Raw genomic sequence first — 133,752 nt, forward strand, 5'->3', positions numbered from 1 at the left:
GATGCTATTACAGAGTACTTTTTCACTCTTGTATTGATAAACTGGACACATACATAGCAGAATGCGTCAGGAGAATGCTTGCAGTTTCTTGATGCCATCTCTGATAAAATCAGATAGGTCTATGTGTTCATTTAGGCAGCAAGAAGTAAACTGAAGTGGTGAGCCCCTGTATATATATATTATTATGGAAAGTTCTAGAAAATTCTCATAAGTTCTACAACATTCTAGAAAGTTCTTGAAAATTGTTGTAAGTTCGAGAAAATTCTATATTAGCTACTCAGCACTGAATCTACCTGGATTGTTCTGGAAAAATGGGTAAATTAGAAAATTTCATTACCCAGGTCACAAAAGCAAAGTTTGATGAGAAAAATAGGTCCTTTCCATTTACTCTAGGCATAAGCAATTGGGAAATGACACTTTCTGCCCAGGAACGAAAAAAAGTAAAAAATTTGTTATATAGTGTTATTGCTCGAAAGCATCAGACCTTTGAAAAAATAATATATCTGGTATTTTTAAAGAAAGTTAATTGCATTTTTTTCCAGTAATGTATTTAAGGTAAGTCATATTGAAAACAAAAAAAAATTTTTTTTTTGCTTAAAAAGCCGTTTATTCTCACAAAAAGTAGCCAGCAATGTAATATACAAGTGTAGTTAAATGGGATGGTCCAGCCAAAACCATGGCGAGTTCGAGCACTACGTCACTTGACTTAACATAAAGCCCAAGAGATCACAGTTACTATAAAGCAAATTAATTTATATAAAAATCAACGAATATTTCATACATACAAAATTAGCTGTACATTTTAAAAACTACTCGCTAATATAAAATGATTAAACAATACTGTCAATAAGTGCAAACCATCAAATACTACAACCATAATAAAAAGTATACCTTGTTGAATTTGTAATAAAACTAGTGCTGGAAAAGCAACACACACACATAACACTTCCTCAATAATTTTAAAGTTTCACCCCTGAACCACTTGGTGGCAAGAGAGTCCAACGAAATTCTACTTTTGGAGGACATAACAAAAACATAATATAACAATGCGAAACTACACTATATTATTACAAATTAAATTATAATAGACATAACAATAATATAACAATGCAAGACTATGCTACATTATTACAAATTAAATTATAATAAAAGTGAAATTATAAACTATTTATATAAACACTTTTCTAATTTTGAAATTAGTATTACCTGAAAATGAAAACATTAAAACACCCGATTTTATTTAGTTTTTTTGTCGTACAAATTAACAGAACATTAAAGGTAAACTTAAGCATTATTTTAATATATTTACTTCGTGTTTTTATTATCTAAAATAATATATTAAACCATCTTTAATTCTTCCCTGTAACTTTAAAATTTATTTATGAAAAGTTGAACTAACATTTTTTAAAAAGAAAAATCAAATTATTCAAAACATATTATTTTCTTTCAATCTTAGTTAATAGGAATGTTTATTGTTTCTTTTCCCCAATTGTTAGTTATCAAATATTCAAAGAACAAAAGAAAACCAAATAATGAAAATAAACTACAAACCTACACACTTAGATTTTCATAACAAACCATGTGCAAGGAATGTAATACAATCACGTTCGACGATTCTTAGGTTAACAAGATATTCATTAACTTTGCATATATCTTATTTAGATTGTTATACCCTTTTTAATTTCTCAATTTAGCACGAATATTGAATGTATCATTAAAATTTCTCTCTAACTAACAATTCACTTTGAAAATACAACATTTCACCTGAATTAAAACCAAACTCCAGAAAAATAAGTAATATTATCCCTCACAAATTTTAACACATACAGTCAGTCTAAGTGTTATCTACAAGTTAACTTAACAACAAAGTGATAAACCAATAATACAAATTTATATGATCTTTAGGGTCCCATAACAAACTGTATGTCTTGTGGTACAAGCAATGGTAAGATGATTCTTAAAAAGTTATATAAGATATTAAAAGGACAAATCACAAAAATACACGCATACAATGAGGTTCTTGAGAACCAATGAAAAGCAGTAACTAGTTTTTAATGATAATGTCATGATTCAAGTGAGTTTTTAAGTACCACATGCAATTAATTCATCATTCTCTAAACTCATGTGCTACAGCTAGGTACTTCAAATTATGCAAGAGATAAATCAAATATGGTACCTAGATAAACAATGACAGAATAAAAGATTGAGTGGACTTCATAAGTTTACTTTTAGTGCTTTGTTCACTTACACTTTACACACTTTGTATACAAACTGGAATATCACAACTTATTTGAGATTCCATCAAACATGTACACATATGAGATTATTTTGAGGAGAGAGCTGAAGGTAACACATTTCTTAGGAAAACTCACAAAGAAAAACTACCAGCTTTTAATTTGGGTGCATCCTGAATTGCATCTCCATGAACAGGTTCATAAAAATTGTGTTTTAAAAGTTCTAAAGATAAGTTATAGTGAAAGATAAAAACTATTAAAATTCTAAAAGTAAAAATGTGATATATATTATATGTATATAATGTTTAACACTTCTTTTTCTTCCTACAGAGAAACAATATAGTTCAAATAGTCACAATTTAAATTTGAAAATTAATGATGGTTTTCTGAAATGCACTCCACTCAAGAACATGATGGAAACTACAACAACAACAAAATATCTCTTCTATATATCAGAATTTCTAATTTAAAAATTTTTTAAAATATGTACCAATGAAAACAACCTGCTGACTAAGACATCTGACAACTAAATTTTCTTTATTAATACTTGTTTAAAGGAGGCTTAAAAAATTCTCAAGTATCTTTTGTGAGGCTATTTTTTTAACCACCACCAAAGGGATTTAAAATTACTTTTCAATAATTCGTGCTTGGCAAATTAGCTTCGTTTGCTTTAACATTTAAGCTTCAAACTTTAAGGAATGAATTCCACATCATACTTAAATGTGTACAAATGTAATGTTTCAAAATCATTATTCCTTGTATATTTGTATTTTTCACTAGAGGGTACCAAACTCACTATATAATCTTACTTGTAGGAACATTCCTTTAAATTACACAGTTTTTATTTTCTCTTCCACTGATATTCTATTTGTTCTGGCTTGTACTTCTCAAAATTTCCAAGCAAATCTAACTTGAAATAAACAACTGAGAAAAAGTGTTGTTACTGTCTGTAAGTTATAAAGAAACAAATAAAACCAGCTTTTCATTAACAATATTTTTTTCCCTGAAATGCTTAACTATTATGTTTCAGGTTTCTATTTATTAGTGAATAGCCACACAATAGCTATCTGCATTGTTTCTACTACATGGAATCTGATTCTGGGGAACTTACATTCCTGGGATTAATTCTTAAGTGAATCAGGATGGTTTAGCAACTCCACTTCATCACAGAAAGTTGTTCTTACTTTTATTAGATGTGTTTTTATCTTATTAACTGAATTGTTGCTAAGCCTATTTTTCAGTTTTAACAATTGCAATAACTTTATCATTGAGTTCAAAAGCTAAAAAAATATATCTTTATAACAAAACTAAACACATTTTGATTAAATATCCTTTCTCTAGAAAGCATAAAAACTTAACATTTACATTTATACCATAATTTTGTTTTGTAATAAAGAAAACAATGAAATAAAAAAGATTTGGCTTTTAGGTGATATAAAATGGACATCCACCTAGAAAATGTTACAAAAAATGACTAAAAAGTGTTTTTCTTAACCTACAAAATAATATATATATATATATATATATATTTACATATATATATATTTTTTTTACCATGTGGAAATAAAACAGATACTTAAATTTGTTACAAAATAATACATTTTTTCCATTCTTTCACCAATACTATCAGGAGAAGCACTTACTTAAAACTTAAAACTAAATAAACAGTAAAGTGGCTTTTAATGCTTCTTTGTCATGTAATCTATTTTGCTAATGCAACTGGCAGGCTAAAAAAACGAATGCTTTAGTCCATTTCCATGACCAACTTTGTTGAATGAGTCAACAAAAAATGTAATGGCGACATATCCTGCTTTTTATACTGTATGAAATGCCCACTTAGACCCGTCACCACTGGTCTTTCCAGAGAAACAAAGACACCCACCACTCCCATTATTTCTCTGGCGTTTAAGAGCTTTGGGAGGATTTTCTTGCCATTCACGTTCTCGGAGGCACCGCTCGTAAAAATCAAATTCTTTTAAATACCTACAGAGAGAGAGAGAGTAGTAGTTACTTCTTTGCTACAAAAAAATCAAAACAAAAAATAATGTGATAAAAGAGACTGTTAATAAGCTTCATTCTGTTTATACAGATGAAACACATTGTCGCTGACTGGTTTCTAGAAGTATGAAAAAACAACTAGTACACATAACTATCTTGCATATTTTATTAAATGAGTAAACTTTTTGGTCCAAAAACAGGATTACGCCATGGCTCAATAAATTTCATGTTGTTAAGAACTTTAAACATTCAGGTAACAGTACTTAAAAAAAAATAAAAAATTAATGTTCTCTTGAAGTGAAGGCTAGACTAGCTTTAAAACTGCTACATGGAAAATTATTATAAAGAATTGTCAGAAACAGTATTCTAAAAAGACACTAAAAGAATGAATAATGTATACCATGATAAGAGGTCAATAACTGAAACTTACAATTTACTTTGAAGTTTATCTTTATGAAAACATAAAAACTGGAACTATAGTCTTTACACACCTTTGATAGTTATAATCTTAGAAAAATGTGCATTTTTTTAAATGTTTACAATGAGGAAAAAATGCCCCCCTCCACAACACACATTGTATTTTATGAATGCAAGGTACAGAGCTATCTGTATAAAATAAAGAGACGAAAACAAAGCAATAATCATTTGTACAGTTATGAAACAGATCAGAGGTGTTTGCTATTTGAACCTACTTTATATCAGGGATGGGCCAACAAACTTAATGCTCATAGGCCAGTTTGTTACTTAGGCTTAAACTACATAACTATTTTAATTTCAACTCTTTACTGTAGAACCTCAGTTATGTATGTGGTTTTGAATAAGTTACCAAGATGAGAGTTACAGAAAGTTCTCAGAACTGTCACAAGAATGGTTTGCTTGATCATGGTTTCAGTTTCTGTTTTCACTTTGTCAGTCTAGACAAATTAAGATACGACTTAAAAAACAAAAACAGGGGCCAGCAGTTGTCCATCTATAAAGTGGTTGAAAATAATCTTATTTTCATATTTTGAACAGTATTATGAATTTAAAGTACAGTACAAATACAATAACATGACCTAATGTGTCAGATTATTTATGGTTCACAAAAGTTTAATACAAAGAGTTTTGTGTTTTACCATACATCCAAGATTGTGACACTACTCATTTTAATGCTTCTTACACTGACATATAAAGGTTCCAATTTACTGAGATTCAACTTCTTAATAGTTTTAAATATTATAACTATTATTTTTTAGCTTTCATCTACCTAAGAAAATTTGAGATCATCAAAACATGAAGTTTAATGACACCTGGTGATATTTCTAATAAATTATCATGTGATAATTTTCATGCTTGTAGGTTGTAATTCATTTTAAAAATATTTTTTTTTAATTTAAAAATACAACATTATAGTTTTTGGGGCATGCATAATCCCATGAAAATAGAATTATTGTCAAAACTTACATTGATTCACACCATCCATATATATTACATCTTATCTGTATCTAGTATTTATTAAAATAAACACTAGAAAAGTTGAAATATTCATTTTGAAAAAAACAATTTTCACAAATTATATAATCTACATTTCTAACATTGTAATTTTGATATTAGTTAGGAAGAGCTCTGAGTCATAAAGATGACATCATGATAGAGCAACATAATGAGACAGGTCAAGTATATCTAGAGGTTTCTAGAAGTTTTGATATATAGTACCCAAGTAATTCAGATTAAAAATATAGGTGAACCAACCAATAAATTAAGTATACAAGCTTGTAGTCAGTGTGTTTACATATTTGGATTTATTAGTGACAGCACACACTGGGTTATTTAGTACAAGTAAGTTTATTTTTATGTTAGTTGAAGCAAATTAGCATGGTGATTCCTTAGGCCTACACTGTTACAACAGTCTATAAGAACAGAAAATGTATAAAATTTAAGGAAGAAATTTAAAATGTTGTTATTGTTTATTTGGACTGTACATAATTATTGTCAATGATTAGTTTAAAACAACCAGACATTAAAATAAAAACATTACAACAATATTTACGTTCCTACCCATGATAACTCTTATGTTCCTCGGTTTTTAAATATTTATCCATAACTTCTGATTAAAGTAAGTTACCAACATAAATCAGAAAATTAAATACAGACATATTACAGTAAAAATAACAACAGAAACATTTATAAACAATACAAAACAAACAAGATAGCATTAGTCATATGAATTACACACAGACACACTACAAATGACTCAAACACTAGCCCTGTTGACTAAAAAAAAACACATTAATTTAATCTTGTTAATTAAGCAAAATACACATCTTGTCAAGTAACCAGGTTATGAACTACTCTTGTAGTCTCTCATTAACTAACCAAGTTATTAACTAGTCTTATTAATTGTTCCATAATTGCTGGTCTTGCCAACTAAACAGGTCATCAACCAGTTTTGTCAAATAACCAGGTGATCAAATACTCTTGTAAATTAACCAGAACATGATTCTAGTTTTGTCATCTATCCAAAACATCAACCTAGTCTTGTCAATTATCCAGAACATAATTCTGGTCTTGCCAACTAACCAGGTCATTAACTTGTCTTGTCAACTAACCAGGTCATCAGATACTCTTGTAAACTAACCAGAACATACACTTAGTCTTGTCAACTAACCAGGTCATCAAATAGTCTTGTCAAGTAACCAGAACATGATTCTAGTGTTGTCATCTGACCAAAAAATCAACCTAATTACTGACTGACCAAAAATGGTTTTCTGGTTTGGTCATTTGTTTATGTATTGTCCCAGTCTTCTTTATTAACCAAAATATTATATTATTTTAGACTTGTTGGAAGGCAGACTATATAATAAAAACTTTAAAATACATCAGGCTTAAACTTGGTATGTATAATTAAGTGAAAACCTGGATAAAATATTAGTAATGAATGACTGTACCACCTCAAATAATTCTTAATTAAACTATCACTCCAGATCAGTGTTCTTCTTAGTTGTCTCAGCTGTCATTCCAAGTTTTCTAACAGGTACCCAAAACCAGTAACAGTTGTATGAAAGTAAACGTCAGAAAAAATATAAACATCTTAAAGTTCTCTAAGCTTTCTTAAATGTCATACTTAAAAATGTGATTCAAATACTATAAACAACTGGAACACAAAAGCACACATTGTTTCTTATTATTTCTAGTCCCCTTACCACACTGGCGGCCACCTATTTCGGTTGAGATAGGCCTGATTTTCTGGGTGCAGGGTCCTCAACAGCTTCATACTTTTTTGGCAAATCTCGTTGTAGTTTACCGAGATGTGAAACAAACACCAATCTGCCAATTGGTCTGCATTGTGCATCTAGAAAAAAGAACAACATAGCCTCGAATTTCCAATGATACAGAATTGTCCTATTAAGTCAGACAACAACTGTTAATAATATCAGAAAAACATAAAGAAAAGGTAACAAATGTGTAGTTTAATAGATTTGTCAAATACCTTTAAAATAAACCATTATAAAAATGTTAGGAATGACTATACTTTTTTTACAAACTGGCAACAAATGATCATAATCAACTGTACTTGTTATAAGACATTGTGTTAAGCCTATATATACTTTTCTAACTCTACATTCTTAATCTAGACCCTTAGGAATGTTAAGGAATTAAGTGTTTATTGTTTGAAGTAAAAAGCTACACAATGGGCTGTATGTACTTTACCCATCATGGGTATCAAAATCAGTTACTAGTATTTAAGGCCATAGACACGTTGCTGTGCCATCAGGGGCTTGAAAAAGTGTCCGTTGTATCTCAGTTCGCCTGGAGACCACTTTGAGCAAAAAACACCATCAACAATACTTATGACAAATATAGTGTGGTTGAAATATTACTATTATTATTATTATATATTATTATAGACTTTTCTAATTCTTGAGAAACCCTAGTGGACTAGATTAAGAATGATGTGTTAAAAATATTTTAAACCTAATGTAATTTTTTATGACAAGTATAATTACTTTAAAAATGTTCTGGTATTTAATCCACAAGTATGAATATTTTACCTGTATTATCAACCAAGAAATAAAAATTTCATCTCATCAGAGAAATAAACCAGTCTTAGATATGAATGATCTACAACTGATACTTTGAATAGTAATCTAAGTATTTAGTAGTAATTCTGGGTTTATTGGTTGGACAATAGACAGCAAAAGCATGATAAACTAACGTCCAGCTTTGGGATAACTGGCTAAAGAATAGGCAGAAGATTGGCAAACAAAAGGTTATGAGGTAACTCTTGGATAATTAGTCAGGAAACCAAAGTATAATTTTAAGATAACTGGTCATAAATATTTATGAAAAGTTACATGCAGTTGAAAATTAAAAAAATAAATTATTATGTAAGCAACACAATCTAAAAAAGCTTGTTTATTTGTTGTTACATAAAAATAAACACAATGGGCTACCTGTGTTCTTCTCATTATATCTAAGCCTGATATTTTAACATTATAAGCCTTCACACTTACCACTGAGACACTGGGGAACAATCTAAACAAACAAATTAGTTTTTCTATAATACTTTCAAGTATTATAAATTCATAAAATGTGATCCTAAAAGGTTAAAGAAATTATTAGAACATCTTTGAGGACTTGTTGAACAGTAACAAAATTAAGTTAGGTTTCTCTTGGAACACTCTTTGTCAATTTTTGTTTAGATGAAATTAAATATATCAGAATTTCACCTGACAAGGTTCCAAAAGACTTATAGCATATTCAGTGGAATCAATCTTATTTTCTGCCATCTTGATCAGGTCTCTAACCACTTTCTGTTCAACAAGAGCCACAAGTCTAGCGAGACACAACCGGTTAGCTAGTTCCAGGAGGTCTAAGCAGTTATTGGGGTTTATGGAAGGATCTATGCAGTCAGTGTACAGATAGACTAACAGCTGATGAAAACAGTCTTTCGTTACACCAGGAAAATGAACCTATTGAGAAAGAGAGAGAATATTAACACATACCTGTTCACTAAAATATGAGAAACTGTCTACGTACAATTCTGTGTTCCTTAGATGTTATAGAACTGCAACGTTTTTAGCCTTTGATTTAAATTCAGACTATGTTTAATAAAATTCTGAATACAGCATCTGAAATATTTTCATATTAAAACAAGAATATTCTATGAAATATAATTGAATGTTAAAACTAAAACATCAACCCACAGAGTCCACTGAATGTAGAGTGAATAGCTTTTTTTAAAGGCAAAAAATATGTGTTTGTAGAAAACCATCAAATAAATGATTAAAATTAATTTATTAAAACAATTTTCATATCTTTCTTCTATCTTAGTGTTACCCTTCACTGGAGTATAGAAACGTTTCTTCTGTATTAACTTTCATGGAAACAGAAAAGACACATTAATCACCACATTCCAAAACTTCAAACCAATTCCACATAATCAGTTGTAGACATAACGGGAAAATTACTTTAATACGTATCTCAGTTGTGGTAAGTAAGAAGTACTCACCACTTTGGCAGAGCTCTCTCTGAAGTCTCCTCGGAACATGGCAGCCATCATATCACAGCGAGCAACAAGCAGGGGTCGATGTGCAGCACAGAGACCACCTTCCACTTGAAATAAAACATCTATAAGGAAATCAAACAACATTATTCACAAAAGGTTGTATTCGTAGAGACTTATCTACAATCAAGGAAAGCTGTATAAAGAGATCTACAATTGGACTTCCTTGCAACATAAAATTAAAGAAATTCCAGTTTTCAAAGTTATAATTTTCACAAAATTACTTTTCATGGCCATCTGTAGCTACAATTTCATCTCACTTTAAATTACTTTTGGTCTTCTGACAAAAAATTAATTTTTTATTTTAAAGAAAATTTTAAACTTTTAGGTTTAGGTTTACACTTTTCACGTTAAGCAATCTAAACATTCTTAGGCTTAGGTTCACTAAGTGTTGAGCAACCTAAGTGTTCTTAGGCTTAGACTCATTCTCTGTAGCAGGCAACCTAAACATCCTTAGGCTTAGGTTCGCTCTCTAAGTGTTGAGCAACCTAAATGTTCTTAGGCTTAGACTCATTCTCTACAAGCAAGCAACCTAAACATCCTTAGGCTTAGGGTCACTCTCTGTGTGTTAAACAACCTAAATATTCTTAGGCTTAGGTTCACTTTCTACATGTTGAACAGCCTAAACATTCTTAGGCTCAGGTTCACCACTTTCTACATGTTGAACAACCTAAACATTCTTAGGCTTAGGTTCACCACTTTCTACGTGTTGAACAACCTAAACATTCTTAGGCTTAGGTTCATTTTCTATGTGTTGAGCAACCTAAACATCCTTAGGCTTAGGTTCGTTCTGTACGTGTTGAGCAACCTAAACATCTTTAGGTTTAGGTTCACTCTCTACGTGTTGAGCAACCTAAACATCTTTAGGTTTAGGCTCACTCTCTACATGTTGAGCAACCTAAACATCTTTAGGTTTAGGTTCACTCTGTACATGTTGAGCAACCCAAACATCTTTAGGTTTAGGTTCACTCTGTACATGTTGAGCAACCTAAACATCTTTAGGCTTAGGTCCACTCTTTATGTGTTGAGCAACCTAAGCATTCTTAGGCTTAGGTTCACTCTCTACATGTTGTGTAACTTAAACAAAATAAAATAAAGACAAATAAACAATAAATTATGCTGTTTGATATAGAATTCATAAAATAATAAAAAAAGGTTGATACTTTTTAATTAATAATGTTGCTTCCAAATATAATATCTTTACCAGAAAAGAGACCTTGTTTGACACAGATTTCTTTTATTCGGGCCTTTAATTTTTGAAGAAACTTCTGTCGCACCTCTTGATTGAGAAAATCTTCTCGATGCAAAATGTTACTTATTATGACCTGTACACAGAGAAGTGTTGAATGGAAATGACATCTTTCAAATCCTTCTTAAGTAAGTATAATATATTGTTTTGGAATGTTAATTACATGACCTATATAACAAGACACATTAAAAAACTAATAAGGAGAAATAATGAAATATATAGAAAGAAACTAGGAAAAACTAAATCTTAAAACATTTGAATTAGAGTTTAATACAATAAGGTATACAAATAAAGATCAACATATCATATAAAATACCAAAGCTTAAACAAGATTAACACCAATGATCTTTTCACCTAAAAATAAGATCAAAAGTTTTACTTAGAAAGATTAATAAAACCTAAGACACAAAACACTTCTGTATCTCAACAAGACTAAAATAATTAATAAAATCTGAGGACAGCTTTAGATACTCATTGATGACAAAATATTGTTGAATCATTGGAGATTTGTTTCTACATTAAATTTGCAATAAAGTTTACTTCATTACCAATTTACCTCATCTCTAAGCTTTACTTTCTCAAAGTTGGTCCCTCATCATCAGATTAGGAAGCACTTAAGAAACCTTCAGTATTAGATCTACTAGATCTTGGCTCAAATAAAACAACAACTAGAAATTCAATAGGGTTACGTATTTAACAGTGAGCACCATAGAAAGTTTGTTACACTTAGTTGTTTTACTAAAATAAAACACTGGGTGCTCCAGAATATCCCAGTAATCATTATACAAAATTAAATGTCCTGCATCAATCACTAAACAGAATGTTTTGCATTCGGTAATCCTGCAAAAATTACAATCAAATGGACACTTTAAAGTACTCTCAAACAAACAAAAATTAGAAAACACTGACTTTGCTGTAGGGGTTTTATCAGCAATTTTTAAGCACAAATTGAAAAAAAACTGGAACTAAAAAAAAAAATTGTAATTACACTGTTATCTGTTATCGATAAATTTACTAGTTTAAATACTGTATTGTAATCACTATTATATATTTGTTGTAACTCAGCCAACTAGAAGAGGCCTGGTGAAAAGCCTTGTCAGCACTGGATGTAAGAGATATAGAATGTTTGACATATTCTTATACACTCTTCCTAATTTTATCTCAGAACTTCTGGTTGAAACTTGGTAGATACAATAAAAGAAAAATCACCAGCATCACGCAGAAGAGTTGTCAGCCAAAACAAACAAAAACTTTGAATGATGGGAGTGATAATAGTCTCTTCACTATTAAAGAGGCTTGCCAATAAATTCCTGTTTCAGTTGTACTGTAGAAATTTGAATAGTATTAAAAACTATTTAACATCCCAGTTTGGAAATGTGTTACACCTACATTACACTTTTATATGCAGAAACACAAAGATGCACCTCAGTGTTTGGGCTTCAGGTATGAGGTACTTTGGGCTTCTTCATCAAGGTAAATACAACAGAGCAGTAGCTAATAGCTTGTATGTTAAATTCCTCAAGTAGCTTTTGAGGAATATGATAAAGTGTCATATAACAAGAAATAAAAAAACTAAAACTGTCTTACAACTGGTCTAATTATCTTATTGTGTAACAGTTCCTTCAATGTACAGTAACTGTCAAAGCTTTTCACCCACTCTAGAACACTTGGATTCCCAAAACACACATAAAACACTTGATATTTCCATTTTATTTTCACTGTTGAACAAAGAATTGGTTTTAATGGATAATTTTATACAACAAACTAACATACTTGCAATTCAGGTATTTGTAGTAGCTCAGCTGCTAGATGGACCTCGGTAAGTGAACAACACTTCAAGTCAACTGAACCGGTGTACAGAAATCTGGTAACATGTCACAAGAAAATCAACAATTCAGAGATGTACTGTACTAAAATATGGTAACACATAATATTACAAACTTTTATATATGTACATGAAAGGAGTTCTCACAAACAGTTTAAACATTGACTATAATCTTGTTTGATTAAATACAAACTAAAAAATACTAGGTTATCATTTAGTTCTCATAACCATCATTATAAAATGATCAACCAAAGACCACAACACTGAATTTGTATTTTTCTTAAGAGATTATGGACAATATTTTCCAAATATCGAATTAAATGACTTGACAAACCTGTGAAAAAATAACTAGTTGGCCACATTCCTCTAAAAAAGGGTTTCTTTCCTAACTTTCAGGCAAAATTTCATATTGTCCAGACTTTTACCAGTACATGTCCAAGGTATCAATATTTAAAATCTTCTTCATATGTCTATATTAATAACAATACTATACCTTGTTAAAAGTTTTTTCTGTAATAAATATGTCATTCCTCACACTGTAGTACTTTGGGAAAAAGGGTCAAGTTAGAATGTTACATTTTGATGGTAAAACAACAAAATATTATATTTTTAATTGTAAAAAAAATATCTGATTTAATCCACCAAGATAATTATCACTGGCTAGCTAAAATTACATTAAAATATACAAGTAATCAGCATGGCTAGAAAATGCAACTTTTGCATATGTACAGCTTCTGATCTAAAAGAACTTTTCCAAATTTTGATATAGTTTACGATATTCTCTCATTCCCCTCCCCCCTTTCAAATTCCCTAGCTTTCCCAGGTGCATAGTCACCATGGAAACTGAAAGATGCTGCACTAAGAAGGGATGGAAAAACAATAGAAAAGGTAAAAATTCATTGAATTAACATGTACATAAACACAACATTAACAGTTTGTTATTACACACAAGATCACAATTCAATGTTGCTCTAGGTTACATTCACGTACTACCATGATTTACAAACCTTAGACACTGTTGTAAAGCAGCTGGAGTAATTTGCTTAGACATAGTCACTACTGTCTGCATTGATGATGTTATCTCTCCTCTGTGGTCTAGACCCTCACATGGTTCGAGACCGATGGACTGAAATGCACCTTGATTAAGAATTTTACAAACACTAGATCTTGATTCACTGTTGCTATCTTCTGGCTTATTGCTGTGGTCTGCCAAATCTGAACAACCTTCGCTGCTCTTTTTCTTCTGGGGCAATGTATGGGCACCACTAGAGTTAGCAATGTCTGAGCCACCACTGTTGTTGTTTGAGCTTCGTGGCAGCCGTAAAGAGGCACGTGTTGGTGGAGTGCTCTGGTAAATAAGCTGTTCTGTGTCATTGTTAAAACTTCCCACACCAGCTTCCAGTGTACTAACCTACGTAACACGATATTTCTTAACTTCTGAATTTATATTTTACATAAAATATCTAACCATCATTGGTTCTAATTTTCTGGATAATTTATTTAAGACATTAAATGTTTCTTTTCAGTTTGTTACACATATTTAGGCTTACTAATTTATAAGTCAAGTTTAACTTTTAAGTTACTGTGTTTTTGTTCAATAACTTTATTTATTTGTTATTATTATCATCAGAATTCCAATAATACGAAAATTAACAAAGTCATTACCAGATTTATTTACATCAAAACAATACATACTGAAAAATTATAAAACTACAAAAGAAATAACAATATATTTATTGTATATCAAGACCATGCTAACTAAACCAACTCTGTGAATTTCAATAATTTAAGTCACAACAAACCAAAGTTAAAATAACACTAATTTTTCTAATTAAAAAAAAAGTTACAATTACAACTAAGTTATAATAATAAGCCTAAATCCAACTCACCATACTGGACTCGCTAGAACTACGAGCAGATGTTGAAATATCTGGCGATAAATCCATTGTGAAGAGTTTGAAAAATGAACCACTAACTGCTGCTAACACTGCTTTGTGGGCAGAAAAGCCTATTTTTCCACAAAGGAATATTACATCAGTGAACACCTGGCTGTGAAACAGTGACAACATGTCATTCTCAAACTGTGAATCAGGAACGCAAATATTAGGAGATGGCTGCTTTGGAGGGCAAAATGGAACCTAGCATAATGATTCATTTGATCAGTGATAAAACAATTCTGTCTTTGTAGTTAACTATGAGTCTGCATTTAGTAACATACATAAATAACTTGGTAAATTACAACTTATTAGACTGATGAATACAGAATTCAATACTTTTTTTTTTTTGTTTATTGTTTCTACTGCTAAAAACATGCTGGTCACTTTAGTCCATCATGTTAGGAAAACATAGAAATTCAAGAAATCAATTTAACACAAAAATACAAAACCCTATTGCTTGACCACTTTAAAAAAAGGTACTTCTGAATAAAGAAACGTTTATCTTCGGAAAATATTTGGGTTATAGGGTTTCATATCTTTCTGGTCGTTTTAGTGGAAATGGTACTTCACGACTAAGCAAGTACTGTTTCAAGAGACCTGCAATGAATATTCACTTACAAATCCATAAAACTAATTCAAGTTTTAAGTCTCTAACACACTAACTGATAAACACACCTGAAGAAGGGGAGGCTGAACGTGTTTCAGGTTCGTCATCCAAAAACGTTGCTGTCTCCGGGATATAAGAGCCACCCTAATTATGTTCTCAAACACTTCATTCACACCGTAATGAGTAAGGACACTAGTTTCGTAATAAGGAGCTGCAATTTCTTTTGCGACCATTCGACCGTGTTCTGGAGTTAAGATGTCGGTTTCTCGCAGAGGTCTAAGGAGAAGAATACATGTTATAAACTTATTTTAGAAATATATAAAATTATCATTGGTTTCAAATTACATTATTCTCAAGCTTAAGGTTTAACTATATATATACATATATACTGACAAAATTCAACGAACATGCAACCATACAAAGTCGACACAAAACAAGTGTCTGTTAAATTACAATATTCAGTAAATAGTCCTTAAATGATGTGACTAACAAACAGCTGCTGGCATAGAAACAGAAGTGTTTTAGATTTTGTATAAAGGTATTAAACTGACTGTAAAACTTTGGAAAGTTTTAAGTTTAAAACAAAATAACAAGAATCACATGTTCCAACATGTGGAATTCATCTAACTTGAAGTTATCACAACTGACGAACAAGATACTGGTCAGTATTAACAAAGAGATTCAAGGTAAAGCCTTATGGCAGTAAATTTTCATGACAAAAATACAATATATAATAAACAGTGTTATTACAATGTTTATTTTTAAATTAGCCCCCTTTCTACAGAAATTTTCTAATATAAATCTACCACTAATCATAAGAAGTTTGTTTTAGTAGTTTGGTACATACAACATAAACCAGCACACAAGAAACACTGTCTTAAAACAAACAGTTATGCTTCATCTTTCCTTCAGATTATATCACTCAACTCTGATCACATCTGATCAAGCTCTATCTGATGAGACCATGCATTTTGACTATAGCCATTCAACACACTTTTCTTTGAAAATGGCTCCCTTGTAAGGATATCATGCACCTTTCCTCTCTGCTGGCTTTCCAGAATACAGGGTGTCCCAGAAGTCTAGACCCACAGGGAAAAACACACAATGTATTCTTAAGACAAAATAATAAAAATCTTATGACCTGAGAACTTTTAAAAAATGAATGTTTCTTCTTTAAAAGCAAACTGAATAAGGTCTATCTATTTGAAAGTCTCGGGTTGTGGGGAAGAATACACAATGTATTCTTTATGCAGAATTGTAAAATCCCCACAACCCAACCGTTTCAATAGATAGACCTTTCTTATTCAATTTGCCCTCAAAGAAGAAAAATCCACCTTTTAAAAGTTCTCAGGTTATAGAGTTTTATCACTTTGAACCTACATGTTTTTCTGACATCATCAACGCATTCTTAATTTATTTATTATTCAAACTGCATACCATTAACAGCAACACACCTAACAATTCTTGATATACTGTGCCACCAGGGTATTTTATTTTCTGAAATATGTACAACTGACACTAGAAATGTGTTTAACTTTAAAAATACAATGTCTATATTTCCTATGAATCCAGACCTCTGAAGCAATCTGAGTAACTTGTGAATAAAGATGATTGTTTTTCAGGCCTTGTTTCAACCACCCAATCACATAGAAGTTCATAGGTGCTGCATCCAGTGACTTCACTAGTATATGTCATGTAAGAAAGAGTTGGAATATCTATTTCACTCTCCAGCTGCTTGATGTATGCAATGACTGAAAAGGTACCTTCCACAGAAGCAACATTTGTATATGATTTGCACTGCTTTTCTAGATGGAGGTACTTCTTGACTACATTGTGTATTATTGCGAATGGGCACACTTGTTGAGGGACTCTTTCTGAATGGTCACAGTGTCCCAAGATAATACATAATATTCTTCTTCTATTCCAAAACCATTTTAAAATTTCTAAATTGCTGATCTGAACGCATTTTTATGATTTGTGTGTTAAATTTACTATGTCACAATTGCCTGTTACATTCCTCTTGCAAAAAGAAGTTAACTGTAGGTGACATAATACCACCTATGAAATTGTCAAAATACAGTTCTGTTACAAGCCATTCCACCACAACTTTTTATTGGCTGTGGCTGTCATGTGACATGTTGAGTTTCATATTCAGAATAGTTTTAATATAATGTTCTCAACCCTTTGTACAACTGACCAAAGAAAAATGTATAACAACATTAAACAATCAAATTTTTATTAAAATCTTAACAGAATATTGAATAGCTTTATTGATAGAACAACCAATACACTATAATGGTTGTTTAAATATTTCAGCTAACTGAATAACATATCAGAAAAAAATAAGTACAATTTAAGACTATTTCCATTCATACTTAAGTATTAATAAAATAAATTGTGGGACAACACAAGACCAAACCAGAGAGGCAACTTCACATCCATAGTCCCTTTCTCTAAAACCAAGCTTTCAGCTTTGAGCATAACAACAAACAAACAAGCTCTCTCTTTTTCTTGTACTGAAATTTTATCCATCAAAACAAATTCTATCAAAGATAATATTTTTAAAACAATAGTTAACTTATATGAATATCTAGAAGGCTATTAAAAAATTAAAAATGAAAGAAGCAGCATAATCCTGCAGAACCTTTTGACACCACTGGCTCGAAGGCACTAGCTACTTTGCCTATTAGTTAATCCGAACCTGAAAGGGGCAACTCATCTCCACTGTAATAAGAGTTTGTTCATTGTGATGTCTTGTTTACTGAACTTGTTTGAATTAATGATTTCATTAATCCTCTCCCAACAGGTAGGTCAAAGGGCACATGCCACAATGGGTTAGCATCATTACTCTGTTTCTGTGTATCAAACCAGTGAGCTAGAAGCATTACTCTACAATTCTACACAATAAACGGATTACTTAGGATCAATATTCAGTGATTACGTCACTCTCTGTAATATATTTGCTTGTTACAACAAACAGAAATTCTATGAAGAAAGAATCATACATATCCATAATATTTGCAATTGAACAAAATGAATAATAACAGACGTTTTAATTACACAAACAGTTGCAATCATTCCAAAATAGGGAAATGTTTTATTTATTCAGCACAGTTTTATCTTCAAACATCATTTTACTTTCGTATACAGAAACTGAAGTGTGTAAGTTTTGGTAAACTATTTTCTAACTAATGTTTTTAACTGGAGTTCCCATTTGTGGAAAACGTTTAATGAAATCTTTGGAGTAGACACACCACTTATTGCTACGAATATATTTGAGAGTTAGGAGAAACATGAATTAAAATACATCATATGGTGATAAAGAAATACTTAAAGAGTTTGTGACGTTGAGAGTAGAGGAGGTATAATTAATAATTTGTGTGTTCTTACAAGTGCAATTAAACAGTTTATTAATAATAAACAAAACCACCATGGTTTTGATAATACATACACACAAATTCTTCTGTCAACACATTATGATGGAGAAACTAAAAGTACAATATAAAGTAACTTGTATAAGTTGGTACTTTTAGTTGTTTTTTTTCTTGATAAAAATAGCCACTTTCAAAACATCTGACTAAAGAAATGTTTGCTGCTAAAGTCACGGTGTTTTCCAAAATGACAAATCTAATAAATACAACTTAAATAGGCCCTAGAACAACAGATTTGATTGATAGTGCCTTGTAATTCAGGTCATAACAGGCTAAATCATGATCACTGAACTCTGTTTCTGTCATCTATTTAGATGAGAATGTAAAGAAAATTCATTTGATAACATACATATCTGCTTAATGTGTCAGATTACATCTCTGTATTTAACTTCCAAATAAAACAGACAGCCCACATACAGATATTTCTTTACTGACAAAGAACAACTTTATCTAAATTTTATTTAACTAAGTCCTCAAGTTAATTGTTAAGACCATCAAATTCTGTATTTCAACACTCTTATCTTTATTAGCTCATGTACCTTTGTTACTGCTGTTCCAACCAACAACAGTGCACATCTGTAACCTGTTTAAGATTTCAAAGAAGTACAAGATACGTATGAATGGCATGGTAAAGTTTCAATAAAATTATAGCTGGCAGTAGTAACTAAAGATTTAAATAAATTAATATTTCTAAACAAAAGGTCTTGATATATGCACATATCATCAACTTTAAAACACTTTGTAGCACAAACTGTGTGTTTACATTTTCTACTTCTAATAAAAGTTAAATAAGTACCTTCCCCACTCAGGATTTCTGCTTGAAACACATGGATGATTGCCCCTGAAAAAACACAAAGAGCAAAGAGTTCATAGCTGCACATTCCACTTGGGGAAAACAGACTTACAATCCATGAAGAAATTAATTAGTATCCAAACTGGATTACTGAATAGTTTCTGTGGTTCTGTCTTCAGGTCTGATTCTACTGAACACTATTGGAATGTAGTATTGAAGAGGTTGGCAAAATGTTATTTTTTACTGGGTGCCACTTGTCAAAATTCAAAATATAAAACCATTTTCACATGCAAACACTGTTTTGTTTTTCAAAATTTAGGTTAAATATTATAATTTTATAATGTGTTTAGTAACATTAGCTAATTAATAGTTTTCAATAATAATAATACACAAGTTTGATACAAATTTTTTATTTTAATTCTACAACATAGTATAAACATTTTGACTTATTTTAATTACACTTTAATTAAAATAATTCAAAGATTTGGTAAACTTATCCCGAATCAGTTAACTGTTTTATAAAACTGACTCAGGTATACACTTCTTCCAGGAACTTTTTTCTTTATGTACCTGAAGTTAGCATTTAAATCACTGTTTGTAAAAATCTTTATTAAACCACTGTTAGCCTGTTATAACAGATGTTCTGAATTTTGAACTTTCTTGCCAGAAGTGATTGTATCTTAAGATATTATTTTATATTCAAAGATTAGAACAAAATAGAAGTCTATGTGGTTTCCAAATACAAAAAATTACAGTAGCATATATAATCATGAAACATAGATGAGTTATTAACCTGATGAAGAATATGATTCTAATTTGTTTGTTTTCTAAGTAGAAGAAACATAAAACTCAACAAACAGTTAACAGTAGAAAACAAAAACAGTTCTTCAAAAGTTCTCCAAAACCATTTCAGTCAAATAACAAGAATTTTTGTCAAATTAAAAAGAAATCTACAAGCTAGTTCAATCAAACCAACATTATCTCTTTTATTTATTTGAATGAATTATTTTTAGTAATAAAATACCTAATAAAAATGGCTGACAAACAAACTAAATTATACAGCTTGTCTTGATTTTAGTTTCATTTTATTTGAAACAGTAAGATTTTAACTGCTATTTTAACAAAGATTTGTAATAAATCTCTAAAAACAATTTTTTTTATTATTATAATACAAAATAATCAAGACAGAATTTAAATATTCATATCATTATAACATACCAAAACAACACAGTTATTTTTGCATACAAAACCTCCTTAAAAGTGTTACAGGAAATATGAAACATTCCTAACTGGAAGATCACTGTTCAAATCTCTTACCTCAATATCATCTTATCCAAGTAGTTCTCTAGTAATTTAAAATTTAATACAACTAAGACTAACCACTAAATGTTAAAGGTTTGAACATGCAAAAATAATTACCTAACAAAAAACCACATAAGTGGTGAAGAGAAATGTGAATTATGCAATGTAATATCACTAAATCAATAAAATATATCAAATTATCCTTAGTTTTTCCTTTATAAAACTACTTTGTGTTTTTTTTAAAGATAGATATAAATCACCAAAGTTAGTGCAAGATGACCAGTGAGTAACATAATATCAAAATATCTCTAAGACTTTTTTTGTTCATTGGAGGTAATATATATCATAATACAATAAATATGAGGTGTGAAAACACCATCTACTGATGTGGTTATTAAGTACAAACCTGAAAAAAGGACTACGGTCACGACACAAGCTCAAAAATTCCTCATCTCTGTATATGTACCGGAGGTCATTCTTACACCCTACCAAAACTATTGGTGTGTTTGGACAAAATTTTCGAATTTCAGGATACCATACAACTTTACAGTTTCGAAGTGATAATGGGTTGGCAATTGAAAAACAGAGTAAAACAACATCTGACCTAGAAAAGGAAACAAACATTCAAATGTATTCCAAAATCACAACACCCCATTAACTAACTAATGGTAACTCTACCCAAACTAAATTGTTACAAGCTGCATCACATCAAAAGTGTAAATGTATCTTATGTATGTAAATTAATTACAATGCACAACAAAGTTTTTGCTTCTTTAACACTGTTGGGTGTTCTTTATAAATTTTTGGCTGCTGATCAATAAAATCACATCCACATTTGCCCATCATGTACCGTTTCAACGAAATCTTCAGTGTTGCTACAATGTAAAAACGATATCAGGGCAACTGGAATCCATCAATGCTTGCTGACTACTGTTGGACACTGCAACGTGATGCACCGGACATTGATTCCAAACAAAAAATCAGGAGCAAAACACTTTTAATTATGTTGAACGTAATAGCATATTAGAAACATAAACACAATTAAACACGTTATTGCTGGTAAACAGTTAACTGTCTATTTCTCAAAGTTCCTACGTGATGAAGCAAAACCAAAACTATATTTTTGCATACCCAACAAGTACCTGTCACATCAGCGAAACCTTTTAAGGAAGCAAAACTTTTCAAAAAAATTGTTGTGCAGTGTTAGTATAGGTATAAAAGTATTCCTTTATATTGGTTTAATTTTGGTTTCAGTTGTCGTATAAGTGAGGCTTCTTTGATTTAGCATTTGTTTATATTTGTTTCCCTACTTAATATCTAGGTGTTTTCTATGGTTATCTTGTGTTTATTTGATTTGCAGTGTTCAAAAATGTGTGAAGGTGTTTTTTGTGTTCTTTGAATCTAGTTTCCATTTTTCTGCTTGTTTCTCCAATATAGAAGTCATGGCAGTTGTTGCATTGTATTTTATAAATTAAATTATGTTGGTGTTGTGTTTCTCAGTGTAATTTTTAAATAGTGTAGACTTTTGTTTTGTACCAGGTTTTTGAATAAATTTAGTGTTTACTGGAATGTTGTATTTTGTTGCAAGTTTTTTCCAAATATTTGTTATTTTTTTCCTGATGTCAGGAACATATGGTATGCAGCAGTACAAGGTTTTGTAGTTTGTTCTATCTTGAGATTTATTATTGTTTGTTTATTGTTGGTCTAGGTATATGCGTATAAATTTTTCTACAGTTTTTTTGAGAAAATTTGTTTACATTGATGAATTGTTGTTTTATTTTGTTGATTTAATCGTTAATTTTATTGGGTGAACATAGTTTTGTGGTTGCATTTATTTGGTTTCTTAGTATGTTGAGATTTTGTTTTTTTTCATGTGCTGAGTCCCAGAGAATGTATAATTCAGTATGGGTGATTTTTCTGTGGATTTCTGTTTCGAACTGTGTATCAGTTCTAGTAATTTTGAGGTTAAGAAATACTATTTGGTTAGTTTTTTCATGTTCACAGGTAAACTTAATGTCAGGATGGATCAAGTTGACACGATTGACAAAAACTAAGTATGTGTTCTGTAGATGTGAATGCAGAAATTGTATCATCAACATATCTGTACCAGTATAGTGGTGGGTGTAAGGCTGAACTGATCACTTGTGATTCAATATGTCATAAAAATGTTGGCTAGAACTAGTGGCATGGGATTCCCCATACTTATGTCATTTATTTGTAGGTAGTTTTGGTTATTGAACATAAAAGCTAGTTTTGGTGGTAGTGAGACATCAAAATTTCTTTATTAATTATTATCATCTGTACCAACCAGTCTTGAATAGACCTATCATTCTCCACCTCAATTGCTCATCATTTAAAACTATTAAAAAGTTATCTATCAGCACTGTTTTGATTCATCACCAAAACAAATTAAAGCATAAAATTAGTCAACTAAATAAGTAATGTAAACTTAAACTATATATACAGCTTTAACAAATAATGTAAAAACACTATATATAGTTTCAACAAATAACTGAATAACACTATATATAGTTTTAATAAATAACTTACAAACACTATATGCAGTTTAGTAAATTAATAAGTCATTAAAAGTATTCCTAATTAATTATAGAATGATAAACTAAACATAAAACGTACCAGCAAATAAACAAAATAACCTTTGACTCTTATCAGTTATTCTCAGTCACAATTAATGATTGAACAATAAAGCCCACCAAAATACAACTTTCAAGTTGGAAAATATAAATACTTTATCCATCTAGCTTCAAATATGCATTCATTCAGCCTTTTTAATGACGAACAATATTATCATATTCTTAATTATGAATAACATTCTTACATGTTAATAATAAAAATACTCCTATACTTTTAATAATAAAAAATACAATCATATTCTTAATAATGAATACTATTTCATGTTTCAATAATAAACAATATTCCATTTGTTAATGATGAATAACATTCTCATGTTTCAATAATAAACAATATTGCAATATCTTAATGATGAAAATTATCATGTTCTTAAAGATGAATAATATTCTCATGTTTCATTAATAAACAATATTCCATTTATTAATGATGAAAATTATCATGTTCTTAATGATGAATAATATTCTCATGTTTCAATAATAAACAATATTCCATTTATTAATGATGAAAATTATCATGTTCTTAATGATGAATAATATTCTCATGTTTCTATAATAAACAATATTCCATTTATTAATGATGAATAATATTCTCATGTTTCAATAATAAACAATATTCCATTTATTAATGATGAAAATTATCATGTTCTTAATGATGAATAATATTCTCATGTTTCTATAATAAACAATATTCCATTTATTAATGATGAATAATATTCTCATGTTTCAATAATAAACAATATTCCATTTATTAATAATGAAAATTAACATGTTCTTAATGATGAATAATATTCTTGCAGGCTTAAAATGTATAATATTCTCATGTTTCAATAATAAACAATATTCCATTTATAAATGATGAAAATTATCATGTTCCTAATTATGAATAATATTCTTGCAGACTTTACAATGTATAATATACTTATGTTCTCAGTGATAACAACCATTTTTAAAAATTAAAAACTAAATTATTCCCATGTTCTTGATGAAGAACATTATTTTAATTTCGTTAATTGTGAAGAATATTCTCACAGATTTAAAGATATATAATATTCACATATACATAATAATGAATAATTCTAGATGCATTTACATTGCACATCATTTTCTCAAAGGAAAATGGGAAATCATAAAGTGATTTAGGTAAAGAGCATAAAAAAGATTATTCTAAAATTACCACAACAATGTTCAATTACTTCTTGAATTTTCTCATGACATTTTAAATGTGTATGTTATGTATGAAACAGTCAAGAATTTTGAAGATTCATATGAAAAATTATTATACTAGAAAACAAATATTGTGAAATGAGAAAGTGATAAACAGTGTACTGAAATTTTATGATTTATCACTTATATCTTATCATTAAACTGAAGTCATCCAAACATCACTGATTTGTTATGTAGTCACACATTGTGGCTCAAAAAATATTCTAGTAAATGCACTCACAACCTCAGAATGGCATAACATACCTTCCATATGCAAATCTTCTATCTTTATCATGGTCCCCAAAAGTGTCCCACAGCCGAAGCGAAATACTAACACCATCCACAACATCCCAAGAGCGTTCCAACACCTACTCAAAACACAAAAATCATGTACATACAAAAAAAAGACTGGAACTTCTTCACAATGACTGGTTTAACACATATTCTTTATCACTATAAGTATGAAAAATATTACAGTCATTTCTCACAATATTACTTAAATAAAAAAATAATACTGAAATATGATATGGGTGTCACAATTAACTATTCTCAAATCAATTGAAGTACTGATCAATGATAAAAGTAATATCACTTTATGCATGCTTTAAAATTTTTAGATTCTACAGTAATATGTATGGTGTCTCAGAAATTAAATCAATAAACAAGATTGGAAGTACCGTTTTTCCTACAGGTATTTCACACTTAAGCCATGCATCATGTTTCATAGTACTACTACTTACTATATTTTCTAGTTCTTACAACAAACAAACTATAGGATTCAGTGTTCAATTCCATTTATTAATCCAAGACTTATATCCTACACATGCAATTCCTCAGACTGTAGAAAAAATACATCATTCAATTAAGGAAAACATAATGGTACACTTAAAGAAGTATTTAAAACTCTACGTTGTCATACAGTTCATCTGTCAACAACCAAAACAGTGTAATCCCAAAAGTCAATCAACTACCAAATTTTGTTTATACTCTGAATCATTCTTAAAACCAATTTTCAGAAAGATATGAAGATAAACACAATATTAACTCAAAATATTATGCGTGATAATATATATATACATATTTCATAATTAAGTTTTTGTTCTTTTATAACATTTGGTAAGATGAAAAACACATATATCTAGTCCTAATGTTCATAAAATATTCCTTTAAGTTTTTGTTCTAGAGCACACAACTTCAATATATGCTTGTATACGTTTACATGTTTGTACATATGATATTATAATAGATGTTTCGTCAACTCTCTTTTTCAAGTCTATTTTTTAATATTTTGGGAAACATGGATAAATGTTTAAAATATTCTCCACACCAAAATTATGGGAAAACAAATCTTTAGAAAATAATAAAAGAATGATATTTTAATATAAATAAGTGTTTATTGTTAGAAATTAATGTAAGACACAGATCTTAGATGTAAAGTGTTAAGACAATCAAAAAGTTAGTGTTCAAGAACAAAACTCAAATTATTGTCTTTAAAACTATTACATATAGTGCTCTGTCAGAAAAATACTATGGCAAATAGCTTTTTTACTGTACATATACACATTCTTTCAAAACGTCTTTTTCAAGACATTTTCTTCAATTTGAGATTTAAAGAGCTTAAAATTAGACAAATTGTGTAGAATTACAAAACATTAGCATTTAAAAATTAACATTTCATTAAAAATTTGACATTGTGGCATAGTGAAGAGACAATATTAATGGCAAATCTATGTCAAAAAGATATCATATGAATATGCCAATGAAGAAGTTGCTTCATATTTCATTAAAAATGTATAACTGATATAGAAATTATGTTTAACCTATAACTTTGAGAGCTCTTTCAATGACAAAAGCCCCTCTAGTGGCTCAGTAAGAAGTCTGAAAATTTATAATGCCAGAAACTTAATTTTGATACCTGTGGTGGGCACAGCAGAAATAGCCTGTTATGTAGCTTTGTGCTTGACAACAAAACAGTGACTATTTCTATGTCAGGAGTAGAGCTCTGCAATTCTTCACCACTAGGGGACAGTGCCAGCAATAGAAAGATCAGGCTTCATCAGGTAGAAACATACTTTCACTGTAAAGGAACTAGTTCTAAAAATGTTTCATAAAAGTCCATTGAGTAATACACACACAGTTACTTTTAATAATTGTTTTACCCACCTAAAAATCAGAAAAATGGAGGATTGTTTGTTGAATCACGAGCAAGAACAAAGCTACCCAAGGCTTACTTGCACTAGCAGTCAATATTTTTTGAAATGATAAGCTAAAGGGAATGTAGCTGGTAAACAAAACCCACTTTATGTTCTCTTACCCTTGTCAGACTGAACAGTGTAATTTGAGAATTGGTTTTATAACAAACCCAATACCCCAAAGTGCAGAGCACAATTTATTTACTCTTTTTTGGTTGTCTTTTGTTACACAACAAGAACAACAGATCCACAATTCAGCATACTACTTCCCCAGCTACACTGGCCCAATAACTGGTGGGAGAGGTAAAAGTAACCAGAAAATTGCATGATTATAAAACTTACCAAATAAATCTTTATTTCAATAATGACGTTTATGTTAAAGAAACTAAATGACCATTACTATGTGACATACACAGTCTACCACTTCAGCTCTTGTTACATACACACAAAATATTAAACATGCTTCTTTGAGAACATGCTTCAGTTTTACAGAAACTTTTCTGCAAATATTCTATCACCAAATCATACAAGCTGCTAAAATCTTTCTTTCCATGCCAAACCTAATAAACATGCATGATAAAACAACAAACCAAAGTTCTAGAAAACAACACTGGGAAACAGATAAACCATGAAAATAACACCTAAATAGAACCTTTCTTTAGTTAACCAGTCTATAAAACGAATATATAATATTCTGATTGACACCATCAAGTATATTTGTTTATTTCAGTATAAAAATTAATTTTCTTTTGAAGTACACATCATTTATATGGAATGCCACATAAATCTTACAAATCATTACTAGGCCTAACTTGTTTGGAAACAGTCCTAAAAAATGGGGTGCCTATGCTTTGCTGCCCAGTGCAAGTATTGTAACCTGGATTTCAAACCCCTTTATTTACTGTTGAGCTACTGGAAGAGGGGAGGGAGTTCACTCACAACAATCAAATAATTCATCTTAACAACAACAGTGCCCCAAATGTTTGTTCCCAAAATTTTAAAACTATGTCCTTAAGTAAAACAGCTTAGAACAATAACTCTCAAAAGTAAAAAATTTTTGACGCAAGTAATATAATTTCAACAGCAATGGCAGTTTAACATTTTCATAACACCAACACTTTTGGACTTTCAGAGTGTTTCCACATGTCATTAATCAAGCTAACTGTCACGGAAACACCACTTGCTAAGCAACAAGAAACAAAGTCGAAAGCTAACTCATAACACTGGCCTAGACTACACTTTTCTAAGCCTAAAAAATCAAGAGTTGATTATTCATTGAACCAATAATCCTACGGTTCGTTTATCACCTACGTAAAAAAAATGTCTACGAGTAAATCTATATTAAACAACGATTATCGATTCCAATCCATGATTTTCTTTTTCAACGCTTTCCATGACTTGACACTTACTTACTTCAGAGTAAGTATACATAACTGGAAGCTAACTCTCAAAACATTGATTGAGATTCCTCAAGTGAACAATATTTTACTCATCTCTGTGCCATTTTTTTAGATGCCCTCTCGCTGGATAAAAATAACATCTTTGTTTGAATAATTACTACAAACAAATTTTAAAATATTATTTTCTCCTTAATTGTCAATGAAAAAAAAACTTAAATAACTAAAGTCTAGCAAGTAAGTTCGCGACATAAAATGCAGTACACGGCTTAACAGATAAACAAGTATCTACATTTCACGTACGTATACCAAATTCAACAGATATTATACTGGTAAATCGATAAAATGTTTATGAAATCTGGTTCATTTTACATAAATTAAACAAGTGTGAAGCTAATACTCAACAAATCAAAAAAGGGTAAATATACGTAACTGCATGGTTAAGGAAAAACAGGAAATTAGAAATGCTTTACGAAAATAAAAATATTTATGTTTTTTTTAGTAATGGTTAAATATTACCATTCACTTTCTTTATTCAAATAAGTGTCTCTACAGCTAATAAGAAATAACCACGTAAAATATGTGATGGGACCTCTTGTGTCAGCTTCACAAACGTGATCACAACCACATACATTAAACAGAAATATAACGATGAAGGCTGACACACCTCTTTACACACCCACTAAAACTGTAGTAAGAAACCGCGACAACCAACGATTTAGTTTTCAATCATCGCTGACGTCATAGTCGACCTTGAAATTTTGTTTCAAATATACCTCGGATGTTACGCACACGCGAGCCGTACACGCTCAATATAATTTAACCACTCCCAAATATTACGATAAACACAAAAACACATTATTTTCTACACCAGCCTTACTAACTATAAACACGTATTCCGAAAAGTGTTAACGACACTAACACTTAAAATCATTTTGTAACAGCTATATGACATGAGGGTACTTTTAAAATACACAGTTTTGAAATCTCAACGTTTTAGAATAATCGTTTTACGGAAGTAACTCACTAAACAATGAACAAATTCTGTTACCTGACAACAAGCCTCACAAAACAACAAACATTCTGTTACCTAAAAAAAAAAAAAACCTCCTTAAACAACAAAAATTCTGCTACCTATAAACAAACCTTACTACACAATGAACAAATTCTGTAACTTGATAACAAACCTCACTAAACAATAAACATTCTGTCACCTGACAACAAGCTTCAATAAACAACAAACATTCTGTTACCTGACAAAAAACCTCACTAACCAACGAACAAAGTCTGTTACTTGACAACAAACCTCACTAAACAACATTCTGCTACCCGTAAACAAACCTCACTAACCAATGAATAAATTATGTTGACAACAAATTTCACTAAACAAACAGATTCTGTTACCTGAAAAAAAAAAAAAAAATTCTATCACCCGATAACAAATCTCAATGAACAACAGATTGAGAAATCTTGTTTACAACATTACTTTCATGAAATACAAGGTCAACTGATAAACAAATCTATTAACAATAACATGTGACAAACGAGTTTCGTTGTGTATTTCAAACGCATTGTTAACGCTAGAAAATCTGTTCCAGATGTAATTCTAAAAAATATGAGTGAAAGTATTGAAAAACTTTGTATAACATGCCATATCTAGTGCCGACGAGACCTTTCGCGCCAACACCAGAGATCATGAGGCGGTCAGGGATACGGCATTATTATTTGAATTATCTCTACATCATTGTACTGAGAAATAAGAACGTTGTCAAATTATAAAACGGATTTTTTTTCGCTCTCTATATTATAAAAGAGCCCTTTCAGTCTTAAAACACGAACCATCATTGGTTAACAATGAACAGTTGTCCAATGAAGTCTCAGTCAGGTGAAGGGGCGGAAATCTTGCAATAGAAGTATATGAACTCAGAGAGAGAAAAAAACCGTTTTATAATTCAACGTATTAATTCACCAACATTATAAGCATTAAACTACAAATAAGATTGTCACTATACGTTATATACAACAGGAAACAGTTTTTCGTTAAGGTAGATATGGATTGACTGGACTATAATGAAAAATACGAGCACCGATAGGAACACTGCTATCACTGAATATATTGTACTCCTACCTCTTTATAGATTCGATACTGATCGATAGCCCAAACTGTTGGAATGTGGTGAGTCATCAACTGGCTTAAGGTAAGGCGTGCATTGCAAGCTCGAGCGCATATAAGACGTGTTTTCCCCACGGCCGTATCTCCAACAACCACACATTTCACGTTCTCCTGATGAGGCTGTTCATTGTCCATTGTCGTCCATCCTCTGTTTCTGGGAGAAGATCTGAAAAATTGGATGAAAATGTGATGAGGCTTATCAAATACCGAGTGTCTCTCTACTCACGAGCGTTTCGTTTAATGTTTTATTATTATTATTGTACCCTTTAACAAGGTACAACTCAAATGTCGGTCATTGGTAATATGTAGGAGGGGCCAATGTGCACGGGTGCAGAACTACTGTTCAACTGATCTACAATGTGAAGTAAACAAACCTTAAGAACGTGTGGTAACAGCTGATGGTGAAATCACTTTAATGGCCCCCCAATGGCACACCAGTATGTCTGTGGATTTATACCGCTGGAAACCAGGTTTCGATATCCGTGGTGGGTAGAGCACAGACAGCCCGTTGTGTAGCTTTGTGCTTAATTCCAAACAAACCAAAACCACTTCAGTGAGTTAGAAGGGAAGTGCTGTCAATAATATCACACAATCCGATAAGAGGGGGCGGTAAGACAATATTTAAACAAAAGTTCTCCTCTGCCGTGCCCACCCTCCGCAGGACAGTGGTCATCTTCCCATAAGAGTGAGCAACAAAGCCACTTTTCAATAGCGATTCGTCCATCCTTGGAGCAACTAATAAAATAAAAATCGTCACAACCCTAACGAAATAAACATTGGTGTAATAGTTGTTTTTTTACACACAACTTTTACGAAATAAACATTGGTGTAAAAGTTGTTTTTTTACACACAACTTTTTTACGAAGAAAATACTGGTGTAATAAAGTGTTTGTCCACACAATCTGAAAGAAGAAAATACTGGTGTAATAAAATGTTTGTCCTCACAACTATAACGAAAAAAATACTAGCGTAATAAAATGTTTCGTAATGTAACTTTTTTTTTTCATTTTATAGACCAAGGTCCATGCCAAGGATAACGAGAGTGATGTGAACCTTCAAAACGCATACTTGTAGAGGCAATGATAGGGCAGCACCGATTAAGTAGTATGTAATCAAACTTATGTTTATCTCAATAAACGCATATAACATTACCTAATAAATCATTACATAGATTAGATTTTGTTTTTTAGAACGGGCGAGAAATGTATATTTCATTAAGAGGCAGACGGTACGACGTAGGGCTAGCACCGAAGTTCTCTTAACCTTCAGACCCGGCATGGCTAAGCGTGTTAAGGCGTGCGACTCGTAATCTGAGGGTCGCGGGTTCGCATTCCCATCGCGCGAAACATGCTCGCTCTTTCAGCCGTGGAGGCGTTATAATTTGACGGCCAATCCACTATTCGTTGGTAAAAGAGTAGCCCAAGAGTTGGCAGTGGGTAGTGATGACTAGCTGCCTTCCCTCTAGTCTTACACTGCTAAATTAGGGACGGCTAGTACAGATAGCCCTCGAGTAGCTTTATGCAAAATTCAAAAAACAAACAGAAGAAACAAACCCTTAACCTCCACACACCGGATTAAAATTGTGCTTTATTTTACCCTACACACATATGGTTTCCAAAATTGATTTTTAATCGCATATAGTAATATCGACAGTTCCCTTTTATAAAGTGTGCTACTATTTTTTACAGTTATAAGATTTTAAGTGATTTTATCGTCGGTAATTTGCGTAAAATGTTTTTTTAGTTTAATATCGCAAAAAGCTGCTGAGGGCTATCTATGTTAGCCGTCCCTAAATTTACAAGTATTAGACTAGAGAGAAAGCAGCTAGTCAACATCACTTATCACCAACGAATAGTAGGACTGACTATCAGGTTATAACACCCCCACAGCTGGACGAACAAGCATGTGTTTCGATCTACAATCCGTGGATTTCGAGTTAAGTGTTATAACCATCAGGTCTGTACAAAAATTGATGTCTGACATTTCAACTGCGCATCAATTTATTAACTAAATAAATAAAAAATTAAAAACGCGGTGACGTAAGGTAACCACGAAGTTCAGACAAAATGGCTAACGTAGCTCAAATTTTAGACCTTGCAATCCGCAGCCCGGTAAGCTAACCATTAGGTCGAGTTATTAAAAATATATATACAGTTCGTTCCAAAGTCGATGTCGCTTCCACACCTCGTAAACTAAAATGATATCACCATGACTTAGCGTATGATAATGGTTACTTAAAAACTTGACTATCATGGCGCTATTGATAGGTTCAAAATTATGTACACTTGTTACTTTTCATCGCAATTTCGTTTCATCATAACAGTACTTCAAGGTTAATATGCTGACACACATCCGGGCTTCTTAGAAACTAGCTCAGGACAGACTCGTACACAAGGGCGTCTTTTATTAGGTAGTAACTTGAAATGATCGTAAATACATCGTGTCGCCACGAGCCATCTCGAACAGATTAGTCTGATACAATAATCTCAGCTTAATGGATGTTGTGAAAGTAAATTTATACAGATAACCGCGTGTCGTTTCAGAAGAGAAATATGAAAGAGTGTCGCTGTGTAGCAGACTAGTCTTATTTAAACCGCCTTAAAGTTTTTTTTAAAAAAAGGACAATTTTAAGACAACTTCTCGTATTACGTATGTCTTGTAAACACAGCAACGAAGAATATTTAACTCTTTATTATATGTACATGATTGGACGTACACACACATAATGAAAGAAATGTTTACGTGTTGCTTACAGTGTTGTTCCAGAAGATTGTGCAACCAGAGTTAACAGAAGTCCTGGTTTTCAGCCTTTTTTTTTATTAATATTTCCTGTTCTTATCAGTTTCTCTCCACCTGAATACGAGTTTGATTCATACTGTTTGTCATTATGCACGACCCATTTAAATTTTACTTGGAGAATAACCCTAGAAAGATAGATCGAACTACAGTGTTCCCTATGTTACGTTTTCTTACCTAACCTGTCCTTGGGAGTTTAAACTTAATGGCCTGTCAATTCGCGAAAAACACAACGAAGAAGTAACTTTTTTATTTTCAGTATGTTTGTTATTTGCTGGATAGGAGGCCAAAGGCCGCTTGGAGAAATCACCTGTTTTAACCACCCGCACCACAATCCATTATTGTGTTGTCTGCAAATCAGTCAGTGGACACTAAAATGACGTCACACAGTGGACGCCTAGCGTTGAAATTTGTACTGTCGTGACATCAAAAGGCCCCCCACTAGTACAGCGGTAAGTCTACGGATTTACAACGCGAAAATCAGAGGTTCGATTCTCCTTCGATTTTACTTTTTTATTAATGGACGTGAAAAAGTGTAATTTAACCTGTCCACCAGGGGATAAGAATTGGCAAAATTGTTTTCAGGAAGTCACGAGCCCAAGTGTTAAACATTACACGTAATCTTGTTTTCAGGAAGTCTGTGTTAAACATTACACGTAATCTTCTGTGGCCAAAACTAGCCTCTACGCCCCGAGATCCTTCCAACCATGCAAGTCCTGACAAAATGCCACAAACTTAACGGTGGATGCCGTTAAAGCCACAAATTTAACCTGTCCACCAGGGGATAAGAATTGGCAAAATTGTTTTCAGGAAGTCACGAGCCCAAGTGTTAAACATTACACGTAATCTTCTGTGGCCAAAACTAGCCTCTACGCCCCGAGATCCTTCCAACCATGCAAGTCCTGACAAAAAGCCACAAACTTAACGCATGCAAAAATATAACAGGTGACTAAATTTGAGGCTCGAGACAATGGCGCTTTTGTCTTCCTCTAACACCTCTTAAAGACAGATGCAAAGGTCACTTTCTAATAGTTTGTGGAACATTTATTACTGTGGACAATTTGTCTGTCATAAGAATGACCTCCAAGCAACCACTGTCAAGCCTTCTGCTACGTTTTTACCTTCACTGGAAGAGGGCGAGTTTATTGAAATCGTATCCGTATGTATGTGTGTGTGTTTATGAGCGTATTTCGAAAACGAACGAACATAAGCAGGCCCGGCATGGCCAGGTGGTTAAGACGTTCGACTTCTAATCCAAGGGTCACAGTTTCAAGTCCCCGTCATACCAAACATGTTCGCTCTTTCAACCGTGGAGGCATTTTAAATGACGGTCAATCCCACTATTCGTTGGTGAAAGAGTATTCCAAGAGTTAGTGGTGAGTGGTGATGACTAGCTGCCTTCCCTCTAGTCTTACACAGGTAAATTAGAGATGGTTAGCGCAGATAGCCGTCGTGAAGCTTTACGCGAAATTCAAAAACAAACAGACCGACAGTCATGTGAAAAAGTTAGAACACCCGATGAAAGCCTGTGTATTTGTGTAAGATTTTTGGATATATAGATATTTAATCTCAATTTTAACAATACTGAGAGATTATAGGAATATAACTAAACAATTAAAACTGAAGAAAAGACTTTTCAAGATCTTCTGTAAATGTAATTCTACACAAATGCATATTTTAACTGAGAAAAGTTAGGACACTCTACCCCCTAATAGCTAGTGTTACCCCCTTTGGCTGAAATAACTGCAGTGAGATGCTTCTGTAGCCATCTACCAGTCTCTGACATTGGTCTGACGAAAGTTTGCCCTACTCCTCAATGCAGAGTTATTTCAGCTGTGAGATGTTTGTGGAGTTTCATGCATGTACGACCCGTTTCAAGTCACTCCACAGCATTTCAATGAGATTAAGATCTAGGCTTTGACTCTGTCATTTTATAACTCTCTATTTTTTAGTTTTCAGCCAGTTCTTGGTGGATTTACTGGTATGTTTTGGGTCATTGTCGTGTTGTAGGGTCCAGTTCCACTTCAGCTTTAATTTTCTTACAGATGGACTCACATGATCCTCAAGCACCCTCTGATACACAGTAGAATTCATGGTGGATTCTATGATTGTGAGCTGTCCAGGTCCTGCTGCAGCAAAGCAGCCCCAAACCATGACACTTCCACCTCCATGCTTCACAGTTGGTATGAGGTTCTTTTCCTGGAATGCTGTATTTGGTTTATACCAAACATGTCCTCTGTGCTGGTGTCCAAATAATTCAATTTTGGACTCATCTGTCCAAAGAACATTATTTAGAAGTCCTGGTCTTTGTCTACATTCTCTCTGGCAAACTTCAGTCCAGACTTGATGTTTCTGTTAGAGAGCAAAGGTTTCCTCCTTGCACATCTCCCATGCAAGTTACTGTGCAGTCTCTTTGTGATTGTAGAAGCATGCACTTTCACATCAACAGTAGCCAGAGCCTGCTGTAGGTCCCGTGATGACATTTTAGGTTTTTTGGAGACCTCTTTTAGCATCTTGCTGTCTTCTCTCGGGGTGAACTTGCTTGGTCGACCATACCTAGATATGTTGGCAGTTGTTTTGAAAGCCCTCCACTTGTTGACTATTTTCCGGACAGTGGAATGGTTCATTTCAAAATCTTTTGAGATCTTTTTAAAATCCCTTACCAGACTCATAAGCTGCTACAATTTTCTTTCTGAAGGCCTCAGACAGCTCTTTTGCTCTCACCATGGTGCTCACTCTCACTTCAACAGTCAGGAGCACACCAAACTAAATGTCTGAGGTTTAAATAGGGCAAGCCTCATTAAAAATGCTGAGTAACGATCTTCTAATCATGTGCACCTGGTGTGATACACCTGTGTGTGAGTTGAGCCATTTTAAGTGGGAATAAATGTGGGGGTATCCTAGCTTTTTCCTCAGTTAGAATATGCATTTTTGTAGAATTACATTTACAGAAGACCTTGAAAAGTCTTTTCTTCAGTTTAATTGTTTAGTTATATTCCTACAATCTTTCAGTGTTGTTAAAATTGAGATTAAATATCTATATATCCAAAAATGTTACAAAAATACACAGGCTTTCATAGGGTGTCCTAACTTTTTCACATGACTGTACGTACACGAAAACTTTGCACTAGATGGGTAGTCAGTATGAGACAGTCCTCTCAAAAATTCGTTCCGAATCACTTTTGAGTTTTTGTTTAGAACGGAGAGATTGGGCATTTTCGCAGTTTTAGGTTTATAACTGTAAAGTGTGATCGGATTACCAAATTTCATGGACACATTAAGGTTGTCCATGACAACCTCCTCATTACACTACAAAAAATGATCCGCATCGTTGATCATTGTAGATCTTAAAAGGGCTTTCCTCGAGTTTTCGAAGATGAAATTTGACGTTATCTGGTCCCAATACATCCAATCATGAAAAATAACGGCGAGTGTATGTAATATATCTGATTGATCACATTAATTCTTCTTCTTGTTAGTGCCGCACTGCAGCAGGGGCCAAGCCCACAATTTCAGCAAGAAAAATCCTTGAACTTATTGCCAAGTAACTATGGGTTACATCCATTTATCTGGAATTTATTATAATTATGGATAGTACAAAATTATCTCAATACATAAACCTCAGGAACGGATTTCACATCTGTGCATCACTAAGTGTGTGCGTTTTCTTACAGCAAAGCCACACTGGGCTATCTATTGTGTCCACCGAGGAAAACTGAACCCTTGATGTTAGCGTTGTATATCCAAAGACACCGCTGGTGGGGGACACCACCAAGAAAATGTTAAGGTGATCAGGAACGGAGTTCATACCTGTACACCACAAACGAAATGTTTATATGAGGTGATGAGAAATTCCTTCAGGATATACAGTGACGTCAACACGTTATACTGACCACTTGAGGTGGGCTTGGTGCTATAAAGGCGAACACAAACACTCTGAGGACTCTCTATATTTTATATTCCACATTCAAGGTGTCGCTATAGACAGTCTCAAAGTGGAAACTGGAATGTGTGGAACAGCTCTACAGTGACACTTTGGTGTGTTTTAACAACTCGTTTTCCTTACATTAATCCCAATTTACCGATAGAGATCCACACAACGAAATCGGTTTTCAAATATATTTTTCTAAACTAGTAACACTTCAGATTGTTCGTAGATTTATTGATTTACTGGTTAGAGGATTCCCTAATAGTTTATGGTTTAGAAGAAAAAAAACTGTAAAAAGTGTCAGTTTGGTCCCGGAAAAAAAAAAAAGAAGAAATAAATAAATATGAAATAGTTGTCACCATTAAATGTTTATTTGAAAACAAAAATACCTGCTTAAAATTGAGTTGTTGTTTTTTTCAGTTTATATTAAACATCCACTTTTTTGTAACCGAAACCAAAACCTCCATGGCGTTGCTAGCGGTCTAAAACTGCACTACGAGAAAGGCCCAAAAGTCGAGATTTAAATCCATTTAGATCAGTTTATTTTGTTGTTGTTGTTTTTTTTTATATATAAGATTGGGGAATTATCGATTAAAAAAATGTAACAAATGGTTTTCAAGAAAATAACATCTGAGTTAAGAGTTGACCTGTTTAATTTCTTTCGAGGACCCCTCACAATGAAATGACAGGGAAAGCAACTAGCCAATAGTACCAACCGTCAACATTTAGATTACTCTAATCCAATAATGTAACTTTGTCCGTAATATTCATAAAGCACCCAAAATATGGAAATCCATTTTGTTTTTATATTGCAGCAACGGGACACGAGCTATCGACCTTCGGTTTGTTTTGTTTCGAATGACGCGCAAAGTTACACAAGGTGTATCTGCGCTAGACATTCCCAATTTAACATCGCAAAACTAGAGGGAACGCAGCTAGTCATAACCACTCACCCACCGCCAACTCTTGGGCTACTCTTTTGTCAACGAATAGTGGGGTCTACCAGAACATTATAACAACCCCACGACTGAAAGGGCGAGAATATTTGGTACACCTTCGGATCCACAGTCTCGCACGTTAACAACCAGACTAAAATCAAATTTATCTAAATCTCTACGGTTAGGTTAGTCGTTCGTTTAGTCTTGCGAGTTTAACATCTGTCTTGAGAAAACAGATTTTTAAATCTTTTAATAAAGTGAAACGAAAATAATTAATATTCTAGCTAATACCATGAACGGCTTGGATTTCCTAAGCCTAACTCTTAAGACTTTTATTAAATAGAGACGGAAAGCAGTCGAAAGCGCGTCGTCAATTTCATACACATGAACTATTTGTTCACCAAATACTATTCATTCATGATTTGTAGCCCAAAGAATCGGGCGGGCCCAGCTTTCAGAAAACACTTATTTTTAATTAGCTTATAATGCAGGCATAGAAAAGAAATGTTATATTTATTAGCGAGATAAAAAACAACAACACTAAAAACGTTGCACTTGGGGAGGCGAACCAGTCTTCAACTAAGGGATTATATACAGGGTGTTCGGAAAGTCACTGGGCACTTATATATTTATTAACAGACATGTTTCAATATAGAATACAGGAGGTAAATATGAATGACAATTATAAACAATGTTGAAAGTGACACCCGTTGGCATCAATATAGGCATGGATCCTTATTTTGTTTCTAAATACAACTATCAGTTGTTGGCTTGAAATAGACTGAATACAATATGATTACAAAACTGCACAGTGACTTTTCGAACACCCTGTACAATATCTTATGCTACTATTTATCCATAACCCTCATTCTGATTTGTTGTTACTTATAGAAAAAGCTACACAGTTCGAAGTTTTATATATATATATATATATATATATATCATTTTCTACTCGACGGACTTTTAACTAGTACCAAAATTCTTACACTAATTTGTGCATTTGGCCAGGTTTTATAGATGTACTTCGCTTTATTTTAAGTTCGAATAACCATGAAACAGAATGTTATATAACTTTTTTTTATTATTATTATTAACCGCTTAAATGCGTCTGTTTCGTAATTTCCTGTTATTTGAGCGTACATTGAACCACTTAGAAGGATCTCTTCCACGGTAAATATCACATACTTCGAAGTAGCGAACTCCACGCTAGGTAGGCTACCATAGGAAATATATTGATTTCTGCAAAAGAGACGGGTGTGCATGTCTACACACCCACATTGACTAAAGTGGTTACTAAATACCCATCACCGCACCCGAAACATTCATTTTGACTAAGTGAACGTCACTCTCACCAGGATTTCAGAAATTCCAACCTAAAAAATTTAGAAATATATTTTACACGGAATTCGTTGGAAAATAATTGCTTTATGTTAAGCGTAGAATGCTAAAGGACGGGTTAATGAACTCCAATCTGGGAGAGGGGGTTACCACAAAGCAAGCAGTGAGCCCATTTTATAAACAAAACTTAAAAGGAAAACAAAAACAAAGTGGAACAGAAATTAATATTTGTCTTTATTTCTTACACGGACTGACCTTTATAGTGATTTTAATAAAGTGAAAAGAAAGAAGATAATATATTTGAGGGTGGGGGTGGAATACAGTTAATCATGCACGTGCAGATCTTTTCTTTTGTTCTAAGAAGCACAAATTGAAGGTTAATCGTATGCCAGCGTCTGTCAACATGGAAAATAATTGAGACAGGGGAAGAAACATGGTTTAAACCAAGAATGCTGGTTGTGAATCAAAAGGTCCAGTGTTCATGTCTCACTGGCGCATAATTATGTTTCGCATTTTGAAGCTGTATGTGCATTACAAGAGCGGCGGTCATATCCCACTATTCGACTAGAACAGCCAAAGAGTTGGTGGTTAGTATCGTTGACTAACTGCCCTTCCGCTATCAGTTTATAATTATAGAAACCAAACACATATATCCCTTTAATAGTTTTTCGCCAATGTCCAAAACAATTTGTTTGTTTTGAATTTCGCGCAACTATCTGTGCTAGCCGTCCCTAATTTAGCAATGTAAGACTAGATGGAAGGCAGCTAGTCATCACCACCCACCGCCATCTCTTGGGCTACTCTTTTACCAACGAATAATGGGATTGATTATCACGTTATAATACCCGCATGGCTGAAAGGGCGAGCATGTTTGGTGTGACGAGGATTCAAACCCGCGACCCTCGGATTACGAGTCGAGTGCCTTAACCACGTGGCTATGCCGGGCCTTTAACAGCGAAAGAAGATATTTAATTATCACCATTCACTGCTAACTCTTGAGCTGCACTTTTACCAACAAATAGTGGGATTAGTGGGTCAAATTTTAATGCCCCCGCAGCTTAAAGGGCGAGTATGATTGGTGGGACGGGAATTCGAACCCACGACCCGCGATTCAAGTGCCCTCCCTAACCACGTGGCCATACCGGGGCCCTATTCCAAACAAACCGAAGAGGAATTTGGTACCTTCCACAATGCACAACGTATTGCCACAGAAATATCATGCAAAACTGAAGGCCGAATTACCAAGTTACTGAATTCTGAGAGATAAAAACTTAAGCTCTAACCTGACTGAAACACGTGTCAAAAGTTATTACCTTAAACGGCAATAGCTTGTATAATAGACACTGTAGGCGTACACCAAAACCAGTTTCTTTTGTTATTTAATCCTTTGTTTGAACTAATTATTTACACTAAAAATTCCTAAACCAAATTGTAAGCCTCAATATAACAAACTATTTTCCTTAATAAATAAAAAACAAAAATAAGTTATTTAAAGATTTCTATATATGCATTAAACACTGTTCGAAGAAAAACCAAAGAAAAATATTCAAAATGTGTTTATAAACAGCTCAGTTTATAAATGTTATTTACAACGAAAATGTCCAACGACTGAATAGTGAGAAAGAAAACAAATATGTAATTTCATGAAGAAACGCAATACGAATAAAAACCTAGGGTACACTTTTGACAATTACACTCTCCTACAACTAAGTATTGCAACGTTGGACACACTTTAGTTAACTAGGCCGCTTGTACATTAAAATATACCGTATACAACACTTATTGACAAATACAGCTCTAAGAATTAGGTACGGTTAGTTTTATCAAAATACAGGGGCTGTACTATTTTTGTAGGTTATGCTTTCAGTTTAGACTTACGTATTGGTTTTTTCTTGGCAAGTTTTTAATGTCATGTAAAACGCGTATTTTAATATTAGACAAAATTTTCTTTAAACTAAAGATTACAAAACGATTTGAACGACATAAAATATGAAACTATTAACTGACTAATGAAACTGTCAATTAATTAGTCCAGCACTGTAAATAACATTTTTTTTTTTCAACGAAGTACTGAAAGTATGAGAAAACAGTAACGAAGGAAGTTTCTGTTGAGGCCGGCCCAGCATGGCCGAGTGGTTATGGCACTCGAATCTCCGTTGCACCAAACATGCTAGACCTTTCAGCCGTGGGGCGTTACAATGTGACGCTCAATCCCACTGTTCGTTAGCAAAAGAGCAGCCCAAAAGTTGGCGGTGGATGGTAATGACTAACTGCCTGCCCTCTAGTTTGTTTGTTTGTTTTTGAATTTCGCACAAAGCTACTCGAGGGCTATCTGTGCTAGCCGTCCCTAATTTAGCAGTGTAAGACTAGAGGGAAGGCAACTAGTCATCACCACCCGCCGCCAACTCTTGGGCCACTCTTTTACCAACGAATAGTGGGATTGACCGTCACATTATAACGCCCACACGGCTGAAAGGGCAAGCATGTTTGGCGCGACGGGGATGCAAACCCGCGACTCTCAGATAACGAGTCGCACGCCTTAACACGCTTGGCCATGCCGGGCCACCTTCCCTCTAGTCTTACACTGCTAAATTAGGGACGGTTAGCGCAGACGGCCCTCGTGTAGCTTTGCACGTAATTCAAAACAAACAGTTACATTTATTTGTGAAGTTAGGCCTCTCATTTCAGTTATGCGAAGTTTATGCAAGTAGTACCTGTAGATGGGAAAATAGGACACTTTCGTTATCTATGGGGTTTTGAACTCGTTCTGCTTCGCCATATAATAATATAGTAATATAAGTTAATTTAGGTTGGTGAATGATAACATTTCGTTTAATTCATTATTCGATATTATACAACAGACTAACTGTTTTATGTGTGGATGTTAAAACTGAAAACTATTTGCAACATAGAGGCCTAACTGATCGTTAAATAGACTTGAATGAGCATTTTACTTTTTGTAACTTACAAAAACCGACCAGTGTTGAATAAATGGTAAAAGTACATATACTCCCGTCGCAGATAGTAAAAATAATAATGACAATTGCTGACGTTATAATAAGCCAGCCTGGTGCAGTGTTACGTGTACCATCCAACGCTTGCAGATTAAATTATCAGGGCCTTTTGATAGAACGTATTTTGCGTGTAGTAGGTGAAATATCAGTAAGGTTAACACATACAGCAATACTGAAGACAACAGTTAAACAAACAAAAATAAAAACGAGTAGTTTTTTTTCTCATTTGAATTAATTACTCTTAGCGACTGAAAACAATGAATTTGTCAGCATTAATAATTTTTCTCCCCATCCAAATCACAGACTTACAAATGCTAAAAAAACTACTGTCATTTTAAAATACAGTGATTCGTGTTTTATCTTCTACGTCATTTTCCTTCTTTTTCAGTAGTTTTATTCTTGTGTTAACCACCTTTTATAACATCACATGATTTGAACAATTACCAAAGAAGCTAAGCTTTGAAAACAGCTAGGGTTAAAGACTAAAAATGGCCGGTATACGACGCTTTAATATTTATTCTCATTAATGGGTAAATGAAGTGTTTTAAGCAGTAATTTGTAGAATCTTAAGAAACTTGCTACTTGAAGCACCATAGAAGTACACGTGAGATTGTAATTCAGTTTCAAAAACACGTATAAATAAAACAGATCTCAGAAGTGATTTATAATTTTTAGACGTTCTTTTTGTTCATAAAAGGTTTTTGCTATAAATTGTATCCGTTTGAAGTTTACAGAAATCTTCTGTGATAAAACATCATGGAAGCTTAGGTTTAGCAGATAAAAAAGGGAACAGCAAAATATTTCGGTTCAAGAAATTGACTGTTGTTTTGTTTGTGCTCACATATGGGACTGTGGGAAGAAAGAAACAACTGACGACTTTTTTAGCCAATTCGAGAAATTTGTCAGGTATGGGTCAGAGATATTAATCCAACTAATGTTATGACAGACAGTCCTGGATAAAAATATGAAACCCTCTAACCTTTCTTGTTTCTTCATGAGAGAATAGGGAGATTTGTAACAACAGTGACCAGATAAACTGAATGTGAACATATAGACCTTGTGACCCTACCCTAGTTAAGACTAACAAATGTGATAGTTCTATAATACTAAATGTAAACAGACATTGATTTGACTGTGCACTTTAAAAGTTGTAATGGTTGAAATAATTATGAATTTCATCCTCCCACAGCTAGTTTACAATATATCTTTAATGAAATATATTTCCTGTTATTTTTATAAATTTTCATGCCAGTGTTCTGCACATAGCATAATGTTTTTGTTATCAGGTGTTGAAAGGTTAGAAACGTACATTAATCCTTTTGCTTAAAGATTGTGAATAACAACAGCAAGGAGCTTCCACCAATTTGCCCCTACCTTAAGGTACTCCCTATGGTGACTAAGCCTAACTCAACTAGTGACACAGATGCATGTACAAACTGGTACAAGATAGTTTGTTTTTCTAAAGGTGGTATGTGAAAGAGCTAACATAAACATTATTAGATTTCGTATTACACAATTTAACATTTTTACCTAACAGTAAATCAGAATTCTTTATCTTTACTGGATGTGGATGCTATATGAAACTCTTCTTACCCTTTGCAACAGTCTCAGTGGCACCCACTTATTCAGGAAGAGGGGGAGGTATGTTCTGTAAAAGGTAACCGAGACCACTTAATCCATCTTCACTACTATTACACGTCATTGGACATTAATTATTAAGTCATATGACAATGAATTATTATGAAATATTCACACAGATGTAGCTTTTCCATATTTTTTTTACTATTGGTATTAAAGCATAGGAAGCCTTTAGATACGAGTTACTTGTTATAATTAACTTTAACTGTATCTTGTTTTAATTTTTTATTTGTCATAGCTTTTTTATATCATTTTAGAACATGAAAGTAGGAGAAGGGGACATAATATCCAAAGTGAATGGACAATGATCCCTAAGCCTTCTCTCCACAATGCCAGCCATGCCATGTTGATATAAAAACAGGAAACCCCTCCCATCCCCAGATGTGAATTCAAGTTGAAACAAAAAAGAAACTGGCCAGATTGTAAACTAATAACCATGAATAAAAAGGTGTTTCATTTGTACCCCTGAATGTGTTTACCATCTGTGTTTGATTTATTCTCTACATAATATTTCCCAAACGTATGTTTTACTTGTGTGTTTAAGCTTCTCTACAAGGAATCAGTGGACCTAATATTACAAAATTCATTCTCATCAATTTGACTGTTTGTTTGTTATGTTTTTTTCTCTATTATAGATGAAGTAAACTAAAATACACCTTCCTTGATATTAAAAAAAATACCTCCTTATTTCAAAAGGGAGATTTTAATGACTCCAGTAAACTCCCCCTGTTTAAAAATCTTTTATTTAAAAAGATATAAAGAAAGCCACTGAACTCAGTCAATCTCCTGTTATTTTTCTGAATTGGATTTCCTATTTCTTGAAAGTGTCTTAATGGTGGTTATTTTACCAACAAATATAACCACTTTTTGAGTTATAATTTCATGATTCCTTACACTTTTTACATAAGTAATTTTCAACTAAACTATTAATAGCTGTCAGTAGAAAACACAGTAAACAGAATAAGACTTCTGACTAGTTTTTTTTCTGTTTACTGTATCTTTTTTATTACTAAAAGCTATGGGATCTTTGTAGTTACATCTGACTGAGGGCACATTTTAAAACAATTAGCTGCAAAAACAAAACAAAACAAGTACAACAATAAATAATAATGATATGGATACGACAAAGAATCCTAAAATTCACAACAGCAGTTCAATATTTATGTTAAAATAAAAACCCATGACAGTTATTTCCTCGTGCAGTTACAACAACAGAAAATATTTATTTTTTTACTTATTCTGTATTCAAACAATCATGAAGTGGGTCATTTTTCATCTGCACTACAGTTTTTATTCTTTCTCAAACAAGAATATGAAATGTTTACGTAGCTATTCATGTCACTTAAGTTATTAATTTATGACAGAAAATGTAAAAATTAATAAACATTCTTTTCAAAGTCAATTTTCATGTACATCATAATGATGGAATAAATCATGAATTACAGGACATCAAGAGGCCTTTTGGTTATCAAGATGTCACAACTCCCTACTTCCATCAACAAATGGAACACTAATAACCAAATCCAGCCCTAATCCCCCAAGTATTCATCAAACACTTTCTCAGATTCCTTCCTGTACAGAGTTGGGCAGTTAATGGAATTTGATAATCAATTAATCAGTGATCTCATTAATCAATTATTTTCAACTAATTTATCATTTTCACAACACTTAGACAGTTGGAATGTTTAAAAATGGTAATAATCGAAAACATTAATTTTGATTAGTTGATTATTTTTTGCAACATTAACTGATATTTCACATTACATTAATAGATATAATAAATTCACATAGGTAGCCAACTAATCAACCAGCTATACTCTTATAAATAGTTTTTCTTTGAGAATAAACATACTTTCTAAATTTTTTGGTTATTATTCTTATGCAAATGCCTTGCAAAAATATTTTCAAAGAGAATTACAGACAGCAATGGCTGTATTAATGTTAGATGTTTAACCATAAAATGAAACCTCCCACTCTCCTAACATCAGTACAGATTTTTTTCCAAAGTATAGAAAATTATCATTCCTTCCATATAGAAACAATTACCTGATAAAAAAAAGTTACCTATTTTCTGCCATGAAGTATCTTGCCTACTTTTTGAGAACTAGTAAAGGAGGATGCCACCTGCAGAGATACAAAAAAAAAAAATTACAGTAAAGAAAATATTATATTTTCAAGGCTATTATCCAACAAACCTAATATATTCAATGTCTATAAAATTAACTACAGTTTCCTAAGTTTTAATTCTTTTAAATATGGTCCATACATAATAAAATGTATACATATAATGAATTACTTTTATATAGGTGTGATCTTATGAACATCATTACAAGTCATAAATATTTCCTTTATATTATCATTATACACTAATTTGATAGGATTACCTAACTTTTTTTTTTAAAGAGACAACTCCACATATCAGATTATATCTAAACCCTAGTGTGTTAGCCCTAAGAGAACATGACCATAACCTTTAAAGTGTACAAATAAACACACACTTAATATTAAAACTAAACTATACTGAATAATCATGCTCTATTATCACTTAAAAGATCTGCAACATGAAAATAAATGTGTATTTTTTAAAGATTTATAAGCTGTTTTGGATTTTAGAAGCTTTGGTTTGGAATACCCTAGTGGTAATGGTGACAATAACACAACACAACTAGTTTATTTCTGGAAATACTTATAATCTTTCATATAAAGTGAAAAACTAAACAAGTAAATGTAGAAGAAAACTTAGAAACTAAAGTATCACGTCAAAATATAAAAATTTTACTTTTCATATCCTTAACCCTTAAACAGCGGAAATGTTGTCTGTAGCAGCATCAATTGATAATGGCCACCATTTAAGGATTAAAAAAATCTCTTTATTAAGTGGAATTACAAAACTGACAGTTAAAAGGTTATCACATGAAACACTCCGGCTTGCTCTTTATCGTAAGAAAACAAACAACTGTTACATTTTTTCCTCATAGGAATTTTTATAATTTGTCAGTTCCATTCACAACAACTTTCTTGTTTCCTAAGTTTATTTAACAATAAGGTTATAACAATGGCTAAGGATCTTACAAGCATGTGGATGACGTCTTCTCAGCTTGGTATACAATCTTCAAAAGTTTAACTTATGAAAGATATTGGTATGATTTCCTAGAAATGATAACACCTTATAATTATACTGCTCTGTACTGTTTATTACAAAAAATAAAAAATATTAGATATATTTTCAATATATCATTATGTTGTTTTTATATTGTTAACCAAAAACATTCCCCTAAAAGTTATACACATTTTAGGACCTCCACGATATACTTTTAATTTCAAACTTTAAAAAAGAAAGAAATTGATTAACAAATATCGAACAAATAAAAAGAAATGTCTTGGTACACTGACATCTATAACTTAAAACTCCCTTTTGATTTTGAAGAAACATGTTAATTTTTACTTTAAACCTGTAGATGAATATAATAGGGATAATAGGCATAATGTTAACATTAGTCTTCATTATGTTTTGCAGTTTTAACTTAATTTCTAATTTGGTTATGAAATACTTCTCATTTTTAAGAATTATAATATTAAACAACACTAGCATAAATTATCATTGCACTTACAGGGGTATACACATATGCATCATATTCTTCAAAATTCAAGCACAGAAAGATAGTTCAACATTTTTTTTTTTTTTCTGATTTAAAACTTGTAACGCTTCTAGGGTTCTAAATTTTTAAGTTTCTATGTTTGGATAATAAAACTACTAAATGAAAATAACTAACCATTTACTTTTTAGTCACGTGCTTATCACAAATGTACACCAGTGCTTGATTTTGTGTCAGTTTGTACATTAAGTTATAAAGACATACAAACTTTGCAATTCTTTCCGTTAGTAATTTTATCACTATAAGAGAAGCTAGTGGTTACACTTTCAAGAAAGAGCCTTACCTTTATAAATGCAATATACTACCGCTGAACTATTATCATACCTGCTCAGTGGGAGACGTACGCTACACATTGAAACTCGTGAAAAAAAAAAGGCCTAAGCATATTGCGCTTTTGCAATTATCTTACAAGTTACAGTTACAACCTACACCACTTTATATTTTCGGTAGAATTACTTCTTTTATTTAAATTATTTATTACATCTTCATGCTTACCTGACTTCACAGAAAATTAGAGTTTTTCCAATTTTGTTTTGTAATTCGTAGACTCCACTTGTCACTTCTTCGCTTTGTTGACAGTAGTTTTCATGTTATTCTTTTCTCATCACTTGGCTGTCATTTTGGTGACGCAAGGGATGTAAATATATGACGTCAGAAGTTCTCTGGCGCATTGTAACTCGTGAATGTATAATATAAGCGTTTTTATTTTCAAATAACATCGAACCAGGTATTTCTAATAAATTAAAATACTATAAAAATAACGTAGCGAAAACATTAATTTCATTTTACGTTTTAAAACAGCCACAGAAAATAACAACATAATAAAGAGGGCCCGGCATGGCCAAGCGTGTTAAGACGTGCGACTCGTGATCTGAGGGTCGCGGGTTCGCATCCCCGTCGCGCCAAACATGCTCGTCCTTTCAGCCGTGGGGGCGTTATAATGTTACGGTCAATCCCACTATTCGTTGGTAAAAGAGTAGCTGAAGAGTTGGCGGTGGGTGGTGATGACTAGCTGCCTTCCCTCTAGTCTTACACTGCTAAATTAGGGACGGCTAGCACAGATAGCCCTCGAGTAGCTTTGTGCGAATTTCAAAAACAAACAAACAAGATAATAAAGATTAAACAATATTATAACTCATCCATTATTTATATTTTAGATCAGTTTTAAACGGATCATGTTTTTGGAAATAAAATATATACATTTCTTTTAAACCTCTGGAGAAAATGAGTAGATTAAAATTGTGATTAACTGCTAAAATATTTAAATGTTTTACTTCATTGATTATGGTATGAAAAAAGCAGACATGCTTAGTTTCAAACTAATGAACGTGTAATTAAGACAATGAAAATGAGTATACCGTATTGACAGCTAAGTTGCTAGTTAGCGTTTTATAAAAAAATAAAATGTTTTAGGCTCTGTTTTTCTGTAAGTTATCTTCCCAAGTGATGTTTCAGCTGTAAATTCTTATTAATAATTACTCATGAAATTCATATTCTTATTATAAATGCTTTTGTAAACGCCACCTTTTTATTATTTCAGTAAATAATTTGACTTTTAAAGTATTGTTACTATTGTGAAAAGTTGAATTATGCTTTATGTATTTCTTGGAGTTGCTATGGTGACTTTATAAAAAACTATGTATTTATATTCCTGTGCGTTGCTGAGAAGCTTTGAGATTCAAAAATCATCAAATAAATAAATTACATTATAAATAAAAGAAAAAAATAAAATTCCCGTCATATACAACTAAACAATGAAAGTTTCAAAATGTTAAGTTATAGAATATTTCTTATATTTATCTTCGCAATTCTCCTGAAATACATTCCTATGCATTAGTTTGTATGTTCATCACAAAGTCGGGCCAGGCATGACCAATTAGTAAGAGTGCTCAACTTGTAGTCTGAGGATCACGGGCTTGATTCCCCGTCAATCGAAACATGCTCGCCCTTTCAGGCGTGAACGCATTATAATGTTATGGTCAATCCCACTATTCGTTGGTAAAAGAGTAGCCCAAAAGTTGGCGGGCTAACTAAATGATAACTAAATGCCTTTCCTCTAGTCTTACACTACTAAATTAGGGACACCTAGTACAGATATCCCTCGTATAGCCTGGCGAAATTAAAAAATATATATATTTCAATGTACATGGTAAGACTGGATAAAAGAGCCACTTAGGGAGCAGCCTTGCATCTGTTACACCTTACAAGGCATTCCAATATTTTTTCTTTGTCACCCGTTGTTACAAGTGGAAGACAAGACTCGAATAGCACGTCTGAAAACAGGCTTTCAAACAAATAATTTTTTATAACGACACTCCTGCTAGTCAGGTATTAACTATCAAAAATTAGGGAGGTTTGTGCCTCGCACATTGTATTTACGTATTTATAGCACTTGGCAATCGCTTTACACATCAAAAACTTTTGTATAATCAAGGAAATGTAAATGCAGTCTTCTTAAAAAGAAAAAAAGTTTCACAAATTACCCAGTCAGTTTTTTACACGATATTCAATGATAAAACTCCACCTTGAACAAACAAGTTCTTCATGAAAATTTCTAAAGTTCGTTTTCTCTCCGTTAGGTTTTTGTTATTATTCTTTTTATTACTCCAACAGTTGATTACTCAATATTATGATTACACCTACTGTTACGAAAATAATTAGTTAGTTGAAATACGAATATTTAATTATTACTGTTTTTGATTATTCCAATAATCGATGAATCGAAATGTTATAAAAATAATCAACTCATAAAAATTAGGGTTTTGGGTTATTACTGTTTTTAATTATTCCAACTATTCAGTTAATCATAACATTACTACTAAACATGTTTGTCCTATCCTTGTTATGCCTGACAAAATTACTAAGGTTGTCTGCCATTGTCCCCATGTTTGAAATGTTAGAGAAAAGGCCAATAGTTAGCAGCACTTTACACCAGTTTTTTTTTTTTTTAATATTATACAAAGGTAACATGGTTTAATTAACATCATACTAAACGATTACAATTTATTGTAAAACTGTGGCGATTTAAAACAGTAGTTCAAAATAATCTTGAAAACCAACACAAATTATGAGGTAGTGCTGTAGCGGTCGCTATTTAGAGATTATTCGGATTGAACTTGGCGACCAGTATAATTTATACAATCCAGGACATCGAAAAAATTCAGACAAATGGGCAACAAAAAAGCCTTTCGTTAGTCAGTTACATAACTGCCTCTAAATTTCAGACAATATTCGTTGACGTATGAAAAACGGGCCGCAAAATCATAGGTTCTCTTCTTCGTCGTCAGCTGTAACTGATAAACCACAACGTGCCTAACGACCATGGAGCATACCAAAACACTTCCCTAAAACGTAGGTTTTCCCTTCGGTCAGAGAACCCCAGTTGATCCACAACAGATTATTTACAGCCTAAATATACACAATGATACATGTTGTTTAATATTGCCCGATACACATATCACTCAATAGATAGCGCCACTTGTAAAGTTAACCGTTAACCACAACAACAAAAACGCGATGAAACTTGTAACAACAAATTGTTCTAAAATTGTTGGGATGTAAGTGTGGAAAAAGTTTAGAAGCTATAGTTGTGAGATGTTTGTGGAGTTTCTTGCATGTACGACCCGTTTCAAGTCACCCCACAGCATCTCAATGGGTTTAAGATCTGGGCTTTGACTCGGCCATTCCAGAACTCTCAATTTCTTAGTTTTCAGCCAGTCCTTGGTGGATTTACTGGTATGTTTTGGGTCATTGTCGTGTTGCAGGGTCCAGTTCCACTTCAGCTTTAATTTTCTTACAGATGAAGTCACATGATCCTCAAGCACCCTCTGATACACAGTAGAATTCATGGTGGATTCTATGATTGTGAGCTGTCCAAATCCTGCTGCAGCAAAGCAGCCCCAAACCATGACACTTCCACCTCCATGCTTCACAGTTGGTATGAGGTTCTTTTCCTGGAATGCTGTATTTGGTTTACACCAAACATGTCCTCTGTTCTGGTGTCCAAATAATTCAATTTTGGACTCATCTGCCCAAAGAACATTATTCCAGAAGTCCTGGTTTTTGTCTACATTCTCTCTGGCAAACTTCAGTCTGTACTTAATGTTTCTCTTAGAGAACAAAGGTTTCCTCTTTGCACACCTCCCATGCAAGTTACACTTGTGCAGTCTCTTTGTGATTGTAGAGGCATGCACTTTCACATCAACAGTAGCCAGAGCCTGCTGTAGGTCCTGTGATGACATTTTAGGGTTTTTGGAGACCTCTTTTAGCATCTTGCGGTCTGCTCTCGGGGTGAACTTGCTTGGTCGACCATACCTGGGTATGTTGGCAGTTGTTTGAAAGCCTTCCACTTGTTGACTATTTTCCGGACAGTGGAATGGTTCATTTCAAAATCTTTTGAGATCTTTTTAAATCCCTTACCAGACTCATAAGCTGCTACAATTTTCTTTCTGAAAGCCTCAGACAGCTCTTTTGCTCTCACCATGGTGCTCACTCTCACTTCAACAGTCAGGAGCACACCAAACTAAATGTCTGAGGTTTAAATGGGGCAAACCTCATTAAAATGCTGAGTAACGATCTTCTAATCACGTGCACCTGGTGTGATACACCTGTGTGCGAGTTGAGCCATTTTAAGTGGGTATAAATGTGGGGGTATCTAACTTTTCCTCAGTTAGAATATTCATTTTTGTAGAATTACATTTACAGAAGATCTTGAAAAGTCTTTTCTTCAGTTTTAATTGTTTAGTTATATTCCTACAATCTTTTAGTATTGTTAAAATTGACATTAAATATCCATCTATCCACAATTTTTACAAAAATACACAGGCTTTCATACTGTGTCCTACTTTTTTCACGTGACTGTATATAGATAGCACTGAATAGTCCTTACCTCAAATAATACATAAGCATTAAGGGCAGAGACATCCAAATATTTCTGACAGTTAAGAGCCAAGGTATTAAATTTATACCTGATTTTTCTAGGGAAATATTTTAGCTTTTTAGAATTTGCAATGGCTATAAATATTGTCTGATATATTCTACTTGCAAAACAAAGAATACATTGGTATCATTCATATGTATAGAGGTATAGAATCCCATCAACATATATCTTACAACTGCATATATACATATATATATGTGCTTAGTATGAAATCAAGTTTGCAATTCTTTTATAAAAATACGTATTAAAGGAAACATATTTGGTGAATAACAAAAATTTAACAGTGTACTAGCATGTGTACCAAAGTAATTTATTGTCTTTATATTTTATGTAACACAAAACAATCTCTTTGCATATCACAATTAACCTTATAAAATAGACCCAATGAAAGGCAAGCGACTTTCTTTAGTCCTAGAAGATTTAATGCTCAAGAATCTTATAAGAATGGATAGAATCACAGAGACAGTTTGTCACAAACAGTCTCACAGCTACAAATGTCATAAACATAATTACATAAAACTATTAAAAACTATACATCAGAACAACAAAGTAATCACATTTTGTACAGAGACCACCACCTTAAATGGAATAATACTGTTAGTTATCCCTACATCAGGTACCTATTCTATGGAACTTTTAATAAGCTTCCCCAACAACATATCTATCTAGAAAACTGAAAAACCAGAACATCATTAGAAAATGAAAGCACATAATCTCAACAAAGAGTGTGTGCAAATATTACTACATAAGTCAAAAAGAAAGATTTTTATAATGAAGCAAGAGGGTTTATCACCACCCCCACAAACATCTTTTGTGTTTGTTTCTGCACATTACTTATGAAGCAGGCCAGCTATAGACAAGACTTGAATATTCTGTCCATGATTTACAGTTGGAAACTCTCTCTTTGTTAACCTGATGATGACCTAAGAAGGTCAAAAGGTTGTTCTGTACTTTATTTTAATTCAAGTGTTAATATCCATACCAGCTGTCTTCAGAATACAGTTTGTTTGATAAATTTGAGAAAATTGATACCCCTATCACTGTAATGTGATAATATTTCGATATAAAAAATGCTTACAAAGTTTAAATACAAAGCAATAAAAATATATTTACCACCAAACCAACATTTCTATAAACAGATCCTAGCTACCAGCTAGCAATGGAAGGATTTATTTTTAATCATAAAAAAAAGTGTACGTGTTCTGTCCATCACATGTATCTAAACTTGATTTTTAGTGCTGTAACCTCTCAGATTTACTGCTCAGCCACTATAGAGCAGTGGAAGTTCTTTTTGAATAATCATACTAAGCATCTATGATAAACTAAGTGTTTGGCTGTCTATGTAAAGTTACACCAACTTGAACTTAACAACGCCAACAGCTTGTGGCTGTCTACATCAAGTTACACCAAGATGAACTTAACAGGGACAACAGCTTGTGGCTATCTACCTAGTTACATGAACATAACAAGGACAACAGCTTGTGGCTGTCCACATCAAGTTACACCAAGATGAACTTAACAGGGACAACAGCTTGTGGCTATCTACCTAGTTACATGAACATAACAAGGACAACAGCTTGTGGCTGTCCACATCAAGTTACACCAAGATGAACTTAACAGGGACAACAGCTTGTGGCTGTCTACATAGTTACACCAAGTACGAACTGATATTTTAACGTTTTTGAAACACTGATCTTATGTCTCTTCCAAAATTTCATTTTCAATTGATTCACATTAGTGACTGAAACAGCCAAACAGTTCAGTTAAGACATTTCCCAACTTAAATGAACATGACATTTTGGGACAACATAGAACCTATTAGTCTATCTTGGCTCTACACTAAATTAACTTCTAAAAACAACTTAAAGTCTGCCTTTATCATTTATATACTGATCAAGCTTTTCTTAAATTTACTTAAATTTGCTGCCTATACAACAAATTAAGGCATCCCATTTCAAAGGCCAACCACCCTGTTAAAGAAATGAAACTGTCTTAGTTGAATATAACTCCTACCCTGCCAAAATGTATACCTGTAGTTCTACTATTCTCACTGTTAGGTATAAAAAAGACAACACATCAACACTATCAATTCCCTTTACAATCTTAAACACCTTAATTAATCAGATATACTCTGACTCTTCTTTTATCAAGAGAAGGCAAGTTAAGAGATTTCAGCTTCTCCTCATACAATGACAACTCAGTACTAAGCAACATTCTGTTAACCCTTCTCTAAATCCTTTCCAACAATTCAATGTCTTTCTTGAGGTAAGAGCCCAAGACTGAACACAATACTTCAAATGTGGCTGACCAGTGACCAGTAAAATGAAATTATAACCCTTTTAGACTTGTATTCAATATTTCTGTAGATAAACCTTTACAACAAAATTATAACCCTTTTAGACTTCTATTCAATACTTCTGTAGAATCAACCTAAAATCCAATTTGCCCTGCTACTAGCAATAGTACAATACTTGGATCACTTTAGAGACTGATCAACCATTACACCAAGGTCCTTTTCTTTCATAACATTTTTAAGGTTATTTCCATCCAAATTATAATTCAAATTATGATAACCCACATACATCTTCTTACATTTATTATAATTAAAATCCATCTACCATTTATTTGTCCAACTCACTAGATGATCTAAATCATTGCATAAATCATCAACATTCTCTTCACAGTCAGTAACATCCAAGATTATAACATCATCTGCAAGTTTAAATAATGTATTGACCATTCCTTCATCTGTGTCACTGATGTTAATTAAAAAGATCAAAGGTCCTATGACTGAATCCTGAGGTACCCCTCTTCTGACATTATTTTGACTAAACTCCATTTTTAACAACCCTCTGTTTTCTTTCATCCAGCCACTCTGCTATCCAATTTGTTAACAGACTTGTAGAGGTTTTTTTACAAGCCATTTATTCAACACCTTGTCAAATGCTTTCTAAAAATCCAGATACACCAAATCTACACACTTACTTCATCAACACAAGCAGTAAACTTTTCAAAGAATGTCAAAAGATTTGAATTGAAAGATTTTCCCTTGGTGAAACCATATTGACTCTCCAATAAAATTCTAAACTTTGTTAAATTACTTTGCAAAGTATCCTTTAACAAAATTTCCAAAACTTTCCCCACAAGTGATGTAAGACTAATGGGTCTATAATTACTGGGACAATTTTTATCACTTCCCTTAAAAAGAGGAGTTACATTAGTTAATATCCAATCCTATGGTACCTGCCTCCTATTAAAAGACTGACAAAAAATAGTATTTAGTAGCTCACATATCCCATATTTAACCTCCTTCAAAATCCCCAAGGAAAATCTGGCTCAGAGAACTTATCATTCTCTAAACTTCTCAATGTTTTTCTTAACCAGCACAGAGTTAATGTAGACATCTTGTTTGATCTTGTTTCCATTTACCAACTGTTCTAGATGCACAATACTGCTTAATCCTTCATTTGTAAAAACTGAAGAAAAATCAAAATTTAATAACCTAGTTCTATCTTATAATTGTCAGGTACTAGCCTTTCTTCATCATTCTTTAAGGGTCTTACCCTATTCTAAAATTTTGTTTATCCTTAATGTATTTAATAAATCCTTACTGGTAAGTTTTAAATTCTTAGCTAACCTTTTCTCACACATCTTTACTGATGGGCTATTTTCCTGTTTCACCAACTTTCTTGATATTCTGTAATCTTCCAAGTCACCTGTTATACCAGTCAATTTAAATTTCTTAAATTCATGATGTTTTTATTTAATATTCTCTCTTAAACTCTTTGTGATCCACTTTGGTTTTTTATTTGCAGCTACCATTTTATTTACACACAGAGTGTTTACCGTGAATATTTAAACATTTCTACATCTGATCAGTGTCTCCAAATAACTCAGCTGCATAATTCACAACAGATAATTCTAGTCAAAACCCTACAAACTTTCCTTTTTTGAAATCTCTTACCAAAATATCATTATTTCTTATCTCCATATCTATCAAAACACTGAACCTAATAGAAAAATGATTACTTGCACTCACATGTTCCACAATTTCTATCCTATCAATCATTTCTACATTTGAAGTTAACAATAAATCTAATATAACATTGTTTCTTGCGAGTTCCTTGAATAATTGGTGAAGAAATCCATCCTGACCAGTTTTCTAAAACCTTTCTCCCTCATGGTTTGACTCCAACATTTTCCAATCTGTCCCAAATTAAAATCACCCATAATTATGACGTCATTAACAGTTAAAATCTTAATCTCATTGTAGAGTTACTCACTAGTTTCATTTCGTGACCTGTAACAAATTCCCACTAAAAACCTTTTCCCTTTATACCCACTATTAAACACCCAAATGGATTCAATTTCCCTGCTATTATTTTTAGTATCCTCACCTTCAACAGGATGTAACTCATATTTTACTATTAATCGTCTCCTGCTCCTTGCAGTATGAAACTTAGTAAGCAATGGAAGAGCTGTAAAACTACAGTATCAATAAAATGGAAATAACCTTAATATCATCTGCAATATTTAATGGGCCATTAGTCTTGTATGTTGCACATATATATATATATATATATGCATAACAGTAAGTTACTTTATTTTACTATTAAGGGAATAAATAGCATTTTCGATGACGACAAGAAACCCCTTTGAAGTAAAAATGTATTATAATGACAGCTGGTATTAAAACTTTAATTTTAACTTTATTTTAGTAAAAGATTCAGTAACCATACCAGCCGTCGTTAGAATACAAATATTTTCCATCAGCTTGAAGAAGGGCGATTTACAGTTTCTTATGAACTTTTATATTGTAATCACAGTCTAAAAACCAAATGAAAGTAATTCAAGTTGGTCAAATTATTATTGTTCGCCCACAAGTGATGCTATATTTAGCTTTTCAGTTTAAGACTCAAAATGTTTTACGCATTCTGATGAAATTACTTTCACGATATCCAAATAATTAACACCATACCTTATAAAATTTCCAGTCTATTTTTAAAAGGTGTATAATAATATGGTTTGGATTAGTTTTCTGCCAAACGGACACATGATGAATGTTATTTGTTACTGTCACTATTAATACAAGAGATAAACTGGGACTTCCGTCTACATACAAGCAGTGTCCGCTCAGATATAACTTATCAAGTGAATTATTCAGTTTGTAATATGAATTTAACAATAACAGTTAGAAATTTGATAAGAACAATCACCACCTATTAAAGTACTAGAAACAAAAACAGCTATCACATGCTGTGTTTTATTATGATGACCAAATTCATTACTAATATTAAGAACTATTAAATGCGGAACACATTACAAATATATGCAAGTCCCCCTACAGATTCACCTACTGCGTTAACAGTGACAGATTAAAAAAAAAACTAAGGTTTTTATAATTCAAACTAGCAATTCTAGTTTCATAAAGTAATTTCTTTTCGAATTTCACTGTTGTTTAGTGGTTTATGCAATTTTTAGGTGTACTCTGATCTCTAGTCTCTAAGAACATGAGTAAGCGTCAAAAATGTTATTACTGAAAACAAATTAAATCTCTTGTTTGTTTGTTTTAATTTCGTGCAAAGCTACTCGAGGGCTATCTGCGCTAGCCTTCCCTAATTTAGCAGTATAAAACTAGAGGGAAGGCAGCTACTCATCAACACCCACCGACAACTCTTGGGCGACTCTTTTACCAACGAATAGTGGGATTGACCGTGACATTATAACGACCCCACGGCTGAAAGGGCGTGCATATATGGTGCGACGGGGACTAGAACCCACAACTCTCAGATTACGAGTCGAACGCCTTTACCAACCTGGCCATTTCTAACTCTAGTGCAACAACATTGAACTTAAAAAAATATATAAAAATACGAAATACGAGAGGTTTTCCAGTTTTTTTGTGTGTGAATGTTTCAAAATTTATTATATAAAATAAAAATACATCAACATACGTAAAATATCTTTTCGCTTACAAAGTCATGCAAATAAATATCTGGCTTAGTAAGATGTGAAAATAATCACTGGTGTTTAGTTTCGGTAATTACTTTTCATGTTTGTAAAGAAGCATATAGCTGTTTTAACAAAAAATAAACAGGAAAGTCATCATAAATAGTTCTTACATATAGAATCCTCAATCAAGCTTAACATGAGTGTTTGGCATGTTTTGAATATTAGCAAAAATATACACATGACCCATTTGCGCTTACCTTCCCTAATTTTATTTTGATAAGCTAGAGAGAAGGCAATTAGTCAACAACATCCACCGCCAAGATTTGGGCTAATTCTATTGGATTATGGGATTTTGTCATTTTTATAAATCACTCATGGCCCAAAAGACCAAAATGTGTTTTTGTAGCCCACCTCTAAAATCAGTTTAACAGTATATCGTTTTGCCTCATTATATTCAGATACATTTCTCCATGTATTTAAATCCTTTCTGAGCTTACTTTGCTAAATTATTTTATATATCACGAAATAATGCATGAAGTTATTTTGGTTTGGTTGCTTTTGAATTTCGCGCAAAGCTACACGAGAGTTATCTGCGCTAGCCGTCCTTACTTTAACAATGTAAGACTAAAGGAAAGAAAGTTAGTCATCACCACCCATTGCTAACTCTTGGGCTACTATTTTACCAACGAACCGTGGGATTGATAATAACATTATAACGCCCTCATGACTGAAAGGGCGACCGTGTTTGGTGTGACGGGAATTCGGACACTTGACCCTCGGATTACGAGTTGAGTGCCTTAACCACTTGGCCATGCCAGGCCATGAGGCTATTTATCTCTCAAAAAAATAGTTTAAACACTCAAAATTGTGGATATTGGCAAATAGGAAAATGTTTGGAAATTACTGCATTTTTGTAGTAATAAAATAATAAGAAAACCTTATTTGTATATTGTTTTTTGTTTTAGATTTTGAAAAAAATACTAACATTTACAGCATATCTTTATAATTTTATGGACAGATTATGAAATGGCTGTCATTTATATATTGTTATTAAGCAGTAGAAAACACAGCATCTTATACATTATTAGAGGGTTAAAAATTACTTCTCTGTTGCCTTGTAAGTTATGCCTAATTCCATTTTACTTATAAAATAGCTTCTCCATACTTCGCCATCTCGTTTGTCATGAAACGTAATAGTTTTCCTTGTTTTTTTATATACGGTTGTTTGTTTAAGTCCTGACGATTTTGTGACTGTTTTTGCACATTCTCAGTATTGCAGTACCAGGACAGGTTTTCCCATTTTATTTTAAGATGTATGAGATATGTTGTCAATTTGTGTAACACTGAGGTTTGGTTTAGACATTTTTTTCTTAAATTTGTATCAAGAATGTGTTTTGTTAAGTTTATTTTAGAATTTTTGTAAATATTGAAGGAAATTGTCTTTGCAATATGCATTCGCACACATCTGAATAGTGTGTACAAGATTGATACTGATAGTTATATTTATCAGCAGTTAGATTTAGACCTATTATATGAAATAAGACATTCCTCAAATATCCAGAGAAAAACCTACAAAAGCTTTTGTTGAAAACATCTTGTCTCTTCGGATAGTTACTTTTTTTAGAGTTCTTATTGTCTCAGTGGGAAACTGTATGATATTTAAAAATTTAGGAAATCGATTAAGTTTAAAATTATTACATCATAATGACAACAAAAGCAAATGCCAAGCATAAAATTAAAAGTCATGACTTACACGTGTTCAAAAGCAAAGTTCACTTTAGTTAAGGCTTAAGTATCTTACCACCTTTAAGCCTTAAGTTATTATAATCGTGTGAAGGTGATACGTTAGTGGCAGTGACAAGATAAATCATATTAATTTATTAACAAAAGTGAGATAAAAAAGAGAGCGAGAAAAAACAATTGTAGTAAAAGGACGCAGTATGAACTGCTGATTCTATTGGTACAACTCAATGCAACACAAGCCAGTAATTTTACATTACATATAGGGTTACAGCTTAAAAACGACACTACGTCTTAGCAACTGAAAGTGCGAAAGATCAACCAAATTAAGTTTCACGTGAAAGGGTCAATGCTCAATTCCTGTGATGGTAGCCACGTGCAACAAATTTAAGTCACGAAAGAGCCCAATTGCGTCCAGGAGCAAAGGTTATTTTAATGAAAAGGAAAGGTTATACGTACAGATACATATCGAAAGAAAAATACGTCATATTGACCCCGGATACGTTTACCCAACAATAACTACAGACCATATTTGACAAAAAAAAAAAGTCGCAATTTCAATAAAATATAAAAAATTAATTAGCATTTGTTTAATGGCTCAGTTATTTAAAAAGTGCTACAGAAAGGTGTTTCGGTCAACAATGAAGTAGTTCAAAATTTCTTAGCTAGATGTCAGGTTTAAACTGCTTTTGCAACCAGGCTCCATATTTGTTAAATTACTGGTGTTTATTAAACATATATGCTAAACAAATGCGAAATATACCTTATATATATATGTATGACATTCTTACAAATGTCTCGAATCAAATAAGTTTATTTATTTGTAATATAATTTTGGACTACAAGAGCTATGATATGTCATTCTTATATCAGAGAAATGAAAACGAATGTCGTGGAGTTTCTGTTCTTTAACAAATATGGAAATAAGGTGTTGCAATAAACGCAAGAAAAAATCCATCGTCATATCCATAAGTTTTTATATTCGCTGCAACTTCTCAGACATGCTCGTGGTTGACCGGCAAATTCCTGATAAATACGATTGGTTGAAAAAGCGCGAACATCAATGTGCAGTCTCCAGGACACACAGTTCTCGTTAATGCTGATTGGTTCTTGAACGATCTGCACGTGAACACTGCTGCGTAAAAGGCTAAGCTCGTTGGCGTATGCGTTATGTACGAGGCTTAAGGTGCGGGAAAAATTTAGAACAGTAATATACAGAAAGCTAACGTCAGGAACGCTGGGAGTTACTGCGTTAGTAAAGTGTATTCTACGGAGGTTAAAGGTAATGGAGTAAAATTACTTCAGAGCAACTTGTTATTCAGGCACGTGATTGGTAGCATTAATTGATTTTAAAAATGATCAGTGCAATTTTTATAGCATATAATACATTTACTCCTAGTAAATATTGGGGTGTGTTAAGACTAGTAGTACTAGTAATTCGTCAATTGTTTTTATTTTGAGTTATGCGAGTAAAACATTGTTGTGTGTAGAGTATACGCGTGTAATCTTGTTTTATTAAAATTAAAAAGTTTGTTTGCTTAATGTGTATGTTGCAATCATTACGCTCTATTGAGTATGTAGCCTCGTAAATGTAGGTTTAGTTACGAAATATAGTCTCGTCATTGAGCATGCGTTGTTACACAGCTGACGTAGCGAGCGTCTGCCTCTTAGTGCAGGACTTAGGGACGCGTTAGTTAGAATATCGATCGAGGGATAAATAAGTTACCTTCTTTCTATACAGGAAACCTCATCACTTCGAGGTTTTGACTCTCGTAGTTTTATTCGATATAAATACAAAATACTTTTCATATTGATTATTGAATACGAGAAGAAAATAAGTCAATTTGTTTAATATATGTAGTTTGTAACTTCCACCAGAAGAGTTGCTGGAAACTGCATAATAATAATTTCAGTTACAATAACGCGCACGACTACTAGTACTTAAATTCCTTGTTTTGTTAGAGAAATCTCAAATAATTCTTTTTGTGCTTTAATAAAAACTTTTAGCGTGATAAACGTTTAAATTTTATTTTATTTTCGTGTTGACACAGAAAAAGTAAACTGAGTTTAAAATGCACTTCCATAAATTTCTTGATTTCAAGACTAAACCCACTTAAATTAAAAATTACTCGATACTTTTAACAAGCTATTTGCTTTAGTTGATTGTCTGCTCTTTCTAATTTACCTCGCGCCTTGCTTGACTAATTTTATTTGTTCCAGAAATAGAAGGGGGAAAAAAGTAAGAATCGAACATTGTTCCAGTTTGGAGGTACAGGGTGTGTCCATTGTATCTGAAATGATCATAGCCGATAAATCGCCTATATTTCCTCACAATTTCTTCACCAACTACCGTTGCCCTGACAGCGCCTATCCCTACCGTCACCACCATAGTGAGGTCGTCAGGTACGCTTATTCTGGTAATGCTCTTCAGTGCTCTGAGATGCCACCTATTCGGTCTTGTCTCGCGGCACGAGATGAAGATGAGTTAACTCACGAGAACCAGCGCTATCCAAAGCCCTGCAAAGGAGGGAAGCGTGTTTGTTTCGCTGATGACAAAGGTCTCGCTTTGACCCATGTACGGGTGATGAAGGAAACATCGGACTGTCCACCTAGCTGGACCGACCAGTTTTTAGCTCAGGTAACCCAAAGTATAAAGACGGAAGAGGAACCGGAGAATGGTTGGGAGGTCGCCTTCTCCCAACCAGCCTCTGAGTACGTGGAGTTTCGCAACAAACTGGAACAACAGCGCGTTTCGCTTGAAAATGTGATAATAAAGAATCAAGAAATATCTGGCACGATAAAAGTGAAAAATATCTCCTTCAAGAAAGACGTGTTCGTTCGCATAACTTTTAACAGTTGGTCAAGTTTTGAGGACTTCCCCGCCAATTACGTTAATAATGGACTCGGGGATATGACGTCGCTTTATGATACCTTTTCTTTTTCCGTGTCCATTCCTTCCGTGGCGTACAAATACGAAGTGATCGAGTTCTGTGTGTGTTTCAAGTGTGGAGATTTGGAGTTTTGGGATAATAACGGAGAAACCAACTACAGGATTATCACCGTTAGGAAGAAGAGGGCAGAAGACAACTCCAGAATAGAAAAATTTGTAGATGCTGTGACAGCAGATTTCAGTTCCTGGACATCCTTCGCTAGCTGGAGTCACTTGACAACGGAAGGACCTTACTGGTAATCCCGTCTTCATCACCATAGGCGGCGCTGTATAACATAAGTGAGGGTTGGGGTGGCTTTACCGGTATAGGCGCCATTTTCAAGTCTAGTTGAAGGACGTACTTTTAATTCTGAACGTCGGAAAGATCATTTGATTACATCACTAATACATAAATTTATGGAACTTTGCAGCAACGTTAGTGTAGTTACGCACTATAAGACATTAGAAGTGTATTTTCGTGCTGGCAACCTTAAGTTTGGGTAGAAGGAAACAGTTACAAGCTGAATTATTTATTATTTTAATTTGAGTATAGCTGTGGAATCATTCATACGTAGAGTTAGATTGTTGGACATTTTGATTTTGTAGAATCGGTCCTGTTGAGGTTGTGTACGAAGATTTCAACTAGATGGTAAAATGAGGGAAAAAGATCTTACAACTGGGCTGTAAAGTAAATGATGGAGTAAGGGGAAGAGATCTTAAAACAAGGGTTAAACTAGAGGGTCAAGTGAAGGGAAAACAGTCTTGGAACTAGATCGTAAACTAATGATCTAATAAGGGGAAGCAATCTCAAAACAGGTATAAAAAAAATCTGGTGGAGTGAAGGGAAAGGATATAAACTACGTGGTGAAATGAAGGAAAAACAATCTTGAAACTCAGGTATAAACCAGATGGCGGAGTGAGAGAACTAAGGTTCGTGATTATTGCTTTAGAATGTGGGTCTTGTGATAGCCAAAAAGGATGTGAGGTTTTTAAGTTCATGGATATATTTGTTGTCGGTACAGCCCACGTGGACACCAGAACCTGAAGATGATCGGGTAAGTTTTGACTTCTCTGACATCGCTTTCATCAAATGTTGACCTTTCTGTGTGCCTTATTATGTAAACGTATTTCGTATTGGACGTAAGCCACAAGTAATTGAAACACCTTCTGTGGAGGAAAGGAATAGATAGATAATTTAATAAGTAAAATAGTTTAAATATTAAATTAGTTTAGAAATAACTGTAAATTATAAATTTTTAATTACTTCCAAGTAATTAATTTTGTTGGTTTCCCAATTAAACATTATTACTTCTAGTTAACCTACCCGTTTATAACCTCACTAAAATATATTTGATTAATTCATTTTAAGCCTATTTAAGAAAGAACTTCAAAGAAAATTTGTTCCCCATCGTATTTTCACAATGCCTGCTATAGATGGTCGATACACCATTTAACAAGTTTGTTACTTACAGGATGTCTTTATTATAAGAATAATTAAACTTTTAAGAAAGCTGTCGTCAATATTTTAGTTTCACTCTTTTTCTTTTTTTGTGTGTAAGATTTCTTGTGATTTTTAAGAGAATATGCGTGTTACATACTATTTTTTTCTTTGGTCATTTCTTTTCACCTTTAGTTTCGTATCTCGGAAAAAAATATAAAATGCATACACCATACCGACAGTAAATTGTATTGCAAAAGCAAAGTAAAACAAATTGGTTATTTGATGGTTCAACAGTTTTATTTTGTATATTATTTTTAGAGAATCACCTTCATTCTTTGTTGTTTTTCCTTAGGGTTCCAGGTCTGAAAGCTTGCTTCTAACCTTGGAGGTTATGGGTTGACTCGAGTTACCGACATCTGGGAGGGCATCAATAGCGATTTGTCAAGCTGGTCTTCAAATTATGTATGCTCTCTGTTGGCTGTACTAGAAACGAAATATATTAAATTATGACGTAAGAGGAGAAAGAAATTCTCAAAGGTCAAATTATATACGTGTTTGTAGTTATAATGTGTGACAGCCGTATCAGAAGTGGTCAGTAACTCTGGGAGAATTTATCATATCTTCGACACTGACCATGGGATGCATTTCTTGTATGTTACGTAAATATTTTACCACAGAAATTAAATCCAGGAATCCTTTTCTAAATAAGACATAAACCTACAGTGTAAATGGGTTTTTTTTACTTTTTTTTTAATATATATAGTTGATTCATATCTGCCAATAAATGTAAGAAGTTATTTTCTGGCGTTATCGAATGCAATATGACAATATTTCATAAGATTCTTAATGCCATGTTTCATTGATCTTCATTTTGAAAATGCTAGCACGTGCGTGCACGTAATTTCTGTTCCAGATTTGTACGTGTCTTTTTATTTTATTTTGCACTAGGACATTTAAAGTCTATCAAAAGGAAAAAGAAGAGTAGTTCAAAATCTCTGGAATTTTTACTCCATCGTAACGAACAAGTTGCATCGGTAGCCTAGATTATTTGTAAGGGGCCGTTTCTATATATCAAAATATCTCGGTAGATGATTAAGTATTCTGTAAAAATCCTTAATGTATCTTTAGAATCTGGGAATTATATGTTTTCAGGAGCGTAGATAGTTAAGGGTTAGCTATGTTTTATGCTGTGCTTTGTATAATTTACTTTTTATTTTGAGATTGGGCATTTTTCTGGTCCACTTTAATGATGTATCTAACGCACGTAACTTTCGTTGCTTTTCGTTTATTGTTTAAGTGTGTGATTAGTAATACAGAGACTGAGAACATTACTGTGCTGCTGAAAAGTGAAGTTGATGTATGTTTGGGTGATGTGTTTATCTCGTTACTATGTCAACGAGTCTGTCCTTTTTATTTTTTTGCTCAATATGTTATTATTACAAATCAATATTTCTAAGTTTGTTTTTAGTATTTAGAGTTAAACCTAAACTTCGTTTCTAAATGTTATGTTTTCTGTCGTGTGTTTAGAAAACAAAATCAAGTGCCAAGTGTTAATTCCTGATTCCCAAAGAAGTTCTAACCTTCCTTAAGAAAACAAAAACGCTCTCAGTTAGGAAGTTGTATCCCTCATTTTAAAAGCTAAAGGAAGTCTCCCTCAATTAGAAAGAGCATGTTAAAAAAGAAAAGAAAAAAGATTCACGTATATCCTGTAGTTATATAAATACGTTGGTTGTGCTATGTTGAAATTAATGAAAATATTTCAGTACAAATTTTTATTGTTTATTAACGACAGATGTCGCATCACATTAGGAAGGTTAATTATAGAAGAATAATTGTTTCCGTTTGGAATAGCAGTTTTTTGTTGTTGTTATTGTTTTTTGTTTTTTTAACTCTCACTTTGGTTGAGAGTCCATAACACCAGGAAATTGTGTTTTCGTTTTTACTTTAATGTGATGTGTTTCTATATTTTTACTGTATGTTGACGTGGAATTTAACGAGTAAATTATTGTAAAAGTGAAAACATCAGTTGAATTATTTTAGTGGATGGTAAAAGCCACTCCTATTTTGTAATAAATTCCTCCAGGGCTGGTTAACACAGCCGGATCCATTATTTTATAGTGTGAATTGGAAACAATTGTATATTAAAATATATCATTACTGATTTTTGAGTCCTGTGTGAATTTTAATCAGGTTGTCATGGGTGACTTCTGTAAATGTTAAGTCTAATTCCCATACAAACATTTAGGCATATCGCTTCCACAAGTTGTATAAGAATCTTTTCTTTCTCTCTCTCTCTAGTGATTAACTAATGAATTCAACTGTTAATAAGCACATGTATCGTGTGACTGGAGGGATGGGGTGTATGTAAAGGTGTTAATTTTTTTTAAGCCTCACCCATCTGATTTAGATTTTAACTGTTTTCACCTTTAAACAGCCCTTTAACTAGAGCACGCGTAGAATTAGTTATTCATTTCATCCTACATTAACTGATAAAGAACACTCAGGGCCAAGGTCGAATTGTTACGCATGCGTATTTATATAAAGAGGTCACAAGCTATTTAACTCGAGCTTTTCGAACTTTACTACAGCAAGAGTATCATGGATAAGTTTTTCAGAATTAACTCCGTTTACTCGAGAAACAAACGAAAGAAAATTTACAATTTCTAAATCAGTTTTTTTTAATGAAATGTTTCTTAATTCTATGATACCTACTTACGTATTTCTATAAACAAAAATAACTTTACGTTACTCTGTGTTTTTAGTACAAAGTAAATAACTTATCCCAGGGACTGCGCATGGCCTAGTGGTTAACACACCCTGAATTGAGGGTCCATGGTTCGTCTCTTTGTCGCAAAATCCTTTTAAGCACTTTGAGGCCATGAGGGCGTTATAAAAGTAACGAAATATTCCTGTTGCTAGAAATATTTAATTAGAATAACCCAAGAGCTTGTATCTATTGTTGGTTGGGTCCTTTTCGATTATTCACTAAACAATAATGAAAAGGAATGCGTTAATTTCTTCTACCGCCTGTTCTACAAGTTTATCAGGCAATAAGCCTAACTCGTCACTTATTTCTAGTTTTCGTTGAAATACAAACTCATTACTTATAAAACTGGATTAACTGATCGAGTAACAGTGGTCAAACTGACCATCCTTTGATTTCATCCATAAATTTATATTACTCAAATCCTCTGTGAAACTTTCAAGAAAATCCTAGATACCTGATAAAACTTGATCTCTTATAGTAAACGATACAATCGCTTACATTAAAATGCTAAGAACATAGCCTCCATCAAGGAGGGGGGCTAACCCTTGTGTAGTTTTGCGTGTATATTTGCACCAATACTTTTAAAGTTGAAAGAAAGAAAATTTGAATATTAACGAGTTTTGTTTTATATTATCATAACAAACTAAAAATCACGCCAGTATCGCTTGGCTAACACGATAGTCAAATTACAAACTCACGAGGTTCATTACTCGACCATCCACCATTGCGCGTGGAAACGAGCGTCCCATACCCTTCTTGTATCATAAATTTTTCTTTCAAAGAAAGCGCTGTTTTCCCACCAGAGAAACTAGCCCTGCATTCCTATTCTCGGATAACAAATATAGTATCAAAACCGAGGAGTGGTTAAGAAGTCCCTTAATTAACTGACCCCTGGTAATAGAATAATTTAAACAGACGTATTATTGTCGAAGAATGCAAAATGTACACATGACTTTGAAAATACTGAAAAAAAAAGAATATCCCTTTTTTATTCATCAAATACTTTTCACGACACCAGGTGAACATTTAGTCAGAACAAAGCTAATTATTTAATTTCCTTTCTTTCTCCCTCTAAAACTGTAGTTAGGTGCAGTCACTGTATATTGACACTTTCGTATCTTGTACAACACAGCAAACAATTTGTATTCGTTTTGTGTTTAAAATATTTGTGTGAAATTACTGAATACTATTTTAAAGCACTTTTATCTATTGCCAGATTTTTTCTCATTTAGAAAACCCTCACCGAATATTTTGTAAGTTCCAACATGCCTGAAAATGATTGGCTATAGACCAGACACCTCATTTCCATACTGCACGTGGTCGTAAAGGATCAGTTACGAGTTATAAAGCAGGGTGATTTTTTGTATTTGTGGACACGTAATGATAAATCTCTTCTGTTCAGTTTCAAATAATTCTTGTTGGAATTTGTTAATGATTTGTTCTGTAGAAGGTCAACGTCCCTAATCCAGTGCTTGAATCCGTGGAGTGTGTTTTTCCTACTTTTATACATCTTCCGGTAGACTTATGCTGTTTGTTTTATTACCTTTTCCTCTGTCGTCACTTCCGCACAGACTTAAGAAGAAATATGTCATGTATCGGAACAATTAATGTGAAGGGAAATCATTATCCAATGTACTAATTACTACTTTGTATAAATAAACACAATAATAAATTTTAGCAAGTTACAATTCACCAATGTATGATTAACAATTTACCTAAAGTATTCTTGTTTTTATCTATTTATGTCATCAGTTAACGATTTATCTAAAGTATTCTTGGTTTTTATGTATTGTTGTGATCAGTCAATGATTTACCTAAACTATTCTTGGTTTTTATGTATTGTTGTGATCAGTCAATGATTTACCTAAACTATTCTTGGTTTTTATGTATTGTTGTGATCAGTCAATGATTTACCTAAACTATTCTTGGTTTTTATGTATTGTTGTGATCAGTCAATGATTTACCTAAACTATTCTTGGTTTTTATGTATTGTTGTGATCAGTCAATGATTTACCTAAAGTATTCTTGGTTTTTATATATTGTTGTGATCAGTCAATGATTAATCTAAAGTATTCTTGGTTTTTATGTATTGTTGTGATCAGTCAATGATTAATCTAAAGTATTCTTGATTTTTATGTATTGTTGTGATCAGTCAATGATTTACCTAAAGTATTCTTGGTTTTTATGTATTGTTGTGATCAGTCAATGATTTACCTAAAGTATTCTTGGTTTTTATGTATTGTTGTGATCAGTCAATGATTAATCTAAAGTACTCTTGGTTTTTATGTATTGTTGTGACCAGTCAATGATTAATCTAAAGTACTCTTGGTTTTTATGTATTGTTGTGACCAGTCAATGATTAATCTAAAGTATTCTTGGTTTTTATGTATTGTTGTGATCAGTCAATGATTTACCTAAAGTATTCTTGGTTTTTATGTATTGTTGTGATCAGTCAATGATTAATCTAAAGTACTCTTGGTTTTTATGTATTGTTGTGACCAGTCAATGATTAATCTAAAGTACTCTTGGTTTTTATGTATTGTTGTGACCAGTCAATGATTAATCTAAAGTATTCTTGGTTTTTATGTATTGTTGTGATCAGTCAATGATTAATCTAAAGTACTCTTGGTTTTTATGTATTGTTGTGACCAGTCAATGATTAATCTAAAGTACTCTTGGTTTTTATGTATTGTTGTGACCAGTCAATGATTAATCTAAAGTACTCTTGGTTTTTATGTATTGTTGTGACCAGTCAATGATTAATCTAAAGTACTCTTGGTTTTATGTATTGTTGTGACCAGTCAATGATTAATCTAAAGTACTCTTGGTTTTATGTATTGTTGTGACCAGTCAATGATTAATCTAAAGTATTCTTGGTTTTATGTATTGTTGTGATCAGTCAATGATTAATCTAAAGTACTCTTGGTTTTTATGTATTGTTGTGACCAGTCAATGATTAATCTAAAGTATTCTTGGTTTTTATGTATTGTTGTGATCAGTCAATGATTTACCTAAAGTATTCTTGGTTTTTATGTATTGTTGTGATCAGTCAATGATTAATCTAAAGTACTCTTGGTTTTTATGTATTGTTGTGACCAGTCAATGATTAATCTAAAGTACTCTTGGTTTTTATGTATTGTTGTGACCAGTCAATGATTAATCTAAAGTACTCTTGGTTTTATGTATTGTTGTGACCAGTCAATGATTAATCTAAAGTATTCTTGGTTTTATGTATTGTTGTGATCAGTCAATGATTTACCTAAAGTATTCTTGGTTTTATGTATTGTTGTGACCAGTCAATGATTAATCTAAAGTACTCTTGGTTTTTATGTATTGTTGTGACCAGTCAATGATTAATCTAAAGTACTCTTGGTTTTTATGTATTGTTGTGACCAGTCAATGATTAATCTAAAGTACTCTTGGTTTTTATGTATTGTTGTGACCAGTCAATGATTAATCTAAAGTACTCTTGGTTTTTATGTATTGTTGTGACCAGTCAATGATTAATCTAAAGTATTCTTGGTTTTTATGTATTGTTGTGATCAGTCAATGATTTACCTAAAGTATTCTTGGTTTTTATGTATTGTTGTGACCAGTCAATGATTAATCTAAAGTACTCTTGGTTTTTATGTATTGTTGTGACCAGTCAATGATTAATCTAAAGTACTCTTGGTTTTATGTATTGTTGTGACCAGTCAATGATTAATCTAAAGTACTCTTGGTTTTTATGTATTGTTGTGACCAGTCAATGATTAATCTAAAGTATTCTTGGTTTTTATGTATTGTTGTGATCAGTCAATGATTAATCTAAAGTACTCTTGGTTTTTATGTATTGTTGTGACCAGTCAATGATTAATCTAAAGTACTCTTGGTTTTTATGTATTGTTGTGACCAGTCAATGATTAATCTAAAGTACTCTTGGTTTTTATGTATTGTTGTGACCAGTCAATGATTAATCTAAAGTATTCTTGGTTTTTATGTATTGTTGTGATCAGTCAATGATTAATCTAAAGTATTCTTGGTTTTTATGTATTGTTGTGATCAGTCAATGATTTACCTAAAGTATTCTTGGTTTTTATATATTGTTGTGATCAGTCAATGATTTACCTAAAGTATTCTTGGTTTTTATGTATTGTTGTGATCAGTCAATGATTAATCTAAAGTATTCTTGGTTTTTATGTATTGTTGTGATCAGTCAATGATTAATCTAAAGTATTCTTGGTTTTTATGTATTGTTGTGATCAGTCAATGATTAATCTAAAGTATTCTTGGTTTTTATGTATTGTTGTGATCAGTCAATGATTAATCTAAAGTATTCTTGGTTTTTATGTATTGTTGTGATCAGTCAATGATTAATCTAAAGTATTCTTGGTTTTTATGTATTGTTGTGATCAGTCAATGATTTACCTAAAGTATTCTTGGTTTTTATGTATTGTTGTGATCAGTCAATGATTTACCTAAAGTATTCTTGGTTTTTATGTATTGTTGTGATCAGTCAATGATTAATCTAAAGTACTCTTGGTTTTTATGTATTGTTGTGATCAGTCAATGATTTACGTAAAGTATTATGGGTTTTTTTATGTATACTGCACTCAAAAACATAGGATATTTATCTGGTTTTTATCATCATTACCGCTTTCGCGTTGTGTTAAGTTGAGTTTCTATTATTCGCTATTTTTATCTCTACACTGTGCTTTATTCCCCCTCTGCTGACAGAAATATTCTTATTCTGACATGGTGTGGTGGAGACTAAAAAAACGCAGTCCTTGAGTGGTCGGGTAAGTTACCTTATAAGGAAGGCCGTAGACAAGAATGATGAACAAATAAAAAACACTTCGCTGTGGTATTGTTGTCTGGGGTCGCACTGAACACTCGGTCACCGTCAGTTAACATTTCGTACAACACACATTATTACACTGTTGTCGATTATTTTTTATTAGCGTTGAGCTTGAACAGGGGGCTAGCTATGCTCAGTTGATCGTAGGGTATTGAACCATGGATTTTAGCATTGTAAGTCCCTAAACTTACCGCTGATCCAACGAGCGACCACATATAACTATAATAACATAAAAAAATTCATATACGAAATGTAGAACTCGTCACCGAAAGGAGCTCAGGTAATTGAACTTGTGGCTCAGTCTGGAGGCTTATAACGATAAAAAATCAGGTTTTGAGACCTGTAGTATGCAGAGTACAGGTAGCCCATTGTGTAACTATGTGTTTAATTTACAATCAAATAAATCCTAATTAATTTCCTTTGGATAGTTAATTACGAACGTTTATTATCTTCTATTCAGTTTCATTTTTTGTTGTTGTTTTTTATCATCTGGTATAGCGGTAAGTCTACGGATATACAACGCAAAAATCAGGGGTTCGATTCCCCTCGGTGGACTCAGCAGATAACCCAATGTGGATTTGCTATAAGAAAATCACACACGCATACACATCTTCTACAGACCAACCAGTATAAATTACAAGATAAAAACAATATAATCTGCGAAAACGATATATTAGAACCATAAACAGATCCAGAAAAAAAAACGGTTCATCTTTAACCTTGTAAATTCTGTTTTAGGTGGAACCGTAAACTAAAATTGTGAAACTTGAGACAAGTTAGTCCTCATATCCTACCTTCCACCCCTCCTCACAATGCGGCGACCTTATCCAGACTTTATTGCCAGGTAAAACAACATTCTTGTCAGCATTATTTTCTTTTACGAAAAGTTTTCTTAAACAAGTTAACAAAGAAATATATATATATATATATTTAAATAAGATTAACAGAATGAAACATCGACGTTTTTAACTTTCACAGTAATTTACTTCTAAAGTTAAAAAACGTAAGTTTAAAGAACTACATGTTTCGGTGGAAATAATTTCACCTCAGTTGTTTTTTAAACTTTACAAATAAATTATTGTGCACGTGAAAAACGTTGATTTTTCTTTCTTTTAATTTTATTTAAAATATTTTGTACAAGCCCTCTCTGGGTGAGTAATGAAAAACAAATAGATTTTCAATGGTTTGAAGAGCTGTGCAAGTCACATATTTCTGGGGTATTTATGAATAAACGTGGTTTATATTATATATTCGTATTTATAATATATGATCCTTATATAAAAACGCATTCTTTCTATAGCGATATAAAGCTTACAGGTGCAGATAGCCTAGTTGCTTTGCGCCGGGCCCGGCATGGCCAAGCGTGCGACTCGTAATCTGAGGGTCGCGGGTTCTCATCCCCATCGCGCCAAACATGCTCGCCCTTTCAGTCGTGGGGGCGTTATAATGTTACGGTTAATCCCACTATTCGTTGGTAAAAGAGTAGCCCATGAGTTGGCGGTGGGTGGTGATGACTAGCTACCTTCCCTCTAGTCTTACACTGCTAAATTAGGGACGGCTAGCAGAGATAGCCCTCGAGTAGCTTCGTGCGAAATTCAAAAACAAACAAACAAATAAAGTTTTGCGCCGTAAAACGCAAGATCAACCAATCAATAAAACTTATGTAAAAACCAATAATATTTGTCTTCTGCAAGAATATAATAGTCTAAATATCAATCATTATCTGGTCGCTTTAATAATACAATTCACGTTCCCTTAACACCACTTGGCAGTACTGATAACCTATTATATCTATGATACATAAATATAATAGTAAGCTGTTTATCAAAGCTTGAATGGATCTTCAACAGAAGTGGTTTGGAGGTCCATTAGGTAGATATAATTTTTTCCAGTTTCGCATTTTACGGTTTTTAGGAGTGTTTCTTACAACTACGTATAAGGGAAGCAACTTTCCATGTCCTAAGATAACCTCTCATTAATCATGAACTTACATAGCCTCCATCTAATAGATATATATATCATATATAAATATATACAAGTATTCAAATATAATCACTGATAAATTCTTCACGATATTTGCGTATTACCTTACCTCCAGTTTGTAGATGTGTAAGTAATACGAGAACGAGAGTATGACATTTCACGTGGTTTGTCAATAATCACATGTATTGCGACATATTTTATTGTCAGCTTAGTTGGTTTTAATGTGAGGGTTGTATAACTCTAGGTCCAATAACTATTCCTAGAAGAAACCGAAAAGCTAATAAAGCAATTCATCCTTTGCGGTTTGATTTGTTTTGAATTTCGCGCAAAGCTACACGAAGAGCTATCTGCGTCCATTCTTTGTGGCGTAAAACGAAAATATATTCTTCACTTAGCGATATCCTTGGTCAACACACACGCACGAATTATTAATCTACTAGAAACGAGAAGACAGGTTGTCCCACGTTTTGTAACTAAACAAATCTTGAACTTATGAAACTGACCCAAAAAGTGCTTAACTTGTGGACTTCACGTGAAACAAGCGTGCGTGTACGTGAGATCCCAAGAAGAACAACAAAAATAGGATGATAATATAGCACAATTTTTGGCGCCAGTAGTGATAACACTAGGTTTAGAAAAAGAACCGTCACAGTGGGGGTGGGAGTAGGGGACGGCTTGAAATGATTCATATACAGAGTGACGACTGAATTTATGTCATATGTTGTTCTTTTTTATTTATTTTTTGGTAGAAAACTTCTCTTAATGACTTAGCCATTACAAGTTTTTATTATATATATATATAAAACTGGTTCCTCATTCGTATATTGGAAAAGAGTGTCCAGAAAACATTATGGAAATCGAGAATACTTTTAACAAAACAATGGAGCTGTCCATCGATTTCTTCCCCTATGAATCTCCCCCTGGACAGCGGTAAGTCTATGAATTTACAACGATAAAATCTGGGGTTCGATTCCACGCGGTGAACACTGCTGATAGGCCAATATGACTTTTCTTTAAAAACACTCCCACTCCCCTGAAAAGAAACGAAAAGGAGGTAAGAATCTGGCGCCAAATTTGGCTTATCTAGTGTATTAACCGTGGAGAATCGAAACCCGGATTTTGGGGTCGTAAGTCTCTGTATACTTACCACTGTTCCCTCTAGGTACTAAATGCTTGGAGTTGAGAAAATAAAACATCAATGGCGTTACTTATATTAACGAAATAAAAACAAACTTGTTGAATATAACACTCAAACGTACAGTTCCATGATAGCTATTGAAGTAGCCATATCATTTGTTGAGAAACGGCCCATGGAAACCTTTCAAAAACAACAACTCTGGTGAATTGATTATATTCCGCTGGCAAAAGCAATTCCCGATCTCCGTTTCATCTTTTAATGTTTACAAGATTATAAAAAAGTCTTCTACCCTAAAAATAGCAAAAGAAAAATGAGAGAAGGAGGTATACAGGTTATTATTATGGTCTGAATACGTCATCATTTATTTTTTTAATGTCATAATTTATTCTTTTAATGTATGTTGTACAAATCTACACAATGGGCTATCTGTGCTCTACCTATTACACATATCGAAACCCGATTTCCAGCGTTGTAAGTCCGCAGACATTCCGCTGTGCCACAGAGAGAGTACGTGTAAGAATAGACAAAAGGGTTTTATTTGTTGTGAAGCCCAAAGCAACATAACAGGCAATCTGTGCTGTACCCACCACGGGTATCGAAAACAGATTTCTATCTTATAAACATTCAGACTTTGTGTCTTAACTTTGTAATTCAAATAAAATCCGTGTGAAATACATAACACTATTATTTAAACTCCATTTTCCACTAAATAAGTCACGACCTGTGATGGATTTTTGTTTTTCTGTCACGCAGTCGAACTGTTTTATGATATTCTTCAAAAATTAGTTAAAACAAATAAAATAAAAATCTATCACTTTTTATCTCTCCCTAACTTGCTGTATGAGTAGAAAAAAAACAGAAAAATTTAAAACAACTCCTCACAGTTTTTATCATACTTTAATTTTGCACAAACCTACTAGAGGGCTGCCTACTCTAACCGCCTATAATTTTGAAATTTTTGCGTATTAAGCTGAAGGGAAAGTTTGTTTGTTTTGAATTTTGCGCAAAGCTGCACGAAGGATATCTGTGCTAGCCGTCCCTAATTTAGCAGCGTAAAACTAGAGGGAAGGCAACAAATCATCATCACACACCGCCAACTCTTGGGCTACTATTTTACCGACGAATAGAGGGATTGACTGCCACATTATGCGCCTCTACGGTTGAAAGGTCAAGCGTGTTTGGTGTGACCGAGATTCGAACCCGTGAATCTCAGAATATGAGTCAAGCACACCTAACCACCTGGCCATTTCTGGCTGGACGAGAGGGAAGATAAGTAGTGGGCACAGGAAACTCTTTGCTAACAAACAATGGGATTGATTAAAATGCTACAACGTCTCCCACGTCTGAAAAACTATCGTGGTGACGGGATTTGAATCTGTATTATTTTATAAACAACTATTGCCACAAATAACATCCCCCGCTGGAACAGCGGTAAGAATACAAACTTACAATGCTAAAATCAGAGGTTTGATTCCTCTTGGTGAATACAGCAGATAGCCCGATGTGGCTTTGCTATAAGAAAACATTCACCCCACAAATAATATATAAAAACGCCATTTAATCGTTATTACAAATAATAAATAAATATAATGTGTTATTACAATGAGAGATAAACAAACTATGCTATACCACTCAAATAAACTGATCGTGCATTTGCATAAGACACAAACAGATTACGTTGTCGTTGTTAATAAACATACTACATTATCACACGTAATGTATAAATGTTCCAGTATAATACAACAGAATAAAACTTAACAACTTGTGTTTAACAATGTGGGTTTATTTATATTAAACAAAATTATTATAAAGTTTTCTGTTGTTATTATTTTTTAAATTTGTTTATACAAGTCTCCAAATTGTCGCCTTGATGTCAGATTTTTATGGTTGCTCTTTTAAGTGAAAGATTTCTGAAGTCTTCAGAAAAACAAAAACAGACTTCAAATACATCCTACTTTTCATCTTTTTGTTTTTGGAACCTATCAGCTTGGGGAAAAGGCTCCTAATAGTCTTGAGTTGTACAAGGTCTTTGTTTTTTATCCGCTAAACATTAATTAATATTTTCTATCACTTTTTGTGCTTTGTCTAATCTTTTGCTAGTTATTTTCGCATTTCTTCATCTTTTATTCTAACCAGACACCCCCGTAGAACAGCGGTAAGTTAATCGGCTTACAACGTTAAAATCCGGTGTCCGATTCCCCGCAGTGGACAATGAAAGTTTGCTCTAAACAAACAGACAGACAATCATTCTAACGTCATGATACTGTTTCATCGATGATTTCCTTTCACCAGAATATCAAACAAACTTTTACTCCAGTTGCTGAATTATAACAATTTATCTTTGAAACAATTCCTTGAACCGCCCCTACAAATCTTTTGTTTTTCATTACACTTTTGTGATTTACCATGCATAGATTACAAAATTTCCAATGTTCATTTAATAACAAAGTCACAATTCTTGCAGCCCATGCAATTGAACTTTAACCTGCATGCATCGTCTGGTCGAAACGGTGCCATCATTATGTTACCCCAACCGGAAGCTGTCCTGAGGACGGATACTAAGCTCATATTAGCTGTGGATATTTCTTCTCCACAGTGAAACTGGTCACTATAAAGAGAGTCAACTGGCGCTAGGGTAAAACATTTAGAAATATGATGATATTTACATATCCAATGTCATTATCATTCACGTGTAGACTAATGCCATAACCATTCCCATCACCATGTACATAATCTGATTTCTAGGCTTAAGCTGAGTAAAGCACCTAAAAAAAAAAAAATTAAAACGCTCAATTTTCTAGCCAGACTCAAGTTAAAATGATATATTATTGATAGATAGGTAGCTTCAGAATATCTTGATGATGTCACTGAAAAGAACTACAAGAAATATCATCCCGGTTACGATTAACTCATGTGCATGTTTATAATTTGCAAGGACCATTTCAAGCTATGAATGTATTCTAATGAAATTATTGCTGACACCCCCCTGTGTCCGTTTTGTTTGCATATAATATTTATTACTGTGTAATGGAGTATCTTAGTGCCAAGAGCTCGAAGAAGTCCATGAATAACCAGAGTAGCATATAAACTCAAAATATCGTAAATGTTAGTTTTTTTATGCATCTAAAAAACTTTTCAATAAGAGTTCTGTTGTAAAACTTCCATGTTATGTCCAAAATATCTACAAAATACAGCAGGGTCCGAATATTTCATAAAATGCTTTTTTTTAAAAAAAACCTTCAAGGCACATGCGCGGGGAAGTGTACTACCTAATATAATTTTTGTTGTTGTTGTTGTTTGTATTAAGCACAAAGGACTATCTCTCTGTGCTCTGCCCACCACAGATATCGAAACGTGATGTCTAACAGTGTAAGCCCGCAGACATACCGCTTTGCTCCTGGGGGGCATTTGTCTGATACTTAATCACACATTTTTAGGAGGTAACCAAGTAGACTTGGAATTATTTCCCTATCCCTACTCCTGGTCGTGTCCCCTAATACAGTCATGTGGCTCGACTGAGTCAGCGCAGTCCTGGAAGACTTGAGACAACGGTGAGCGTTTATTCTTCCATATTGCAGGAAGCAACTGACACGCATGCACCTGTTCAGTACTGAAATAGATACTCATGCTGAAAAATGAGTGGAACGTGCTCCACGTTTCAGTGTTAACCTTTTTTCCTTTCGTTTTTTTTTTTGTGGCTAATGTTAAGAAAATTCAAATTTTGTTCTAAAATTAAACATTCCAACAAAAGCTAAAGAATTGGTTTTATATTTTACTTTCTAATAATAAAAAATAAGCGAAACTGCAATTCTGTACAGACATCGTATTTGTGTGTGTTTTTCTTATTGCTTTGCTGTCTGCTGTGTCCACTGAAGGGAATCGAACCCCTGATTTTAGAGTCGTAAATCCGGAGACTTATCGTTACACGAGGGCTGTCTGCGCTGGCTGTCCCTTATTTAGCAGTGTTTGTTTGTTTTGAATTTCGCGCAAAGCTACACGAGAGCTATCTGCATTGGCCATCCCTAATTTAGCAATGTAACCCTAATTTAGCAGTGTAACACTAGAGGGAAGACATCAGGTGATATAAACCTAATTTAGCAGTGTAACACTAGAGGGAAGGCATCAGGTGATATAACCCTAATTTAGCAGTGTAACACTAGAGGGAAGGCATCAGGTGATATAAATGTGTTGCTTATATTCTCCTTTGTATTAAAAAACAAAAAATCGTTAAGCCACTGATATTGCATTTTGTTGTTTCATCTCGATATGTGTGTTAAATTGACTTAAGGTTAGGAATACCACAACAATCTGTCTGTCTGTGAATATATAATCCTTAATATTTTATCAGTTATATATTTAATTCTGAGGGAAAATTACCATTAATTATTTATTCTCTTAATAACATTTGCTCCTCCATTTGCAATTAAACGCCTTCCGAAGTAACATAAACAAAAATAATAAATCCACTAATGGTTTTATTCTTTTCGTCACCACCATCCAACCCAATCCCACCCCACACCCCCAAAATAAATGATTAAATTATGATTCGATATTTTTATCTAGCTTCTATGTTACAGTTTCGATTCATATTTCTACCGGGCGGAGATTAAATTTATAGCGTCACAATGTCATTGTTAACCCTCATACACACGGTGGGGGTCAAAAATGGGCCCACTTGTGTTTAAGTTGTTATAGAAATATCAAAGGTGTGACTTTTGAGCCTAAAATTGTACCTAATTTAATCTATACTAATAACATACTATACTAATACGTTTAACATGTATTTTATGCAAATGGGGTATTACACCCCTTGTCTAATGTCGAAATTCACGTTTTCCACATTGGGGGTCATTTTTGACCCCCGTTTAAAAAACTCAATTACATTTCTGGTAAACAATCAAATAATATATTGCTATGAAATTTTGTGTTCTAGAACATTCTAGAACACTCTATAAATGTTCTCGAGCATTCTAGAATATTCTTATCTACGTTGCATAGAGAGCCCTCAATCGATGATGAATCAGGAAAACCTGAAATAATATCATACTATAACTCCACCAAAGGAGGAGTCGATACACTAGACCAAATAGTTAGATTCTTTTCCACAAAAAGAAAGACCAGAAGGCGGCCAATGGCACTATTTTATAACATTCTTGATGCTGCTGCATACAATGCTTACCTTCTCTATCGTCAGCGCCATCCAGAATTCGCATCAAAGTACCAAAAAAGAGCAAGACGTGAATTTCTGAAGTTGCTTACTGATGAATTACTGCCTGAAGAAGATACAAATGAAGTGATCCCTTCAAAAAGACACAAAGTTGCTGAAGAGAACGTTAGGAAATGGTGTCAAATATGCGCACGTGATTCAAGGAAAAAAACTTCTTCAAAGTGTATCAAGTGTAGTAAAATGGCTTGCAATGACCATAAAGTTACCCAGAGTGTATGCATAAATTGTATAGAATAAATATTTTGTCCAAATTTATACTTTGCTTACATGAAAATAAATTTTTTTTTAAATATTTTTGGTGGGGGTCAAAAATGACCCCCAGTGTGGGCAACGTAATTTTTTTGAGTGTGTGTACTAGGGTTAAATGAAACAATATTTAACGAGTTATATATAAATAACAATAGGATGTACCAACATTTTTTGTTGTTGTTAATAAAGCAAGAGAACGGGCTATTTGTTGCTTTCTCCACCGCGGGTAAACGAGCTGTAGATTTTAGTGTGTTAAGTCTGTAAACTTACAGTTGACCCTCTAGGGGTAACTAAGTTTCTAGTAACTAGGTTATTCAAATATACACTCTTTCAGAAGTGCTAGTATTTCATTTTTGTATGCTTTTATAAAATAACTTGTTTTATGATAATTAGGTGATTGATAACTTAAGTTTGAATGCCGCAGAGAAAACAATAAGTTCCATTCACATTTCCGTAATTCAAGCAAATAACTAGGATTTTGAGAATAATTTGATTGTCTGTAAAAATGCTTTCTTTATTCTCTATATCAAGCTCTTTTCTGAATTTCTCGCAATTTTCATTCCTCTATGTTAGCTGCAAAAACGTTTTAGAAATATTTTACACTGTTTTGCTTTGTATTTTGCGCAAAGCTACACGAGGGCTGTCTGCGCTGGCCGTCCTTTATTTAACAGTGATAGACTAGAGGGAAAGCAGCTAGTTAACACCACCCACGGTCAACTATTGAACTACTTTTTTACCAACTTTTTTATGCCCCATACCCCTAAAAAATTTTAATATGTTCTCGCACCCCTTACAATAATTGTTTATTTGAGAATAAAGGTGAAGGTGGCCAAAACAGATGTTATCTCGCACCCCTGGTTGGGAACCACTGCGCTAGGTGATTGGGGTGCTCGACTTGAAATCTGAGGGTCAAGTGTTCGAATTCCCGTCACACAAAAGACGGTCGCCCATTTTAGTCATGGGAGCGTTATAAAGTTACTTTCATTCTCACGGTTCGTTGCTAAAAGAGTAGCACAAGAGTTGGCGGTGGGTGGTGATGACAAGCTGCTTTCGCTCTAGCCTTACACTGCTAAATTAGGAACGGCTAGCGCAGATAGCCCTCGTGTAGCTTTGTGCGAAATACAAAACAAACCCTCGTATAGCTTTACGCAAAATTCAAAACAAACAAAGGAATAGTGAGATTGACCATTACCATCACAATGACGCGCCTACGAATGAAAGAGCGGGCATGTTCTGTGTCGGAAATTTGAACCAGCGACCTTCAGATTGTAGGTCAAACACCCTTAACGACTACGCCATGACAGACTAGTAAATATATACATTTATGAAATATATATAGGCTACGGGTCAATAGCATACATCTAAAGGACCGCTATAATGCACACTTAATAGTTTAACAACTATTTGTATTTCTTAACTTAATCAGCATCACCACTGTGATGCAATTATAATTTCTTTGACCAACTTATGAATAGTAATTAGTATGCCTACTTATCTACATGCTCTAATAGAGATCAATACCAAATGTGGGATCCTTTTCCGGTTTGGTTTGTTTTGAATTTCACGCAAAGCTACTCGAGAGCTATCTGCGCTAGCCGTCCCTCATTTAGCAGTGTAAGACTAGAAGGAAGGCAGCTAGTCATCACCATCCACCGCCAACTCTTGGGCTACTCTTTTAACAACGAATAGTGGGATGGATCGTCACATTATAACGACCCCACGGCTGAAAGGGCGTGCATATATGGTGTGACGGGGATTCGAACCCACGGCCATCAGATTACGAGCCGAGTACCTTAACTACCTGGCCATGCCGGGTCTCCTCTTTTGGACAATTCCAGTAAAAGTGTTTTAGCAAAAAATACCCGGGCTCTTTAAGAGTTTTTCGGAAAATTTCTGGGTTTTGCAAAATGGGGAGTAAAAATGGGGACTCGTTTGGTACCACTTAGAAGTCAGTGCGACGAGCGGTTTACGAGAAGTTACGTGACATATAGATACAAAAATATTGAATTTTGTTATATATATTTGTATTAAATGTCTTGCTAAACGCCAAGATAAAAAGGTTTTTGTTTGTTTCTTGTTTTTTTAAGTATTTTTTGTCTAAAACTGGAGCCGCTAATGTTGTATATAATAAATACTATTTCAAACTAATTAGTGAACAATTACGAAACACCTTCCTTATTTTGCAGAGGGTAAATTTTCCAAACGAAATTTCAACTCATACTATTTCATCAACATTTACTAAAAGTATAAAAATACTAAGCACGTTACTTTATTTGAACAGAACAACAAAAACTATGTTATTCTACCACAGATCACAAAATACGCTCTTTTATTGGAATAAACTATACTTTTTTTTTTTTTTTAAGAGAGACATCTACGTTTGATGATAGCAAACACGCGCCAAGTGCGACGCGAACGTTGTCCGATTAGTGAACTAAAACTGACTTTCTTCTAGTGAGGCCAGTTTTAGGTTGTTTGCTTGCGAAAGTTGTCAACAATCATTCAATCATTCAAAGGTGAACTAAACAAATTGTCTGTTTGTAAAAAGACTTGTTTTACCACAAACAAAAGATTAGTGAGGTCCTACGGGTTTTGTCCTATTTTTGACGTTAGACCTAATGTAAACGACTACTAGTGTTAGGTAAATACATTCATCAGACGTATGTGATTTGATGAAAAAGTGTAATATCTTGTTTTTTATGAATCTTGGAAATTTGTGTTTGTTTTTGTGGTTAAGCGCAAAGCTACACAAGGCGATATCCCTGCTGTGTCCACCACGGGTGTCTAAACCTGTTTTTTTTAATGATATAAACCTTCAGATTTACAGCTGAGATAGCCAACCTTAACTTAGAACATCACCCACGCCAGCTGTATGAGCTATCCTAGGATCATAAATAAGTCATTTTTTTACATACAACTGAAGTGTTAAAAATACAAGGTTCGAGTATCAGTATTTAAAACAGTTAACTAAAACTTTTATTATTCTATAGATCCTACTTGTAACATTACAGATTGTAAGTTATTTATAAATTTCTTCTTTTTTTGATCTTCAAAGTCAAGTTACATTTTGATATTGAAATCGGTCCAAAATTACTAAGGATGCATCCAACAATATATGTGCAACCCCAGAAACTTGTTGTTTAGGCGGAACCAAATTCTTGGCCAACAGATTTATTTCAATTAAAATGATCATAGGATACTTTAACCTATGCACTCTATTTACTAAATGCTAGTGATAAAATTCTAGAATAGAGACAAATTGTTGACATTTGGAAATAATCTTTCAGGTGTTTGCAGCATTTAAATGAATATTGTAATGCAGTAGGCAACGTTTATTTGGTGTGTTATTGTTTTGATTTAGACCAGTGGTCATCAATTATTTTTCCACATTAGACAAAGTCCTTTTGAATCTTGTAATAGTTTCTGCTGTGTAGTGAATTCTTTTGGATTATTTGGTAAAACAAGTAATAAAAAATATGCAAAAACCAGTTAACGATGAGGAAGCTATTTTATCTTTTGAACTGAGGTTGTTGGGGAATAAATCATTTCCCAAATACAGTTTTAGTTATTCTTGAGTATTATGATAATTTATTTATGATTATATGCACTGTACTACAGTTAGCATTATATACTTTTAAAAATCTAAAAATAGTTACTTTTTATTAATTATGATAATTTAAGTTAATACATTATTGATTCATTTGTTTGAAAGGATTGTTCAAGGGACTTCACAATCCACGGACGAGGTGATGTTGTAGGATATGTTTTTTGTTTGTTTGTAATTTAGAAATTTGTATTTAAGTTGGATAAAGGGAGCTTTAACATCAGAAAATGGAAGCGTAGCTCCACGTCTATGACAAGTCAGTGTGGACCATAACCCCAACAATAAAATAGTTGTCAACCACATGATGTTTCTACCAGGCATTGAATCGACGTGTTGTCTCCCGGGGAGGACAACAGTAAAATTTTAGATTTACAACGCTAAAATCATGGGTTCGATTCTCCTTCGGTGGACACAATGAACAGTCTGATGTGGCATCGCTGTAAGAGAAAACACACACATTAGTGCGTTATGGCACAGTGGGTAGGTAGCCAATAGGGTCATAATGTGTTGACTCAACACTTTTTCGAAATAATCAATACTAATGCCGCAATGATTGCTAGGCCTCATATATTTAACATTATAAGCTAATATACAGGTATGTTAATTTCATTGTTTATAGTTGCTCAGTGAGCAAGTTAGGGTTCTGCTGCCTAAATGTGTCAGCGTTTGTAACTGCAGATGTTGGCTTCTTGACTATATTATGTAGTGTTTGTTACAAATGATCCACTTTTCTAACGTCCATATCTCATGTTCACATGATACATGAACTGAAAGATGTTACGCCTTTTTAAAAGTTTGTGTGTGTTTCTTCTTATAGCAAAGCCACATCGAGCTATCTGCTGAGTTCACCGAGGGAAATCGAACCCTTGATTTTAGCGTTGTAAATCAGTAGACTTACCGCTGTACCAGCGGGGGACTTTTTAAAGTTAAGATGGTATTTACCCTTTCGGTTGTATTATCTAGGTTTTGGACTTTTTATAAAAGAAAAAAAAACTTCATACTGTGCTCTCCGTGTGAAAAAATATTGAATTAGATATAAAAACATATTCTGGCACATGCTGTGTAACATTACCACTGTGGCTAATTTGCATATTATAAAAATAAAGAAATACAAAAAATATGTCTTACATTCCTGATAACTTATACAAACATAATTGAACACACCTGAAAATGGGTCCAGAAGTTGATGGGATGTGAAGAATTAGTCTGAACTAAGGAAAACTCTGAAAATAAATTTAAAATAAATTGTGATGTATGTATATATATACATTTAAAGGGTATAATATGCTACCTTAACATGTGAAATATGATTGGGTACTTCGACAAGACGTTGAATCAATACTGTATTACTTCTGATCCACAAGGCCATAAAACATTTATCTAGTTGATCCAACACGTTCTCTGGTGGCTTGTCATAAACATAACGGACTTCCTGTTTAGAAAATTATCTGAAGACATGAAATCGCACGTAAGGAGAGAGTAGGTTCATTCATTACTGACTTAGCAAGTATATTAACTAGTTGCTGTTTTATTTATTGGTCAATTAATTTTGTTTTATATAAAATTGGGTTTATACTTCAAGTGTTAGTAAGTGGTTGTTTAGAGCTATTTTAAAAGATAGGTCTATCTTTAGTTACCTCGAGATTATATACAACTTGAAGTCCAAGAGATAGAACACCTTTGTCATCGTTAATTTAACTGGACTTGACAGATGTTTTCTAAAGAACTCACTAAACAAGAGGGACTTTTTCATCATAAACGGCTTTGTTGGCATCGAATATCGTATTATTTCATAGATAAAATAATAACCAGTGGTATGGTATCAGTTAAACATTAACTTTAACATGGAGTAAAGACTTTCTGTGGACAAACTTAGTAACATGGTGGTTCATGAAATACGTTTTAACATACCAACACCTTCATCGCGTGCTACTGTTGTCTGAATGAAGGACATCAAGAACTCGAAAAAGGCCATGAATAACCAGAGTGACATATGAACTCGAAATATCGTAAATGTTTAGTTTTTTATGCATCTGAAAACTTTTCAATAAGAGTTCTGTTGTAGAACTTCCATGTTTATGTCCGAAATATCTACAAAATACAGCAGGGTCCGAATATTTCATAAAATGTTTTTTTTTTTAACCTTCAAGGCACATGCATGGGAAGGGGTACTACCTAATCTAAAAACAAATTTGTGTGTAAGACTTGTTGTTGTTTGTATTAAGCACAAAGGACTATCTCTCTGTGCTCTGCCCACAGCACTAAACATTGGAGTGATACAGTGGGGATATAATTATTATCATCCGTTTTGTCATAAAAAGTCTCAAATACGAGATGGTTTCGTACATATTTATGTTTTCACTTTAAGCGTAAATGCATTTCTATAAGCCGAATATACGCAATAAATGTAAGCTCAAGTAAATAGGAAGCAATCAGTAATCTGAAATATATTTATGCAAACTTACTTATTAATGTTAAAGACAAAATAATAACGTCACAACAGTTTTTTTAATATATACGTGTGTGTGTGTGTGTGTATAACGTCATTTGTTCGCTCACTCTAATTTATATTAGGCTTAGACTGTAAAGGTAAATGCCATCTATTGAGGTAAGTGACGTCTATTATTGTCGTTATTCAATAAAAAATTAATATTTTTCTAAAACAAAGCATCAAAAAATGGGGCACTGGGTTTTTACTAGTTTTGTATAAAACTCGAATAAAATATAAGTACGAAAATGTTTTTTTAATATTTTTGAGAAAAAATAATTATCTGAAGTTGTTTTAGAGTTTCATTTGTTAATTTATCATAAACTATCCCTTAAAAATAGTGCATTACAAAGGGAAAAGTTTGCTGCCGTTAGGCGCTAAGCTGCATCTGTGCTGTTTGTAATATTATAAGCTCCCAAATTTACCAATTATCCACCGTATGGGGAAAGTGAAAATAGCTTCTAAAAAAGAATGGGGGGGTTATATATACTCTAAGTCCGCCTCCTTCATTCCATTTATAGAACCTTATAAATTTAATTTCAAGGCCCTTAACTGGAAAAAAAAAAGGCGAGTACTTGAAATACACGTGCTCTGTACTTTACAGATTCATGTCACAGCACTAAACATTGAAGTGAAACAGGGTGCTATAATTATTATCATCCGTTTATTTTGGGAATAATACACAAATAAAAAAATAATTGTCTGCACAATGTGAATGGTGTGAAAAAATATAACATAAATTAATGGCAAATGCTCCATAAATAGACTGGTTGTTTTAGTGTTTTTCTGTTGTTGTTTTGTTTTACGTTTCAACATTTAAAGCATCCATTAAAATGTACTCCTCCGATCACTATGAAACCTGATACGATGCTCGTGATAAAATAAATGTTGTAATATTACAGACTACTGCGCTATAAAAATCATCTTTAAAAATAATGTTTCTAATCAATATGTTTTAACTTGTTTTAGGTGCAGTTCAATTAGTAATTTTCTTCATATTCCATATAAAAATTTAATTTCTCTTTTAATTACTGATGCCTTTGTGTGATGTTATCACATTTCATAATCGCAAGCCTAATAACTCTTCGGTTGTTTATTCATCTGAACAGCCCTCAATGGGCTAATGACTGGGCCAAACAGAGACTTCAATGGCAAGAAATAGCTGTTTCTTATTTTTAGGACCTTCCACCAGGTTTTGCGACAGACGCCACATTCCTCTCTGGTATTCCCCCATTTTAAAAAAGTATGTTAAGATTTTGAAGTTTTCTATATTTTAACATCAACTTAGTTGAAAAAAATATTTTTCTCCCCTCCAAACTAATTCTTTGCCCACTTATATGTTTCAAAATAAAAAACCCTAAAACCATCGTAACTAATTTGAACTGCGTGAAACAAACCAATCGACAGGATCAGCAAAAAACTATTCGGTCACAACGGGTTACAAACTTCATAACGACAAATAAAAAATAAAAAAACGCACGAGGGCTCAGTACTAAAATCGTGCAACTTGTAACAAATGTATACTCACCATTTTATGAATTCTTAAAATTTTTAACTGCCATTCAAAAAATTCTAATTGGTTTTCCAGTTGGTCCTTATCAGGTCTAATCCAGGAATATCTGTATACTTCTGTACGTGTGTGTGTCTTAATTACATGTTATTAACAACAGAAGTGATTTAAAAAAAATACAGGGCTATCTGTCGGGCGGCCCGCCATGGCAAGGTGGGTTAAGGCTCATAATTTGAGGGTCGCGGGTTCGAATCCCGGTCGCACCAAACATGCTCGCCCTCCCAACCGTGGGGGGCATTATAATGTGACGGTCAATCCCACTATCGTTGGTAAAAGAGTAGCCCAAGAGTTGGCGGTGGGTGGTGATGACTAGCTGCCTTCCCTCTAGTCTTACACTGCTAAATTAGGGACAGCTAGCAGAGGTAGCCCTTGAGTAACTTTGTGCGAAATTCAATAATAAACAAACACACTATCTGTTGGGTCCACCAAGGGGAATCGAACCCCTGATTTTAGCGTTGTAAATCCTTGGACCTACCGCTCTACTAGTGGGGAACTTTGTAAATATAACATCAAACAAAACAAAAACATCAGTTTTTGATTAGGTTACTCTTGGAGTGTACACAGTACTAATCCAAATAAACATGCGACTTGTTTTAATACCGACCGAAAGGTGAGTTATGTCTACATTGAGCATGTTCAGGTTGTCAAGGCGCTCGACTCCCAGTCACACGAAACATCCTCGCCTTTTCAGTGTTGGGGGCGTTATTTTGTTTCGGTGAATCCCACTAGTCGTTGATAAAAGAGTAGCCCAAGAGTTGGTGGTGGGTGGTGGTGACTAGCTGTCTTCCCTCTAGTCTTACACTGCTAAATTAGGGACGGCTATCGCAGATAGCTCCCGTGTATTTTTGTGCGAAATTCTAAAACAAAACAAACATTCTCCATTGAGGTAATAATATTCGTCACACTTCGTTTGAATCGATCCCGCCATTCACGTGCTCAGACGTCATAGGGCTTTTCAGGGATCCATAGAAAACCAGTAGCTCCATTTCTCCCTAAATCCAAAGGTACAATAAGAAAAAATATTACAATAATTGGACCGATTATTTTTTTGCATATTCTACTCAGCACACAGACTTCCAAACTGATCATAACTGACTAAAAAATGCAAATTACAAATCCGGGGAATTACGTGTTTATTTTGTTGTTTGTAATGGTGATCGCTTACAGATCACCAGAATATAGGCTATATTAATTTGTATAAGTTCAGAGCATCCATTCCCCACTTTTACTACTTTAAAAAAAATCAAAGACATCAAAGAGATGATAACATTTGCACTAAAGTATTTTGTTACGTTATCCCAGCACCGACGAAAAAAAGGCTGACATGCGATATTATTTAGGCTTAGTAGGAAAAATAATCAAACAGGGAAAACATTTTGGTAAATGTAGTAACCAGTTTCTTACTTCATCAGTTTTTGTACATTACCCTTTAGCTTTCTGTTAAAAGAAAAAAAAAAAATATATATATATATAAAGCAGATACTACGATATAATGTGTTACAACTTATTTTTAAATAAGTTAGCCTTCGTTAAATTATAATTAACAATCAAGGACATGGTGTAAAAAAACAACAAACTATAACTCTTCCCAGTGACGCAATCGATAAAAAGTAGTTGAGCGCTTGCCCTGGTTTAAAAAGGGCAGATCAAGGACATCTATATGAACATATATATATATGTATGCAATTACAGTATATTATTATTGCTCGGGTTTCGTACTTCCTGGCCGTTGTGATAGAAAGAACAAGATTATTGCGTAATGTGTAGCCTAGCAACGTACTTACTACTCTCGCTACCAGCTCCCACAGACATGATTTTCATCATCAACCAATTAAGTAGTCCGACGACTGCATTCAATGAAGTTTAAGCCATAGCAACCTAATCCTACAACGAATTTGTGAAAAAAACAACATTTACTTAGGAAAAAACAGATTCACAGTCCGGACATACTACCCACTGGACCACGCCCAGTCCATAGGTATCTGTATTTATGTCCTTAAACAAAAACTTTTTGCGGTACTTCCTACAAGGGCCTGGCATGGCCAAGCGCGTAAGGCGTGCGACTCGTAATCCGAGGGTCGCGGGTTCGTGCCCGCGTCGCGCTAAACATGCTCGTCCTCCCAGCCGTGAGGGCGTATAATATTACGGTCAATCCCACTTTTCGTTGGTAAAAGAGTAGCCCAAGAGTTGGCGGTGGGTGGTGATGACTATCTGCCTTCCCTCTAGTCTTACACTGCTAAATTAGGGACGGCTAGCGCAGATAGCCCTCGAGTAGCTTTGTGCGAAATTTCACAACAAACAAACAAACTTAGGAAAAAAGGTTAGTTTTATTTAAGCTGCTCGTGCATTTTACCAAGTATGTACTAAATTGTTGTCTGACAATATTTTGGGTGTTTCTTCAAGGAAGCTTAAAATTATGAGCGTTAGATATATTAGTTACATTTTGTTTGAACTGACCTATGTTTTTGTGTTGTTGTTTTTCTTGTTTACTTTCACTTAGACACAGGCTTCTGAATCACAAAAAACACACACACCAAAAAATAGATAATTTTTTTAAATGACATGTTTCAATTTCTTTGTATTCGGTTACATAATGAAATTGTATTTAGTGTAATATTCATTTTTTAAGGAAATAAAGACTGGGTTAATTGTTGTTTGTGTGAAATACTTTCTAAATAAAAAAACTAAAGGTGAAATTGAAGCCAGTCGTCCCGTACTAAAAACGAAATTATGACATCTTAAACTGGTGAAAAGAATCAAAGTCGCGGGGAAAAAAGTCACATTTTATTTAAATGTCATGAATAATTAGAGTAATAAAACAAAATTACGTTAAAACAGTTACTAACTAACAATACATATCTTCTATACATTGACAACATAAATTATGTGTGATGGCGTCACACATACTCTAGTGCACAAAAAGTGGAAGATTTCATGTGACGTATTTTTAATAATTAAGTACGGTGATGAAATAAAAACATTTAATTTACTGACAGTAAATAATACGTAAATAATGAAAACACTTTATATAATATTACATGTATATTCAGCGTTTCTAATTTTGACGAATATTCCAGCTAACACCACGAAGAAGGTCTGCCACAATGTTGCTGTTGTCTCGTCGAGCAACGCACAATTGCAAAGACGTGTTTGTAACTGCACAAAGCCTCGACGAATCGTTGAAGTTGGTTGCCAGTAGCATCCTACTGTATAATGTTGCAAATCTGATATAAAATATGTTTTTGTTTTATTTCTTTAGTTATTTATGGTATTTAAATAAAATATGATTTTTTTTTCCAGTGACTTTATTTTCTGGATTACTTGTACTATATTCGTTTCATTGAAACCTTTGACTAATCGGAAATAAGTCAAGTTGAACTGAAGAGCCGATATGCAACACGGAATCCTCAGACAAGGGTCTTTCTCACGATACGAGATTTGTAGCGTTGATCGAAGAATTTACTAGAAACGTTCCTTGCAGACAAACGCAAGTCAAGCATGTATATATGTATAAAAGAGGACGTTTATTTCTCTACAATAGAGCACGAATATAAAAACTTAGTATTAAACAGACAAATTAAAACTCACCAATATTTGTTAAAAACAAAACTGCGTAACAACTTTAATCCAGACTTAACGTAAATGCCAGAAACTACGATAATTTTCAATATGGATATTATTATCATTGTATTTCAGTCGCCCACTACTACAGCAGTAAGTCTACGGATTTACAATGCTAAAATCAGGAGTTCGAATATGGACTCAGCAGATAGCTCAACGTGGTTTTTCTATATGGAAACACACACATTATAACTTTTCCATCGCTTTTGTATTTATACATTGTATTATTATTGTTCACTTGAATTTAGTGAACTTATATAATAAATATTTGTTTTGTTTGAATATCGCGGAAAGCTACACAAGGCCTATCTGCACTAGCCGTCCCTAATTTAGCAATGTAAGGCAGCTAGTCATCACCACCCAAATCTTGGGCTACTCTTTCACGAATAATGGGATTGGCTGTAACATTATAATGCCCCCACCCACGGCTGAGAGGGGACAATCATGTTTGGTGTGACGGGGATTCGAACCCACGACCATCGGATTACGAGTCGAGTGCTTTAACCACTTTGGCATGCCGTATGATAAGTAACATGTCCACTTAACTAATTAGCCTACTGTTTATTGGATTGCATTTTTAAACAAGAAACGAGCAAAATTAATTGAAAGTTATATAGTTAAAAAAACCCTTAAATTCTCTTAAACATACTCAAGAGGAAAAGTTGCTTCTTTATTTTTCTTTTCGCTGCTGGATAGGTCTTCAAATCTCAGGTTTTGCTGTCCGGCATGGCTAGGTGAATTAAGGCGTTCGACTCGTAATATGAGGGTCGCGGTTCGAATCCCAGTCGCACCAAACATGCTCGCCCTTTCAGCTGTGCGGGCGTTATAATGTTACGGTCAATCTCACTATTTGTTGGTAAAAGAGTAGCCCAACAGTTGGCGGTGGGTGGTGATGACTAGCTGCCTTCCCTCTAGTCTTACACTGCTAAATTAGGGACGGCTAGCGCAGATAGCCCTCGAGTAGCTTTGCGCGAAATTAAAAAACAAACAAATAGGTTTTGCTGCTAGCCAGTGAAAGATTAAGATAGGAAAACGAAGCAGTAGGAGAGTGTCTTTTCATAAACCTATAGTAAAGCCACATTAGACTATCTGCTGCGTCCACTGACGGGAATCGAACCCCTGGTTTTAGCATTTCAGAACCGAAGACTTACTGCTATTCCACCAGAGGACCGGAAGAATTGATATTGCACCGTGTGATCTGCCTTTGTGCGGTGATTCGCTAAGTAAATTTAAAGGGGTTGTGCATAATCACAAATAATACGTATTAAACTCATATTGAGGGAGAGAGAACTGGATCAGTTTATTAATGATAATTGAACTGTTTCTGATCAGAGTAGAACGAAAAAAAAGGTAAAACTGGGTCGATCCCAAATTTATTGGGACATCTAGTAACATTAGTAATAAATTATTATTATAAGTAACTTTTATTATGTTTATTTATTAAGGATAAAATATGGGTTATTTATTCCAATATGCATGTCTTATTGTACAGAAATAAGTTTGAAATATCAAAAGGAAGCAAACAACAACAAAAATATGAAGTAGAAAACAAAAACATTTTTTCTATAGAATTTTACCCCGGCCCTAATTACAATCATTACATACACGCAGAGGCTGAACTCGAAAGCTATCACCGAGACGGTTTATACTTCGACTAAACCGATCATTACCAGCTTAGGAACGTTGTGTTTTAGACACACGTTTGTTTGTTTTAGAGCAAAGCCAAATTTAGAGAATCGAACCCCAAATTTCTAAGTCGGTAAATTTATCATTGTCCTATTGAGGAATGCACGGGATAAGCCAATTTAAAAATATAATTCTTAACTTGATCGCTATGCCTCCCTTCTCATTTTAAAACATTAAAGTAGTAACTTATATATCAGAATACCATAAAATATTATAACCGACAAGGAGGTTAGTTTAGCCTAAAGTGAGTCAACTGTCACCTGGCGGCATGTGTCATAATGAATGTTTAAGATATGTTTGGATAGTAATAATAATTCTTATACGTGATATATCTCCACTTACTTTCGAGACAGACGAAAAAAACAGTTCAGCGGTTGCAATTGTATCTGCAGTTTAAAATCTAATTTAAGTACGCTGACTAAAACTAGTTGTGTTTTCAGTTAGTGTCTTGGCTCACGTCTATTAGTTAAGGCCTACAAACTGGGAACATTAAGTTCACATATCCATACCCAAAAACATTTGAACTTCATATCGACTCCTTTCCTCAAGCTAATAGTATCAGGGTCTCTTGACCACGTGACCACACAGTTCATTTCAGATTTGCATCAGGTCATCCCATAAGTATTGTCTGAACATTTGATACAGAAAGTGCATCATCATTTCTGTCTTTGTAAAAGGCTTTAATGACTAAGATATGTAACAGGATGTGTATAAAAATGTTCAGACAAATAAAAGAAACTAATCCAACTACACTTTCTCAGATCATTAATCAAATAAACCCTTATGGAGGTGGATGTGTCTGATGAGCACATTAGGCATATAATTCTTTATGAGTTTAAGAAAGGAAATAGTGCAGCAGAAACTACACGAAACATACAAGGTGTTTCTGGTGCGAAGTCTCTCAATGAAAGAAAATGTTGAAGGTGGTTTCAGAAGTTCAGATCAGGTGACTACAGCTTAAGTGATGCACCACGTTCAGGTCATCCTGTTGAGTTTAATGATGACTTGCCGCTAGCTGCACTTGATGAAGATTGTGTTATAACAGTTGAAGAACTGGCACAGAAGCTTAATTCAACTCTTTCAACAGTTCACCGTCATCTGCAACAGCTTGGAAAGGTGTCAAAACGTGAAAAATGGGTCCCCCATGATTTGACAGAGCCAACCTTAGAGCAAGGGTGGACATTTGCACTTCTCTGCACTCTCGTGAACGTAACTCACTTTTTTTTTTAACAGGTTAGTAACTAGAGATGAAAAATTGATATATTATAAAAATGTTAAGCGCCGCAGGCAATGGCTCAGTGCAGATAAACTGCCTAAAGCATAGCCCAAAATGGACCTCCACCCTAGGAAAGTCTTGTTAAGCATTAGGTGGAATATTGTTGGTGTGATCCACTTCAAGTTGCTGCAACTCAATATAACCATCACATCAGACTTCTATTGTCAACAGTCAGAGCGCTTGAATGTTGCACTGAGAGAAAAGAGACCTGCTTTGATCAATCGTAAAGGTGTTGTGTTAAACCAGGATAATGCACGAATCCATACAGCAAGGATCACATTTGCAAAGATTGACGAGCTAGACTGGGAAAAACTTCCACATCCTCCTTATTGTCCAGACCTTGTCCCATCTGATTATCATCTATTCCAAAGTTTGCAGAACTATCTTGATGGAAAAGAACTTGGAACACATGTAGATGTGAAAACTACCCTCTTTACATTCTTTTCCTCAAAACCCCAAGAATTTTATACAAGTGGTATTCATAAGTTTGTGAATCGTTGGCAGGAAGTAATCAATAATAATGGAACATACATTATTGATTAAATAACATTAAAAGCGTTTGAAATCCTTTCTCTTTTTTCTGAACCTAAAATCGGCCATTACTTAAGGAATGACCTGATAGTTCACTAATATAGTCCGTTCTTCGGGATTACTTTGGTAAAAATTAAACTGCCCAAATCGTCCGAAAATAGCTGAATGGAGCAATTAAAATTTTTCTAGATAAAAATAACCGTTTCTGTTTTTCTTGGACCTACAGTGGAGTAGCTTTTGTTTCTGTTCAATGATGTGAACTTCATTAAAAATAAATTTAACATAATCAACTGAAATTCACAAGACCTGTATATTATAGTTCTTCTCTTCTTCTATTCAACCAATTAAAAAGTAGAATAATAGAAAGGTAGAAAGAAAATTAGAAAGTAGAATAATAAATTTAAAATTTGAACACGATGTTTAATAAACTGTTTTTCGAATAAAAATGTAGTTCATTCGGGGTATTTTGAAAAAAATATGAATCAAATATTATAATTCTCAAGAGAAAAAGTTTTAAAAAGGTATAGTGTACATGTATTCAATGTACATATTGTTTTTAATATTTCTTGCTTTGAAGAATAATTTATACAGTTGTATTATACGTAATCAACGATGAAGGAAAAAGTTGTGGAAAACACAGCAATTTTTTTTTAAAATTGGGCAATTATCTATGAAATATTTGATAATATATACTTTTTTATTTTAAAATTAACAATCGCATCGCTACTTTAACGAGTTTCCCTTCCATTTCCGCCTAGTTGGCGCCAGGCCTATCAGTGTTACAAATCTCACTAGAGTACGAGTAGGAAGATGGATGATACTAAAGTGGGTGAGTGGTGAGTATCTTGTCTCTAGAATTTCGAACTACAATGTTAACTAAAGAGTGAAATTATTCAGCTTCGGGCTTGTACCTGAGATTTCAGTTTCCTCGAACTTGTTGCAAACCAAGTCAGAACGAAATAATAAAATTCGATGGTGAATAAACAAATATAAACTGGACACAGCTTGCGACTAGTCGACGATCATACAACGTTTATTTGCACGAAAAACGTCTAGAAAATTAGTACGGAAAAAATATACACATTGTAATTAACTAACGCACTTCAAAATCATTGTAAAGTATTGATAATGTTATGTGTGTTTACGTAGATTTATAAGTGATACCTGTGCTATACAATTGTAATAATATTGATGCTTTAGTGACCTCTGATACGATTACTGTAATTTAAAAACACCAGTTACGATAACCTTTACTATTTTGTGTTACAACCAGCAGTCGGTGTAACACATTTAAATTGTGGATTATGTTTTGTAACTAAAATTATTTGTAACACAAAGTAACTGTTGATGCTGTATGTTACAGATTACCCAGTGCTGGGGATAAGATATATACAATTTGTTTGTTTTATTATTATGCACAAAGCTACACATAGGGCTATTTTTGCTCTGCAGTGGCGAATTTAAGGTTCTGTGGACCCAACCTTCCATGTAATTTTACGTAGAATGAATTTATCAATGGGCCGTCATTAAGTCCATGGGCCCTGGGGCTGAGCTCCCTCCAGCCCCTACCCGAATACGTCATTAATGCTTTGCCTATCACGGGTATCGAAACGGGTAAGTCTGCAGAAGAAAAAATATCGCGTAGTCAAGGCTATTATAACTCCGCTAGTAGTAATTTTTTTAAAAAGCACTTTTTTTTCAGACAATGTCCTTGTGTTTGCAACTCTGAAAGGCGTCTTTCTCGTCACTTTCAGAGCTACGCACGTGCTTTTCGTACACATATTGACCATCATTCCTGTCTCACTATAAGTGTCGGCCTTACTGGTTAAAGAAAACACATGGTGGACATGTTCGTATGAAACGTGACGTTTCATGTTTACTACGTTGTGGAAAACTTCTGTTTGTGTTTTTGACTAGTCCATTCATCCATTTATTTGGGTAACCGTGAGAATAATAGTAGTTTAATCACGTGACTCAACAGGCGGTAATGGGAGTGTTATTCCGCTAGGTCACTCGATGTCAGCATTTGACAGACTGAAGACAATTTGAACCGAAATGAGTACGAAGATGGGGTGGGAAAGAAGTTCTACGACCACCCAAATATTCTAGAAAGTTCTATCTTTTTTGTTTTATTCTTTCATAAACACATGTTTTTTACGTAAAACTCTATAATAGAGCTCAAATAGTACCTATAACTTAAGCATATAGGAAAAGACGATGTATCATTTAGGCTTAATTCTAAATGTCTAATCAAGAGTTTCTTTGTTTTACATTTTTTGTTTGTTCTCTGATAAGCAGATAATGATGAACAGTTTGACACACCGTTTCATTACACGTGTTGCTGACGTGTGTAAGCATTTAAATGATTTATTTTATTCGGTTACAGATATTCTTTGATTCGAACCGCTAGGTGGCTAGCCGTTGAATTTATGTAGAGTTGTTCACAACTGACACGTGTACATACGTAAACAATGTACAATCGCCATGACATTAGAGTCGAATCTTTCACCTTGAAAAAAAGTTTAATTTGTAATTATAGTTTAAAGATGACTCTCAGTGATATGTATAAATATGACGATTTTAAAAGTTTTATCGTTATAAATTCAAACGAACGTCAGTTTGTAATTAGTCGTGGCCGTATGCATAAAACTAGCGTCTTTCAGTATTTAACTGCTCGATAAATCAAGTGTTTTACATAATCTTAATTTACATATCGATTGAAGGAAAGCGTAACTTGTTTCTTTACGTAATCAGAGATCTATAAATATTCTGAAAGTTAATTGTTCAGAGTGAAAAAGTAAATGAAACGGAATTAAGATAAACGTAAATCAGTTAATCATCCGACGTAATAATAATCTACCTCTCTTATTTTTGTCCGAGAAACAATTTATATGTTTTTATTATAATTTAATAGTCATAAAAAAGTATATTATACCTTAAAGTCTTGTCTTATTTTGATATTGATGTATTACAGAATGTTCAGAAAAAAAAAGTCTGTCATCGAGCTTGGATGGTTAAATAAGTGTTAATATTTTCCACTCACTCAGTCCAAAGATGACGTCAAACATTTTTTCTTCCCATTTTTTAATTGTGACCTCGCAAATCTTGTGACATTTTATTTACGTTACAGTTACAAAAATGTATTCAGAAAAATACATAATTTAAGACGTATATTACATAATATTTTTGATAAGTTCAGCAAATTTTAAAATTTATATTCACGTTATTCCGAAAAAAATGTTGAAGACTTATGAAGCTAAAATTCAGGGTTCGATCCCTTCGAAAACCAGACCATACATAGCCCATTATACAGCTTTGCTGTTCACTTTTATATTTAGCACTTCAGTGAGAAGATTATGAAAGGTCGAAGTCCACAAAACTTGGTACCATGCCCACAAAAGTTTTTGTTTTGTTTTTAATTAACCCGAATAGCGAGACTGAAATTTTGCTAACATATTTCAAATTATTTGTAACTAAATACAGAGCTACGGAATGGTTAGGCCGTCATGAGAACCAGTTGTTGTTTCTGTCGTCGTATTCATACGTCACTCAATTTTGGTTTCAAACAGGACAACTTGCCTCAGGGATGACAGAGATAGTGAAATTGTTAACTTAATATTGTAAAGACGCTTGAAAACTATATCTTGTCATAGATATCAGACACATGTATTTTGCGTTTGCCCCTGCTGTTTACAAGATAAGAGATTCAGTGATAGAAATGCTTGTGTTTTACTCTCTGGACCCTGTACATATCAGGAGGCTTGCCCCAGAGGAAAAACAAAAAAGGGATGTTATACATATTTTGGTACCAAAATGTACTCTTTTGAAAACTGTTATCATGTGAAAACGAAGTGAGTATAATTCTGTTTATCAAATGTATCAATACGTCTAGAAAAGTGGGGATTAGACTGTTTGTTAAGTTATTGGCTTGAATTTCGCGTTAAAATCTACGCGAAGACTATCTGTCCTAGCCATCTCCAATTTGGCTATGAAATACTAGAGGGAGGCAGTTAGTCAAAAATCGCCCACCACTAGCTCTTGGCCTACTCTTTCACTAACGAATAGTGGGATGGCACTTCACATTATAAAACTCCCACGACTGAAAAGGCGAGCATGTTTTGTGGGTGGGGGTTGACGATTCGAACATGAGATTTTCACCTAAACACCAGGCCATGCTGTGTGTTAGTTATTACACATATATTGTCTGCTTTAAACATTCACAAAAATAATAAAAAATAAATTCTAAGGTAGGTGTCCGTCGAATTTCGACGTCCCAGTTTTAGGATGCAAGGTCACATTATTGTAAACAAACAAATTTCAAATCACGCCGAGATTGCGCTCTCGTATCTAGAAAAGTAGGCATGTCAATATTTATTTTTAATTTCATTAACTACTTAACAATTAGATTTTGTTAACATTTAAATAATTGACTTAGCGCCACTGTTTTGTGATCAGTTCCTTACCGCAGAGGATTTCTACAATTTTTTCTTCAGATTTATATTTATTCTCAGAAAAACAGAAACACACTAAGCATATTTTCACTGGTTCCTGTTGTTCAGGCCTATTTCCACTAATGATGTGTACACATGAGGAGTAAGAAAGCCAAACCAACAATATTATTATCGTTGTGGATTTATTTTAGTGACTACTGTTTGTTTCAGTGTAGTTTGTGACGTTTGTTCTTGACTGTGTATTGCGCAAGTTTTTCTAACTCTGTAAATGATTCTTGATAAATAGAATCAACAATATTTGTTTTACAAAACCGAGCTAGAACATTGTTAAAATTTCTACAAACTCGCGTTTTCCTATAAAAATTAGCTAGCTGAGAGACAGACGGTTACTGTCAGTGTGCTATAGGCTTAGGAAGCCATAATTGCGATTAACGCCTGTTAATCGAAAACTAGAGAATTTGACTAGGAACGTTTATTAAGATTTCGAACATTGCAAACATTCAATGAATTACTTCGGACATTATTATTTCTACGAGGACATTAAATATCGTCGATAAGAAGTGAACTTGTAACCGGAGTGAGGTAATCAAGCTACAGTTACGACAGAAAGTGTTCGTACCCCTGCGTCGTGAGTAGTTTTTTCCTCATAACTTAAAAAGTATCACGATTAGGATAATGAAACTAAAGTATATTATAAATATTATACAAACACATATCTACATAATTTTTTATGTAAATTGAACGACAAATAAACTGTTTATAAACAAATAACCAAACATAGGAGGGGCAGAAAGTGTTCGTGCGTCTACTTTAATGATCAGTTGTGTGGCCTTTCAGGTGAATTTTTTGGCGCAATCTCTCCTCATAGCTTTCCATGATCGTTTGACAGTACTCGACTGGTATTTTCTTCCATTCTTCTCTACAGAAAGCACCCAACTCTTGCAAGTTTTTCGGATGACACTGATGAACCCTGGTCTTCAACTTATGCCAAACGTTTTTTTGGGTTGAGATCGGGTGACTGCGATGGCCACTCCAGAACGCTTATATGGTTCCTCTGCAACCAGGATTGCAGATATTTCGATGTGTGCTTAGGGTCATTGTCGTGCTGGAAGATCCAAGGACGCCCGAGCATCATTCTTGATATAAGTGCCTGATATATCAACGTACTCTTCTTTTTTCATGATTCCGTTGACACAGTGAAGACTGCCTACACCAGAAGAGTTGAAGGAATCCCATAGCATGATCGAGCCACCTCCGTGTTTAATTGTAGGGACGGTGTTCTTTGGAAGATTTCGTTCTCCCCTTCTTACGAAAAATATAGCGAACATCATTGTGGCCGAAAAGCTCGATTTTAGTCTCGTCTGACCAAAGAATACTCTTCCAATAAGTAAAGGGTTTATCTACATGCTTTCTTGCATACCATAATCGTGCTTCTAAATGAACAGGCTTTAAATATGGAGTTCTACGAGGACGGCATGCTTTGAACCCAGAAGAGCGTAACATGTTCGTAACTGCAGAGGTGCTTACTTCAACCCCAGTTTCTCTTACCAGTTTCTGTATGTCATTACGTGTTAAACGAGGGTTCCTACTAACTTCTCTGAGAACCTTCCTCTTGGTTCTCTCTGGAATTTTGGTGGGGCATCCGGAACGAGGGAGGTTAGCAGTTGATCCTGTAAGCTTAAACTTGGCAACTACGCTTTGAACAGTAAATTTCGGCACATTAAGTTGTGTAGTAATACCGGAAAGAGACACACGAGTCTTGTATTTTAAAATAATTTTGTTTTTTAAATCACTGGACAGTTGTTTCCTGTTCGCCATGATGACCAAGCAGGTAATGACGGAGACGGCGCTAAATTGCCAAAAGTAAATGTTTTGCTGGCTAAATTCCAATAATTATGAACCCAGTGTCTAGTTCTGGAATGGTATAATGTAGTTTATTCGCCAAACTGAACAAAATTTTTAAGGGAATGTCAGTTTTTTTCACACGTTCTGAAATGTACGAACACTTTCTGCTCCTCCTATTTTTGGTTATTTGTTTATCAACACTTTATTTGTCGTTTAATTTGCATAAAAATTATGTTATGAGCAAAAAACCACTCGGGACGCAGAGGTATGAACACTTTCTGTTGTAACTGCAGCTACCTTAAGCAATGCGTGACAGTATAAACGCAGGATAAATTTGTTCGTCGTGGATAAAATATTCAGTTCTGGACCGGATATAAGACTCATTGTTGTCTGTAACTTTGAACAATTAAATTCTAAATTGAAATTCAAATTCCCGGTTACTTGTAGTATAATAAACTGGAGACTCGTCCGTAAAAAAAATTTAAAAATGGTAACAATGGATACATAATGTCATGAGAATATAGTGAAATATTACCGTGCATGTTCGTATAATAGATCTTAAGAAATAAACAATACTAGAAATTCACCTCAGCCCCCTAGTGGCACAGCGATATATCTGCGGACTTACAGCGCTAGAAAGCGGGTTTGAATACCCGTGGTGGACAGATAACCGATTGTGCAGTTTTTTGCTTAATTCAGAACAGGCTTACGGCAAAATATTTACTCTGTAAGGTGGAAAAAATGAAATTAGTCTAACTATTATTTTGCGATATTTGTTCAAAGCACCAACTTACAAATTTACTTTCAGTTTCATGAGAGTTTTGGAAAGTGGATTATAATAAATTCACAGACTTTGTAAGAAGGACGTCAGTGGTGTAGTCTTGCAGTCAGAGGGTGAGCATTGCTTCCCTCATATTTCAAATGTAAATTGTTTCTCGTGTGTTTTACTTGTATATTGTTTGTTTTTGAATTTCGCGCAAAGCTACACGAGAGTTATCTGCGCTAGCCGTCCCTAATTTAGAAGTATAAGACTAGAGGGAAGGCAATTAGTCATCACCACCCACCGCCAACTCTTGGGCTACTCTTTTACCAACGAATACTGGAACTGACTGTCACATTATAACGCCCTCACGGCTGAAAGAGTGAGCATGCTTGGTGTGATGGGGATTACAAGTCGAGTGCTCCTGATCACCTGGCTATGCTGGGCCTTGTTGTATATTAAAATGTCTATAATATGGAATATTTTATATCAGGGATTTCCAACAGGCAGCACGCGGCATGGTTTTGTGTGGCCCGCGTAGGTCTACTGAAAAATAACCTACTTTTATAAGCCCCCCAGTGTCTCAGCGGTACGTCTGCGGACTTACAACGTTAAAAACCGGGTTTCGATACCCTTGGTGGGCAGAGCACAGATAGCCCATTGTGTAGCTTTGTGCTTAATTCAAAACAACTACTTTTTTTTTGTAGTGAAGAAATGAAAAATTCTGATTTGCGAAGTAAAATGCATGAAAGCTCTAACTGACATTCACAAATGAAATTTTAAAATTTATTTTATGTGCACCTATATGTATATTATTTATGCCTCTATAATTTTACAGTAATAACTTGACAGTAATAGCTTTTAAATTATATCACGTACACCTTGGCGTATTATACCATCATCTCCTGAGACTAGCAACGACAGAACTCCAGGTCAACATACCCGCTTTGGTCAGTGCTGCTGAGCGACCTCAAAGTTCACGTTGGAAATGTTTTGTTCTTACTATGTTAAATATCATAGATATGTTTGCTATTCCAGTTCCTTTTATATGCAGCATTTTTTCATTAAACTTATTTATTACGTAATTGAACATGTTTAAATTACATTTTTCTTTTATTTTCACAATGAAATTCATCTTTTTTCACAAATATGCCCGTCCAAGTATCATGTAAGTCACATTCAGATTAACTCCTTCCCCAGTCGTAACTCATATAACCACCTTGAAAGGACATACATCGTGGATCTATTCACTCTTTATCTTGCATTACGTAATACACGAACAATTTGACAAAAATATAATTTCCCCCCCCCCCCGCCGCCACTAGACTCGTGAATATAGTTGTGGCCCTCGGGGCACTCTTTAAGTTGAAAACCCCTGTTTTATATGAAATTCAGTTTAATCATTAACTTCAAGCATTAACTTTCTGAATATCTAATTAATTAGAAAAGACGACAGCCATATTAGATAAATAGAGTGATAACCGTAGTTGTATAGTTTTGCGTTTCTTACCTAATATGTTGTAAAGATTATTGTCTCTACTAACCCGAACCTGAAAATCTAATTGAAAGTTTTCTATCACGGCTAGATTTTCGAAGACCTATCATTTAGTTTTTGTTCTGCGGAAAGTCCTTGAGTTGGACAATCATGATAATGTTGAAACCAACTTACAAGCAAATAAATTGACAAACAATGTGTTGATTGTATTAAAAGTAAAATACAAACAAATCAATCTTTTCATAAATAAACTGTTAGTTGTATTAAAATAAAATACAAATAAATAAATCTTTTGACAAACAATCTTGATTGTATAAAAAAGTAAAATACAGATTAATCTTTTGATAAACAATCTTGATTATATTAAAATGAAACAAACAACGCAGTATTTTGACAAACAACCTTGATTATATTAAAAGTAAAACACAAACAACGCAGTATTTTGACAAACAATCTGTTGATTGTATTAAAAGTAAAACACAGATTAATCTTTTGATAAACAATCTTGATTATATTAAAAGTAAAATACAAAGAAAGCAGTATTTTGACAAACAATTTGTTGTATATATTAAAGTGAAATACAAACAAAGCAATTTGAGAACTGTTTGTTTGTTTGTTTGTTTTGGAATTTCGCACAAAGCTACTCGAGGGCTATCTGTGCTAGCCGTCCCTAATTTAGCAGTGTAAGACTAGAGGGAAGGCAGCTAGTCATCACCACCCACCGCCAACTCTTGGGCTACTCTTTTGCCAACGAAAAGTGGGATTGACCGTCACATTATAACGCCCACACGGCTGGGAGGGCGAGCATGTTTTGGCGCGACTCGGGCGCGAACCCGCGACCCTCAGATTACGAAGCGCACGCCTTAACGCGCTAGGCCATGCCAGGCCTAATTTGAGAACTGCCTTTACCTTTACGGTGCACAGTGTAGTATATTCATATGTGGGGGACTGGGATGACCAGGTGGTTAAAATACTTAACTCGCAGTCTAAGAGTTAAGGGTACGAATCCCCGTCCCACCAAACATGCCCGCCCTTTCAGCCGTGGGGGGTGTTATAATGTTACGGTCAATCCCACGGTTCGTTGGTAAAAGAGTGTCCCAAGAGTTGGCAGTGAGTAGTGGTGACCAGTTAGTTGCCTTCCCTCTAGGGTTGCACTGATAAATTAAAGACGGCTAGCGCAGACAGCCCTCGTGTAGCTTTGTGCGAAATTCAAACAAACGAACATATGGTGAAAGTTGTCTTCTGTCCATCGAAGAAAATCAAACCCCAGATTTTAGCAATGTAACTCCGTGAACTTACGGCTGACCCATCGGGTTAAGAAGAGTTTAGTATATATAACGAAGGAAAACTATAGAGTTTGGTTCTGGACACACTGTATATTCATAAAACACTGTTTGTTAAATACATATACTACTCTATTAACTCTTATTTGGCTATAATATCAATATTATGTGTGCATCATATTTACCAAACAAGAAACTTGTGTTATAAACCCCTGGAATTGTATGTGTATCTCTTGAAAAATATATGTGATAGAAAGAAACCAAATACATTTCCTTCGAAATTTTCTTATATCGGATAAATTTAGGTGGTTTTTTTTTTGGTTTTTTTTCTGGGAGAGAATCATTTTGTTAACTGCGCCCTCGCAGTGGATACAGTATATAGCTAAATGTGGTTTTGCTCTAGAATGCCTCCTAGTGGTACAGTGGTATATCTGAGGACTTAAAATGCTAAAACCGAGTTTCGATGCCTATGATGGGAAAATCACAGATAGCCAGTTGTGTAGCTTTATGTTTGTTTGTTTGTTTAGAATTAAGCACAAAACAACAAAATGGGCTATCTGTGCTTTGCACCCAACGGGTATCAGAATCCGGTTTTTGGCGATGTGAGTTCACAGACGTACCGCTGTACCAAAGAGGGCCAGCTTTGTGCTCAACTTCAAACAAACAAACAAAACATCAAATTACCTATAATAAACAAGCAAAGAAGGAGAGAATTCTTGGGACGTGTCCTAACTTTCTAAATTTAGCACTAAATCACTGAGTAATATCATTTGTTAAAAAAGCCGAACGAACCCCAACAGCAGCGGAGATTGTCTTCCTTCTGGTCAGTAGTTTAAAATTAGTAACAGCTCTACGTGAGTGTTAGGGACCTCTAACTCGTGTATATAAGGTACTCTTCGTGACGGGTGTGACGTGGAGGTTAGCGTGCCACACTTTTGGTTTGGTTTATTTTGAATTTCGCGCAAAGTTTCATGAGAGATATATGTGCTAGCGGTCCCTAATTCAGCAGTGTAAGACTAGAGGGAAGACAACTAGTCATCACCACCCACTGCCAAATCTTGGGTTACTCTTTTACCAACGAATAGTGGGATTGATTGTAACATTATTAAGTCTCCATGGCTGACAGGGTGAACATGTTTTTGTGACGGGGATTCGAACCCGCGATTCTCATATTGCGAGTCGAGAGCCCTAACCACCTGACCGTGCCGGGCCTCGCACGTTTGGACAAGTGCGTAATGAGAATAACGATAAAATCTTACTGTTCGATTGCAGTAGCCCGAGACTTCACGGTAGGTACCGAGCACTAAGTTGTCTCTGTCCACCTCAGTTTAAAATTATGTACAGCTGGCGCAGATAATCAAGCGCGAATTTTCGAAACAAACATACTTTCAAAATCAAGAAACATTCGTGACATCAAAAAAACACCTAGGTTCAGGAAATTTTAGTATAAAACAATAAACACTGTGTAATCTTTTTTTTAACTTATTTGGAAGGAGGCCTGTTTTAACTATGGCTTAATAGAGCTTTGAAAACCACAGGTTTGTCTTCATAAAATATGTGTGAGTAACGATTCAGTGGTGTGAGATCGAACACTTAGTTAGAACCTGATTATGAAGTATACTTCAGCTATTTAGCACAAACTTTGTTTTGGCGAATGCACACATTTGTAGAAAGGTACTATAACAGATTTCTATAGATGCTCTCTTCAACAAACCAGTTTATTGTTTTGTTCAAGCATTAGGGTCTAGGAAATATACCAACTGTAGAAGAAATCAACAAGTTACACCTCAGCAAGAAGTGAACTACACATCTATAGGAAAACATCCAGTGCTGACCAGATTAGGTCCAAGAACTGTGAAATATTTAGTGAAATCTGGAAAGAAACAGCACGGTTTGCTAACGGTTCGTGTTATTTCTAGATGCAAATAATCGAGTAATTTGACGTGATGAACCAAGTATCATCACTGACATATTATATTTAACAACCGCTAGAGGGGCCGATCGTTCTGTGAAGTAGAGCTGTGAAAAGCGTGCGAGAATTTACGAGATTAGGTTTAGCATTATGTCAGAGTGACGCGTATATACTGAAAAGGGCGATCGCCTGTAGGGCAATCTGTGTAACGCTTGGGGCGGATGTTCGTTTCTTGTTGACTAACTGAAATTATTTAGATACTTATCTGGAACTGGAGATCTGATCTTTTAGGTCATAAATGGTGGGAGATTTAGACTTGAATATGAAGTTAGGCCTAGGTTTTACAACCGCTAGGAAAGACTGTATTTCACTCACAATTCGATTATTTTATTTGTTTGTTTTTTTTAATGGTTGACACGTTTACAGTTTTGATATCTACAACTATTAAATACAGAAGACAGTGACTTTAAAACCTGACTTATTAGCTGACTACTTTTCTGTTTCCAGTGTTGATACTAGAATGTGAGATTTGAGACAGTACATACCACCTGGTAAAACACTATACGAATCTTGTTAAAATGAGATGATTGTGCCTGTTAGAGTAAATAGGACGACCGTGAGTTAGAACAAGAACGAATGCCTGTTGTAATACAGCATCACCCTCGCTGCACGTGCACTTACAGAATTATTGATCGGCCTCGCTCCTTAACAACAGCAACTCGCGCTATCAGGCTTTTTTTTTTCTGTAAAAGAAAGAATTAACTTCATAACACAACGATAGATTTCTAGTAAAAGAACGAATTAATCTTACACAACAGTAGCTTTCGGAAAGAAAAAAATAATCCACTTTACAGTTTTCTATTTGCTTTTCGGGCGTCATCTATATCTCATTGAAAAAAGATTTATTCTGAGATATTGTATTTCTGTGCTATTTACTTTTTGTTCCGGTAAAAACAATTGTTTATTGTTAAACGCAAAGCTACACAATTAGCTATCTGTACTATACCTACTGCAGGCATCAAAACCCAATTTTTAGTGTAATAAGCCCATAAATTTACCATTTAGCCACTTGGAGGCTGTAGTATAAATATAAAAACTGACTTGTTTCAGTCTCCCCTAACCATTAAAATAAAGTTAATTTTATAACCTGAATTCCATAGCCAAATACAGTTAATATCGCCTACTATGTTTCTATATATTTCACGGTTCACTGGGATACAAAAATTAATAAAATAGATTCTTGCTAGAAATAAATGTTTTTTTCTCTTCTCCTAAAACTTTTAAATTAACTAGCTGTGATCAAATTATACGTTGTGTGATCAAATAGTCAAGGTATGAACCGGGAACGTTTAATAACATGCTTGTATTTGAGTGAGCCAGTATTATTATTTTATTCACATTTTATCATCAAGGCCATATTAAATATACAGTTTGATTAGAGAAAATTATTTCGATATATATATATATATATATTTAAGAATATCGTTTAAAAGTAAATAAAGTTGTGAACCTTATATACTTTTACATTAGAAGAAACAGTAAATGGAAAAAAAAACAAAAAAAAACTTTTACCTCCCCAGATAATAGTTTTACTTTGTTACATTCATTCACGTTTTTCCTGTTGCGTCTTCCACCCAAACAGCAGAAGAGGGGTCGTCCTTAATTTCTTGAATAATTTGCAGCAGCTTTTCTTTTGTTGTGAAAACCAAAATAGAAAGGCATTAGGAGGGGGACGTTTTAAACTGGCACCTATCATAAAGTGTGACCCTTATCTGTAATGTATTTGGGGAGAGGTTTAGCGGATGAGATGGTATATGTTAAAATTATTTCAGAGTTCAATGGGCTTGCATGAAGATTTATAAAAGCTAAATTTAGTTTGGCTTTGATGTTTCCTTTTTGTGTTTGATTGATTTAATAAGTGACGGGTGACTTTAACGAGTTGATTAACCTTTTATCATCTAGCATTTCATATCTTGGAATACACCTTATCTTCAATTTCAGTACATTTAACTTTAAAAAATCCTCGTTGTAATAAAAAATAGGGCCCCTTAGTCCTTCAAAGCCACGCGCTCTACCTAAGTCGAAACTAGTCTGCCTTGTAGTTTCGTCTGTCCTGTAGATTTGACCGCTTGTTCCGCCATATTTTGGGTGAAGTGTAATAAAACATGTTTAATACGTTTTTAAAAAGTTTTAGCTATAGTAATGAGTTTTTTTATTTATTTTTACCAACAATTTGTACAGCTGAACACCTGGCTGGAGTTGTGTTTCAGTTACCAAAAAACAAACAAATAAATTAGAAACAATTGTGTGGGAATTTTTCATTATCATAATTATTAAAATTTCAGGACATTACATTTTATAAAGTGATACGTAATATGTGGATACTTTTATGGTTGCTAGCAGGAGTATCGCTAGATACTTAAAAGATTCGGGGCTCGGGCCCATAGACGTGGGAAGTTTTGAAGTTTCAGTATTATATTGATCATGCTTTTTTTATTCCGATTTCTGAAGTCATGAACTGGAGATTCAGGACAGTGTGTAATGGAATCAGGGCATGAGCCCCGTGTGCCAGCGCCTAGCGACGCTCCTCGTTGCTTGTCTTATATTTTTTTTTTGTTTTACACAATTGAAAATAACATATTTTGTACGTGAATTAGAAAAGAACTCAACAATTGGAAGAATAGTGAAACACAGTTAATGTGTGTATTTTTAATAAAATTAACTTTCATACATAAAATATAAAAGTTATTTAACGTTTTAAAATATCCAAGTACACAATAATGATTTGTTTTAAAGCGATTTCAAAGGTAGAGTTGAAAGACACTCAGATAAAATGCATAGTAATGTCATAATGGGTAAACAGATGAAATGTCATAGAAAATAAAAGAATAACCACATGAGTAGGCTTACTCAAATTAATTCAAACTACTTCTCGATAGTTCAGTTTTGATAAAACTACTGAAAACAAAAATAACTTTTATATATTATCAATAAATTTCGTATTACAAAATGTCTTCTGTTTGAAGATTTTCACAATAAAGAGAAAGTTACGAATATGTCAGTATTTAGCGTTTCTCTTTTATGAGATACCATAATGAAGCCCTTTTAGCCGTGGAGGCGTTATAATGTTCGGTCAATCCCACTATTCGTTGGTACAAGAGTAGCACAAGAGTTGGCGGTGGATGGTAATGACTAGCTGCCTTCCCTCTAGTCTTACACTGCTAAATTAGGGACGGCTAGCACAGATAGCCCTCGAGTAGCTTTGTGCGAAATTCCCAAAAACAAACAAACAAAACAAATATTTTCTGAGAAATCGCACGGTGTTTTGAGGTGTTTTTTTTTTTTTTTTTTCTATTAAGTTGAGAAAGTTCATATTTGATGTGAGACTGTACTGGACCTTGTGATATTTTATTGTTTTCTATTAGGTAAGAAAGGCTTCCATTTCCAGAGAAACTGGGCTAAAGCTTGAGATGCTCTATTGTCTTACGTTCAATGTTTACTACTGATTACTTTTGCTGCTGTTTCGATGTGTAAAGTTGGGGTTGGTGATGATTTATTGCTAGGCCTCAAACGCAGGTCACATAGCTTTCTTAGCGAGAAACGTACGTTCTCGTATTAATACTTTACTGAGTTCTGTTATACTTGGGGACAATGGAGGGAATGGCAACCCAAATTTCATTATTAACAAGACTGGTAAGTATTGCACGCTGAAATTCTAATTTAGAGATTTACTTTATGTGTAAGTTAAAAGAAGTTTTTAGTTATATGAAATATAAACTATACAGGGTAGATCCCGTATAAAACTTATAAATAGCTAAACAAAGCCACCCCCTCGCTAGTACAGCGGTATGTCTACGAATTTACAATGCTAAAATCGGGGGTTCGATTCCCCTCGGTGGGCTGAGCACATAACCCCAAGTGGCTTTGTAATAAGAAACACACACAGCTAAACAAGGGAAATCAAAATCTAGGCTTAATCCGGTCAGTGTTAAAAGAATCAACAAAGAGCCATTGGTTTAGATGTTAATTTTGATTGCCGTACTATAATTTTGTTTAAAATGTATTTATTTCACGTTTAAGTACACTCAGAGCTGTTATTTCTGCAATAATTAAAGCATTTTTTATTTGAATGTGTAATCTTTTTTGTTCTTTTTCCACATACATCTAACATCTAGTTGTACTCTCTTATCCAAATGTGTATTCTTTCCACGTAACTTGTGTTTGTTCCACAGTTTTTTGCCGACCTTTTTTTTTTTCTGTCTAAATATGTCAAACATGGCAGATTATCAAAACATCAGATCGAAAGACTGCCACCCTGTAGTTTTTTTTGTCAACAAAGCATACAACTTCAACACTAAAGTGTGTGTGTGTTTTCTTCTAGCAAAGCCACATCGGGCTACCTGCTGAGCCCACCGAGGGGAATCGAACCCCTGACTTACTGCTGTACTAGCGGGGAGCAACATTAAAGTAGTGATAACTAATAAGCTAACTCAACATTTAAGTTATTATGGAAGTTTTATCAGTAACTATAGCTGTATGGAATGTTTATTTTGTCTGGTATAGGCTAAATATTCGTGTAAGTTTATAGAGATATAAAAATATTTTATATTTTTATCTTTATATAAATTTACTTAAATAAATATATAAATATAAAATATATATATATATATATAAACCACAGATAACTGTTAATCAGTGTCTTCGTGAGAGTGAAAAGTTAGGCTTAACTAGTTTTCAAAATGGAAGTGAATAAAATTAAAGTAGTTCGAAATAGAGTGCCGATTTATTTAATTATTTAGGTTATTACAGTTTGTTGCAAAAAAAAATTTAGCATAGTCTGTGTATGCGAGTTTGCTCAGTGGATTTGATTTCAGGATGTTTTTATAATTATTTTTATCTCTATGCTCGTACCTGTTTATTGATCGCCATCTTAAGTTTGTTTTGTTATGCACAAAGCTACACAAAGGGCAATCTGAGATCTGCCCACCACTGGTATCAAAATCTGGTTTCTAGCATCATAAGTCCACAGACGTGTCACTCTGCTACTAGGGGAGGGAGCGTTATCTTAAGACTTCGATCACACATCGGAACGTAGAACAACGTAAACGTATTAACTTTGCCCTCGTGTGCTATACGATTAAGATATTTAGTTCGAGCGACATCCGTTCTTCTAAGTGAGAATATTAGCAGTTTGTTTAGAAAATACATTTTTATACATACAAACAAAAATTTTAATCACTGTTCGTCCGGAGAAATATCTTGTTGATGATAGTCTAAAATACTTACGTGAGAAATTAAGAACAGTGAAATATAATTTTGGTGTTTATATATAAACACATATATATATATATATTCAGTACCTGACGTTGTTTCTTTATTATAATTTACTTTTAACTTATTTCTAGGCTTCAAGCATCACTTCGCTAACTCGCCCAAACCCGGCTTCACTTTGGCCACAACAGAGAAAATGCTACAACAAGCACGTACTAAAGACAGAGGTGATCTTTAACCTTCTGAGGGAAATAATCCGGTTTTTGTGTCTGGGGTGAGAAAACGAACGAAAGAAAGTTTTCTGCGAGGTAATAAACTAGGTTTATACTGGCACAGACATTGAAAAAATACTTCTCTTTATACTTTTTTTTGGGGTATACCAAATTAATTTCGTACAAAATAAAAAACTGTCTATGAGTATTCAAGAAGAGTAAGTAAAAAAAAAAGTGTAATAATTAATTATCAACCAGACCTAAAGTTAAAAATAAAAGGAAATTTGTATGGTAATTTGATGTTATCAACATCGGCCCCCTGGTGGCTCAGTGGTAAGTATGGGGATCGACAACGATTAAAGCGGTTTCGACACCCGCGGTAGGCAAACCACGGATAGCCTATTATGAAGCTTTACACTTAAGAACAGATACACTAAGATCAGTTTGTAAAACGGAATGAGATATAATTTATGCACAGTAGTTAATTATATAACCTGATTACAAGTAAAGAATAGTGTAATAATATGCTAACCACACTGTCTGCTCTATCCATTTCTGACGAGGCCTTTTGTATAATTCCGGGGATCATCAGGCCAGTTGAGAGAGGAAAGTTAGACTAACATAAATTATCCCTCGCTTCAATTGAGGAACACAAAATGTTCTCCAGTTTTCTGTGTTTGTGTGACCACTAACAAGCAGAGTGATGAAGTGTCACTTTATGGAACTACGTCAGCTGTAAGTATCCCTAACACACTGTTAGAAACAAAATACACTTGACATCTGAAAAAAATTATAGTTGTAGATTTTCCAACAGCTACTTGTCTATAATTCTGAGCTTGTTGTCTTGACCAAAGATAACTAGCAAAAAGTAACTATCTTCGGCTATTATAGTCCGATGGAATAAACGTATTTTACTGTTATATCCCATCCATAGCTCTAAAGTGAAGGGTGCAGTTTTACAGCAGTGGGTTGCCAACCATGAATCCTCAGATTTAAGGTCTTATCACAAGACCAAGTTCGACGTTTACTGATATAGATCTGAACTCTTACTGTGCAATAAACATATAACACCAGATAAAACCAATTTATCTTTGCCATTTTCTTTCTTAACATAAACCCGTAGCATACTTTCTCTAACCACAGAAGGGCTTCGAGCGTGGCCTAGAGTTTAGCGTATCAGGCTAGGGATCTGAGTGATTGGTGTCCAACATTTGGGATACTAAATACCTATCACACCTTCATCTATAGGGGCGTTATACGGGTGTGCGCTGCCGACTGGTTGTCTTCCTCTGGTCTGCAGTTCAAAATTAGGAACGACTGTGCCTCGAAGACAGAGAGAGAGAGAGGTCTTTGACCTGGTCATTTAGCTTATTTTGCACGTAACTTTTCAGTGAACAAGCAAATTAACTAATAAATGTTATATCTTAACATAATAATCTGCAAAACGTCTCACATACAATATATAATAATTACAATTCGTTTGTTTGAAACTCGTTCGTACCGTAACGGTTGTTGAGTCATGAAAATCTATGACATAAACATCGTCAACATCAATGCATTGTCTAGAGTATAACTAGTATTGAACAAACAGCTTTCTTGGCATTGATTAATGCAGGTGTAATATGATTTATATAATGTGGTTTTCTTTGTCTTCACTCACGAGTTTTTAGAATAACCCTAACGGTCAAGTCTCCCAAAATATTTTTTCTTCTTCTATCCATTTATGTATATTTTTAATTCAGTATATTAAAAAACTTTAATACCAAAACCTTTCGACAGCTATCGAAAAAATATTTGATTAGTATAAGATAGTTGAACATTTCTTGTCATCCTCTGATCAAAGTCAGCGAAACGTTAACCTGGTAATGAGAAGGGCTAATTAAATATACTGTTATTATGTTTAATACATACTGTGTTTTTGTTCGATTCTTGGTTTGATACTCGTACAAAAATAGAATATTAAAAACGTCACGAATCACTAAGAAAGAATTTACTGTGCTGGGTAATAAGCACTTTTGACTTAATTGAATGAGTTTAGATTATTTGTAGATAATTCTTTTAAAAATTATTGATCTTATCCATCAACTAGAAGCATGTAATATAAAACTGTTAGATATGAAAATATATCAATCGTTTCATGGTAACCTCCCCGTTTAATGTTTCACGGAAATATCGTGTCCCACTCCTATAAGTGCTGCCATCTGTTAGGTACTTGAATATATTTTCTTTGTAGAAAAAAAGAGAAGTATTTTTTAACGCACGTATAAATGTGAAATGTAACTTCTTACTTAATTTATTCATTTTTTCCGAATATTAATTATTTATTTAATCTTTTTTTTATCTCGCACGAGGCCTAAATAGCTTTGTTATCAGATATATTAAAATATCTATAAATATATTTTTCATTCCTTTAATAAGGTTCGAAGAATAACTCAGAATAGCAGCTAAACCTAAAGAGCATCTCCCCACCTCCCAGTGATTGAACAAGTTTACAGACATACAACACCAAAATCTGGGATTTAATCCCTCGTGGGAGACATAGTGCAGACAACATATTTTGTAGCGATAATGTTTTAAGTAGAAAATAAAACTTACCAACGTCATTTTTTTAGCCAAGCATATAGATCAGTGGAATGTGTTAACTCAGTCGCTCCATTCCCATTTGGAAAGGTTTATATTAGAAATATCTTGTCCTCTGAAATCTGAGAACTCGATTTAAGCTGAAGTAGACACAGGATAAAGCAAAACGTATTTTATATCTTGGGTAGGATCACATATATCCAAGGGAAGTGATATCTTAAGGTCTATTGTCAAGAAAATTGGACGAAGGCAGGTTATTCAGTTTGTGAAGACAAAAAGTGTTAATATATGAGACAGCGCTGAAAATTAACGCCACTCCATTTTGCAACAGATTAGTGTTAAAAATAAAAAGCTTAAACGTGAAGAGTTATTATTTTTTCCTTTGAAACACAATTCAGTTACTTTAAAGTAAACCTGTTTAGTCTCCTAAGTATATATTTTTAACTGCCCCCCAGTGACTCAGCGGTATGTCTGTGGATTTATAACGCTAAAATCGGGGTTTCGATACCCGTGGTGGGCAGAGCACAGATAGCCCATTGTGTAGCTTTGTGCTTAATTCAAAACAACAACATTTTTAAGCCAGAAAATTAATTTATCAATCACTTTACTAAGACTTGACGAATGGCATATCTTATTAGTCCGGATAAAAAATTACCGATCCATTTTCAGCAGTCACATTTAGAAATGGTCACTAGTCAAATTTCTGATTGTTTATTTTTTTAAATTTCAAACTTTTAGCGTATATTTCTAAGTGTTTGATTAGAGCATTGTTGATACAAAGATAAATAATAGATACAGGTAGAGAGAGTGGGAGCCACCATCTCTATATGTCTTATCCACAATAAGAAAACATCATAATCTGATGTCTGCTAGAGTTGAAGTTGACTTTGCACATTTTCAAAATCACGAATGTGTTAAAAGTTTAAATTCCAGTTTCCATTCTACATCAGTAGTAATATCAATAATATAATATTTCCCAATCATTATACTGGATTTTTTTTTGGGACCTTTGCACAATTTATGTGTAGAATTCATAAATTGGAAGTTATCATAAAATAGGATCGATCCTTAGCAGTTAGAGGCATTGGATAAAGGGAAAGGTAAATTGTGGAATATGGCAGGAGGATTTAAAAGGAGATTAAGCTTTTGCAATCAAAGGATACAATGGCTGATAATCCTAATAGAATATGACAAGTGTAATCTAATAAAAATACGTTTAGCTTGTGCAGGTGAGGGCTTAGGGTAGGGGTTCAGAGAATAGATACAAAGGTGATTGCAAAAGAGGAATGGTTATATTATGAGGATGAGCTAAAATCTATTACTTTCTCTTTGAAATATTCAGGATTGTGCTAAGGATATAGGTTAAAGATCTTTGTCTTCTAAAGATAATAGGATGAGAAGACACTTAAGATTCTGAATAGAAAGATGAGGCCCCAATTAAGACAGTTTTATTTTTATAACAAAGAAATTAACTTATGGAACGATTTGTCATCAGTAATATTGGGGCTAGCAGCATATAAGAGTTTAACAAGAAAAATGATGAATTCCTCAAAATAAAAAAGTGAGTACACAGGGACATCCCTGGAGTACCAAATAGACCAGTGTTCTTATTTTGTTAAGAACGTTTCTGTAATCAAAAACAAATTTATAACCTCTCTGAATATGAATGTTAATAATGAGAAATTTCAATATTATAAACTTGGTATATGAAAGTATGTGAGAGAAGAGTAGTATTGTGTACAGAGTAAAAGATTTAGGTTGGAAAAAACTTAGTTCCATTTATACAAATTTTAAACTTAAGAACATGAAAACTCTTGTATACTTGTAGAAAACTTGAAGAATTTTTACTGTGAGCACTGTGTACAGTTAGGATGCCCTAAGGGTAGGAGATAGTGTCAAGACTCCACAAGAACTATTCCTGGTTTAAGCCCTTTATGACTTGGGTGGCTTACACTAATTAGGATGTTGGACTGTGGATTTGAAGTTTTGTGGTTCACACCACTATTACTGTCAAATAAAAAACTTTTCTCTTTACATAAGAGCCACAGATGCATTATAAGAATGGTGATGAAGTCCCACTATTCGATTAGTCCATCAGTTTATAGCAGGTAGTAGTCTATTTCTTCAAAAATGGGGCCAGCTACTGCATCTAGCTTTTGTGTAACCTTGTGCAAAATTAAGTAAACAAGAACACTAGTTAATCAATGTTTTATCTGGTGATGTGACTAACTGTCTTCCCTTTAGTCCATTACTTCAAAATTGGAAATGAGTAGTGTATACAGCCATTGCATAGCTTTTCACAAAATCAAACAACAATGACAGTTAATCACTGTTAATCCACATTCAAGTAAAGGCAACTTGAAATATGTAATGATAAATAATGTGCCTTCTGAATTATGATTCTGACGTGTTGGATAGGTTGTGAAAACTAAAAACTTTTGATCAAAGTAAGTTACCCATAGACATCAGAACTAAATCCTCATTGTTATTTTTCAATATGAATTTGGTGTTTTTTGTGTAGTTTTCATTGTTAGTGTTATATTATGCTGAATATACTTCTATTGGAGATGCAGATAGTTGAGTGAAAAAAATCACCAATATAAGAACAGTATACTAATTACTAGGTTGATTTTTAGTTTTGCTCCTGCTAAGTTTATGCATCATTTTTTTTTTTTTAATTTTGTTCAAATCTACTTCAGGGCTATCTGCACTAGCTGTCCCTAATTTTGTAGTATAAGACAAGAGATAAGGCAGCTAGTCATCATCACCCACTGCCAACTCTTGGGCTACTCTTTTACTAATGAATAGTGGGATTGACAATCATATTATAACACCTCCATGGCTGAAAGGATGAGCATGTTTGGTGTAACAGGGGTTTAAACCCACAACCCTCGGATTACGACTCAAACACCTCAACCACCTGGCCTTGCATTATTTATCTCTTAACCTTAACAAGCTACTTAATAGGGACAAAACTAAAAATCAACCTGGTAATTACTATACTATTTTAATGTTTCTACTTTTAAAGGTTAGTTTGACTGATGGTAGTTCTTGCAGTTCAAGGCTATTTTGAATAATTATTAACTGTTAACAGACTTTGTAAAGACATTTTTTTAACAATACTTATATAAAGGACATAAATGTATTTTAATGGATCATGTCACTTTACCAGTGTTCCTCACTAAACTAAAAACTATTGCTTCGTTAACACTAACAATAAGATGGAAAATGATTATTCACCAGTAACATTTGGTAAAATAGGCTTGTTGGATACACTGAGAAATTTACTCTTCACGGCTAAGGACCATTTAAAAATTTACACACATGAGGACTTAATGTGCTCAAAGATTCACTGAGACATTCAACATTGTTTTACATTTATTAGAGTGTCATAAATTGTCCAAGAAAAAAAAAAGGCAGGTATATATTGGTTACTAATTGGAGGTTGATATACTGTGGTGTTTCTAAAATGTTAGCATGATTCTGTTTCTTAGTGAATAGTGGGAGATAAAAACTGGTGATACCTACACACACGACATTGTTATGTAGCACATGTGAAAGAAAGATCCTAATTAAATTATTGATCATTGTTAGATCACGATCTAAGTTGTTTATACTTCAGTAATTTTTGAAACTTTATTTTAACAGTTTATAAAATAATTTTTATTTTAAAATAGTTTCATTGTGTTTTTATTTTGTTTTTTGTTTAAAATCCATTTATTTCTTTTGTATTACTTCAAACACAGATCTGATCTCTTCATCATGTATACAGATCTGATCTCTCCATCAGATATATAGATAGTGATGTTCCTTGGGACTTACCTTATCCATCTGCTTGAGAAGCATTGACAAGAGTTGGTTGTAAAGGTGAACCTCTGATAGCAACCCGAAACGTAAAAGAAGAAAAAATTGATTATGTGACTTATTAACCTAAGTGTAAACTGTCGTGAGTGACTGAAGGAAGGCTGACCATCTAAGTTCTCCAGTTCTAAGGTATTGAAGTGCAGGTTAAAAATCAGGGTGAAATGAAAAAATATAATTTGAGTGCTTTTCAGTTCCTGATGACTAGTTTAACTCTGACAGACAAATATAACTCTGAGTTAAAGGTTTAAATAGTGAGTTTTATACTGTTTAATTGTCACCATGTTTTTAAAGAACTGAATATGTTAATAGAACCTTCAGTGAAATCTTAAATAATAATAATCTTTAAACCCAAATGAGTTTCTTATGAGTACAGTTGGATACAGTATCTTATCTGTAGATTTATATCAACAGTACCTTTAGTACCTATATTTTATAATATATGATTAACAAAATCCTCCAGAAATAATGTAAAGTCCAAATGATTAAATTTCAGAAATTACAAGTTCTTTAGCTAAATGTGTAACATCAATTTCATCTTATCATTATACTCAAGGATCTTGTACCTTTATATTACAACTTAATGGTTGTTTATGTTATGTGACAGATAAGTCACAAAGACCAATAATAATAATAACATTAGATATATTTTGTTTTTTCTTTTCTAAGCACTAGGTGACTCTAAACATTGCAGGAGTGTCAGTGAGTAAATATTTTATTACCAATAATTCAGTTCTCTATATGTTATTGTTTGTTTAAATAGCTTGTTAACTCTTGCAAGATTCATTGCTGTTTTTTTCACTGATTTCCCAGGAAATAAATGTATTATAAAGTGTTGGCTACCTGTTGTGTTGGCCCTTTTCTTTGGAATAATCCAGTTTTAATGTTTGTTACCAACCACTGTCAGTCTTTTAATGTCTACTCTCTTCCTATCTACTTGGCATCAGGAAATAACTGCACTAGAACTGTCTAGCTTCTATGCTACAAAGCTGATACTCAGGCCTAAGATGAAGTTATGAAATGAGCGTCATTGCTTCTAAGAGCATTGTGTGTCAATAAATCTTTATTTATATGTTTGTGCTACTCTAACAAACAAACGTGCATCTGTTGCTGTTGTGTATATCACAACATAGTCCTGCTTATAATGCCACTTCAGTTTAAACAATTATCAATGATGACTCCATCAGTTTGTTAAACACATTTTTCTAAACTATTTATGCCTCGGGTCTTTTGTGAATCCAAGTTTTGTTGATTATAAGGTTCTTAAAAAGAGTCTTACAAAATATGTAAACAAAAATACTGTTGATGTTTCAGTTAGTTCTACTAGTTATTGCTAGAAACCCTTCTCTATTTTACACAGCAGCTGAGTAATTTCAAACAGTTGATTAATTTGTTCTGTAACTTCAGTTTTGTAACAGAGAAAAATATTAAATAATTGGTGAATGGTATACAACCAAACAAACAGTTAATTAAAAACTGATTTTTTATGAAGAAGGCAACAAAAAAATTGGATTTAATGTAAAGCTCTGGTAATGAATAGAAAGTAAATGTTATGGATTATCTTTGACATTTATTCATCAAATGTTACCTCTGTTTATGTTGATTATGCTTTATTTTGATCTTTTAATTCTCAGTTGCTTACTCTGTAACATTTATTCATGTCTTTATTCCTTAAATCAAAGTGGTCACTGCCATGTTCTGGCTGGCCCAAAATTCCAGTTGGATGGTGCCGGAATTTGGTAACGTTTGTGTCTCTTTTGGTCAAAAATAATAAGAAACATGTCATTACCCACAAAACTAAGAAAATTGAAAACATTTATAAGGCTATGATGATGACTGTTAGGAAATTGTGAAAATAATTCCAGCAGAACATGCAATAATTATGGCTTTAAATTTTTTTTATTGTTTTGACACAAAATGTGGTTTGTCCCTACACCTTTAGATTTTAGTGTTTTTTTATATAAATCTTTGCAACTTATAAAAAAAATTCCAAGGAACATAAAATTGTAGATAATTTGTTTTTCCCATAGTTGCAAAAGACACTTCTGTAAAAAAATTAAAATATAAACTTCTGTTCAATGTAAAACTGCAAAATTGTCCATGTACATGAAATATACCAAGACCATACTACACCATATAAATCACATTGAGATGTTGAGTAGCATCCATTTTGCATATTTTATCATGAAATAGGTGATGATGTGTGTGTTAAGAAGAACAGTATTTCTGGAAGATGTAACAAAATGGTTGTTGTTGAACATTTAGAATTGGTGCATAAATACCTAAATTGGTTAAAAACTAGTTTTTTTATGGGTAATTGTACAAGTTTTAAAAGACCTGGCCCTCATCACTCTGAGCAGTGCTCCTAGTCTTTATGTGAGCCTAGTTACTTCCTGGAAGGTTTTAAAGAGTTAATGACATGTCCTAAAAACAGTGTTTTATAAACAGTTGATTAGATGAGGTGAAAAAAAAAAAGATTAAACAATAATATCCCAATAAATTGACTGTATGAACTTGATCCTAGCGGTGTGAAAATTACAAACTTAAAATAATCGACATAATTTATCATCTTGATTTAAAAAAAAAAATTTTTTTTCTGCAATACTCTTAGCCTGTCCATTATGGACAGTAGCAGCCATCATGTTTGCAACTTCTTGAGCAGGCCAGAAAGTGTGAGTTTCTTGGTATCATTATACACATTGATCTTAAGACTGGCCACCCTGTGTTTCAGTTGAATATTGAATGTAATGGTGATTCTTATTACAGTTTTAGTGGCTTGTCTGATGTGGTTAAATCTGATATATTTTCAGCATCAATAACTTAACTTTTTAGCAAGCATTTCACTTTCCAGATATTTGTAAAGAATGTCTTCTCAGTACAGATTGTTGATATTCTTTATGCTTTATGGAATATCTTAATGACTGTCTTTTGTTTCAAACATATCTGACATCAAACATAATTTCTTCCCTATGATTTGCCAGATCTTTTAAAGTATTCAAAAGCATTGCTTTTGTTCAAATTGGTAGAATTTATTAAAGACAATTCAACAACCTTTGGAAGCAGATGGAGAGCTTTCACTCAAACACAGATCATCAGAAATTGGAGTTTCATTATTGGAACTTTAGCAGTATTTCTATCTGCTATAACAATAGAAAAACTATTAGTGTATTTGCTTTGATTATAGTCTGTAACTGTACAACTCATCAGAAAGTCTCTAATCTTAATTTTGTGTATTGCTGTGTCTTAGTGACTGATATACAATGTACAACTCACTGTTCTATCCTTAAAAAAGAAATTCAAATGGAAACCAAAAATTATTATACCTTGTATTTATACAGTATTATTTTATTAATTATTATTATAACTATTTTATGATTGGTTAGTGTAATACTTAACCTATTTAAACCAATAATATTCATTTAATATAATGATTACATTTTATTAATGTTAATATAAATAAAATTCATCCATTATTCTTATTTCAAGCTTTTGATGGACCCTAAAATCCTCTATCAAAATCAAAGTTGCAATAAGGTGTAGTCGTGTTTTAAAATCACCCCATTTTGAAATTCAACATAAAATTGGCCCTGCCACACTGAAGGTATCAAACCAAGAATAATAATGTTATAAGCCATCAAACTCATCTTATGGCTTTATTTTAATGTAGATTTTGTCGAACGTAATCTGAAACTTTCGTATCTTGAAAGGTTTTGAAATTTCATTTCATTTCGAACGTGAATTTTCTTTTACCCTAGAGAATATTATCTCCAATATGATGAACATTATTTTCTACAGTATATTTTTTTATGCATGTTTTTCAGACAACTTCGTTACCATTAGTTACAGATTTAACTTTATTCATTTACCATCCCTTGTTAAATTTATCACTAAGGAACTTTTTCTCTGAGCAATTACTTTTATTAATGTTAAATTTTATATCGAGGAATTTTTTTGTTCACAGGAAGTCGCTTCATTTAACGTTTTACTTCTCGACTCAAGACATTTCCAAAAACAGGAAATTTCCTTAAAATTTATGTTTAGTTCTGAATTAGGATTTGTTATTTACACATCAAAACTGTGGTTTACCAGCAGTCAGAATTATTATGGAAAAATGAAGTTTTAAATTTTGTTTTTATTTACAATTCTTCTAATAACTCATAATATTATCCAGCCATTTAATATAGTACCGTGACTATGACAAATAAAGTAATTAACTAAACAAACATCCATGTTGATATGAAAAACATAGAGATTTTAAATGGCCAAATTTATATTTATATGCAAAAACGGCTCGTGTGGGTTGAGAAAATATTTTACATAGAAGAGCTCGATAGTAGAGAAGAAAGAATTAATTGAAAAATAAGGTAATACCGTTTGAGGGTAAGCACGCTAAATACTTACCTCTTGAAGTTAGCATTCAATCCTCCATTATGTACATATATATAGTGCGTGTAAATAATCCTATTAGAATACGTTTTTAACGGAATGTGGCCTAAAATATTCCTACGTAGAGGCTCTAGTTGGTTAGTATTGCCTTAGTTTGTCTATCATTTAAATTATGTTACTACTGAAAGATCGGTTTCGCAACATGAATTTGCAAGCGAGTTTGCAAAGCTATTAGTTTCATCAGTTGGTTGTTGGGCGTTCATATGTTTAGAAAATGAGAGAGTTTCTATTGGTTTTAATAACAATATCACAGAGACCTGGATAATTCATCATGCCTCGTGTTTAACACACATAACTAAATCTAAAACACAATGAACAAGAAATAATATAAACTTATTCGTGACGTTATTTCAGATGACGTCGTTTTTTATGCGAATCATACAGATAGTTTTCCTTATATATCAGTTTCAGTGTGAATGAAAAGTATGTTGAATATGGAAAACCTAATTAATAGTAAATGTATGTTAGACATCGTTTGTGCAAGGCCCACCCTAGCCAGGTGGTTAGGGTGCTGAACTGAGGGTCGTGGGTTCGAATTCTTCTCCCACCAAATATGCTCGCCCTTTTAGCCGTAAGGGTGTTTTACATAACGGTAAATCGCACTGTTCATTGGTAAAAGAGTAGCCTAAGAGTTAGCGGTGGGTGGTTGATGACTACCTGCTTCCTTGTTTTCTTTTACTGATAAATTATAGACAGTTGGCGCAGATAACTCGTGTAGCTGTGCGCGAAATTGAAACCAAACCTTTGTCCAATTTTTTTTAATATTTTGACACAAGTTATGAAATACTTTGCGTGACTTAAAAACAGTGTTGGATTAATTCCTTATAGATAAATATTATAGTTCAGAAGTTTGGCATTTTTATAATAAATTTATAATTTATATTCATAATTATTTTTATGAATTTGGGAGTATATAATTTGATAAACTTTTATAATGCGGCAAAGAAAATTTATAAAGGATTGTTTTGAAAGCTTTTCTTTTCATATGTTATGGTGTGTCTTGGTGCAGAAAGAATTTCAATAGAATGGGTATGGTAAGCTCAATAGATTAACATTCGGAGCCCTTTTTTGTTCTTGGAGTAGCATTTGTTTTTTATTATGTTTTTATGTCCAATAATATGCAAGCATTTCTGTGAATATAGGCACAATTCATTATCTGTATTTATTATTTATATATATCAAATCCATTAAAAGTAAATAATTCTATGCTTCGTATTACCAAACTTACCAGCCATATGTAGAAAATACATTTAAATCAAGTAATATTCAAATATGTAAATTTTGGAAAGGTCCCTTAATATCTTCTTTTCCGTGGACGATATATCGAGAATAATCAATTCTATTAACTTGGTTAGTCTAATTTTAGAACACAGGAATGACTCTTTTGGAACAATCATCCTTCAAAAATCGTTAAGACAGAGACAACTAAGCTTTGATTATGTTTCTTATCGTCTTTCAGATTTTCTTAACGACAAGGAAATGATAATAATAGCGTCGTGACTTGTTCTGCGTCGATGAACGTTTGTTGTCCTCATCAATCCCATTCAAGTTCCAGATATTAATTTGCCAACTTTTTAACTTGTTCTTTTTTAAGTATAAGCAGGCCTAACTTGAAAAATATAATCTTTGTTATTTGGCCCATTAATTTACCGATTTTTTTATCTGTTTTTATTGAGGCATATAATTGTATGTTTAGAAATGATTTTAAATTAATGCAATGAGTTTTTTTTTTTAAATATATATATATATAAATAATGTAACACAACTCATTGAATAAGGTATTTATATTGTATAACAATTTATTGAACAAGGAATTCGTATTATACACATAGTTATTGAATAGGGATTCTGTATTGTACAAGTAGTTATTGAAGGAGGAATCGATAATTGTTTAATTGACTAATATTTTAATTTTAAGCATTATGTAGCTGCCACTTGAATTATATGTTTGAAAGTTCAACTAGGTTGTGGTAACATATTTAAAAATATATATAAATATGTGATATGGAAATCACTCCCCCAAAAGTCTCGTAGAGACAAAGTCAAGCAGTTATTATACTTTAAAACATGTACCTAGTATCAAGTATCCAGAGGGAAGTCATTTTTAATATAATTATCGTTAAGGTTCTTTGTGGTTCTACTTAAAACATTTACTCCAAAAATGTTTGCTTTAGAGCAAAACGCATTGGTTTCTCTGCTATGTTCACTTCGGAGGAATCGACCAGGGAATTTTAGTGTTGTAAATGTAATCTTATCGCTTTTCCACCGGGGCGGGGGGAACCACCCACAAGTGATATACAAGAAGCATGTATTCCTTGGAACTGCAGTTTAATCAGTTTATTTCTTTTTTTACACTGGAAATTCTTGTTTAGCTATTAAGCCGACTTCTCTTTTTACTTCTTGAATTCTATTCACGCATAAAATAATTGATTATTTAGTGTGTTGAGCCCACAATTCCTTTGTTTATTTGTTTGTTTTAAAGACAACGGGCTATTTGTGCTGTTCCTACCATAGGTAATGATACACAGTTTTTTTTTATTATAAATCTTCAGAAGTTACCTCTGAACCGCTGAGGGCGCCAAAGTTCGAATTATATATTTATGATCAAAAGTGAGACATGGTTTTAGTGACTGAAGATCCAACTGTCTGTGGTTCATGTTTCTTTGTCGCAAAATCGTGCTTTAGGGCCATAGGTTCGTAATAAGAAAGAAAATAAATAAAATCCTGCTGTCCAACTAAAGTAGCTCAAGAGTTTGCACCAAATACTGTTAACTAGATATCTATCTGCCTTGCCTCCAGTTTATCAGATCAGAAGTAGGAATGGTTAGCGCTAGATGGCTCTTGTGTATCTTTGTGTGAATGTCGGAAACAAAACCTTTGTGTTCAGACAACAACATAACTCTAGCACAGAGACAAGTATATTCCAAGTTTGAACACCTTAGCGTTTGCTTCAAATAAGAGTTAAACATTAAATGAACGTACACACACACAGCTGTATCACGTGGGATCCGGTGCGTGAAACATCGTCTCTACTATTTTTCTACAACTCTCTTCGACTGTAAAGTAAATTTATGCAGAATCATAAGAACAGTTTGGAATATATGATAACGAGTTTGTTTGTTTTTACGTAAGACTACGCAATAAGCTATCTGAGCAGTGTTCGCCCGCAGGAATGGAACCCCGAATTTCAGCTTTATAAGCCATTTGTCTTACCACTGACTCATCGGGGGTGGAGATAAAATAGACAAAATGGAATTAAAATTATATAGCATAATATTTGTGCACAATTAAATAAAAAGACCAATCATTCACTCGTAGTCTAAAAGTTTTAACTATTTCTGTAGTAAGTTATATATGTGTATACTTATATATATAGTTCGCGTGTGTGTGTGTGTGTTTTCGTGATGACAAGAAACTTTATTATAATTAAACTGTTAATACCAATACCAGCCGTCTTGAGAATACGAGTGAGTGTTTTTGTTGTTCTTTTGGATGTGATATCAGAAAGTTTATCAAGAGTTTGACTTTATAAAATGCAACCAAACAAACACTCGTGATATTTTCATTTTGGTATTTTAATATATACGAAGTGGTCTAGTGCTTAGCTGAGTGTGTGGAGGTATAGCGAAGACGTGTGAACTCAAACGTATTGAGTTATATATCCTGGTAGCTTGTGCTGTATAAACACATTTTCTGTAGCTGTCCTTCGCGTGATCCATACTATTACCAACGAGAGCCTTCCATTTTATCAAAATTTTTCTGTAGTCTCGAGAGGCGCGTGCGATAGTGGGCACGCTTCAGAAGGTTAATAAAGGCCAATTTTTCGCAGATGTATGTGTAGTTTGTGACTTGAAGAGAGTGAGAGAGAGAATAGTAAATATGAATCTCTGCAGCCAGATGGCAGGACCAACTGTTTAATAACTTTTAAACAGAAAAATGAGCAAAACTAAACTATAGAAATCGTTTGTCAATATTACACAAAAACATCGTAACGTGGAGAAACAAGACTTCCGGAACTCTGACCGCATCAGTTCGATAGATGAAGTCTAGCTGATAATTGTAAAAATATTTAATCAGCAAGCCGTAAAGAAAATCTAAACCATTCAACAGATGTTATTAGACAGTCGGTCCTTTTTCTAATGTAAAATTCACAAGCAAATGTCCCCAAGTTGCTCAGAATTAAGTCTACAGGGTTACGACGCGAAAATTCAAATTTCGATATCCATGATGGACAGATATCCTATTGTCATTGTGTAACTTTATGTGTAACAACAACCGAACTACAAACCCCCGGTGGCCCAAGAGTTGGCGGTGGGTGGTGATAACTAGTTGCCTTCCCTCTTCTCTTACACAGCTGAATTAGGGACGGCTAGCACAGATAGCCCTCGTGTAGCTTTGCGCGAAATTCAAAACAAACCAAACCAAAAAGTGTAGCCCAAGAGTTGACGGTGGGTGGTGATGACTAGTTGCCTTCCCTCTACTCTTACACAGCTGAATTAGGGACGGCTAGCACAGATAGCCCTCGTGTAGCTTTGCGCGAAATTCAAAACAAACTAAACCAAAAAGTGTAGCCGAAGAGTTGACTGTGGGTGGTGATGACTAGTTGCCTTCCCTCTACTCTTACACAGCTGAATTAGGGACGGCTAGCACAGATAGACCTCGTGTAGCTTTGCGCGAAATTCAAAACAAACAAATAAAAGTAAATTTATTGCTTTCACTTTTTTGCATCTTAACACTAATTTTGTGAATGAGTTTTGAATCCAATCAGCTTTTAAAATTACTAATATACCCATTTTTTGTGTGGTTATAGGGCTATTATAAACATAAGTTACGCAAAAAAATATAAATATAAAAATCGTAAATATTGGTTAACCCCATTAATCAGTGTTGAGGTCCCTCACTTATTTTACAATTTTGGTCAGTTTTTCAAACTTAATTCCATAACAGGTAGAAACTTAGAAATTACTCCGTTTGTGCTGTATGTGGACGCCGTCGGTAATACAGAGAATGAAAACAACTGAGTAATATGAACGTAGGAATAAATTAAAACATTAGTGGGCACGGATAGGCTTAGTTGATAGAGCGGTTGACTTGCAACTTGCAGGCTGCGGGTTCGATCCTCCGTCACTGAACGTGCTTGCACCTTAGGGTTGTTGTCAGCGCTAGTCACTCGAGTGTAACATTTTCTTAGCTAATATAAAATATTGGCTGATCCTGAAACTAACTAATTAAAGAAAAAGATAACAGGTGTAGAATAATTACGTCTGAAACAGGGTGTATTTAAAACGCTAATCTGTTGTGTTTTAGGAAACAATAGTTATCAGTGGATCTACCACCCACGTATCTCAGAACACTTACAATACTTTAGAAATGTTATGGATTAAACCGTGTTAACAACTAGTTTCTGTCAGAAACAGTTGGGATTAACACAACAAACCCATATTACCTTTATTTGTTTGTTTTTGAATTTCGCGCAAAGCTACACGAGGGCTCTATGCGCTAGCTGTCCCTAATTTAGCGATGTAAGACTAGAGGGAAGGCAGCGAGCCATCACCACCCACCGCCAACTCTTGGGCTACTCTTTTACCAACGAATAGTAGGATTGACCATCACATTATAACATCTCCACAGCTGAAAGGGCGAGCATCTTTGGTGCTACGGGAATTTGAACCCGCGACCTTCAGATGACGTGTCGAGCGCCTTGACCATCTAGCCATGCCGGGCCCCTATATTACCTCAAGTACAGAAGAGGTCAAACTTTTATCTCCACACCTGGTAATAAATATTGTATGTAAGAGGTTTTTAAACTACATTGTCTAGGAAACAGTTTCCGTTTGACTGTGACATTTACAGCGGGTTGTCACTCCAGTTTTTCTGTCTTCATCGTCTCAGCGGTAAGCTTGGGGATTTATAACGCTAACATTTATGGTTCGAACTAGTGGAAAAAACCAGTTCTATAGATTTGGTCTTAAAATAAACATACGCAGTTGTTCTTAGGTCACATGCGTTTCCATGAAAACTCACTTCTACATTTGTCTGCGAGACAGTTGTGACATAAAGAGTGACGTTTTATTTTTGTCCCCAAATACGTGCCCCACTCCCTCCCCAACAGCGGTTTGTTTGTTTGTTTTGAATTTCGCGCAAAGCTACACGAGGGGTATCTGCTCTAGCTGTCCCTAATTTAGCAATGTAAGACTAGAGGGAAGGCAGCTAGCCATCACCACCCACTGCCTACTATTTTGCCAACGAATAATGGAATTGACCGTAACATTATAACGCCCCCACGACTGAAAGGGCATGCATGTTTGGTGTGACGGGGATTCGACCCCCGGCCCCCATGTTACGAGTCGAGCGTTCTAACCACCCGGCAAAGACGAGCTCCCGGTAGTGGACTTACAACGCAACAAACCGGTGGTTTCGCAACCCCTGGTGGACAGAGCACAGGTAGCCCACTGTGTAGGTTTGTGCTCAACTTCAAACGTTTTATATTTTTTAGTAAAGATAACATCTGCTCGTGCAATTGGTAATCTGTTGTTTCATAAATTGTTACTCCATTTCATAAATTGTTACTCCATTTCATAAATTGTTACTTTATTTCATAAATTGTTACTCCATTTCATAAATTGTTACTCCATTTCTTCAGAGCATTGCATCATTTTTTCTTGCACAGACATTTTAAAGTTTTTTTATTTAATCTCAGTCGCTTTTGTCACATAGGTCTGAAAAAATATTCAAGTTTGAAAAGAAAATTCTATTCCCTATATATATGAATAATAGTGCAAATTCCACACACACACCGAAGAAGCAGGTTACAAAAGAAAGACTTGTGTAAGTTTTCGTTGATCTAATAAAAAGAGCTTCGAATAACCAAAATGAGTATTTTTCCAAGTTTTATAATTTTCATTGTATAGAACATATTAGTAATTTTAAACAACGAAAGCATTGAGGACTGACTGTTCAGGTAACTGTAATATTAAGTCACTTTAAGACTGAGGACTGTCCTGGTAACTATAATATTCAGTCACTTTAAAACTGAGGATTATTCTGGTAGCTTTAACATTAAGTCATTTTAAGATTGAGGATTGACCTGGCAACTGAAATATTAAGTCACTTTAAGATTGAGGATTGACCTGGTAACTGAAATATTAAGTCATTTTAAAATTGAGGATTGACTTGGTAACTGCAATATTAAGTCATTTTAAAATTGAGAATTAACCTGGTAACTGTAATATTAAGTCACTTTGCGATTGCGTAAAGTATAGTGAGCGCTTAAGGGAGTTCTAAACAAAATGTACAACAATATCCATTACAGCTATCTTCCCTCTAGTCTTACACTGCTAAATTAAGGACGGCTAGCGCAGACAGCCCTCGTGTAGCTTTGCGCGAAATTCAAACCAAACCGTTATAGCTTTTTTTTTATTTTCACAAAAAACTTTGTCAACATTTATAATTTTTCTTTAAACGATGAAACAATTAATTAAAACCGCCTGTTTTAAAATCGTTCGTTTTGAAGTTATATCTTTTCAAATAATTGTAATGTTTAAAGTGTTTGTGAACTAGAAGTAAAATAGAGTATTTTTGTATCTATATATATATATATATGTGTACACCCCCAGTTTTACTAGCGACATCTGGGGTTGTATCAACTCGGCTAAACATACCTTCGTAAAATTCAATTTTCCTTTTCCACTGCTTCGATGTGCTATGAAACATTGCCTTCACCCCCATCCAGTTGATTCAGTGGTGAATTTCATGACTCATAACTCTAAAAACCGAGTTTCGATACCAGTGGTGAGCAGAACACAGAAGACCTATTGTGTAGCTTTGTGTTAACAGTAAAAACTAAATAAGAGAGAAATTCCAACCATTTCAATCAAAAAGTTATTCAAGCGGAACTACGGGGACCCAAATCAGAATTTCCATTTTCCTCTTCTACGAAACTTTAAACAATCTGAAAACAATTCCCGTTGAGCAAAAACTAAAAACAACAACAAGGCTGTTCTTTGTTTTGCTTCCGCCCACCTCTAGTTCTGTTCTGCTTCGTCGATTTAATGCATCAATTTGACACAACTCGACTATCAAAAAAGTATTTGTGTTTTCTGGCCCTCTGGACGTTTTTCGCGTATCGATTGTAATACTCTAAAGTTTCTGGTATTTGTAAATCACTTACTAAAACACCTGAAAGCTTCAGTGTTTGGAATAAGTTGTGCACGTCGCGTGATTTCAACTAACCAATCACTGCTCATCATGTGACAGCTTCACTCCATCTTACATCTGTCTTTATATCATCCCCCACCCTCCCAGTGATTTCTTAAAATTAAATTCTTTTTGATACATGTTATTGCGTCTAATTACAAAACACAAAGTGGAATATAACTGATAAAAACTACAATAATATTTATGTTATATTATCCAATCATACACACTGTTGAACCTATATATGTATGTGTTTAGATAAATATCAGTTCGAAATCTCTATCTTCGATGGCTGAAGATATTTCTAAAGGAGAACATTTCATTTTCATATGTAATTTTATCGTAATAAAATCTATATATATTGACCCTAATTATTGTTTGATGTGTAATTCACCTTTAAACAACACACACATGTTTGTATGTATGCATAACTTCAAATATTGTATTAAAATCTATACATGTTAACCCTAATTATTATTTTACGTGTTTGTCGTTAATTGCAAAGCTACAAAGCTCACGACAGGTTTCGAAACTCGAAACGTACACGAAAAGTCTTACCTTAGTTTTGATATATATATATGCATAAGAATTACTACATACTTTCAGTTTAAATTATGTTTAGGTTGATTAATTTCGTGTTTGAGACATTTTGCCATTAACACGTCGGATGTGACGTTTTTTGATTCAAAGTTTTATCAAAGGTAACTCCAAAGCGGTCCGGCATGGCCAGGTAGGTTAAGGCGTTCGACTCGTAATGATGATCGCGGGTTAAAATCCTTGTCGCACCAAACATGCTCGCTCTTTCAGCCGTGGGGGCGTTATAATGTCACGGTCAATCCCACTATTCGTTGGTAAAAGAGCAGCAGAAGAGTTGGCGGTGGGTGGTGATGACTAGCTGCCTTCCTACTAGTCTTACACTGCTAAATTAGGGACGGCTAGCGCAGATAGCCCTTGAGTACCTTTGCGCGAAATTCAAAACAGACAAATAAACAAACTTCAAAGCATCAAACCCACGGTCGAAAGAGCAATCAGTCAGTGCATGATTGTTAGTTTGTTCCACGATTTATTCTAAACAATAAACAAACAAACTGTTAATGTGTTTCTCATAAATTCTAGAAGTATATTACAAAGTGGGGAGGGGAAAGCATCTTCAGAAACTGATTAATGACCACTGGTACGTGTAGAACTGCTCGTTTTTTCAACCTAACCTTGCACAGCCGAGGAGCCAGACGGTCAGCTCCAGTTTCTGAACATATAACCTATATAACATATGATATATAACCATCCTTAATACAAAACTTCTAACCATATAAAAGACAACCAGTTATTAGCACGCACAAATCAGCTGGAATTATTGACATTTTCTAACATGCCCACATCTGAAACTACGAGGTATAATCGACTCGAATCTCAGACCTGGCTGTGTTCTCTTTGCATTATATCTGTTTATAAATTTAAAACAAGAAAAACTAAGTGGCCTAAGACATATAAATATGGAAATTATAACTGATTGTTTTCCGGGTCATGCAGTTAGGTACATGTCTATTTATAAACTGTACAAACCAGAATTTGTTTAAACAAACAAGAGAGACTGGGAGATAAAGTAATTGGATAAAA

General features: G+C 33.6%; 2 protein-coding genes and 1 long non-coding RNA gene across 21 annotated transcripts; 2 read left to right on the forward strand and 1 right to left on the reverse strand.

Annotated features, from left to right (window-relative positions):
* Positions 1–582: 582 nt before the first annotated feature.
* LOC143253886 (rho-related BTB domain-containing protein 1-like) lies at positions 583–48,497 on the reverse strand. Of its 9 annotated transcripts, none has more exons than XM_076508409.1 (16): positions 48,341–48,497; positions 47,262–47,339; positions 46,254–46,313; positions 30,493–30,703; positions 25,040–25,143; positions 21,328–21,525; positions 19,623–19,667; positions 15,464–15,671; positions 14,741–14,989; positions 13,859–14,262; positions 12,800–12,890; positions 10,982–11,102; positions 9,724–9,842; positions 8,942–9,184; positions 7,415–7,563; positions 583–4,217 (listed from the first exon to the last, which is right to left on the reverse strand). In XM_076508409.1, exons 3-16 carry the CDS (start codon positions 46,265–46,267, stop codon positions 4,049–4,051), a joined length of 2,325 nt encoding a protein of 774 aa, XP_076364524.1. In that variant the 5' UTR covers positions 46,268–46,313; positions 47,262–47,339; positions 48,341–48,497; the 3' UTR covers positions 583–4,048. The 9 variants fall into 9 exon arrangements, with proteins under 9 accessions (XP_076364524.1, XP_076364528.1, XP_076364525.1 ...); XM_076508413.1 differs by having other exon boundaries at positions 46,236–46,313; XM_076508410.1 differs by lacking the exon at positions 48,341–48,497 and adding an exon at positions 48,129–48,196.
* A 13,093-nt stretch (positions 48,498–61,590) lies between these two features.
* LOC143253887 (protein phosphatase 1 regulatory subunit 3C-B-like) lies at positions 61,591–67,007 on the forward strand. Of its 4 annotated transcripts, none has more exons than XM_076508418.1 (3): positions 61,591–61,798; positions 62,697–64,460; positions 65,199–67,007. In XM_076508418.1, the coding sequence occupies exon 2, from the start codon at positions 62,773–62,775 to the stop codon at positions 63,664–63,666; it is 894 nt and encodes a 297-aa protein (XP_076364533.1). In that variant the 5' UTR covers positions 61,591–61,798; positions 62,697–62,772; the 3' UTR covers positions 63,667–64,460; positions 65,199–67,007. The 4 variants fall into 4 exon arrangements, with proteins under 4 accessions (XP_076364533.1, XP_076364534.1, XP_076364532.1 ...); XM_076508419.1 differs by having other exon boundaries at positions 62,703–64,460; XM_076508417.1 differs by having other exon boundaries at positions 61,591–61,758; positions 62,703–64,460.
* Positions 67,008–96,524: 29,517 nt separating this feature from the next.
* Positions 96,525–120,331, forward strand: LOC143253888 (uncharacterized). 8 transcript variants are annotated; one of them, XR_013029880.1, is made up of 4 exons: positions 96,551–96,659; positions 110,995–111,262; positions 112,975–113,148; positions 119,379–120,331. It is a non-coding gene; the product is annotated as an uncharacterized LOC143253888 (long non-coding RNA). The 8 variants fall into 8 exon arrangements; XR_013029883.1 differs by lacking the exon at positions 96,551–96,659 and adding an exon at positions 99,349–99,674 and having other exon boundaries at positions 119,423–120,331; XR_013029881.1 differs by lacking the exon at positions 96,551–96,659 and adding an exon at positions 99,568–99,674.
* The last annotated feature ends 13,421 nt before the right edge of the window (positions 120,332–133,752 follow it).

Source organism: Tachypleus tridentatus, chromosome 6, assembly GCF_004210375.1.
Source record: "Tachypleus tridentatus isolate NWPU-2018 chromosome 6, ASM421037v1, whole genome shotgun sequence".
In the NCBI taxonomy this organism is placed as follows: Eukaryota; Metazoa; Arthropoda; class Merostomata; order Xiphosura; family Limulidae; genus Tachypleus; species Tachypleus tridentatus.

Excerpts from the sequence above, each read along its gene's own strand:
- LOC143253886 (XM_076508406.1), bottom strand. The coding sequence starts at position 32,790 with ATGATAGTCAAGTTTTTAAGTAACCATTATCATACGCTAAGTCATGGT. Across the intron at positions 25,144-30,492 it reads AGTATCGAATCTATAAAGAG|GTGTTGGAACGCTCTTGGGA; the intron begins GTAGGAGTACAA and ends TGTTTTGAGTAG. Across the intron at positions 12,891-13,858 it reads GCTTTACAACAGTGTCTAAG|ATTTCTGTACACCGGTTCAG; the intron begins GTTTGTAAATCA and ends ACATGTTACCAG.
- LOC143253887 (XM_076508418.1), top strand. The coding sequence starts at position 62,773 with ATGATCATAGCCGATAAATCGCCTATATTTCCTCACAATTTCTTCACC.